Source organism: Physcomitrium patens, chromosome 4 (assembly GCF_059467195.1).
Source record: "Physcomitrium patens ecotype Gransden chromosome 4, ASM5946719v1, whole genome shotgun sequence".
Lineage (NCBI taxonomy): Eukaryota > Viridiplantae > Streptophyta > Bryopsida > Funariales > Funariaceae > Physcomitrium > Physcomitrium patens.
In genome coordinates, this window is record NC_143413.1 from 19,275,265 (window position 1) to 19,418,295 (window position 143,031).

At 37.2% G+C, this 143,031-nt stretch overlaps 11 protein-coding genes and 1 long non-coding RNA gene across 23 annotated transcripts; 6 read left to right on the forward strand and 6 right to left on the reverse strand.

Moving 5' to 3' along the window:
• The first annotated feature begins 17,047 nt into the window (after positions 1-17,047).
• LOC112281724 (uncharacterized) lies at positions 17,048-30,293 on the forward strand. Its single transcript, XM_024518562.3, has 30 exons — positions 17,048-17,252; positions 17,498-17,726; positions 18,296-18,494; positions 18,757-18,969; positions 19,100-19,409; positions 19,635-19,690; positions 19,872-19,964; positions 20,329-20,370; positions 20,478-20,696; positions 20,849-20,977; positions 21,128-21,193; positions 21,359-21,457; positions 21,880-21,944; positions 22,112-22,170; positions 22,498-22,668; positions 23,165-23,300; positions 23,574-23,685; positions 23,869-24,170; positions 24,434-24,638; positions 24,784-25,014; positions 25,112-25,654; positions 26,080-26,365; positions 26,664-27,133; positions 27,311-27,550; positions 27,780-27,863; positions 28,224-28,518; positions 28,661-28,853; positions 29,080-29,422; positions 29,529-29,766; positions 29,905-30,293. Exons 3-30 carry the CDS (start codon positions 18,303-18,305, stop codon positions 30,180-30,182), a joined length of 5,670 nt encoding a protein of 1,889 aa, XP_024374330.1. The 5' UTR covers positions 17,048-17,252; positions 17,498-17,726; positions 18,296-18,302; the 3' UTR covers positions 30,183-30,293.
• A 242-nt stretch (positions 30,294-30,535) lies between these two features.
• Positions 30,536-32,077, reverse strand: LOC112281725 (thioredoxin-like protein CITRX, chloroplastic). The gene is made up of 4 exons (XM_024518563.3): positions 31,687-32,077; positions 31,430-31,552; positions 31,148-31,228; positions 30,536-31,002 (listed from the first exon to the last, which is right to left on the reverse strand). Exons 1-4 carry the CDS (start codon positions 31,927-31,929, stop codon positions 30,850-30,852), a joined length of 600 nt encoding a protein of 199 aa, XP_024374331.1. The 5' UTR covers positions 31,930-32,077; the 3' UTR covers positions 30,536-30,849.
• Positions 32,078-53,371: 21,294 nt separating this feature from the next.
• LOC112281214 (vesicle-associated membrane protein 714) lies at positions 53,372-56,035 on the forward strand. Of its 6 annotated transcripts, none has more exons than XM_024517472.3 (6): positions 53,372-53,686; positions 53,877-53,973; positions 54,167-54,405; positions 54,597-54,787; positions 54,946-55,109; positions 55,460-56,035. In XM_024517472.3, the coding sequence occupies exons 3-6, from the start codon at positions 54,189-54,191 to the stop codon at positions 55,548-55,550; spliced, it is 663 nt and encodes a 220-aa protein (XP_024373240.1). In that variant the 5' UTR covers positions 53,372-53,686; positions 53,877-53,973; positions 54,167-54,188; the 3' UTR covers positions 55,551-56,035. The 6 variants fall into 6 exon arrangements, with proteins under 6 accessions (XP_024373240.1, XP_024373244.1, XP_024373239.1 ...); XM_024517476.3 differs by having other exon boundaries at positions 54,171-54,405; XM_024517471.2 differs by having other exon boundaries at positions 53,372-53,563.
• On the forward strand, positions 55,552-60,860 carry LOC112281213 (uncharacterized). Of its 2 annotated transcripts, XM_090250071.1 has the most exons (8): positions 55,552-55,691; positions 56,039-57,850; positions 58,251-58,454; positions 58,596-59,314; positions 59,477-59,607; positions 59,824-60,036; positions 60,172-60,232; positions 60,399-60,860. In XM_090250071.1, exons 2-8 carry the CDS (start codon positions 57,568-57,570, stop codon positions 60,549-60,551), a joined length of 1,764 nt encoding a protein of 587 aa, XP_090106197.1. In that variant the 5' UTR covers positions 55,552-55,691; positions 56,039-57,567; the 3' UTR covers positions 60,552-60,860. The 2 variants fall into 2 exon arrangements, with proteins under 2 accessions (XP_090106197.1, XP_024373238.2); XM_024517470.3 differs by lacking the exon at positions 55,552-55,691 and having other exon boundaries at positions 57,723-57,850; positions 57,974-58,454.
• Positions 60,861-61,191: 331 nt separating this feature from the next.
• Positions 61,192-66,059, reverse strand: LOC112281212 (uncharacterized). 2 transcript variants are annotated; one of them, XM_024517469.3, is made up of 2 exons: positions 64,779-66,059; positions 61,192-64,585 (listed from the first exon to the last, which is right to left on the reverse strand). In XM_024517469.3, exon 2 carries the CDS (start codon positions 64,486-64,488, stop codon positions 61,576-61,578), a length of 2,913 nt encoding a protein of 970 aa, XP_024373237.1. In that variant the 5' UTR covers positions 64,489-64,585; positions 64,779-66,059; the 3' UTR covers positions 61,192-61,575. The 2 variants fall into 2 exon arrangements, with proteins under 2 accessions (XP_024373237.1, XP_024373236.1); XM_024517468.3 differs by having other exon boundaries at positions 61,192-64,623.
• Positions 66,060-66,257: 198 nt separating this feature from the next.
• On the reverse strand, positions 66,258-69,028 carry LOC112281108 (thiamine pyrophosphokinase 1). Of its 2 annotated transcripts, none has more exons than XM_024517298.3 (7): positions 68,848-69,028; positions 68,358-68,609; positions 67,938-68,034; positions 67,605-67,677; positions 67,320-67,421; positions 66,818-67,070; positions 66,258-66,614 (listed from the first exon to the last, which is right to left on the reverse strand). In XM_024517298.3, the coding sequence occupies exons 2-7, from the start codon at positions 68,503-68,505 to the stop codon at positions 66,451-66,453; spliced, it is 837 nt and encodes a 278-aa protein (XP_024373066.1). In that variant the 5' UTR covers positions 68,506-68,609; positions 68,848-69,028; the 3' UTR covers positions 66,258-66,450. The 2 variants fall into 2 exon arrangements, with proteins under 2 accessions (XP_024373066.1, XP_024373065.1); XM_024517297.3 differs by having other exon boundaries at positions 68,358-68,606; positions 68,848-69,027.
• A 2,828-nt stretch (positions 69,029-71,856) lies between these two features.
• Positions 71,857-74,783, forward strand: LOC112281531 (AP-1 complex subunit sigma-1). The gene is made up of 7 exons (XM_024518179.3): positions 71,857-71,978; positions 72,622-72,708; positions 73,070-73,161; positions 73,445-73,553; positions 73,780-73,815; positions 74,060-74,146; positions 74,358-74,783. The coding sequence occupies exons 1-7, from the start codon at positions 71,976-71,978 to the stop codon at positions 74,427-74,429; spliced, it is 486 nt and encodes a 161-aa protein (XP_024373947.1). The 5' UTR covers positions 71,857-71,975; the 3' UTR covers positions 74,430-74,783.
• LOC112281530 (uncharacterized) lies at positions 74,758-80,423 on the reverse strand. The gene is made up of 9 exons (XM_073533354.2): positions 80,118-80,423; positions 79,583-79,749; positions 79,142-79,443; positions 78,566-78,835; positions 77,462-78,225; positions 76,444-77,254; positions 76,032-76,210; positions 75,529-75,865; positions 74,758-75,277 (listed from the first exon to the last, which is right to left on the reverse strand). Exons 1-9 carry the CDS (start codon positions 80,277-80,279, stop codon positions 75,177-75,179), a joined length of 3,093 nt encoding a protein of 1,030 aa, XP_073389455.1. The 5' UTR covers positions 80,280-80,423; the 3' UTR covers positions 74,758-75,176.
• A 1,502-nt stretch (positions 80,424-81,925) lies between these two features.
• On the reverse strand, positions 81,926-83,224 carry LOC112281532 (uncharacterized). The gene is made up of 2 exons (XR_002969649.3): positions 82,599-83,224; positions 81,926-82,444 (listed from the first exon to the last, which is right to left on the reverse strand). It is a non-coding gene; the product is annotated as an uncharacterized LOC112281532 (long non-coding RNA).
• Positions 83,225-84,346: 1,122 nt separating this feature from the next.
• Positions 84,347-89,778, forward strand: LOC112281854 (LIM domain-containing protein HDR3). 4 transcript variants are annotated; one of them, XM_024518803.3, is made up of 13 exons: positions 84,347-85,171; positions 85,369-85,437; positions 85,866-86,494; positions 86,616-86,844; positions 87,034-87,193; positions 87,354-87,489; positions 87,626-87,709; positions 87,888-88,007; positions 88,168-88,380; positions 88,525-88,584; positions 88,737-88,819; positions 88,996-89,054; positions 89,185-89,778. In XM_024518803.3, the coding sequence occupies exons 3-13, from the start codon at positions 86,294-86,296 to the stop codon at positions 89,451-89,453; spliced, it is 1,614 nt and encodes a 537-aa protein (XP_024374571.1). In that variant the 5' UTR covers positions 84,347-85,171; positions 85,369-85,437; positions 85,866-86,293; the 3' UTR covers positions 89,454-89,778. The 4 variants fall into 4 exon arrangements, with proteins under 4 accessions (XP_024374571.1, XP_090106198.1, XP_090106199.1 ...); XM_090250072.1 differs by having other exon boundaries at positions 84,415-85,171; positions 85,369-85,397; XM_090250073.1 differs by lacking the exon at positions 85,369-85,437 and having other exon boundaries at positions 84,684-85,171.
• A 3,372-nt stretch (positions 89,779-93,150) lies between these two features.
• LOC112281685 (uncharacterized) lies at positions 93,151-95,256 on the forward strand. Its single transcript, XM_024518487.3, has 2 exons — positions 93,151-93,543; positions 93,867-95,256. Exon 2 carries the CDS (start codon positions 94,154-94,156, stop codon positions 94,598-94,600), a length of 447 nt encoding a protein of 148 aa, XP_024374255.1. The 5' UTR covers positions 93,151-93,543; positions 93,867-94,153; the 3' UTR covers positions 94,601-95,256.
• A 338-nt stretch (positions 95,257-95,594) lies between these two features.
• LOC112281684 (putative fucosyltransferase 8) lies at positions 95,595-98,713 on the reverse strand. The gene is made up of 4 exons (XM_024518486.3): positions 98,215-98,713; positions 97,094-97,571; positions 96,489-96,826; positions 95,595-96,328 (listed from the first exon to the last, which is right to left on the reverse strand). The coding sequence occupies exons 1-4, from the start codon at positions 98,476-98,478 to the stop codon at positions 95,684-95,686; spliced, it is 1,725 nt and encodes a 574-aa protein (XP_024374254.1). The 5' UTR covers positions 98,479-98,713; the 3' UTR covers positions 95,595-95,683.
• Between the last annotated feature and the right edge of the window lie 44,318 nt (positions 98,714-143,031).

Consider the following 143,031-nt stretch of genomic DNA (forward strand, 5'->3'; position numbering starts at 1 on the left):
AATAAAGCAAGCCTAAGATCCTTCTTTGGCCACTTCCTAAATCATCCAAAGTCTCCTAGAACCTTCTAGGATCTCCTATGATCTTCTAAAACTTTCTTAGATTCTACAAGAACCTTTTGGAACCTTTTAGAACCTTTTAAAACCTTCTTTAGTTGTATATCCATGACAATAATAATTGGCAAATTTTAAAAAATATTACACATTTTTAATTAATTTTAAAATCTTTGAATCCAAAATAGTTTGAATATTCTTAGGATCTATCATAAGGCCTTTGCTAGAAATAAGAATTCAACTTGAGTAGCGTAAAAAACATACTTTTTCATCTTGACATATAATCTTATATCTCTAAGTTTTAATAATACATGAAAAATATGAAGTTTGTAATCTTCAATGTTCTTGGAATAGAATAAAATATCATCTAAATAATAATCAATAAAATCATCAAGAAATTTACAAAAAATATCATTCATAAGATATCGAAAAGTGGCTGGTGCATTTTTGAATCCAAAAGATATGATATTATATTTAAAATATCCATATCTAATTTAAAAAATAATTTTCTATTTATTTTTTTCGTTTAATACATACCAAATTAATAACATTAAATATTATCATAACTATTATGATCGTTAATTATTACATTTAAAAGAACAATTTCATATGTAACATCTCTAGAGGAAAACAAATGACCATATATTACTTCTACATACATAAGTTTGGTTTTCTTAACTAAGATTTTTTTTTTTGATAAAATCTTTATCTATAAAATAGGCTAAGATTCCTAAATCCAATAAGGCTAAGATTTTAAATTTTTTTGGTCCTAAATAAAATTCTATTATAAAACAAAGTGAAAGATTTTAGAAAAAAATAAAATCTTTATTATATTTTAAAGAAGATTTCAATTGCATGAATCCTATTATAGCTGGAAAAAACTCATTTTTTCATACATCATTGTCTTAAGCAACTATGCTCTTTATTTCATGATTATATTGTTTCTTTAAATAATATTTTATATTGATTCTCCATAATATACATATAAATCTTTTTGACAATAACAAGTCTTTTCTTCCTCAAAAAGAAGTTTAAAACATATCATATAAATTTATATAGGCTCTTGCCTACACAAATAAGCTTTTAAAAACTTAGAAGATGTTGTCATGCCTTGATATGTACCTCTCCAATTAAATTTTTATTCTTACTATCTTTCAAAAAGTCAATTGTTGCATATAATGGCTTCAGCAATAAATTACTCTAATAAATCTACTTTTGAAATTATTAAAAATAAATCTTTAATATTACCTTTTAATCTATATCAAAATTAATTGATAAAATCTTTGTTATTCTAATTTATATTAAGAGCAATATTTTGGAATTTAGTAGCATATGTGGTTGCTAAACATGATCTTTGTTGTTGAGATTTAAGCTTGATTTTTGCTATCTTTTTTTGATAATTTTTTTCAAATTTAGCCATAAATACTTTTAAAAATGAATTCAAATTATAAAATAATTATGAATCTTTTTTTAAAAAAAATTAAAATAAGAAAGAATGCTTTTATAAATTTGACTTGAGCAAATCCATCATGGTATTGAAAAATATGCAACATAAAATAAAACTTTATTTGTTATAAAATTCCTCAAAACTTTAATCTTCTTCCATCAAATGCTTCTTGAGCATATTTATCCTTACTTCTTTTATACTTATAGTAGTAAGACTTCTTCAATTCAATTATGAACTTGATCAATTGGCTTCTCTTAATTACACAATTTTTTGGCATACACTTTGAACTTTATTATTGACTTCTTTTATAGATGTAGAAATAGTACTTCCATGATTCATATTAGAAATACATGAAATTTCTATCCTAAAAGTATTGATAAGTTTATGAAGATCTGTAATAGTTTCAAATCTATTTTCACTTCTATTAAGAATAGCATGCATAATTTTTTCTTCCATAGATAATTTAAATAAATTCAAATAGTTAAATTAAAATAAAATAATTTATCCTCTCTATTATCAAATGAAATTTTTTATAAAAAAAAAGATAATTCATTCTCTTTTGGAATGAAAATAAATATTAAAATATTATACATTTATTTAAAGGTAGATAGTTTACAACCTTTTAGAATACAATAATAGATGTAGGATAATTAAATTCACTTCTTAAACAAGACAAGAACAATGAGTTATGACTCTTATCAAATTATCAAAGACATGACTTTTAAAGAAAGAAAGCTCAATACTCTCTTTTGTGACTTGAAAGATTAAAAGGTCATTCAAAGATGATAATATATTGAACTAAAATGGCTATTGCCAAAGACAAGAAAACTAAAAAGTCTTGAACTAAGACTAAAGACTAAAAAAGTATTAACAAGAATAAAGAAGGCTTACTCTTGCATTCATATATACTATCTAACTAAAAGCTACATGATAATATTCCATAGGACCTTTAACACATGTTAACTTTTAAGACAAGTTTTCTATATTTGTGCCATATAGTTTACTTTTTCTAAAAGCTATCAATACATGTGAGACATAGCTAACTTATTGATCAAGTGTCAAGGATACAAATTAGAAGAAGATGCATAAAGTCATAGAATGTGTGTCAAAAAGAAAGTGACAGAATAAAAGAAAATATGTATATTCAAAGAAGAATTGGAATGACTAATGTCAAAGATTAGAAAACATAAGACTCTTGAAACTAAACTAAAAAATAAGAATAAGAGTTGACAAGAGTGAGAAAGACCTCACTTTGTCTCTATATATACTACTTAATTAAGAAATATGTGGCAACATACTATAGGACCTCTAATACACGTCCATCTTGCAGGACACATGCATAATTTGTAAGGTAAGTTTCCTAGGTGTATGCTATATATCCAGCTTGTACTACAAGTGGTCAAGATGTTGACACGTAGCCTCTTTGTTGGCCAAGTTTCAACCTACCAATCACCTATAGACATATATAAAGGCAAAGCAACGTCTATGAAGCTTTTAAGAAGCTTTTTACAAGAGATTATCATATTTATCTACTTTGACTTACTTCTACCTATTCTTATTATCTAGATAATTATCAAGATAAATATGTATGTCTGTTATACTATCCTCTCTTCTAGGAACGAGTTCTACACGAAGTAGTGATTACATATAAGTGAAGTCCAAGATGCGCCGAACTGTATTTGCCATGTACTTTGATCTTTGTTCACTTTAAAGATAGTTGATAGGTCCTTTCAACCATCAATAATGTTCCATATCAAAGCAAGAAGACCACCCAGAAATTTGATTATTATTGAAGCCTTCATAACTTCCTTAAAACAAAACATTAGTAATACCATCAAGAGTGGTTCCTATCTCCAAAAGTATCACTAAATAGTGAGAGTTCTTTCTAAGGTCGTGGTACCAAATGCGTTGTATGTCACCATCTATTCAAAGAAGAACATGTGGTTTTTGAGGATCTTCATCTTGATTTTGCCATTTCAAAGGTTGTGATAATCGCAATATCTTGTTTGACAGCTCTACAAATCATAGCTCTTAAAATGAATCTACTGGTTCTTAGTTCTCCATCTCCTAAGGACTAAAAAATCCAAAGAAAGAATGATGTAAGATAGAATAAAATCTCCATTGGACTTGGTTTGCTTTATAGCAAAGAATTTTTTGACTCTTCATCTTGATTTTGATGGATGTCATTCATGAAAAGCTTTAACTTTGACTCATGCATTTGCTAGATTCTTAGATGGCTTCCATGTGTATTCATTAATGTCATATTGATGCCAATGTACTAAATATTCTAACCTATTTTGGAGCCGCCTTGAATCTAAGACTTCTTCTATCTCAAATTCTTTATTATTTTCTACTTCTATAGGAGGTCGTGGCATTTGTCTCCTTTCTTGCATATCCATTGTCTTGTATGGCTCAACTAAAGACACATGGAATACAAGATAGATTTTCATAGACTCCAATAGGTGTAATTAATAAACAACTAGATTGATCAGTTCACAAATAGAAAATAGTCTAAGCTTATGATAATCCAACTTATCACAAGGACAAATAGTTTTAAAATTACAACAAACTAACCACACCTTATTCCTTATGTAGAATTGAGGTTATTCCTTGAGATAGGCATCTGGGTTGGCTTTTTATTATTCTCGAACTTCATTTAATTGTGCCTTCATTATTGAATGTAGCTCTAACAATTGATTTGCCACATCTTCCGCTATAGGATTATCAACTTTTGAAAAGTCAAAAGTATCAAATCATAGATGATAACCGTAATCAATAAAGAAAGGTGTTTGTTAAATAGAAGAATGTACCAAATAATTGTATGCAAACTTTGCCAATGGCAAAAAAGTTGTCCAATCATCTTGTTGATAATTGATAATACACCTCAAATACTATTCTAAAATTTAATTTATCCATTCTATTTGTCCATCTGTTAGAGGGTGAAAAGCCAAATATAGTTTTATATCCACCTTCAATATCTTGAAGAGAGTTCTCTAAAATCTCGATAATAATTATACTCTTTTGTATGATATAATATCCCTACGTAATCCATGATAGCAATAGATGTTGTCAAGGAAGAGTTTAGCTATTCTTTCACTTGTAATAGATTTTATACATAGTATAAAATATGCCATCTTGGTGAAATGATCTACAATGATAAATATAGAATCATATGAAGTTGGAATTGAAAGATGCATAATAAAATCCATAGAGACAAAAGACTAGGGTTGTTCTAATATAGGTAATGGTTGAAGGAATCCATAAAGTCAATGATGAGGAGTTTTTGATCTTGAACAAATATCACATGTTTGCACAATTTTTTTGACAGCCTTCAACATTTGAAGCTACCAAAAATCTCTAGATATAAGCTCCAAAGTCTTATTATATCCAAAATTTCCTACTATAAGGAAATTGTTACAAGCTTCAAGAGCACGTAATTGTGTTTCTCCTTTTGGAACATATAAGCATCCTTCAAAATAGAGTAGGTTCTTTTTAAACTCAAACTTGGAAGTATCTTAAGACTTTGAGGAATTGTTTTTAATATCATGAATAAGAAGGTCTAAGGTCATATTTGCTTGGAACTGCTTGAGAAAAGTCAAATCAATAGTCAATGTTGATTTCATTGCTCAGACATGAAATTATTTTGGCTTCAATAAAAATTATCTTTTGTTGATCAAAAGCTGCTTTTTCTTCTTTTGGTGTAAGATAAGAATGACTAGAAAGGGCATCAAATAAACCTTGTTGTTTTTCTGGCTGAAAAGTGATATTAAATTCAAATCTTGACAAATACATGCTTCAATGAGCTTGACAACAATTCAAAACATGTACTGACATGAAATACTTGAGATTCTTGTGATCTATGTACTTGGTTATTGGACTTGAAGTGCCTTTTAAATAATGATGCCATTCTTGAAAAGAATCCATAATTATAAGAATTTTCTTGTCATGGAATTCATAATTAATCTTGACTGCTGAAAATTTTCTTTAATGAAAAGCTAGTGGATGAAGTTTTTTATCTATTCCTATTTGTGATAAGACTCCACTTAAGGCAAAGTCTTAAGTATTAAGGCAAAGTCATACCAAATTGTATGCTCCTCATAGATCTATTTTTATATAGATCTTAGCTTGATTTAATTAATCAAGAAGTCTAGATATCAAAGATAGATGATATCTATTTTTCATGGTAATCTTGTTGAGTTTTTGATAATCCATGCACATTCGCAATGATTTATCTTTTTTCTTCACAAATAAGATAAGAGCTCCTGCAAGAGATTTTGAATGACGTATAAAATTCTTGGCCAAGTTCTCATCAATGTACTTCTTGAGTTCAGCCAACTCATATTGTGATAAGCTATAGATTGGACCAAATGGCAACTAAGTTCTTTTTTTAAGATCGATTGAGCATTATCCATATGATTGCTATATGGATAATGCTCCGAGAGAATATCTACATTCTTCTTTTCAAAAATGTCTTAAAAATCTTAATATTGACTTGGAATTTCACTTAAAATCTTTCGATCATTTAAAATGGGTGTCGTGTAAATAACAAAAGATGATCCTTCTTTTGTAGCATACAAAAAAGCTCTTGTACTTTCAAGTACATGTTTGACTACACTAAACTCATGGCTTTTTATTGAATTAGAAAAATTCTTAATGATATTCGAAGTAAAGTCAAGTTTACGAAAAATCTAATGTATTATAGGATTATACTTTTTTAGCTATAATAAACCTAAAATGATTGGATTAGAAGGAGATCTAATTATATTAAAAATTAGGTGACTATTTTGACTATTTATTACTACATCTATAGGAAGTGTTTCATGAGTAACATCTCCAAAAGATAATAGATGACTATCTATAACTTCTACATGTATAGATTTAGTTTTTTGTACTAATTATATATTATGACTTTTAACAAATTCTTTATTTAAAAAAAAAACTAGAGGCTCTTGAATCTATTAAAGCAGAGGCTTTGTGGTTATTAGATCATAAATGCACATCTATTGTAAAACAAGGAGAGGGTTTTGAAGAGAGAATTGGACCTTCATTAGAAATTGTAGAAGATTCCAATCGCACAATCCCTATTGTAACTAGACAAATATGTTTTTTGACATGTTTTCATTTTTGACAGCAATACTCCTCATTTTGTAGTTGTATTGTTTCTTTGGATAATATTAAGTAGTATATTTAGCTTTTCCACAATATAAATATAGTCCTTCTTGATGATGATAAGTCTTTTCTTGTTTAGTAAGAGGTTTAAAATGTATTGCATTAATTTGCATGTCTTCTACTTCCAAATGCTTAGATTGAGAAGTCGTTGGTGTTGACATTGAATTGTAATAATATTAAGGTTCTCTTGTGTGATTCTCAGATCGAAACTCAAAAAGCCGATTGTCACATTTTATAGCAAAGTCAATTGCTTGACTCAATGTTTGAGGATTAGATAAATTGAGCATCAATTTCTTTGCTTTATATTTTAATCTATAGAAAAATTGGCTCATGAGTGCTACATCATTCCACTTGATATGTGCCACTAGTTGTCAAAATTATCAAGTGTATAATGTCACTGATCAATTGCCTTGTCGCAAGATACAAATCTTTTTGGATGCAACACGGATTGCATCATATTCTCCATACATAGATCAAAACTTCACTAAAAATGCTTCCAAATTATCCAATATTGAATCACATTGTTCAATGAATGATAAAAACTATAATAAAGTAGAGCCTAAAAGTAGTGTTTCAATAAACCTGACTTATAATCTTTGAGTTGGATAACTTTGAGGTTATAGTTCAATCACCACTTGTACCTGATTGATGAATCCTGGAAACTTAGATCTTCTACCATCAAACTTTTCAAGCAATCCAACTTTTGGTTCTTTGAAATATTCATAAAATATAAAAAATTAGCTTTGTGGTATGGCTTGGTGTAGATGTTGAAGCAACTCCAATCATCTCTATATCTTCATTGCCTGATAATTCTATTGCTCTTTGTGGTGGTAGAGTGAATTGATGCATTACAATCATTAATTTCATTTACTCTTATATTTGAGCCATTGCACTCTTCATTTCAGCAAGCTTTGCCATGCTAGTACAATAAAAAGAAAAGTATCTATTCTCACAATATAGAATATTCAAGAATTAAAATTAAAAAAATTCTAGTAACAATATCAGTTTAGAAGAGGGTAATCTATAACTTCTAATATGCTTAAGTCTTATCAAGAATAAGGGGTAATCTACTTTTAATCAAGAAAGGACAAAGCTCTAATATTATATGTGCACTCTTGTCAATCTGTCAAGGATACAAACTAGAAGAAGATACATAAAGTCATGGAATCTGTGTCAAAAAGAAAATAACAGAATAAAAGAAAATATGTATATTCAAGGAAGAACTGGAATGGCTAATGCCAAAGACTAGAAAACATGAGACTCTTGAAACTAGACTAAAAAATAAGAATAAGAGTTGACAAGAGTGAGAAAGACCTCATTCTTGCCTCTATATATACTACTCAATTAAGAAATACGTGGCAACATGCTATATGACCTCTAATACACGTCCATCTTGCAAGACACATGTATAATTTGCAAGGCAAGTTTCCTAGGTGTGTGCCAAATATCCAGCTTATACTACAAGTGATCAAGATGTTGACACGTTGCCTCTTTGTTGGCCAAGTTTTCAACCTACCAATCACCTATAGACATGTATAAAGGTAAAGCAACATCTATAAAGCATCTAGGAAGCTTTTCACAAGATATTATCATATTTATCTACTTTGACTTACTTCTACCTATTCTTATTATCTAGATAATTATCAGGATAAATATATATGTCCGTGACATCAACTTTTTAACCTATCTATCAACCACAAATATGTGTAAAATTATAACGACATCTATGAAGCTTTTAGGAAGATTTTCTAAAAGATATTATGAAATTTATTTATTTTTACTTATTTCTATTTAATCATATGAATAATTATTGGAATAAATTTGTATGTCCATGAAAAATGTTTATAAACATTATTTGAAAAAGATATAGTTGTTTTTTTTATATTTAGAGTAGTATTTTTATATGGCATAAAATATGCCATTTTGATTTTTAAAAAATATTATTATAATAATAGAGTGATAAAAATTTAATATATTTTTTTATTATATTCTAATAAAATAGATAATTAATATTTTTTTAAATAGATAGAAGTTGAAGAAGTTTATAAGATCAATGGCATATAGTCTTTACTGAAGATCAACTATTACAAGACTAGATAAATGATTCAACATCATTTTACATTTGAAGCTACTAAAAATCTCTTGACATAAGTTTTAAAGTTTTATTATATTTATAATATCATTATTATCATTTTTCCAATAAATATGTTATTAAATTATATTATTTTATTTATAAAAAATAAAAAATAAAAATCTTAATAATCAAGCTTATCACAAGAATCATTGGAAAAGAAGGTTTTAAGTAATTGTGAAGAATCTTTAAAGAAAATTTTTAAAAATAAAAAAATAAAAATAAAAACTTTTATAAATTATTAATAAATTCTATTTTTTTTAAAAAAAACTATGAATAATTTATAAATTATTTTTTATAAAATTCTAAGTAAATTCTAAAATTAAATTCATTGTATTCAAAGTAATTCCAAATCATAATCTAAAAAAGATCTCATAAACTTTACAAATCTATATAAAAATCTTAAAATTTTTGAAATAATTGACGACTAATTCAAAATTAAATCCTAAAAAATCCTAATGAAAGTTCAAACAAATAAAAAGTAAAATTCTTTACAAATTTTAAGAAATTTTGATATATATATATATATATATATATATATATATATATATATATATATTCTAATAATTACCTAGATAATATGAATAATTAGAAATAAATAAAAATAAATAAATTTAATAATATCTTATGAAAAGGTTTTTTAAATTTTTTATAGCTACAAACTTATTTTTATATGTATTTGTGGATTATTGATAAATTTATAATCTAGCCAATAAGTTAAATGTAAAATATTTTTAACTTATTGAATATTCTTTATGAAACATAAATATATTAGAATTTATAGGATTATCCATTTTTAATTGATATTATTCTTTAAATTTTTTTATTCTTAAATCATCTCTTTAATTTGTACTTAGTAATATTAGAAATTATTTTTTTATTGTATTATTATGAAAAAGCTTATTAAAATTAAGAGTTCAATTGTACAAATGTAAAAACAAATGAAGGAGTTTTTACATCAAAGACATGAATTCCAAAAACCAAAAGATCAATACATTCTTATATCACTTGAAAAGACTAGATAACAACTCAAAGGTAGTATAATATTAAAATAAAATAACTATTGTTAAAGACATGAAAATTAAAGTCTCTTGAAATAAGTCTAAGAATAAGAAATGCATTGATAAGAGTGAAGAAGGCTTCACTCTTACTTCTATAAATACTATCTAACTTAGAACTATGTGGCAATATTCTACAAGACCTCCAACACGTGTCCAAATTACAAAATATATATCTTAACTTACAAGACAAGTTTTTTATATATATGCTACATGGTTGGCTTGTGCCAAAAGCTATCAAGAGGTGGGACACACGATTAACTTGTTAGCTAAGTTTTTAATCTATTAATTAACTACAAATACCTCAAAGATTAAATCCACATCTATAATACTTTATCATAAGATATTATCAATTTTATTTATATTTATATTTACTTTAAATTAAATATATGTATTTATGACATCATGTTTGTAATTATTTAATTGAATTTATAATAATAAAACTCAATAAGTTTGGTAAGAAATAAAGGTGTAGATATAATGGAATCAACTTTAGCATCTACACCAAATATTATTACTTCTCTTATATTGAAATATTCTTAAAGCATTACAAAATCCGAAGATCTTAATCTAATTGGATTTCAATAATCTTTGATTCAATACTTCATCAAGTACAAATTTATAAAAAAACTAAAAACAAGTAGATTCACAAGTTTATATATTTTTACTTTTAAACATACTTAAATGGTTACAATAGTCTCAAAATTATGAATTATTTTTTATTTCTTAGAATCAAAAACCACTCAAAACACCTATTCTTAAAAAAATCTCTTTATAATTTAATATTAATCCAAATCACTTAATATCAATATTTAATCAACTTATAGCAAATTTTCTCTCTACTAAAGTAACTCTAAAATTTCTATATGTGTGTGATTGTGTACTTCAAGATTTGATTTGAATCCTTATTCACAATTAGTTCTTTCCAAGTATCAAATTTTGGCTTTTTGATTTGAAGACTTAAACTACTGGGATCTTCCACTAATTATAAAAGTCTATTAGTTAAAAAATGGAGGAAGCGGCTTATTCATAAGAATTACAAAAATGTAGATATCTAATTAGATAAAGATACTTCTTAATTTAATTATAAAGACCACATCTAATAAAAATAAGATTTAATATCTTTTATATATACTTATTTATATTATATGTATTGAATTAAGGATTTACTTACTCAAAGAAAAAAATAAGAATGGATTATAAGAAAAAAATTGCTTGCCAAATCAAAAACATTGATCAACTAGAAGAAAAAGACAATAACAAGCAATTTAAAGATAACAATGGTTTGAAGACAAGACATATCCTAAAAGCAATAAAATCTCCAAAGTTGGCAAAAGACAAGGTTATTTATCTACTTGGATTAAGAAAAATAAATAAATAAATAAATAAATAAGATAAGAAGATTGCTCAAAGTAAGTGTAGCCATTAAAGTAAAGAGGTTAATTAAGACCAGATGAAGAATCACTTGAATAATAAGAAATATTAAATTTGTAAGAATCAATTTAATTTTTTCTTTTGTGATAGATGTTGATAAATAGAGGGCTTTAGATACAATATTCTTTAATTATAATAGACTTTACATGATAGTAATATAATTGATTGTACTTATGAGAACTTCCAAAGATCAAAATATAATTCTTAGATCAATTAAAAAAACAAAGTACATGTAAAATGGCTAAAGCCTTTGTACATGAATAGAATACAAAACTTTTTAAACTTTGAAAAGAATTCAAAGAAATCTAAGGCAGTCTTAAGAAGGCCAAGAAAAAATCCCAGTAAGTCAATGACAAAAATTGGCACGCCAAGAAAGAGGTTTGGCAAGTAAGGGAGAAAGTATAAAAGACTAATTAATAAGCATATATCAATGCCCTACTTGCAACCAAGTTTGTTGTCTAAGTTGAAGAATCCAAGGCTTTTTGTACCACCAATTCAAAACTACTTAATAAGATAAAATTATAGAATTAAAAAATGGACTAGCAAAAGCCTACATTAGTGAATTGCATGATGAAGACAATGACCAATTTCATGAGTTGGATGACAAAAGCATAAGTTGGTATAAAAAACTAATTTAAAAATCTACAAAGGTTGTTTCCATAACTTCTTGATTTGTGAAGGAAAACTTACAAATCAAATAAAAACAACCTTGATTATTATTGTCAAAAGAAATCACCTTTGAGCCTAAATAAAATTTAGACATTGAGTAGCAAAAAGAAGTAGTATTAGATATAGAAAGGAAAAAAGAAGAAAAAACTTCCACCTCATTATTCAATAATGATCTTCTAATATTTATAATAGTATTAGTGTAATAAGATATCAATAATATACCACCAATAAAAGTCCTTATTCCAATCAAGACCAAGATGTCTATGAAGTCTTAGTCTCTTTACAAAAAGATGTATTAAGATTCATGGGTAGGATAGTTAAAAGACTTGTGTGATTTTGAAACTACGAAGTTGAATACTTCTTAGCATAGCCTTTCATAATTGTAGAAGTAAAAATAAATTAAGAAATAAGAAAATTTTACAAAAAATACTAAATTCAAGTTTTGAAATTAAAAACTTTAAATAATTTTAGATATTAATGTAGTATTTAAGTTAAGGAGTCAGCTATAAGTTAAGTCTTTATATTCTTTATGAGCTCTTACTTATGATCCCTCAAGAATTTGTGAATTTAGAAGAAAAAAACAGTATATAATTATTGAGGTTTTTGACCTTAATGTAGTTGAGATTTATAGATATAATATATCAAAACTTTGATGCATGAGTGTCAAATTTATATTCAATGAATGTCATTAAAATATAATAAAATAATCTATTAGTTGAATATCATTTTAATTTGTTTAAAAAAATAAACATACAAACAAACAAAAAATTGTGAATTTATCTAACAAGCTAAAGTATTCTTATAATTTTGTTTATTAATCTTATTTGATAAAATTACTTGAGTGAAACTAAATATTTTGTATTTGGTTTGAAAAATAATATAAAATATTTTTTTAATAAATTATAAAATATTATTACTTCAAAACAATAATTATAAAAGAAATTAAGTATAAAAAATTAATTACTTTAAATATAATCAAAGTGGTGATTTAAGAAAAATCTTTTATATTAAATTAAGATATCGAAATAATTTAAATAAATAAAATATATATATATATATATATATATATATATAGTATTAAGAAATTTTAATAAAAATATATCTAACTTTGTTAATATTATTAATTTTGAAAAAAATAAAGATAATATTTAAACAAGCTATTTATATATTATGATAAGTTATAACATAGTATAGAATATTATTGTAATATTATAAAGTTTAAGACCTAAGATGATATTTTAAATATTAATATTTATTTTTTAAAAAATATTATCAAATTATACTAGAAATTACGTAATAAAATAATATTAATTATATAATAAATTTAAATTTTATATTAGCTTCTATAGTCTAATATCTTTTTAAAGTGATTTTATGCATAAAAAAATATATAAAAATATATATACAAAAGACATAAATAATTATTGAATTTATAATATTCTTTATTTTAAATTTTTTTACTAAATAATAAAAATAAACTAATTAAAAAGATATTTTTCAACAAAGATGTAATTTATTGATATATAACATCTATTGTTAGAAAAATCAAGGCATCAATATGAAATTTTAATGAGATTACAAAAAATCAGTAACTCCTTATTATCCAAATTTTATATTTAAAGTAATCTTAATTCTTATAATTGAATAAATTATATATATATATATATATATATATATATATATAATTATCAATTTTCAAGGACAAAAATTTATAAGGTGTTTATAAATAAGATGGTAAAAAGAAAAGAAAAAATATATAAAGTCAAGAAAAAACTAAAATCGCTATTGCTAATAACAAAAAAACTAGAGATTCTTGAAATGGACTAAAAGTAAGAAAAATATTGTTAAGAGTAAAGAAGGCCTCACTATTACTTGTATATATTATCTAATTAAGGAGTTAGGTGGCAAAGACCTATGTGCTACATGACACCTATTAAACTTGTAGGATAAGTTTCTAACATGTCCGCCATGTGGCCAACATATGCAACAAATGTTGAACTTGTTGGTCATGTTTTCAACCTACCAATCATCTACATACATATATAAAATTAAATCCCTTTATGTAAAGTATCTAAAAAGCTTTGTAACAAGATATTAATAATTTAATCTATTTTTATTTATTTCTATCTAATTCATTTATCCAAGTAAATATATTATCAATTATAGATGTTCATAACATCAATTTGATTATAGTTTATTTTTTTATTCATTAATATAAAAGTATTATAAACATTAGGAGTTTTAGATGTCATGCCAAAATCTCCAACTTAAGAAAGAAAATTGACCCAGAATAGATTATTTCATGCATGTCCATTGTGCAAAATTTGATGTAGCTGGTAGACTATGCAAAATCCCATGGCCAAAGCTACACCACATTCAATCAAAGGAGGATAGGGAGTTGGAAGATGAAGGTTTTGAATCACAAGCAGCAGCCCATGGTTGACATTAGGCCCATTGGATGAGATGAGTGGAGCTCATGAATCTCCCCCATTCATTCCATTCCAAGTTTGTTTGTGCCACCCAGTGGAGGAAACGAAGAAACAGATGGAGGAAGTGTGATGGAATTCCACACCACAAGAGCAACTCTTGAGGTAGAACAATGGGGAGGAGGGACATGGGGCCGAAATCAATACAATCACTATTACTTGTATATATATAGTCAACAGGAGTAGAGTCTACCAACACTAATGGCTCATGGCATCCTAGTTGCTCTTAGATCTCTCGCTCTCTCTCTCTTTTGTTTCCATGCTCGTCCTTCCTTCCTACACATCTTTCCCGACAGTCCCCCACCTGTTCTGGGATTTGTGGGTGCTTCCCCGTGCATTGGACCAGCTAATGGTGTGTGGGAGCTTGCCTTGACCTTCATTTTAGGGTTTTTGAGGATAATCGAATGAGAAGGAGATTTTCAGCTCCATCTAGGTGGTATGAGGCATTAGTGATTTCTGATGATGCCTTGAATCTGTCCTGGGGTTTGTGGAGTCTGTAACTCTCATTGCGCAAGGTTTTCCAGCACACTTATTGATTTCGGAAAGATTTCATGCACTCTTACGTTACAGAGCCGGTCGTACCTTCGTCGCAGCAGTTCCAGAAACTTCAGCCTTGCCCTCAATTCTCGATTTTTAAATGGCAAGCTGAACATCTGGATGCTCGTTCGGTAGGGAGCGTGGGAATTGCTAGCTCGACTGCTAAACGCAATGTCAAGTCAGCAGAAAGGAGCAGTGGCACCTATAGCATTCGCTGCATGGGATCTAGCAAAGACGGGGTATTCCTCGGTAGCAGTCTCGAGGGTTTTAAACATCGCAATCCGTCCTCACGTTTCCAAACATGACTGTTCTGCAGTTAAAATGTCCTCTCCAAAGTTGACTTTGGAAGCTTTCTTTTATTTATCACTGAACCTACGTGTGGCTCCGACCATAACAGTGTCTCGCTGGGACGACAGAAAGGTTGCAGACCGACCAGCGATGCTCAGTGCAATCACAGCATTCAGATGACATCCACCATGGTATTTGCGAGAGGGTCGAGCAATAGTAAGACCCTCAACTTTCAAGAAAACGTAGGCGGTCCCGAACCTGCTTCGAAGCCGGCAGTTTTGTCAGGAACACAGGATTCCTAAGGTGTAAGAAGTTGTGTTGTTGTCGAAACTGTCAGAATGCCTAGTTCAATTACATTCATGTGCCCATGAATATCTAAATGTTTTGTTAGGATGATGGGTTAATCTCACTTGTACGCTCTTTGGTTACGTTCCTTCGAAATTAGTGTTGGTAGACTCTACTCCTGTTGACTTTTGTACCTCCAAAAAATGTGTACGTTGACCAATCTCAACCTGGTGCGGGGGGCTCGTCATTTTTTATGGACCTTTCGTAGGCAGACTTGAAGTTGGTGTCTGTGAAGTAACAATAGGGTTAATATAGTTCAGGCAATCATCGACTTGAGAGGAATGAGACTTAAGAACAAGGGACACATGAAAAAGATGCTTCAGTCTTAGAGTTGGCTGGTGCATCAGTCCGAGCTTGCAGGCTCTGTGGGAGTCCAGGAGAAAATAAAGATGACACTTCTTCGGAGGTTGCAGTCATTCCTCAATCATCTATTGAACCCGATAAGCAATTTTATTTGAGCAACCTTCCCAATACTTCTTCCAAGTAATAACAGTAGATATCCCAATTACTCTGTGGCTACGCTGGTGACTCACTCAGTCACTTCTTCCCATGTTCCTTGAGTGAATCTCCTCTGTGCCTATCGTCCGCCAACCGTGTCAAAAGGTGGTTCTGACTTGGTTCAGACTTGGTTGAATGACTGGAGAGTGGTCTGAAATCTGAGTACAGGATTATCCATAGTAATCCGACTTCATTTATGTCTGCAGGAATGCTTACTAATATCCCAGATGGGAAAGTGGCTGCGTTTGTTCTCTGACTGAACGACACGCGTGTTAGTAAAACTTTGCTTCGTTTTTGCCCAACCAATCGCAATGTAACACTTCAAACGTAGAAGGCGAGGTGGCCAGATAACGACGCCAGATTGTGCCAAAGTTTCGAACAAAATTCTTGAGCAGACTCCATCAAATGTTAACAATCCTGTGAGATGAGATCATCACACGAGGTCACACTCCCATAGGAGCTACTCACAGCCTCTTAGACCAAAGATTCATCTGGAACCTTCTTCTCGGGGTCGTTCACAGCTACAGTAGACGATGCACTTTTGCATGGGTACAAACCATGCTTGAGGGATCCTCCCGTCAGTTCAGAACAAATCCGGTCCATCGGAAAGCTGGAGGTTTTGTGGGAACTTTCGCTGTGAACACTACCCAATCACCAACCCACTCGAAAGAAATCAGAAACCATACAGAGAAAGCAGCCAGCGGAGTTTATTCAGGAGGCAAGTTGGAAATTTTCATCTAGGAACTGGGAACTTGGGATGGAAAGTGAGCCTGTGGGCTTTAGAGGCCCACCACAATTGCTAAGAATAGTCTACCGCTGGAACGCCCCTGACGTTGCTGCGGTCAACATATATGCGCGGTTCTTCGTGCTGTGCTTCCTTAGCGGTAGAAAATACAGGACGGCTTCATTGGTTTGGACCCATTGTTCAGCTCTCGTGTTTCCCAAATTTTTTATTTTTATTTATCCATAATTGTGTCCTTTCTATGTTCCTATTTTCTCTCTGTCTTGGCACCCGGTGGTGGAAGCAGAAGGAAATTTGCGCAGCAAGGTCTTGGGTGTGGAGTTCAGATGTTCACCCTTGATCTTGCAGACTTGGAGTGAAATGTTTGAGCGGCCGAGCTGTACTGCGTTGCAATAAGGTACTGCATGGTCGAAGTTGTAGTTTGTACTTTGCCAAGAAGCTCGAAGTTCGGAGATTGGGTTTGAAATCCGATGCGATCTAACGCGACGAGCAAATTTACATTTGCAAGGGTATCATCGAAGGATATTGATTCACTACGTTAAATAGAATTTGGTCTTGTTTGTCGCAACGCAATTGTGAACCATTAGCGTCATCACCAATTTAATCAATTTTCGATTGATTTATTATCGATTGATTCTTCAGGCGGACACCATTCTGCGCCTTGTTTTCTCGAAGGAGAAGAGGAAATAAATTTCTCTGTTTTTGCTGTGATCTGGCTAATCCTTCCTGGGAGTCTGTTCAAGGTGGGAGTCGAATCCAGCATACGAGCGTTGCAGATCGATAATAGTATTGGGCATCTGAAATTGCCTTCCATTCTGGTGCCCATAAAAGCAGAGGAACGTTTCTTGAAATTGAGACAGATGAGTTGTCGGTGAGTTTCTCTGCTTTTGTAGACCTGTCGATTCTTTCTCAAAGGCATCTTTGGTAGAATTGTTGTACTATTTTCCTTTGAATCCAACTGCCAAATTTATCCCCGTCTGAGAATTATTAGACGAGATCCTTGACTGTTGATTTAACACTTTAGTACTTCTAAAGTACTGGTGGCATTTAATTATTCTGTTTCATTTATGTGATGAGCTTCTCGTTACATGTTACTCAAACCCTCCTATTGTGAAGGCATTATGAAATGGTATTTGTCGAAGTGAAGACCTACTTTGTTTATTATGCAAAAGCCACCGGACTTTGGTTATTGGATTTTAGGACGTTTATTGGCAAGCTTGATCCTAAGACCGATCGTTCGACAAGTTTGTAGTCTTTTGATGTGGAGATGAATGTGGACGCAGTCTTTCCATAGATGAGCGTGTTCGCCAGGTTCATAATGTTTTCAAATGTTTACCATATTTCCATTTAGGTGAGTCTTGGGAAATCCAGTTACCTAGCCGGAGAGGTGGAATAAATGCCAGTAGAGCTATGATATAGAGTTTCTTCTTGGGCTTGTAGGTAGAGGATGACGCTGTCGGGGACAAACGTGGAGCTGATGGAGAGAGTCAGTTTTGAAGCGAGTCGTAACTTGGACAGTGACGAAGATGAGCTCTTCAATGATGGAGGGGGGAACGGAAATCAGGTCTTTGCGCTACCTCCTCCCATTCAAGGCAAACATCAACTACAAGCAATGTTGCGGCGACAGTGGTTGTTCAAGGTAATGACCTTTTAGCTTTATATAAGATCATAACCACATGTCTTGAAATACGAGAGCGATTCAAATACTCAAGAATCTGTTCGTGTACTTAAGACTAAAACACATTGATGCAGATAGTTCAGTATGATGAGTTTTTGGATCACAGTTTAGTATGCGTCGCTGGGGTGCGTCAGTGCATGCTTCATCTGGAGAGTATTTGATTTGATTTACATGTTTAGTGATACAGAAATTAATATTGTTTGGGACTTCTTGACGGGTACAGAAACGAGGTTGGGGTCAGACCCTGATGGAGCTCATCAGTCCTCTATTAATGATGTCTCTTGTAGTCTGGGGATGGTGGAGGAGCACTGAAGTACATTATGGTCTTGAATTCCCTGTGAATTCTACTATTCCATTATTCAAAGCACTGAAGAATGAGTATGGTACTGCACAGAGCTTATTACAGATCTGTCCACCAGACAGGCTCCTTGCCCAGGTAAGTCTTAACTCCGTTTGAAAGTGTCTGAATTTTTGGCCCTGGAATCATACTTCGAAATACGAAAACTTTTTAGGTTTTTCGAGATTTCTCAATGTCGCATGTCTGAGTGCTGGGTTCGGTTTTTCAGAATATTTCCCCTGAGGAGTTGGCCTTGCTTTCAACCTTGATAAGAGAGGATGTATTGAGGGGCCTGGATGGATTACAAGCGCTCAACTCCACTGCAAACATGACTTTAGGTGACGCATTAATTAACGGGCAACGTTTGATAGGAAGCATTCCAATGTCTCCTGCTCTCCTTTCTCTAGCAATGAAATGTATTGGCTCCGAGTCACAACTGGCAACAGCTTTTGATGCCTTCAATGAGTATCATGGCTCCCTTCCAATACCGTCATTGGATGCATTCGTTGGACTTGGCAAGCTTATACGACAAGCAATTGGTATTTGTTTTCTTTGATTTTTTTTCTGCACTTCTTTTACGCTGGCTGTCAACTCAATTCAAAATCTGCCGAAGACTGTTGAATCAAGTGGAGCTTATTTTTTGTGCTGCACGCCAGTTTGCGTACTTCATTTGTGTTCCTCTTGGTGTGTCGGAAAATATAATTTTCACGTAAATATCGAGCTCAATTCAGCACTAAAAATCGCTGCTTGGTTGTATGCTGAAGCTCGAACTGGCCAGCCTGATGGAATTGATCGATTCCAAAATATGTTCAGTTGGTTGGTATGGATCAGTACCCGTTTCTCTACATTTATTGTTCTCCCAGTATCTTCTAGAAATGAAGAGTGATATTCCCGAGCAATTTCTAAACATATTCTGTGTGATATCTTCTGGAGAGGACCAGGATTTACTGTCAAAATTCAAAACTTGTGCTTGTGTTGATAGGATTATGTGTTCCATGCAGCTGGGAAATCTTCTTACACAAGGTCGTATCACCTTTGCACCAAATACAACAGAGGTTTCGGGCCTTGTAACTCACCTGCTGACTGAAAGTGAGGTAAATCACTTTAAACCCGCTCGATGTCTCCTTACATTTTCATGTTTTATTAATTTCACTTCATTTAATCTTCATGCTCTTTTTTATAATGAAAGTAGTTTTGATATTCTTCCATTTCATGTGATTCTTTAAGCCTGTGTAGGGGTCTGGGTACAATGTGTGCCCAGTTTTTTTGATTATGAAGCAATTGATACATTTAGGATCTTATTGATTTTGCACGAGACTTAGAATGCACATTACCCCTGTAGGAATCACCTCGCTATTCATGAACCATTTGTAGGAAGAGCTTTGGTCAGTAGACCTAATTCAAGTATATGTTTTATTTCATCATTTGTAAACCTTAGCTTTATACGTTTTTTCGCAGTTATTCAAAGAGGTCTACGGAGGAACATTTTCAAGTGAAAAGGTGAAGCCGCTATCGGTTTTGATTTCAGTTTTATCCCTGTTTTCAGATATCTCGTGTCGGTTTTTGTCTGAACTGTATTGACACAAGGACTTCATTGGGCTGTTCAGGATGCTGTGGATTCGGCTCTAAGTAACGTAGAGAATGACAAACCTATATGGGCCATTGTGGTTGTCAACAATTTAGATCCTGCCGGTGGGAATGTAAATTATAAGATTCGAATGAACTTCACTACAGTGCCCCGCACTGCGAAAGCCGTGTATAAACGGCGCACAGATCTTCAATCGTACTACAAGCGTTATTACACTTCTGGTTTTCTGAGCTTGCAGGTTTGCTCTTCTCCTCATCATTTTCAGTCACGTTGTGGAGGACTTTATTTTAGATTTTTTATCTGGTATTCGTGTCCTGTTTTATGGCACGTATGATCCCTATTACGAAATCTCCTGGGATAATATGTCGATTACGTGTGATGCTTGTGCAGGACGCTGTGAATTCTTATGTTTTTAAACTTGCTCCAAATCGATCTGAGGTAGACATTTTATCTAAAAAGATCATGTGGGGAGCTCCATTTCCAGTGGCTGCACACTCTAGGAACAGATTTTACAAAGCAGTGAGTTGTTCAAATCTTACTTCCCGAATGTGTTCCTCGAGATATTATTTCATCACTGACGACTCTTGCAAATGAATTGTGGACTTTATGGATGTTGAGCCTTTATTTCAGGTTTCTCTTAAGCAATAAACTAAGCCTCATGCTTTGCAGGTTGGACCGATGCTGGGCTTATTGATGTGTCTTACAACTTTATATCCTTTGGGCATGCTTGTAAAGGTCAGCTAGTTGTGAATCTTATCTTATAACATCCATAATATGCCATCTATTCATCATTGGCTGCCATCAATGGCAAATTGCGCATCTATTAAATTTTTGGGTATGAATTCTGAGAAGAATTAAATAAAGGTCTATCAATTGACTAGTTTATTTGTAACTCTTCAGGCTTTAGTTGAGGAAAAGGAGACGCGCGCAAAAGAGACGATGTACATAATGGGACTAAAATCTTGGGTGTTTTCAATCTCTTGGGCCACGACGTATTTGGTACTGTCGGTTTTATTCTTGGTCTCGTTCAATTTTTTGCATCAATGCTAATTGAGCGTGAAAGATGTAGTTATTGACTGTATGGAGTCTGTGTAAATCTTTTTACTCTGTTGATACAAGGTTAAGTGACATCATATCTAGTTTTTGAAAATTCGTGACTTCTTGGTTAATTGGTGATGGTAGACAGCCTCTTCGTGTCTTGTGAAGCTTGTCTTCGCCTTGAAACTCTGGTTATCAAATCATATGTATAGTTATGTAGTCATTGATATACTGGCTCAAATTGAACTTTTGAATAAATCCTTTTTCTGACGTTTGTTGATGTTCATGTGATTTTCAACCGATGTTCATTTGTCCGGCGACTCTCTATTATTTGTAATTAAATTTTCAAAGTTGTGTTACTCATGGAATTGTTCCTCATGCAGGTGGTCTTCTTATTGATATCGTTGTCCGTAACTTTATTGCTGTCACTGACTGTGTTTCCGAGAAGGTGAAATGAACTTCTTTTCTTTGGTTTTGGATTTAGGATTCGTAAGAGTTCTGTTGTTTAACTACATTGCCTCTTTTGAGATTCAGTTTTCAAGTATGATGCGTATAAATTAGTCGAAGTAGCTATCGAGGAAACTGACACTGTTGAGGAACTGTTTTCTTTTTCAGTGATCTAAGCTTATTGCTTCTTCTCTTTTTCCTGTTTACAACATCTCTTACATCTTTTGGTAAGCTACCCATGTATTTTCTTTAGCTCTGACCTGTTTAGATTTGTCTGCACAATGTCTGAATGTCTTTATGTCTTTTTTACCCACTTTGTTTTCTTTTTTCACGTAATCCAAACTACAGATTATGGTGTAGACCATCTGATGAGTTCCCAGAACAAGGAAACATGCATTTGACCATTTCTACTCATGAAATTCTCAAATCTTACAATATCTTCGATTTTTGTTTCATCCTAATAACTCTTTTTCTCTTAATGTTCTCAAGGTTTCAGGATCTTAAGGCAGACTGACCAGAAAGAGTTGTTGATTGACCTCTCTTTAAGTTTGCAGGTTTTTTTCTTTCCGTCTTCTTTTCGAAAGCAAAACTGGCGGCGATTGTTGCACCATTTGTCCATTTTGGTGCTATAATGCCACGCTACATATTTTTTCGTGCGAGCGATGGTCAAGCCATTTCTGGGAAATCGATAGCAGCATTGTTACCACCAACGGCTTTCACTTTTGGTACGTTTCGCAACATACTTAAGGAAGAACCATAATCACTCTCATTTTCAAGTTACGAACACATTTTGCTTAATATTTTACATACTTTTTTGTTCAGAGAAACATTAAGATAAATTGGGAGCAACTGAGTAATGAAGGGCATCTTGATTGACATGAAGGTCATATCAAACATGTCTGCGTCCCTATCATGCATGCCACCTCGAGTACTTTCACCATTTTTATTTTATTTTATTTTATTTTATTTTATTAATTTTATTTTATAATCCTGCTAATTACAAGTACTGCGTATCTATCATCATATTCTTGTGTGAAATGGGAGTTTTTGAGTAAAGATGGTTCTTTATCCATTGGATGTGTCCATGTATATCCTGTGTCACTTTTCGAGTGAATGACTTTCATTTAGAGAATCTAGCTGGAAACAATCGTCCAGCAACACTTGTGCAGGATTACTGAAATTCGGATGGATAGGAGATCATGACTTTGAAATTTGATGCAGGCGCGGATATGGTAGGCCACTACGAAGGTGCAAATTTTGGTATAACATGGGCAAACATTTTTGAGGATGAATTTTCTATGGCGTGGATTCTTGGGCTTCTGGTCATAGATACTTTCTTGTACGCTTTTTTAGCGTGGTATGCATCAGCAATCCTTCCATGCCTCTATGCGCCTTATTGAGATATTTTCAGATTATCTTGAAGTATTCAGCGCATCCGTACCTTCTCTTGCAATTTGGTCATGTTTCATTTGAATATTAGAGAACTGCACTTTTGACGTTCGTCTCACGATGTACGTATCTTTTTTTAACATATACGTCTCGTTGAAAGGTATGTGATTGCTTGGGAATGATTGGGAATGATTTTCACTTATCGAAGAACTTGTGCGTTGGGTCTTGGTTTTGAAATCAGGTATTTGGAGCAAGTTTTGCCTTCCGAGTATGGTTTCACAAAATCACCACTATTTCTTTTTTCACCTGCTTGGTGGCGTGGCAACCGCAGTGTTACCGAGACCAAGTATCAGGTGCTTTAATTCGATTCTTTGTACTGGTGCTGTCATGAGCAAGTCAGCATGTTTCGTTTCACCTCGTAAACGATGCGTTGCCCGAAGGAAATTTCGAATTATTTCTTTCCGTAATTGTAAGAGAACGATGAGAGTTTGTTACGTTATTAAGCATTCGAATGACCTCTTTCCTGTCTATTGTAGAAATTAACCAACATCCATGAAGAAGAAGGCGCAGAACCTGCTTATAATGAACCCTACAAAGCGAATGGTTCGCAACCAGCAGTAATGATTCGCAACTTGAAGAAAGTTTACCCGGGAGGTAAAATTGCGGTGGAGGACTTGACTCTAGAAGTTTATGAGGATCACATTACGGCTCTGCTAGGCCACAACGGGGCTGGAAAGAGTACTACTATATCTATGCTCACTGGTCTCATTAGGCCAAGTGGTGGAGATGCTCATATATGGGGCCATAGCATATGTGACAATATGAACGACGTCCGAAGGTATGAGAACACTCCGGCATGCGCATCATGTATTTTTCTTAGAATGAAAGCAATTTTGTTTGAGATGTGAGGACTTTGACCTTCTTGGTTAAACCTGTGGCACCTATAGGTGATGATTCATTTTCTGCTACCATGTCTGCATTTGAGAGCTTTGTTCACAATTTTGCTGCCTCCGATGAACTGCACGAATGTCAAAGGGTTTGGAGATTGTCATAGAGATGTATCTAAGGACGAGGATGTTGGTCTTGATTCCGGTCAAACAGGACTATTGGCGTGTGCCCTCAACAAAACGTGCTTTTTAATCACCTTACGGTGAAGGAACATCTAGAACTATTTGCCGCTCTTAAAGGCGTGCCGAAGCTCTATATTGATCATGATGTGCAAGATATGGTCTCAAGGCTTGGCTTATCTGATAAAACGAACACCCCTGCTTCTAGTCTATCTGGTGGCATGAAACGCAAGCTCCAGGTACAGTTTTAAAAATTCTCTGAATTATCGGTTGCGCAATATTCATTGGGAAGTATATCTTGACTTGTAAAACCTGTTGAGATGCTGAGTTTGGACGGAGGTCATTGCATAATATTAGGAATGTACTTGGATTGATTTTTTGTAGATTGGACTTGCGATGATGGGTAGATCAAGGGTGGTGTTTTTGGATGAACCCACTTCAGGACTAGACCCTCAGTCAAGGCGTGCAGTGTGGGAATTGCTGCGTACCTTTAAGTCAGGACGTGCAATCATACTCACAACCCATTACATGGATGAGGCTGATCTTCTATGTGACAGAATTGCCATCATGAGTGAGGGGCGACTTAAATGTTCCGGAAGCAGCCTTTTTCTAAAGGTTAGGGGTCTCTTTATCTCATTTGAATGATTGATGCAGATGACTGATTTTAAGTGGAAATTTTTTAAGATGTGATTAACTTCGTGAGGCTATGCAGGCAAAATTTGGAGTTGGGTACAACTTGAGCATGACTCGAAGCAGCGCTTCATGCAATGACACTGCAGTTACAGCGTTCGTGCACAAACACATCCCACAAGCTATCTTGTTGAGCTCAGCAGGAGGGGAGCTGGCTTTTCAATTACCTCTGAGCAACAAGGGTGCATTCGCTCAGTTCTTCGAGGAGCTCGAGCAGCGACAAGAGGAGTTGTATATTGGTGGTTATGGAATCTCAATGACGACTTTGGAGGAAGTATTTCTCCGGCTTGCGAATGACAGCGTTACAGCAGATGTGTCTAAGCCCTTGGAAAATCGTATCGATAGACCAGCCCAGATCGTGAATGAACCTATGGCAACGACCTATCAATCTCATAATGGAAACGCCATTGAAATAAGCAATTATGGAGAACATAACAAGCATCATGTGATGATTCCTGTTTCTAGTCAGAGAGTAATCAACAGAAACTCCCAAAGCAACAGCTTTCGTCGAGCATATAGTCAGATGGTTCTTAAACGCGTTTTGATTGCCAGACGTGATTGGAAGGTAACCTTTTTGATCCCTTGTCATATATCACGGTCTGATGTTTCCGAAGCATCATTTGTGTTGCAATCTATTAGATTTATGTCCCTATGGTTCATAGTGTTTTCTGGATATTTTTGTTGACTTAGTTTTGAAAAGATTTTGTAAAACTTTTGGTGATCTTTAGGAAACTGCCTTTCACTCTCCTAAGACATCAAAATTAAAGTTCTGAGTGATGTTTTAAGTAGGATGCAAAAACGTCAATTTATGTTAACTTTAGAATTCAGTTTATCTGAGGCTTTGACTATAACACATAGTTGCCGTTGACAATCAACATGTAACTCGATTTTTTAGTATAGCAATCCTTGGTCAGCTCTGACCAAGCTCAATTCTTCAACTCATTTTTGTCATGTCTTTGTCGTATTAATTATTCTATTGTTCTTTACCAGGGGCTGGCTAATTCTGTATTGCTTCCAGTTTTCGCCATTTCATTGGTGATGCTTATTTTGAAGCTCAATATTGATCCAGCTGGACCTTCACTAGAGCTAGATTTCCGAATGTTCCGATTTACTGGGCAAAGAACTATTATTCCTGTTGCAGGGGTTTCTTCCAGTGATATGTCAACGTTACTTGCAAATGATTACCTTGAATTCCAAGCTCGAGATAACTTGAACAACAGCATTGCATTGAGTGAGGATCTTCTACAGACATATTTGCACACTCCCCCCAGATACGGTAAGCGTCACGGTTGAACATATACGATGTGTTATGATGTAGTTATGTCTGAAGTAAATTGTGGGCTACATATTTCGAGCATGTAATGAGAAAATCACAATAATTGCTTACCAGGAATATATATTACATAAGACTCGGTAGGAAAAACTCCTTCTGTAAGCTGGGCATGGCGGTGGCTGTGGCTGAACTTGTCTTAACGATGACCTGCAGGAATGCCATCTACAATGTTCTTTGGGTGGTAATGTCTTTATCGAATGCACGCAACTTATTGGTGTATGGTTTATTCATGTCTTTGCAGGTGCTCTTGTGTTTAATGACACTCTCTGGCCCACGCTCAACATATCTAGCCTTCAAAGCTTGAACATGACACAATCTGAGGGGCTGTTTAATAGCTCCGGGTATGGCTTTGGAGTTACTTCGAACACAAGTACATACAGTAGGTTCTTAACCAATCTCTTTCAGTCACCGTCGGGGCAGGGGATCTTTTCTCCTGTTACGCTTCTGTTCAACACCAGTTCAGATCATTCACTACCAGCTTTGGTTCAAGAGCTTATGCAGACTAGGCTGAAGGCAAACTTAGTTAATTCTTCAGCTACAATGAAGGTTTCAAATCATCCTTTGCCTCTCACCAAGACTGAGTTTCTGGAGATCCAAACAGTATTGTCTGTTTTGGCGGCACTCTTCGTTCTTATTCCATTTTGCTACCTGGGTGCAAGCTACGCGGTTTTTGTTGTTCGGGAACGCGTCGTCAAGGCTAAACTTCTTCAGGTGTGTGAAAGCATTTCGACTTATCCCTGGCTATGGAGCTGTTGTTGAGGCCTTTAAGGTTCCTGATAATCTGTGCTCTGTCAGTTTGAAATAACCTCTTTTTCTTAGATTCCACATGAGTCACTACTATAATCCTTAACAAATCTCTTCCTCGCGCTTAACTGTAATTTTGGACAGATGGTGAGTGGAGCAAGCTGTGTGGCATATTGGACAGCAACCTACACTTGGGATTTGATTACATATGCAGCAACATTAGCTCTCACCATGCTCATATTTGAGCTGTATCAAGACAAGTCATTCGTGGGTTCATGGTCAAAAGCTGGAGCAACACTATCAGTCCTCATGTCATTTGGAGCATCCGTGATTCCACTTACATACTGTTATTCCTTTGGGTTTTTAAATCACGCCAATGCTCAGGTATTTTCCCGTTCTATTCTTGTAGTCAGTCATATTGTGTTGATACAATCAGTATTTAAAAAATACGTAAATTTCTAATCAGCAAGAATTATCTGCGACAGATATGTACATGTTCGATAAAACATGGAATTGGTCAATTCTTTTTTGATCTTGTTGAGGGTATATATTACTTTTTTTCATTTGAGGTGCAACAACTGCAGTATATGATTGAGTCCATTGTTATTTGTAGGTGGCAATTGCAGGCATTCATTTTCTGACGGGCTTCGGCATGCTTGTTGGAAGTTTAGTTATGGGCGAGATTGATGAAACCAAGGTAACTTGAAATTGGACAAAAAATCCCCTGCACTGTACTAGATATTTGTTTCTATGACGACACATGCAAGTTACTGATAAGCTGTATATCTCTGCATCAATTTCGAGCATTTTGGAGTTCCTACTATTATAGTGAATATTGGAGCATAATACCATTTTTAATAACTTGCTTATGATATTGAGGGGTCCAAAGTGATACATGGTATCTTTAATATCTTGATTTCTTTGATTTTGCTATGAATGTTTACTGAAAGCTTTACAGTGGAAGTAATTGAATTGAATGTTCATGTCTGTAGTCTAATTATTTTGAAATTTTGGAGCTTGTGCAAGACGCTGATGCCTTGGTTCATTTACAAATCAGGCATTGAATGAGAAGCTGGTGCACCTCTATCATCTTTTTCCTCCCTTCAATCTTGGCAGAAGTCTTGTACAACTGTCAGCACTGGATTTCAGGGACCAAGTGCTTGGAAAACCATCTGATCCATTCAAGTGGGATATTTTGGGCCGCCCTCTCACCTACATGATAGTAGAGATTTTTGGCTACATGGTGTTGACCATATTGATTGACAATGGCACGCTCCGTAGGTCGAGTGATCTTGTATGGGACTTCGTGTCTCAAGCCTCTCAAGAATCACGACTGGCCGATTCACTCTCAGGTATGATAAGTAAAGCATTTCAGTCCGTTCAGTGGCTCTTTCCCTGTCATTCCACCGTGAGCTTTTGGACCACACTAATTATTTCCTTGCCTCGTTTATCTACACATGATGATTTCTTAAAGGTATGTCTATATCTTCACAGATAAATTACCATTAAAAGAGGACGTTGATGTCTGTAACGAAAGGAAGCGTGTGGAAGGGGGTCAAGCTCGCAGTGATACAGTTGTTGTGCAAGGTCTCCGGAAAGTATATCCTGCTCGTGGTTTGGAAGTTGTCAAAGTTGCTGTTAGAGATTTATCACTTGGCATTCCTCCTCGTGAATGTTTCGGCTTTTTGTAAGCAACCAAAACCTTGTTATATCTGCCTAATTTTTTTACGCTCTGAAGAGTGCTTTCATTTTCCCTTTACTACTCTGGAACTTATAATGCGGATCTCTATATCCGATGTAAAGAAGTGTTGTGTCGCTTCTTTGTAACTTTGAGTGTCTTCTTCATGCCTCACATATCATGGTCATGTCATGCTTGGGTCTATACTGAGGTGCTAATGTGTGGCTTTGTCCAGAGGTGTAAATGGAGCTGGGAAAACTACTACACTGTCTATGCTGAGCGGTGATATAAGACCCACAGCTGGAGAGGCGTATATCAATGGACACTCGGTTTTGAAAGATTTAGCAGCAGCACAAAAACAGATTGGATACTGCCCTCAGTTTGATCCTCTACTTGATCTGATGACTGGTAGAGAACACCTCCACATGTACGCTAATCTTAAAGGTCTTCCTAAAGCAGATGTCAAAGAGGCAGTGAACGCTCTGATGGAAGCTGTAGGTCTACAGAAATATGTTGATCGGGTTGCAGGAGCGTACAGCGGCGGTAACAAGCGTAAACTAGCATTAGCAATCGCCCTTGTAAGAGTCAATTCCCTGTTCGACAATTTCTCGTGTTTACTTATCGTTTTTCGTATGATACTCAACATGCGTAGGACTGACGAGTCAATTCATGTGCCCATGGCAGGTCGGCAATCCTGCAGTGGTGTTTCTGGATGAGCCTAGTAGCGGAATGGACCCTGTGGCAAGGAGATCCATGTGGAATCTTATCACAGATGCAGTTCTTGAGCAGGATATGAGTGTGGTACTTACAACCCACAGTATGGAAGAGTGTGAAGCACTTTGCAGTCGCGTTGGGGTCATGGTGGCAGGAAGCCTCGTCTGCCTTGGTTCTATCCAACACATCAAATCTCGTTTTGGCTCAGGTACGTGTCTGCAACTTAACAACGGCCAAATTTAGGTCGTGTCAATTCGGCAACTTCTGCTAGTTCTTCAAGCACCAATGGCGTTTCAAATGGTTTTAGACAGTTGATTTATATGTTGTAATGGTTAAAACTTGGCAGGCTACACGGTGGAGCTGAGATGCGCTTGTGCAATCGCAGTGGAGGCTCTCCACCAGTTTATGTCACTATCGTTTCCAAGTTCGAGGTTGGAAGAAGAACATCTAACGAGAGTGAAGTACAGCATTCCTGTGAAGGACTTCACCTTATCACAGGTGTTTAGCACACTCGAAAGGGAGAAAGACAGGTTAGAGCTAGAGGATTACAGCGTGAGCCAAAGCACACTTGAGCAGGTATTCTTGAGTTTGGCAAATGGTCAACCGGAAGAAATAGAATGCTAATATCTTAGTGAAGATTCGTGGAGGCCTCAGATTTTGGACTCGTTGCCAATTTAGATACATTCATGTTCATCATTGTAACATTTCACATGATACCATACAGTCTCCCTTACATATGCATGCAGCATGGGCAAAGTTCTCATGTAGAATCTCTTCAATGTCTTAGAATTCGTGGAAGCTGCACAGTTCATGTTACTGAAGTAGCAGCTTCGCTTCCCGGGTCGACACTATTCTGATTATATACCACATTTCAATTTGAATGTGATTTCTAAATTTCCAACAATGCAATTTTCATGAATTTTTTCACAACCAATGCTATAAACAGTCAGACATCTCAGAGAAGAAGATTGTAGAAGTATTGTTAAACGAAAGTCGTTACAATGAATAGTACATGTGAAGTTCATGCACGCATGAACATTCATTCATTGGTTGTTTCTAATACTCACATAAAACTCCACCTGCATTAAATGATACACTTTGATACAGTATTCAGTGCTGAATGTTGACAAGTATCTAGAGGCAAGCGTGATAGTCTTATCGAGGGGGAGGCGGAGATAAGACATTTTTATGCGAGACGTCGAGAGGCAACTCAAGATTGAATACCATCGTGAAGATCCGATGCTACAAAAATTCACTTCAATCACACGTGAAAATCCGAACTAGCTTGCCTTCACTCGGCGTCCATGGCCAGGTCCCCTTGAGGAGCATCTAACTCTTTCTCAATTATATCTCGAATGTCCTTAGAAGATAACAACCCTTCTGTACGAATTGCAAGCTTCTCTGTGTCTTGGCTCACGAAAACCATTGTAGGCAGACCTCGAATCTGCGAAAGATTCCAACCAAACAATTTTGATTAAGACGGCATAATCGAGACAACACGTGTCAGCGACTATTGAACCAAACAGACTTCGTAAAACGGCAACAACGTCCAACGAAAACACAAAGGTGGGATTCAAGCATGACCACACCTTCATCTGATCAGCAAGTTCATGCTCTTCGTCAGTGTCGATTTTCAAAAAGCGCACCCTGTCACCGTATTCCATGGCAAGCTGCATTGCAAAACAATTCAGTTACGAATCCATTATCTCTTCATTCAAGCACACACGCAAACCCATTGGATGGTCCTTTGCACACATGGCCCTCAATATGCAGATGCATACCCAGTTCACCTCAGTAGACCCCAACACTAATCTGTACTACCTTCGGTATTAAGTGACTCCACTCATGCTGCTGGCTCGCGATGGCTATACCTGTTCCAATTGTTGAGCCAGTAAAGCGCACGGTCCACACCACGTCGCGTAAAAATCAACAACCATCGGTGAATCCCTCTCGTTAGCCAGGATGTCGTCTAATTCACGTGCGGTTACCTTTCTCTGCAATCAGAGAGACCCGCCCGACATCAACGCGTAGAGCGAAACAGCAAGCCCGCGGACCACACGAAGCACCCAGTCATAAAGGTTCAAGCACGCACGAGCATTTTTCAGACGACGACGAAGAGATGACGTACCACAAGGTGATCACCCTTAGCTCCAGAAGCAGCGCGAATGGAAAATCCAACGCCCAGATTCCTGTCATTGGGCTGAGTGGCACCGCGTACCCACAATCGGACGCCGAAAAAGCTCGAATTCTGGTCACTCGGGCTAACTTTGGAGAAAATTCCATGCCCAGCAGCGCGAGACGCAGTCACACGCTGCGAGAGGTAGGAAGTGGACGCGGATGTAAGGGACGACATCGACGCAGTTGCCGCCATGACGGCCTCCCTCGGGCAATTGTCCCGTCTCGATGGCTTCCTCAAACACGCGCACCTGTGCCTTTACCACTCGTTCTGTGCTTCGCTCGCTCGCTCGTTCTCGCAGCAGCAGCAGCAGCAAGTGGACCTCGGTGAGAGGCTCCCGCGAGACACAGAGACAGAGTTGGGGGGGGGGGGTTTGCGAGAAGCAAATCCGAAACCCTAATCCCCAGGCAGCACCGAGCGCGCTGCCCTGCGCTCTCGGATAAGGGGGATGTTTCGATTCAATTGCCCTCCTTCCGCCTCCTCTGCGCCCTCCGGTCCTTCCTCCTCTCCCGCCCTTCTGCTGGACGGCGTCCCCTCTGGGGTTGATACTCACCACCGCCTTCCATTGGTTCGGGTTTTTATGAGCTTATTATTTCGTATAATGAGTAAGCTATAAGTGTTGGTTCGGGTTTTTATGAGCTTATTATTTCGTATAATGAGTAAGCTATAAGTGTTGGTTCGGGTTTTTATGAGCTTATTATTTCGTATAATGAGTAAGCTATAAGTGTTGAGTAGAAGTTCCTATACGGAACTATCTTTTAGGCTTGGAAATTTGAGTTTGTGACAATGAGGGTAGGTGGAGAAACATTATCTTGCTACAGATTGGAAAGAAGAGCTTATGATAATTTTCGAATTCTTAGAGAGATCTCTTATCCACTCTGCACAAGCCACCAATCGTTTGTATCTTACCCATCATCTACTTTTTGAGGAAGTGTGAAATACATAGGTGATGTATCAATGTTTCTCCTATTTTGTAATGTATTATTTACTAGGCTAGGCATTGATAACTAAGTTTGTAATGTTTATTTTTTGTTTTATATTATCAAGCTCTACGATCATACGATTGAAGACACTTTGATCTTCCTAACTACAAGAAATATTTTTGTTGTGAACCTTCGGAGCCTAATCTTTGTGTATTTAGAAGCAGACTTTTCACACTAATTCCACAAGCTATAATACTAATATATCACCTCATGACAATGCTACTGAAGAAATAGAACTTTGAAGTCACAACACATAGCATCAACAAGGTTGTACACAAAGAGAATAAGAAGTAAGATATATCTCACTTCCAACACCCAATACTTATAGGTTGTGGTTATTGCCCTACAAGACAACTTTCATTCATTGACTTTTATACACATAATCCTTGGTGTTAGGATCCTTTGGTATCTAATGTACCTCGAGGGTATCCTATGGTCCTTGGATCCTTCGACATCTTACTAACCACAAAGGTATCATATGCCAAACACTAATTATTCTTACCTAGTCTTTGAATATTCCCTAGTTCATACTTTATCCTCTTGACTTTGACTCTTGGTCATCTTATATCCATAGAATATCCTTTCTATACACCAAGAGTCAATTCTTTGACCATTAGCAACTTACCTAGGATAATATTCTTTACAAGATAATTTATTCTTCTTTCTCTTTTACTTCAAAAAATGCAACAAAAATCTACTCCAAGTAATGAAGAAGACTGACAGATCAAGGCATGGCAGAATTCTCTGCTACTATGATTGAGAGATGGATTTTGTTGTGAAAAATTCTAAGAACATGCTCTAGCTTTGCCTCCTAGAACATGTGCCCCTACTAAACAACGCTCTGCTCAATACATTCTAATTGATGAAACTGGAGAGTGAAGCAATAAAACATCATCGCCAAAACTGAAGTCAATGGTGTCCTAATGATCGAAATTAATGTTTGACCTAGAATTCTAAACTATAGAATGTCCTAAAACAAGTACACCCCAACAACATCGAAGCCTATGTTCACAAATTTTTAATTTCCATCAGGCTTAGTCCTATGTTATGCTCCATATCCAAATCTGTAGAAGGTTAGAAAAATAAAATGTCGAACGCTACTTTGCATGCTTTTATTTTAACTTAGGCAATACTTGGAATAATAATTTCATTCCAAACTCTGAAATTGCATGCAATCCACGACGGGTAGAATGAAGCACCACAGACACACCTTTGTATTGCAACACAATTAAAATGAATGGTGGGAATCCATAACCACTCCTAGTCCCTCAACTATCGACCATTCAACATCACTGTGGATACAAATAGCTCCAAGTGAAGGTTTCTAAACTTCACACATAATAACACGCTGAATAACGAGAACCGAACCGACCAACCTCGAGAATCATCAACTTCAATCTATTACACAATTGTACAAGTGAACCTTACGTCCAAGTTATTGAACAAATGGCAAATTTTTTTCATCATTCATTGAATATTTTTAGATTCAACTACAAGCCCAATTGGTGGAACTACTTATCTTACTTTGAGATTTTCACACATCCTCAATTATGCAATACCTATATTTGCTGGAGCAAGTCTTTATTCCAAATTATTACACTTTTAGAGCTCCAATATTCAATCATGCCTGCACAGGTAGTACTTCAATTCACATCTCACTTCAATGAATCGAGCCCAATTTGAGTGTAATATAATACAAGGTACTAGATTCAACTCATAAATGATCTTGCATTTGGACAAGGAAGAGAGGGCAGAGGGGACAAGGACCTATGCCAAGACTAGGAAGAGAGGGACAAGGCACGATCCACTTTGTGGAAATGGAGAGAAAGAAGGGACCAAACCTAAGGAAGGGATAAGGAAAAAGGGATCCAGATGAGCCAATCAGAAGTCTTGGGTGTGTATATAGATATAATGGGTGTGTGTGTAGCAAGTTGGGATGTGCTTATAGTGAACTTATATTTTAATATTTCATCTCTACTTCTGACACACATCTTTTTTACATAAGAACAACTATAAGTTTTATAAATCATTCTTAAAAAAAATTCTACATGTTGTACTAACTTATGTTATAGGATTGTTGCAAAAAATATTTATTTATTTATTTATTTATTTATACAAGAAATAGTGGTATTTATAAATAATATTAATACCATCTTTTAAATTTAATAATTCAAAGATTATTCATATATAAAATATTTTTTATTTTAAAAAATAAAAATAATACAAATAATTTTACTTTGCTCTATTTAAAATTTTTTATGATCGAAATTGAGGTTTCTATATTCATTTATAATTTAGGATTCGAATTTTAGAATTTTATATATGAATTTTATAGAATATATGCTAATTTCTTAAGAACTAAGACTAGATCTTAAAACATTAGTAAGGGATTTGTGATATTTACATTAGAAGTCTTAAAATTAAGATTTGAGAATTGAATCTTATTATTATATTATAATATATAAATTCTAAAAATTTAAAGTAGGATTTATGAGATTTTTTTTGAAGCGTTTCATTATTTAATGACGAAAAAATTTTGTTTTATTTTTTTGTTAAAGAAAGATTTTTTAAAGAGTAAAAATAAATAAAATAAAATAAAAATAAAGGTACAAAATACTTAAATGATTTTTGATGCAAAAATTGAAGCTAAGTTTTGAAAAGATGTCATTAATTAATTATGTAAGATGTTAGAAAAATAAAAATAAATATTTGTAATTATTTAATAAAAAATTCTTGTAGATTTTATATTGGGTGAAGATAACGAAATAATAAATAATTCTAGAAATCATTGAGTTGGAAATATAGATCAATATGTCCTATATATTATAGTTCTATCTATTAATAAATATTACATATAAACAATGTCTATTTCAATCATAAACAATGCTTATAAATTTACTTAATTAAAAACTTCAAAATATTATTACAAAACTTGATCAATATTAATAAAAATCATAACATAGTTTTTACAACTACAATATATATATATATATATATATATATATATCACTTTTAATTATTGACTCTTGTTATGAATGAATCATATCTATAAGATTTAATCTATATATTAAGAATGCTCAAGGATAGAAGTAATGGTTCTTAATAGCTATATAGATGGGTCTTTGTTTCCATCAAAAAAATTCACCTTCTCTAGAGTTCACAAGTTGTTTCACAAAGTTCACATGCTGTTTTATAGGTCATTTTATAAAGCTTTGCATTGCAAAGTGAGTGCCTTCATGCAATCATTTGGTCTTTGTTTTTATCAAAAATATTCACATTTTGTGAAGACAAAATGTGGCTCTCATCCACTGTATGTACTTCTTTTTGTTTTCATCATAAAACATAATGTTGTCAAGAATCCACATGGTATATTACCATTTATCAATCAAAGTTCATAGGGCGTTTTACATTATTTTGGATTACTAGTGATAATATTAGAGTGGCAGGAAAGAAATTAAGTAGGACAATGACAATGTCCACTCCTTACAATTAACTTTATAGTTTTTTTTATTGTTATTCTATATTCACAATTTCATTGTTGTCATCATTGTTCTCTTACACATATTGTTACTAAGTGATTGTACATTTTCTTTTGTTTGTTTTTTCTTTGTGGCAATGGCATGATTCTAAAAGGTGAGACTAATAACTTTCTTAATGAGGTTTCACTTCAATTTCTCTCTCTTCCTAATTATAAGTATATGCATATTTGCAACCCTACTAAGTAGGTTAAAATATTATTCTTTAACTTCTTATTTTTTATTCACTTCTAGCAAGAAAGCTAAAAGAAGAAAGTCTGTTGTTGAAAAGAAACCAAGTAAGGACAAATTAGAGAAGAAAACAAAAACATCAAAATTTTCAAAGTTGCCTAAAAAGGCGACATCCAAAAAATTAAAAGATAACAAGCAAGAAGCTTCTTAATCTTATTCATTGGAGGAGAGGAATGCTACTAAACAATTCACTTTGAAGATAGGTAGTGTCATGGACATATATTTACTGTAATTGTTACTTAGGTGATATGAATAGGTCGAGGTAGATAAAAGTAGATTAATTTCATAATATCTTATGGAAAAGCTTTCTAAAAGCTTCATAGATGCTGTTTTGACTTTATATATGTTTATACTTGATTGATAGGTTAGAAACTTGGTCAACAAGTTAACCACATGCCACATATGTTGGTAGCTTGTGGAACAAGCTAATTATGTGGTATCCACATAGAAAACTTACCTTGCAAGTTAAGATACGTATTGTGTAAAGTCAACACATTTTTAGAGGTCCTATAGAGCGTTGGCACGTAGCTCTTAGGTAGATAGTATATATAAAGGCAAGAGTGAAGCCTTCTTCACTCTTGTCAATTTCTTTCTTGCTTTTAGTCTAGTTTTAAGGGTCTCTAGTTTTCTTGCCTTTTTGCAATAGCCATTCCAGTTTCTTTCTTAATATACATATCAAGTTATTTCTATTTTGTCATCTTTCTTTGAAAAAAGCATCACTTGTTTTCTTTTTTTATCAAGTTCTTGTCCTTGAGAGATTGACAAGAGTGCACTTATAATATCAGAACTTTATCTAATCTTGATTAAGAGTGTATTATCCCTTTTTCTTGATAAGACATAAGCGTATTAGAAGTTGTGGATTACCTTCTTTTAAACTGATATTGTTTTTAGTATTTTTTTTGTTCTTAAGTCCTCTCTTCTATTTTTCTTAAGTGATATTAGACATCTTTTCTTTTTTAAGTATTATCATATTAGAACTTAGTAAAATGAAGAGTGTAATGGCACAAATGTAAGAACAATTGAGAGAGTTAATACTTGCAATGCATTAATTCAATTTACCACCATAAGGAGCAAAAAGATTGGCGGGAAGTGAAGATATAGAAATTATTGGAGCTGCTTCAATATTTGCACCAAATCTTATCCTTTCTCCTATAGTATAATACCCTTCCAATGTTGAAGAACCAAGAATTACCCTACTAAAGAAGTTTGATGGCACCAGATCAAAATTTAGAGGATTTATCAATCAAGTGCAATTGGTGATTGAACTTCAATCCCAAAGCTATCCAACCCCAGGATCGCAAGTTAGATTCATTGGTACGCTTCTTTCAGGTTCAGCATTATCATGATTTTCATCTTTTCTTGAATGACAAGATCCAATATTAGATAATCTGGAAACTTTTTTGGTAGAGTTTTGATCCATGTATGGAGAACATGATGCAATTTATCTTGCAACTAATAAAATCCGTATTTTGCGACAAGGCAATGGATCAGTAACGTTGTATGCTTCACAGTTTTGACAACTTCCAACTAATATCAAGTGGAATGATACTGCACTTATTAGCCAATTTCTCTACGGATTACAATATGAGGTAAAAAAATTAATGCTCAATTTATGTGATCCTCGAACATTAAGTCAAGCAATTGACTTTGCTATGAAGTGCGACAATCGTCTTTTTGAATTCCAATTTGGGAACTGTACAAGTGGACCTTAATATTATTATAATTCAATGGCAACACCAGTATCTCTTCAATACATACATTCGGAAGTAGAGGATATGCAATTTAATGTGATATGTTTCAAATCTCTTATTGAGCAAAAAAAGACTTGTCGTCGTTTGGAAGGATTATGCTTATATTATGGAGAACCTAAGCACACTGCTGAACATTGTCGAAAGAAGCAACGCAACCATAAAATGAGGAGTATGGCTATCAAAGAAGATAGTATGTCAGAAAATGAATTTGTCTAGCTACAATAGGAACAATGTGGCTGGAACCTTATACAACACCTAGAGAAGGTCCTATTCTCTCCTCAAAATGCTCTCCTTCTTTTACGATTAATGTTATTTTAGGACCTAAATATCACAAAGCCTTTGTCTTATTAGATTCAAGAGCCTCAGCATGTTTCTTAAATGAAGAATTTGCTAAAAGAAATAGCATACTTTTAGTGAAGAAAACTAAATCTGTTCATGTAGAAGTCATAGATGGTCGTCCGTTGTCTTCAAGAGATGTTACTTATGAAACCCTTTTTATAAAAATAGCAACTAATGGCCATAGTAGCTTTGTAATACTTAATATCATTAGATCTCCCTCTAATCCAGTCATTTTAGGTTTATAATGGCTAGAAAAATATAATTCTAAAATAGATTAGTCTTCTCGTAGTCTTTATTTTTCTAAAAGTATAACTAAGAGCATAGTTAATCAAGTAGAAAGGCATAAGTCTAATACAATTAAACCTGTATTTATAGGTGCAAGAGCTTTCTTGCATGCTGCAAAAGAAGGATCACCTTATATCATTTATGTCGCACATGTTTCTATTGGTGGAAAGACGTCAAGTGGCATTCTAAGCCAATATCAAGATTTTCAAGATGTATTTGAAAAAAAGAATGTGCATATTCTTTCAAAACATCGTTCCTATGACTGCTCAATTGACCTTTAAAAAGGAGCACAATCGCCATTTGGACCAATTTACACTTTATCACAAAATGGTTGGCTAAAGTCAAGGAGTATGTTGAAGAGAATCTGGCCAAGAATTCCATATGCCATTCCAAATCTCCAGCAGGAGCTCCAATTTTATTTGTGAAAAAAAAAGATAGATCATTGCGGATGTGTATCAATTATCAATGATTCAACAAAATCACCATCAAGAACAGGTACCTGCTACTTTTGATATCTGGACTCCTTGATTAGTTGAATCAAGCTAAGATCTATATAAAAATAGATCTACGAGGAATATACAATTTGGTATGCATCAAAGAAGGAGATAAATGCAAGACTGCATTTCAAAAAGGTATGGACATTTTGAATACAACATTGTCGGAGTAGAGAGGTTTTGCCTCAAGAAAGTGCTGGGCTTCTGGCTGTCACTAATTGCTCAATCAAGCTTAAAATAAGGTAACCCTAATTTTATATATATAATTTCTCCTTTTGGGACAATTACACCAAATACTTAAGTCTTAAATAACCAACAACACCCAAAATATGGTAGAAGTACTCTAAAACCTTGTATATCCTTGTGTGGAAATTCTCCCGATCCTCAACACCTCATAACTCTTGATCCAACCGTCCAAACAAGATCAAAATTTACATGAAGTACTGATATGTTGTTATTAATTTGTACAACAAATTTCAACCGCAAATTCGTCGCGGATCTTGAGATATCTTCAAAACCCTAACAGTCGCTTCAAACCCTAATCTTTATATACCCGCGCGCAATTTTCTTCATATCTCACAAACCATAAGTCCAAATGCCACGAAACTTGTATAGATAGCTTCTTAACACAAATTGTTACATTTTCCCAAAGTTTGAGCCAAAATTTCGTTCGGAAACTCAAGTTATGGCTCCTAACACTACTTTGAACAAAACCACTCACTTACTGCCTTTGATTTGAATGCGTTGTCTTTAACTCCCTATAACTCCTTCACATAAACTCCAAATGCAAAATATCTTTCGCAAAAGATGTATGTCTTGAAGTTGCCCTTCCAGCCGCACCTTCCGATCTCCAAAAGCTTCCGTAAGACTCCTCTTAAACTCAAAAAATTTACAGTAGGTCTCAAATTGACACCTTAACCTCAAACGGCTTTAACTTATTCACCCGAACTCCAAACCCTATAAAATTTGTACAAAAATTGTAGCCAAAACCCTAAAATTTACAATCCTTGCCTCTGATTTCCTAATGGCCTCTTTGAAGTCGCCGAAACCCTTATCAAGGTCGCGGGCAGCCTGCTAAAAGCCCATTGGGCATGGATTTCGACCAATGGGGATGAAGATCCTTATTTCTACCTTCATCCAACCATGCCTTGGTTTCATCTCTCCCAATTAACCTCCTATTAGTTTAAATCTTCATCTTTAGGCCCCTATCTCCTCTCAAGGCTTCATACTTAACATTAAGATTCTATAACTTTTATATACTATAATCAAACTAAGTAAGGAAAACAAAATAAAGTTTTTTTTTTTTTTTTTTCTTTTTATACCAACTCTTTTTAATTTAATCTATTATCCACTCTAACATACATTTAGATTTATTAACATTTAATGTGTACTAACTAATTTTTACATACTATAAGCATTTACACTACGACATCCACCCCCTCCAAACCTACACATCCTCCAGTATGTGCCATGTCTTACTCCTCTCCTTCTTCTTGAAAGTGCTCCAAATCATTCATAGGCAATCTTTCCCTATCAATGTTATCTTTCCAAGATAGAAACATCCATGTAGGATATGTTCTTTCAACTGGCATCATAGATTTTTGTCCTAACATTAATTCTATGGGCATATAACCAGTGACAGTACTATGAATAGTCCTATCAGCCCATAAAGCAAATGGAAGTAATTTAGGCCATTTAATTGACTTATTCTTACATGCTTTGACCAATGCATAAATAATAGGGGGGTGACCTCTTTCACTCTTGCCATTGGTTTCAGGATTATAAGAAGTAGTCAATTTCAAATGAACTCCATACCTGTTGAAGAATTCTCTTGCTTCAACAGCATCTAACTCCCCCCTATCAGCTCTCATCCTTCCAATGCTTCCATATCTGCTGAAGATATCTTCCAGTATAAACCTACATACCGCTGTCGTATGGCGTAATTTTCTATTTGGGAATACACCGGATATCTAGCTGTAGAGAGTTTAGGTTTCTTTTTAATATAATGCCATAGCTCCCAAAAACAAACTCCTTGCTTTGTATAAAAATTCAAAATATCTTAAAATTCTTCAAAATATATTTCTTCCCGCCAAGGACCTTTTTACATCAGACTTTGAAAATTCATAAAAGCTAATCCAACCGTTCACTTTGTTTCAAATTTCTACATAAGCTAGATGCTATACTTAACTTTTACCACAAAAAAAATTAAACCGTACATCTATCACCGATCGTTCGGCATCTAAGAAACCCTAGCAGGTGCACGAAATCCTAACTTACAAGCACCCAAAAACTATTTTCCTTATATCTCTTAAATCCAAGCTCCAAATCACACAAAACTTGTATAGAAAGCTTTATAACAAGATTACACTCAATCTTGAAAATTTTGAGCTAAAACCTCATCAAATTGTCTAAGATATAGCTCAAATCACAAGCACAAGTAATTCGGGCTACTTACTACCCTTAGATATCAAGTGCTGACTTCAACTGCCAATATCTCCTTCATAAAAGCTTGGAATTCGATAAACAGTATGCACAAACTGTAGCCGAAAAAGTGCTCTCTTCAAATCCGGTCGCCGATCCTCGTTTGCTGTCTGTACGCGTGCGGTATGCTCAAAAGAGTGACAGTACGTCGAAAACTTACACCTTAACTTTGAGCGCCTATAACTTCTTCATATAAACCCCAAATGACACAAATTTTGCACCAAAACCATATCCAAAAACCTAAACCTTCTGACCCTAGCCTTCAAAGTTCGAATGGCTCGAGAAACTAACCCTAATCCCTAATATGGCCTCGGGCAGCCTCCTCAAAGTCCATTGGTCATGATTTTTGACCAATAGGAATGGAGATTTTCATCATTCATCTCCATTCATCTATATTGGTGCCCTAATTCCTCCCTTTGCTACCAAAATCCTTCTTCAATCCTTTTTCTTATAAGATTTACATAATGTATGCTCTAAACACGAAATAAGAGAACCAAAATAGTTTTTTAAATGTCACCAATGTCTAACAAAGGTGACTCTAAATATTTAGAAGTTACTATCAACCAAAACCAATCTTAAAAGCCACTATCAAAAGAAATTAAAGTTATAAAAATTCTATAGTAATCTTTTTAAACAACCTCTTCTCAAAGTAATAATCAAATTATATCCTACAACCAACTAAAATCTACTAATATGGCTCTTACCATGTTACCTAATAAATTATATATTAAGTATATAATTACATTATTTTCATATAGTAGCCGAACCTCAACACGACACCACTTTTGTGGTCTTGGTTCTCAAAGCCTTCCCTTCAACATAATTTGATAGCTCTTCTCTTGCCAAAACCAAGTATTTTATATCCCAAAGTCCTAATGGCATAACTACCAAATCAATCACCCATTGAAAATGTATAAAAGGTGGATAAGTAGGATGTAATCTCTCTCTATATCTAACCTTAGATTGTAGTTGACACTCTGTACATGAACTTACAAAGTCTTCTACGTCTTTATATAGACCCTTTCACCAATACCTTTCCTTGATCTTTGTATATGTAGCCCAAACTCCCCTGTGTCCTGTCCAAAGTGTATCATGATATTCTTTCAAAACTTGAATTTTAGTCTCAAGATCTCTTATTACCTTTAATAGAAATTTATCACCTCTTTTTGGCTTCTTCCATAAGAATCCATCTTTAAGTAGATAACCATAGGATTGATGTCTATTATCTTTGAAGGTCTTATCCATCCATCCTTCTTGCTTCTTCATTGTGCTCAAGTAAGTTCCAATATCCCTCAATTTGCCTTCATACAAATCCTTATGGAAAATTTCAGCCTCATCATTAAAATCCATTCCACCTGTAGAAAATAAAATTCCATAGCTCTTGTCTTCTTGATCTTCACTCCTTTTATGAGACACCATTTCTTCTTCAAAGGTATATCTGGCTCTAGACAATATGTTTGCTACTAAGTTTTCTTTATCAATAATATGTACTAAAACAGGATTCAATATTCTTATATATGCTATCCATCTTAACATAGCAATATCTGGATTAGTGCAATTAATTATCATTCCAAGTAAAGGTAAACAATGTGTTTCTAAAACCACACTTGCTCCAATCAAATAATTCCTTTAAGCCTTTAAAGCAGTGAGTGCTCTCTAAAGCTCTCTTTTAACTTGTGGATAAGCACTTTGCCTCTTTGTAAGAATCTTAGCTTCAAATCTTATAGCAAATCTTCCCCCTTCCATATCATCTTGTCCAATTGTCCATCCAATTGCTATAGGACTTGTATCCACTGTTACAATCACTGCTCTTCTACATTGATAATCTACTTGTCTAAGCACAGGTGGTGAACTCAACATCTTCTTTAGATTTTTCATAGCTATTTCTTGTTCTTCTTCCCAAACAAATCTCTTACCTTTCCTCAATAACTTGTATAGTGGTTCTGAGATATGAGCAAAGTGAGGCACCGAAATGTGATAGAATACACACGCCCCTAAAAACCTTGTGACTTCTGTAACACTTTTACAAGCCTTCATTCTAGATATAGCATCAACCTTATCAGGGTTTGGTTTTCTACCATACTTGCCGTACATGTGTCCCACGACTACAATTTTATCAACTCCAAAGTTTGATTTCTCTAAAGATAATGTCAAGTTAACTGATTCCAATCTCTCCAATATCTTAGCTACATCTTCAATATGCCACTTGACAAACTTTCTGCAACCTTCAACCTCCATGGTCTCATCCTTATCTTCTTTTCTATCTTTCTTAATAGGTATATCATCCAAAAATGGAATGGTCTTCTCAGGTACAAAGTCTTTTAATATTTGGTTCATAGCATTTTGCATATGAGCCACTGAGTTGGTTACACCTTGAGGTAAAGTATACATCCTCATTAAACTCAAAGGAGTCTTCATGGTGGTTAAATCTCTACTCTCTTTAGCCAATTGAAATTGGTCATACCCAGAATACAAGTCTCCAATAGAATAGATGGCATGACCTGTAATTTGCTGAGCCACTTCATCTACTATAGGTCCTGATCCCATGTTTCGGATAGTCACTTTGTTTGCAAGTTGCATATCCTGAATGAACCTCAATGTCCCTGACTTCTTAGGTACTATAAACCATCTATTAGAGTAGGGAGCAATTGAAGGTTCTAAAATTTCCATCTTCACTTTTTCCTTCAATAATTCTATCAATTTTGGAAGCAAAGCTCTAGGCACAAGTATAGGTTTTAAATCCTATGGAATATGTGGTACCGTAAAGATTACCATAGGTGCTATAAAATTAGGATCCACACATCCAATCTCATCAAGATTTAAGGCAAATGCCTTACCATGTTCAATAAGCATTTCTTGAAAAAGATTCCTCTCTATTGATGTCAAGAAATCACCCCCTCTAATCTTCAGCTTAAATAATGATTCTTGAGTAAATTGATGTCCAATTTTGTGCCTTTTCCTTAAACTTGGCTCCATAATTGCTTGTTTGATATGCTCCATAGTATCCACTAGTAATTGGGTAGCTACAGGTTTAATCTTTTTAGCTACAGTTTTATATTTAGTTTGTACTTTAGCCTCTTGTTTCAACCCATAGCTTGTAGCAAGTCCACCATTTGCTACTATCTTTTCTAACTGCTTATAAGTTCCCCTTGAGTGTAACTCTATAATAGCATCTCCATCCATGCTTACAGCCAAATCCTCCAAAACCTCTTTCAAATCCTCTTCAAAATCCACTTCTTCTATTATTCCAACTATGGCTTCATCACTTGAAACTAAACCCACTCTTTTTAAGTTTTTCTCTTGTTTCTTCACCCTTCTTTTATTTACAAAATCCAAATCTTTGATCTTTTGAACACTCACAAATCCATTATTAGTCAAGTTTAAAAATCCAAAACTCATATTATCTACACTGGGATTTATAAATAATTCATTTGCATCCATGTGTCCCTATTCTACAGAGATGTTCTCTAGAAATCCACAAAATTGTTTCCTGACTCCAAAGGTATCCTTCTTAATTGCTCCCTATGCCTTTCATGAATAGGTTTCACTGTAATAAATTGCATAGCTTTTTTCCCATCCCAACTACGAATCTTGGCATAATGTGAACCATCATCTAAGACTCTAGTCTCTATTCTAGCAGTAGTAATATAGGGCTGACTAAGTATTACTAGATATGTAGCAGAATTTTGTATGAAGAAATTTTGCTCCACCTCCACATCTCCAATCTTGGTCTTTATAGCTGGACAAGCTCCATATAAATCACCTTGTTGATTATTTACTGCTCTAATTATCCAACCATGGTTGATGTTAATTGGCCATTTATTCTTATCATATATCCGCCTTGACATAATATTGATTTCAGATCTATGATCAACTAAGGCCAAAGTTAGATCTTGAGAATCTTCCAGTCTCACATATGCCTCTGTAGTAGCTCTAGCCCAATAAGGAACTGAATAGCTACTATTTCCCATTCCATCATTATCACATTTAGAACAAGTGTTTACACATGCTTCTTGTACAATCTCTTTTTTCACAATAGATTCCTCAGATGCGTATTCCACTTGATGCTCTTTTATAACCCCAACTTGTTTAAGTGAATCCTTGTCTTCCATATCAATCTTACTTCCAACTTTTGGCATTGAAAATTGTGCAAATACCTGCCCTATCTCTTCTTCTTCATCCATAGTTACCCGAGTATCCAATGCTTCTACCATAATAGCTTCAGTTGTCATCTGCCTCTTTCTCTTTATCACATTGATAATCAGCTCATGGAAATCCCTCTTGGCAATACCAAGAGTCCCTCTTAGAGTGAATTCAATCTTTGCATCCAAGATCTTCTCCTCTAAAATACTCTTCATATCTATTGATGATTCTATATCAGATTGAAGCTTATAGGTAGGAATTTTATCTTTAGCTTTGTTAGAATCATCCTTCTCCTTCATTTTGTCTTTCTCCCACTACTCTTTTGGTAATGATGTGTCTCCAAGATGAGTAGAAGAAGGCACCTTCTCAAGATTTTTTTCCTCTTGAGCTTCTTTATTTCTTGGAGACCTCCTCTTGCTTGCTGGTTCACCAACATCTTTTTCACGAATAGCTCTACCTCTTTTCTCTTCAACCATAGCATCATGCAAATCATCATCATGTTTGTCTTTACACAAAAAAGCTTTAATGCTAATGATATCAACTGGATCATCCCATCCAGTTATCTTTCTGATAGCTTCAGCTGCCCTGATCATGGCTTCAGTGCTTGATGAAGAATTAGCCTTAACTGCCTTTTGATCAATCGTAATAGAATAAGCTTCCACTTCCTTTCATTTTATGGCATTACTCTTTGATGTTTGATCTTCTACCAATTTTTTCATGCCACCCTTTCCAAAATTGGTCTGTAAAGGCTCATCTGATCCTGTGAGTCTTATCCTACTCTTCTTGAAATATATAATATCATCTTTGATTGCAGCCTTATAGCTATCACAATCACCATACTTGTGGTTTGGATTGTCACACCACATACATCTCTCCACAAATCCTTTTGACCCTTCAACTATCCTTGATGAGCTTACCATTTGGAATTTCTTCAATTCAGTCATTTCCACCTTCAAATCCCGTATGCCCTTGATTAATTCTTCAAGAGTGTCATTATTCACAGTCTTTATTCTTTTTTGAGGTGGCTGTAGATTTTGAGATGCAGGCGTTGGTTCCAACCTTGATATTATACCATGAGCCTTAATCTTTTGTTGTTTAGCCAAAAGTCCCACTGTCTCTTTTACTAGCTTCCAATTATTTGTAAAACCACTCTCAGATGTCTTGTCTGTTAGGTGAAAGAGTAACTTATCTTCTAGGTGTTCATCAGCTACTTGCAAGAATAATCCAATTTTCCTTGTTTCCAATAGCTACCTATCTTGCCGTGGCAATTGACCTAACTTTGTTTCAAACTCCCTGATTAATTCATTTGGAGCCATTTGATTCCTAGGCCATTTCTCAATCCACTCCAAAAAAGTCACCTTGGTCATTCATTCTGAATCCTCCTCAAAAAATTCATCTTTCAACAGTTCTTCAAATTTCTTCCATGACATAACCTCTGCATGCAACTCTTGCACTCTCTCCCTTATTTCTGGTATCATTGCCAAATCAAAGGTAGTAATCATCTTCATTTCTGGAACTTGATGCACCTCCATTTCACATATATAAATCCTTAAGAACTTGGTGATATTCCTTCCATCAAACCTCCCAATCTTGTCCACCACAACTTGTAAGGCCTTAGTGGTGCTCCTATCTTCTCCATGTACTTGTTGCCTTTCCTCCATAAATTGAGAAAATACCCTGAATAAATCATAGGCACCTACACCTTCTGGTAATCCAAACCCTAGATTTTCATCCTCCATATTAATTTATTGAGGAAATTAGTGCCTTAAGGCTCTTTCAATGGAAGCACCAAGATGTCGGGGTAGAGAGGTTTTGCCTCAAGAAAGTGCTGGGCTTCTGGCTGTCACTAATTGCTCAATCAAGCTTAAAATAAGGTAACCCTAATTTTATATATATAATTTCTCCTTTTGGGACAATTACACCAAATACTTAAGTCTTAAATAACCAACAACACCCAAAATATGGTAGAAGTACTCTAAAACCTTGTATATCCTTGTGTGGAAATTCTCCCGAACCTCAACACCTCATAACTCTTGATCCAACCGTCCAAACAAGATCAAAATTTACATGAAGTACTGATATGTTGTTATTAATTTGTACAACAAATTTCAACCGCAAATTCGTCGCGGATCTTGAGATATCTTCAAAACCCTAATAGTCGCTTCAAACCCTAATCTTTATATACCCGCGCGCAATTTTCTTCATATCTCACAAACCATAAGTCCAAATAACACAAAACTTGTATAGATAGCTTCTTAACACAAATTTTTACATTTTCCCAAAGTTTGAGCCAAAATTTCGTTCGGAAACTCAAGTTATGGCTCCTAACACTACTTTGAACAAAACCACTCACTTACTGCCTTTGATTTGAATGCGTTGTCTTTAACTCCCTATAACTCCTTCACATAAACTCCAAATTCAAAATATCTTTCGCAAAAGATGTATGTCTTGAAGTTGCCCTTCCAGCCGCACCTTCCGATCTCCAAAAGCTTCCGTAAGACTCCTCTTAAACTCAAAAAATTAACAGTAGGTCTCAAATTGACACCTTAACCTCAAACGGCTTTAACTTATTCACCCGAACTCCAAACCCTATAAAATTTGCACAAAAATTGTAGCCAAAACCCTAAAATTTACAATCCTTGCCTCTGATTTCCTAATGGCCTCTTTGAAGTCGCCGAAACCCTTATCAAGGTCGCGGGCAGCCTGCTAAAAGCCCATTGGGCATGGATTTCGACCAATGGGGATGAAGATCCTTATTTCTACCTTCATCCAACCATGCCTTGGTTTCATCTCTCCCAATTAACCTCCTATTAGTTTAAATCTTCATCTTTAGGCCCCTATCTCCTCTCAAGGCTTCATACTTAACATTAAGATTCTATAACTTTTATATACTATAATCAAACTAAGTAAGGAAAACAAAATAAAGTTTTTTTTTTTTTTTTTTTCTTTTTATACCAACTCTTTTTAATTTAATCTATTATCCACTCTAACATACATTTAGATTTATTAACATTTAATGTGTACTAACTAATTTTTACATACTATAAGCATTTACACTACGACAACGTCATGTCTTTTGGACTTACAAATACACCAACAACATTCCTACATCTAATAAATGATGTCTTTTGAGAGTTTTTAGATGATTTTATTTTTTGTTACCTAGACGACTTTTTAATCTATTCTAAGAACATAGAAGAACATGAACTTCATATTTGTCGTGTATTACAAAAACTAAGAGATGCCAGACTCTATGCCAAGATAGAGAAGTGTGTATTTCACACTACTCAAGTCAACTTTTTAGGATACATCATTTCAAATGATGGACTTATGATGGATCTTAAAAAAATTTATGCTATTATGGATTGGAAGATCTCAATAATGATAAGAGATGTCTAATGCTTTTTGAGATTTGTCAACTACTATCGGATATTCATCAAAGACTTCTCTCAAATTGCAGCTCCACTTACACATTTGACTTGTAAAGACAAACTTCAATGGAATCAAGAAGCAGAAGTAGCATTTGAAACTTTGAAGACCACCTTTATTTCTGCACCAATCTTATATGGCGTTGATTTTTGTAAGCCATTTTTGTAGAAACAGACAAATCAGACTTTGCTTTGGATGCTGTATTGTCACAAATGGGAACAAATGATAAACTTCACCTTGTAGCTTTTCATTCCAGAAATTTTTTAGCACCTGAGATCAACTACGAGATCCACGACAAAGAACTTCTTACAATTGTGGATTCATTTCAAGAATGGCACCATTATTTAGAAGGTTCTCCTAGTCTAGTTGTCGTGTATATGGATCACAAGAACCTTAAATATTTTATGTCAGCACGTGTTTTGAATTGTCGCCAAGCCCGTTGGAATATATCTTTGTCAAGATTTGAATTAAGATCACTTATTGATTGGAAAAACAACAAGGTTTGTCCGATGCACTCTTTAATGATCTTATCTTGCACCAAAGGAAGGAGATACTGCTTTTGATCAGCAATAGATAATTCTCTTCAAGCTAGAGCATCTTCATCTTTGAGCAATGAAATCAACACTAACTGTTGATTTAACTTTCATTAAGCAAGTTCAGTCAAGTATGTCTTCTAATCCTCTTATTCGTGATATTAAGGAAAATCCTTCAAAGTCTCATGATATTTTCGAAGTTTGAATTCAAGAACAATCTACTATATTTTGAAGAATGCCTATATGTTCCAAATGGTGAAGCTTGATTACGTGTTCATCAAGCTCATCATAACTTTTCAATAGTAGGATATTTTGGGTATAATAAAACTTTGGAACTAATATCCAGGGACTTTTGGTAGCTCCAAATGTGGAAAGCAGTCAAAGATTTTATACAATCTTGTGATGTTTGCTCAAGATCAAAAACTCCTCGTCATCGACCTTACGGACTTCTTCAGCCATTATCCATTCTAGAACAACCATGATCTTCTGTTTCTATGGATTTCATCACAGATCTTCTAATCTCAAGTTCTTATGACTCTATATTAGTGATAGTAGATTGTTTTATCAAGATGGCACATTTTGTACCTTGTACAAAATCCATCACAAGTGAAGAAACAACTAAGCTCTTTCTTGACAATATCTATCACTATCATGGATTACCTAAGGATATTATATCAAATAGGGGAACTCAATTTGTATCAAGATTTTAGCGGAGTCTTTTCAAGATTCTAAAAGTGGATGTAAAACTATCTTTGACATTACATCCTCAAACTGATGGACAAACGGAGCGTGTTAATTAAGTTTTAGAGCAATATTTAAGATATACCATCAACTATCAACAAGTTGATTAGACAACTCTTTTGCCATTGGCAAAGTTTGCTTATAATAATACGGTATATTCTTTTATAAAATTAATACCTTTCTTTGCTAATTATGGTTATCATCCATGACTTGATACTTTTGACTTTTCGAAAGCTGATAATCCTGTGGCAAAAGATTTGGCAAATCATTTATCACAGCTACATACAACAATGAAGGCACAGTTAAAAGAAGCTCAAGAACAATAAAAGATCAATGCGGATGTCTATCAAAAGGAACAACCACCATTCTACATGGGTGATAAGGAATGATTAGTTTGTCGCAATATCAAGACAACTTGTCCTTGTGACAAGTTGGACTATCGAAGGCTTGGATTATTTTCTATTTCTGTACAAATCAATCCAATTGCATATCGTTTACACCTATCAGAGTCAATGAAAATCCATCCAATATTCCACGTGTTTCTTCTTGAACCATACAAGATAGTGGACATACTAAGAAGAAGACAAGCTCCACCTCCTCCTATAGAAGTATACAATTATGAAGAGTTCAAAGTTGAAGAAGTCCTAGATTCAAGGAGACGTCAAAATAAATTAGAATATCTTGTTCATTGATGCAGATATGATACTAGTGAATATACATGGAAACGAATAAAAAAATCTTACAAATACAACAAAGGGGGTAGAGGCTTTTCATCAATGAAATATATCAAAATCAAGATGAAAACCTTTTTTATAAAAGAAACAAGATCTAGGCAAGATAACATTCTACTTTCAATTCTTATTTGTAGCTTCTTTGTAGTTGTGACAATGGAAGATGGAGAACCAACAACCAACGGATTTGACTCAAGAGCCTTTGTTTGCTGACCTACCAGACGAGCCATTATAATTGTCACAACCTTCAAGATGACACAATCGAGATGAAGATCCTCAAGAACGACATGTTCTTTCTCAAATAGATGGCAAGATACAATGCATTTGGTATCACGACCTTGGAAGGGACTCCCGATATTTGGTGATTTTACTAGAAGTAAGAACAACTCATGATGGTGTTCTAAATGTTTTATTTGAAGGAAGTTATGAAGGCCTCAACAATGATCAAATAACTGGGTGATCTTCCTACCCTGGTAAGGGACACTATCGATGGTTGAGAGGCCCTATCAATCATCTTCGAAGAGAACAAAGATCAAAGTATGTGGCAAATTCAATTTGTGGCATCTTAGACTTCCTCGACATGTGATTACCGCTCCTCACAAAATTCGTCTCTAGAAGGGGAGTTAATCTCACGGACATATATTTATTGTAATTGTTACCTAGGTGATATGAATAGGTAGAGGTAGATAAAAGTAGATTAATTTCATAATACCTTATAGAAAAGCTTCCTAAAAGCTTCATAGATGCTGCTTTGACTTTACATATGTTTATACTTGATTGATAGGTTAGAAACTTGGTCAATAAGTTAACCACATGCCACATATGTTGGTAGCTTGCGAAACAAGCTAACTATGTAGTATCCACATGAAAAACTTACCTTGCAAGTTAAGATACGTATTGTATAAAGTCAATACATTTTTGGAGGTCCTATAGAATGTCGCCACATAGCTCCTAAGTAGATAGTATATATAGAGGTAAGAGTGAAGCCTTCTTCACTCTTGTCAATTCCTTTCTTGCTTCTAGTCTAGTTTCAAGGGTCTCTAGTTTTCTTGCCTTTTGCAATAGTCATTCTAGTTTCATTCTTAATATACATATTTAGTTATTTCTATTTTGTCATCTTTCTTTGAGAAAAGTTTCACTTGTTTACTTGTTTTGATTAAGTTTTTGTCCTTGATAGGTAGGCAAAGACCAAAGAAAGATATATCATCAAAGAAATTTGCATCTAAGATGCTTGCATCTAAGACTAAAGGTGATAGTAAGAGAAGTGGTAATAGCTCATCAAAAAGTAAACCATCAACAAGCAATGTTGGTTTAGAAAAAGATCAAAGTGAATGAAAATTAAGCCAATCTTAAAAAGGAACAAGAATTGTATCACCTACTTTTGGAAGATTTATTTTGTAAAAAAAATGTATCTAATTCATTGGAGCTAAGACATGAAAGAAGTTTGATAGTATATTTTATAATGGAAAAGTAATCAAGTATGATCCAAAGGTGCACCAAATCTTTTTTTCTCAGCTTTTAAGTCATTGTAGGCCAATAAAGATTTGACACATGGACTTTGTGTGGTTTATTAGTTTTATGCCATGTCCTTTTGCATGCTCATATGCAATATGGTTTATGGACTAAAGTACATATAATACATAATGTTCTTGATTTTTGCTGGATCATGGTATTTTATACAAGACTCTTTTTCATTCAAAATTTCATTGTCCTCTTTGATATCCTGGAACCGTAGGCTTTTGACTCAACCGGCCGTAGGTACCGCGGATACGGCATTTACGGATTGATCCTGTGCACAGTTGTCATGGAAAATGGCTGTCTCTGTGCAGTTCCGGAATTTTGAATGCCACCTGGATGGTGAGGGCCCGGGCATCAACTTCACAACGCATCCACCGCACTCCCACCTGCATCTCGCCTTCATTTACTAATCTCTCGCAGCCCTGATCCTCTTCCCCTCCCTCCCACCTTCCCTCCCTCTCTCATCTCGACGATCACGATCACGACCTGCTCTGCTTTGCTCTGCTCCTGATTCTTGGTTTTTTGTTTAATGTTTTTCCCTCCTCTCCTCACTTATTTCATTTCCTTGTTTTTAAATTCTCTTGCTCTTTCCAATATTGGTGATTGCTTCCAGTCGTTGCTTGCTTCTGGCACGGTAATCGGGACCTATTTGGTTTGTGTTGAGTTCATCGTCGTTCTATTGCCTCGGAAGAGTCGAGCTTTGGCGCGGATTGCTGGATTTCGGATTTGATGTTTTGTGTGCGAGTTAGGGTGTTTGGTAATTCTGGTGTGGTTTAGTCGGTGATTGAGCTTCTGATTGTGCGTCGGAGTGGATTTTTTCTTGGTTTTCTGGGCTGTGAGGAGGGAGGTTTTGATTGTTTTTGGTGGGTTGTGGGATTTGGGGTGCCGTAGATGTTTTAATCCGCGTGGACGTAACATCTAGTGTGGTTTGCTGAACCAACTAACAGGATGTTCATATTCATAAGTGGAACTGAAGAGCCATTGGAATCGGGAGTTAGAATTTCACTTGCGCATTGATAATCACCCTGTCTTCCTCTATTTGAGGTAAGGTTAACTTGCACTATCTCTATTTAGTAGAAATGCCCGATGTCGTTCAGCAACCCGTGGAACTATTGTTCGAATGCTCTATCTGCTTTGTGTACACTTGGTATGTATTGAAGATCGCCATACAACAGGCAGTGCAATTCGGATTGCATCCCACTCCTAAGGTCTACTGTGTGCATTGTGATTGTGAAAGGGAGGGCAGAAACTTCGACAATATGACTATCCTTTATGCCTTAGTCGCGAGAGGGACGGTTGTTCTTGCGGAATTCAGTGCCGCTTCAGGAAATTCGAGTACAATAGCCCGCCGCATCTTGGAGAAGATTCCTCCAGGCGGGGACAGTCGGGTTTCCTATTCTCAAGATCGGCACATCTTCCACATTATGAAAGCTGATGGCTTGACTTTTCTTTGTATGGCTAGTGATACATTTGGAAGTAAGATCCTTTCCTTACCTTCTGCCATTTTTCGTTTTCTTCTTCTGCACATTAATTTGAGAACCCGGATTTCGAACGCCAATTTCAACCTTGGATGCAATTTTGAAGTGGAATGGCTTTGAAAAGCTTCGGCTAGCGGCCAGAGGAACGCTAATAGTTTTATTCTTTTCTATTTTTATCGAACATGGCAGGAAGAATTCCTTTTTCATATCTGGAGGATATCCACATGAGGTTCATGAAAAGCTATGGAAAGGTGGCAAGCACCGCCTTGGCATATGCAATGAATGACGAATTCTCCAGAGTTCTGCACCAGCAGATGGAATACTTCTCTAGCAATCCAAATGCAGATACGATAAACAGAGTGAAAGGGGAAATAGCAGAGGTATATTATGTTGCAAGCGACTCATGGGCTAGGAATACCTTGCTCTTTCTACGCGTACTTAGCTGAATCACCATCTTTTAAATCTAGTGATCTATCGCATCTGCTCAAGGCTTGTGCGTAGCTTAGAGCTGTTGTTTAACTAAGTCCCTCTGCATCAGGTTCGGGCTGTCATGGTGGAGAATATCGATAAAGTGCTGGAGAGAGGTGATCGCATCGAACTGCTGGTGGACAAGACATCCACCATTCAAGACAATACCTTCCGTTTCAAGAAGCAGTCACGCCAATTGAAACAAGCCATGTGGATGAAGAATGCCAAGCTCTTGTGAGTTCTTTATCAATTTATGAAATGAGTTGTGCAGTTTTAAGTTTTCTCAATCTTTCATGAATCCGTCTTGTGGTCGGATTGAAGTAAATGTTCGTTGACGTACGGGAAAAGGTTGTAAGTAGAGAGTGTAGTAGTAGTATTTATGAAACGTCGGCGACTTCAAGCAGAATCGAAAGTCTTTTAATAGTATTAGGGCGACCTGAGTAAGCCAGAAACTGTGGTTCTGTGTGTTCATGACGGAGAATGTCTCCTGTCATTGCCTTCTAAAAACCCTGAAACAGAAGTTGAATCTCTAGTTATCTTTCAAAAGGTACGCTACTGACTACGGAAATTGATGTTTGTTGCAGGGCAACTTTAACCTGTCTGATCATAGTCTTGCTATACATCATCATTTCGTTCTTTTGTGGTGGAATTTTTCTTCGAGGCTGCCGAGGATAAAAACGTTTAGTGGAACTGCATTCCCATCACCTTTGGACTTTCTCTTCGATCTTTTCAGCATCACATGAAGAAACTCCCTGAGGATACATGAGTTAACATCGGTTTCTTTTTGATGACTCGGAAATCGTTTGTTGTTGTTGGGTGAGTGCTTTTCATTCAACTCCAAGGTTGTTTTGATAATATGAGCACCGCAGAGTTCACGACCTTAACAAGTTTTGTAAACTCTAGCAAAGAAAGATGTTCAGAGTTTGTGGTGGATTAATGACATGCTAAGCATTAGCAATATCCTTGAGTTCGGCTTTTGAATTGGCGGGATGGATTTTCCACTGTAAGTGTATAGGCTAGGTTGATTTAGTTGTATTGTGCTGACCAGCTTTTTGGGGGGTTTTATCCAGTTCATGTATAGAACTGGGCTCCTTAGGTTGATTGTAAGTTATCTATGGAGATGACATAATGACCTATTAATTAGTTTATCAATGACCATGCAGGACATCTTCAACAGGGTTTTCAGGTGCAAAAGTTTGATTCTAGATAGATTTCTCTCTCTCTCTCTCTCTCTCTCTCTCTCTCTCTTTTTCTCTCTGGCTGGTACTTGCTCTGGTGGTTGCATTTCTACTTAAAATGATTTGATCCTCCTGATTTTTTTCCTACTAATATATTAGTTAGTGTCACTATACCCTTGGTGGAGCATGGAACAGGTTATGACTTAATTTCATCTCCAACCTCATTCTTCGTTCTCTCTTACAGTGCAGCGAGTCCCATCACACACCTTGGCACCCCGTAGCTAGTGCTGACAATCTATTGTGTGCTTCCATTATGCTCCAGGCTGACCCGTAACTACTGTAGCTGAGACGATCCTATCCTTTTGTTTCGACTCTCATGTGGGCCTGAGATTTGAATTTCAGTTTCATATACAGATTGGGCACTTTTAGCAAAAAGAACATTACTCGTGTCCTGAACCAGCATTTGAAATCTACTGTGGTATCCCCCTCGAACCCGCAAGCATACTCTAAATCTTTGGAGCTCCTCATTTTCACTTTCAACTGAACCGGAGTTAATCTTTGAACAAGTTATCGTAAACTATTATTCAGCTCATGATCCCGTTGTGTGGCTTTAGACCTCCATATATATATTGGAATTTCTTGTCTCTTCAATTTTTCGTGAAAGAATCCTTAAGTTAAATTCTTAAGAATTCTGCTCAAGTTAAGAATTCTTTTTTTAGCACGTTTGATCCTGCAAAACTATTGAAGCATACTGCACGTTAAAGACATGGTTCAAATTTTCGCACAAACACATACTTACAAAGACAGTTCTTCGGTAATTTTTCATGGAAACCGTGCTTAATATAAGTTTAAAAACAAAATCAGTCATTACTTTATTGCGTCTGATTGTGATAAGCACCCAGCGACAGCGGGCAAGCATTAGATCTAAAAGGACAATTCGTATCGACGTGGATGAAACCGCAAGAGCATTAGTGGGGCTGAACTACAGAGGGTCTCAAGGGGAGTGTCGTTGGCGGGGCATGGCAACGCCGACGCATCAAGCAGAGCTCGCAGTACCTTTCACAAGGCCTCGCACATGTTCACAACAACGACACACGGAATGGATATGCTCTCCGGCACGCGACCTTTGAAGGAGAAGAGGGAGGCAGGAATCAGAAACCTCAGCAGAGAGGTGGGGCCTGAGCATTCTAGCTATGCGGAGGGAGACTGGGAAGCCATGAAGCAAATCGAACCAGAGCCGGCAACAGGCTGTGCCATAATTTTCTATCATTTGCATCATTTCAGAACATCATCTTGCGCAAGAATCGATGTTCGGCTCCTCGTTGCTTTGCTTGTGGCTGTGCACTCTGATCACCAGGAGTCTAATCGTTCTCACGACCACTCTTTCGTCTTCTTTCCTAACCTCAGCTGTTCGTTTCGTTGTGAGGAAGTACCTGCATCGGTTGGGTGTTTAGAAAGGAGGGCAGAATATTTGGTGTTGTTGACGAATTGGGAGTGGAGGTTGCAGTCCATTAATGTCATTAATGATTAGCATGCAAAGCCATGACCGTTTGGTCAGAAGCGGGCTGCCGAGGGGAGATTGGACCATGAATAATGTTGCAGGTGGAGGGAGTTCCAGCCAGCGGTTAGTAACAGCAGCTTGTAGCTCGAATATTGAGCAACCCTGTACAACGGAAATTACTGAGAGCAAGGAGGCTGTGAGTCACGACATGAAGCTGTCATTTGGGTGTGCAGACGATGACCATCCCGAATGGCTATCAATCGACTCCGTTGATATGCTATCTCTCATCAGACTTGGTCAGGATTCTACCTCCTCGGCGAGATAATTTCATTGCACTGAAGTGCTTTTTTTTTCTTTCTCCATCCTTGATTGTTTTGGTTATCGATGCTGCTGAGTCCTCCTCGCCCTGTGCGTGACAGTAGCGGAATTCGTTTCTACCTCATGCCCAGAAACCAGATTTCAATAAAGGATCTCATCAGGAGTAGAGCTTCGATTGGGAAGTATACTTTCTCTTAGATCAGCCAGGCTAGTGTGTGTGTTTGTGTGTGTGTGTGTGTGTGTGTCTGTCTGGTAATAGAAATGAACATAGAAAAGAAAAGGAATAAGCGCAAGCGCCACAGCCCGAGCAGCTTCCACGATTCCAAACTTCACGTCCAGCTTCACTGAGTGAGAATATAATAGGTTCCTGGTTTGTAGATCATCCAGAGGTGATGGTAAGGAAAGTGGAGATGCAGCATCACATGCACGGAAATTTCGAAAATCCAAGCAACTACAGTCCATCGACAATGGTGAGCCACCGTTCGACTCAGCGTGTCAGTAGGCTGTACGAAATCACTTTCGTCGGGACAAACATGGCCCCAGGAGGCGTCCATCACCCGGGGCCGACTGAATTTTACACAGGTTTATGCCTTATTTGTCACGATCCCATACTATTCCATGTCGATGGGCGAATCTGGATTGCTTTTGTCACAAAGAGTCAAATGCAAGCATTCACTTCAATTCTCTTGAAATCTAGCTGAGACGCAAGTTTTTCTTCAACAGGGGGAATTCAAAGGTCCAGCTGCCCTGCTGCGCACACCAGGAACGTAGATTGGCGTATGACGCAGACAATAGAGGGGTCATTGCGCCAGATCATGGCTGAGTGTCCTACCTTAACGTCAGCGGAACGTACTCCAACCGTGCGGCGAAAACACAATTGCCCTACTGCTGATTCGACCGCGAAACTCTTAACATGGAAACGTATGCGATCAGAACGTGGAGTCAAGTTTCAGCTTGCGTTAAACGCGATTGAAACCGGGACAATAACAACAAGCCATCTTGCTCGCAATATCTGGCCTGGTATTGCGACCGCCGAAAGCCGGATCTCGAAACGCACGCTGGAGTTACCAAATTATCGCGCCATATCCAGAGTTGACAAACGTCGTCAAGCAGTACCCAAACCCCAAGTAGCTATATTGGTCTCAAAGGATATAGAAGAATCCAGTAATGCAGCCAAGCGGTTCCCGGTAATGTCAAACAGTACTGGAAATCCATTGATGATGCCGTGGATCTTGAGGTCCAAATTTTTGGAAGCAGCTCGAACGATGCTAAGGGATGTCGCAGCTCCAGAGCCGATTACAAAGCAGAGATCTTGTGACTACAACCGTTATCTTGCCTTTACCGTGTCGCCTGAGCATTATTCCACCTTCGAGCCCATCGGCGAAAACGAACGCTCTAGATTGAAGAAGTTGAAGACGGAGCTCCAGGCCTTGATCGTTAAAGTAACAATGCTCTCAAGCCTTACTTCACGCTACAATTAACTTAAACGCGATGTCGTATGTAAACGCAACCTGCATAGTCGGCTATGTCATTCAAATAAAAAAACTCGAAGAAGAAAATGCTGTAGATCACGATTACTTCTGTGACGTTTGAATGGGTGACAGGTGGGCAGCGGGTACAAGAAATACCGTGGGTGTTTAGAGACACTGCGAAACAATTTTCACGCAAGGGGAGGCCAGGACTCCGCTCTCACGTACACCTCTCTCAGTCTACAAGCCATATCACGTAATTTCAGGTAATTCCTCATTCAACCATGACGTTCGAACCTCTGACGAGTTAAGCATTTACCGATGCTTGTGATCGAGATCATATAATGAAACTGCTTAAGTTGGTGTATTATTACACTCCATAAGAATTGAACATACTTCGTTTTCTTCTTGCACCAAAGTCACCAAGTTCATCATCTCTAAGAGACATTCATGTTATTGGGTTGTTTGTGAGATTTTCCAAGAACAATGAAGGATCCTGTCGATGGAATTCTGAGAATTTGCTCAGAGGCTTTGCGAGAAGACTTTTCCCGTGACCACCCGGAGAAACCCAACGAATGTCGACAGCGTTTGCATCGGCGGACCGTGTCCCCTCGGAGACCCGCCCAGCGTGGCCAGCTTCCTGAGCGCGCCGTAGCCATTCTTCGTCGTTGGATGTTTGAGCATTTCCTGAACCCGTAAGTTACTCAAAGACTGAAACTTGAATCGGTTAGCAATGTAGGTCGCCAATGATTAACTGGAATGGATAGATTTGTCGATTGGAAAACAGTTAAATGGTTCTTGTAATCTGACACCAGTTTGTTGCGGCGCAGGTACCCTGCTCTTGAAGAAAAGTGTTTTTTAGCAAGAAAGACTGGTTTGACGAGGCAAAAAGTAAATTTACTGAATCCTATTGCATGCTAGCGGTCAACCCCCCCCCCCTTTTTTTTTTTGTTGTGATTTTCGAGTTAATACACGGAGTGTCATTCCTGCTTTTTGAGCTTGCCGCAAATAGGCACTACCCAGTGATAGTTACGCTCACTGGATTGTAAACGTGCAGGTTTCCAACTGGTTCATTAATGCGCGGGTTCGACTTTGGAAGCCCATGGTAGAAGAACTTTATGAGGACGAGTTTGCACCGCGGTCAGAAACAGACGAAACTGACGGACCTGTTGAACAGCAGAGCGACACTCGTTGTGGACAGCGTTCTTAACCGTGACCACTGTGGCGACAATGAGTCGACCCGAGGGGCAGGGTTGGAGCTAGGAGCTTGCTGCCTCAACACTGAACAGAAACCGTCCTCCTCGGAGCCAGACGGTTCCAGAGATCTCGACGACAGAGCCTTAGCTGTTCCGGGGTTATTGTTGTCGTTGTTGTCGTTGATTGAGATCCAGCGACCTTGAGAGAAGTGTGAAACTGCTTCCATAAACGATGGATCCTGTCTTCTGTCATTCCAGCCGTGTCTTATATGCACTAAGTTAAATGAATAAAATGCCTTGCTATGTGAGCATAAACCAGCCAAGCGAGATTTGTCAACGTCCACTTTACTCTAACCATGACAGTCTTTGAATAAATATTAATTGTATTCTCCAAGGAACCAGAATCGCACTGTAACAAACTGGAGATATTCACGTGATCCCTAACTGCTCACGGTGAGATTTCAACCTGAATGCATGTCTTCACGAATCAGCGGTTGTTGCACGCGGCCCGGAGTCACAAAAAACTAGAAAATGGTGGAGTTTCTTAGTTATAGAGCTAATAAGCTGGAGCGAGGGTTGACATGCGAGTTCCAAGATATTCTCTTTGAAAGTTTGAAAAAACTTTGGTACTTCAAAACTTTTTAAAAAGGTGGGTATTGGAAGCTTTAATAAATCAAAGCTTTATATATATATATATATATATATATATATACACACACGCAAATGCGCAATCTGGCACCAAGCGATGGCAAGGTGTTTTGCCCCACAGCCCATTGCAGCGCATTCAGTCTCATTCCAGATCAAAGGCGGTCTAAGCAAAACTTCCTGATAAAGATTATCAACTCTATCTGCCTAGATGGCACTAGTCATCTAGAGTATTACGTGACTACTACCGTAAAACAGGGGTCCCGACGAATTTTCATTTGCATTCTACTCATACGCGGGACACTAGCTGAACTCCAAAAAATCAAGCCTAAGAAATACTATCTACACATTCAGGACTTTCGAGAACAATACTGAAATTGTTGATTCCAACTTTTAGGAAGTTGTGGCTAAAATAGTTGCTGAACTGGTTGTGCAGCAACGTAATGGTATGACGCCTGATATACAGGTCCTACTGAATGCATCAGCCTTAAGTAGAGAAGAGGGGGAATAGTCAGCTTCGTGCAGGTAAGGTCTTCCTTGGGGCACCTTCGTTTCTTCCTCAGACTTTGACAATGGGATCTGCATTTGATTCGTCGTAATTCCCTCAGTATAATGGTGGCACGTACGAATTTCGAAGTCGTGGCTGCTGTTCAGAGAAGGAGCTTCACTTACGGAAATGCTAATTCCCACGAGGTCCGGTGCTGTATCTCTGAAAATCGAAGCAGTGGTGGAAATGCGTCTCAAGTCCTTCAGCACTTCAACATCTTTCGCACTCTTGCCAACTGAGTTCTTCCTAGAATCCCAGTCAGATGACTCGCAGGTGTTCAAAGGGGGAGTGACTATCGAATTGGATGTGCACACAACAGAGTCCCCTCCATCGGAATAGGCAGGTGACACTTCCCTGAACGCAGATCTAGCGTTGATCTCCACCTTCGTGGTAGGAGCATACTTTTCCTTCGTCGAATGTAACTGGAACTGCTTGCTAAAGCCTTTATGTCTGAAGTTAGGTAAATAATCATCCCACTCCCCCTTGCTACTAGCATTTGACCACCTTGAACTTTCTGATGGCGGCATGTCCTGCCACGATTGGCAGGAATCAGGGGACGACCCCACAGAAAAACTCAATGATAAGGATGCTGGCCGTCCATGGAGAGAAAATCCTAGAAGGGCTTTCTCGGTGGGCATTACTCTGTGCCCAACAATATCAACATCTCTGTTCTTAGACTCAACTTCGTCCTCACCATCACAGTCTAGTGCGCGGCAACTAGGAGGCGTGCCAGTCAAAGACCCTAAAGCACCAATAACCAGGGAATTGCCTGTGCCATCACTTTGTCGAGTGAGAGGTGGAGAGAAATCGCCCAACTTCCCAATTGGCGAAACTATTGCTTCCTCTTTTGTTGTGGGTGAAGGGCTCGCTGCTCGCCTTTGATCCGACATCGCGAGATTCCACTCATAGAGCAGACCTTTCTTCCAGTAAACTAGGCTTGATCCAACGTCAGCAGCACTTCTGCTTCTTCTGTGGCATACAGCAGAAGAGGCGCGCTCTCCACGTTCCACCAAACGAGAAAATGAGCCTCGCGAAACTCTGAGGCTGGCATTCACGTCTCGCGCACTCACATACGTACTCTCTGTAGATGCTGGATGGTCAGCAGTTTCAATATCATAACCTTCAGCTACCATCCACTCCACAGACGCCAATGCTGGGACGGAGATGGTCTCCTTTCTATGTATTTCCTCGTCGGAAAATTCTGCACTTCCAGAGCTGCACAAGAACTCACCCTCAATCGTCAAGATGCCTCGAGGTTTGCATTTTCGTCTGTCCTTCACAGACCCCATTCCTTCGGGTCCCATCAAGGGACCTGCGCCAAAGCAACCCCCGGCAGAAGGAGGCACTGACCCCCTTTTCAAAAATTCTGGGGAGTTCGTTGCCTGGGGGGGAGGGGTCTGCTGATTTGAGACATACTGCTGCCGATTCTCTCCAGTAGAACCCGGAGGAGCTCCAGCTGCAGATCCTAGACCTACTGCCCTCTTCGTGAGCTCTGGGGACTTCGAGGAATGAGGTTCGGGTGTCTTGCTACCCTTCATCAAAGACTCGAAGCAGCTCACGCTGTCCTTAGAAAGGAACCACTCTTGTGCGACGTTATCCTCCTGCAGATCCCAGCTCGGGCTTGATTCCTCCACCGTAAAATCCCCATTATTCACCTCCGGAGACTTACAGGGCAGAGAAGATAGCATAACATCTCCACATACATCAGTGCTGGTGATATTGCTCGTATGTAAGTTCTCCTTCCCATACAAGTCCTCTCCGAGATTAGAAGTTGCAGCTCCACCAGATCGCCCATCTTCCCAAAACCCAAGGTTTCGATCACAAAGGGCTTCGGACCTTGGCGGTGACAACTCTGTCCAGTCAGAGTCCAACTTGCAAGCAGCATCCTTCATGAAAGACTTCTCCTCGGTGTTACGGGAGATTCGACGGCTCATCGCCATTATTAGATGAAAACTATTTCTTGGTCCTGGGGATTCCACAAGGGGAGTTACATCACTACCCAAAATCTTCCCCGCAAATTCAGTGCCCTTAGGCAATGACACGCTCCGCAACACAGCAGACTTACTCTGACCTTCAAGATGATTCACCTGCGTGCTCTTTAAATTCCGAGAGCCAATGTCGATATTTCTCGCAGCATGAAGTTCAACAAACGACTTCGAAGATGAAAGCGAGGGTGCTGAAGCGGGTTTGAAACTGGACTCTTTCTTTCCCTCAATTATGAAGTGTTCGATAAGATCTTTTCGTTTGACTAGCATGCCATGCTTTCTATTGCTATCCTTGACAGTGTTATCTTTTTTAGAAGGCGTAGTGAAGGATATGGCTTTCTGAACTGGGGGAGTGTCAGCAGCCCCTCTCAGTCTTGTCTTCACTGCTGTTCCTGAAGCCTTCTTCTCACGACGAAGCGAGGAAGGGCATCCCTCTCGTATGCGGTCCAAAGTAAGCGACCCCCGAGGACTGCGAACGTCAATTACGCCCCGGTTGGTTGCCAGCGTACAAGGGCCGTGGATACTATCTGCAAATCGTCGAGAAAGATCCACTCCAGGTAACATCGTCTTCTGCGCGCGCGGGATCCTTTTGTCTTTCATGCTCAAAGCATCAAATGCAGGCGAGTGGCTCCGGGACCTGTTATGCTCGCCGAGCGGCTTCACTGCTCGCCGCAGGGACTGAGTGGGGGTGGCTGCATGACATGTTGCTTCCCTTGGGGTCTTCTTTTCTTTGGAGACAGGGAAGAGCCCTGTGGACGTCGAATTAGGCGTCATCTCTCACTGTCTCCTCAACACTTCTCTAAAAAGCTTGTCCACCTCGCAGACCGGCTTCAATGGGTTCCGCATTCCCCTACAAATGACAATTCGGCTTCTGCGAACGCAAGCTATAACCCAGTCCCGAAAATAGGTCTACCCCAACATTGAAATCCATGATATCAAAACAGTTACGACATGGGCAATTCCTGACTAATCTCATCTGAAGCCCAGCAGCATCGCTGAACACACATCAAAAGTGAAGGAACCAAAGAGTCAATCACGGCGTAGAAACAAAGGCAGGCACCCACCTCTGAGAACTGTTGTCGTCTACGGAATCCCCACACGCGAATTCAAAGCCTTCACACATGTAACCAACAGGAAGTTGCAAAGGTAGGGAGAGAGAGCAACGGGAGAGGTGTGCAGCAGCGACGGTGAGAGGCACACGCTGGAGTCCCCTCGGGAGGGGCGAAAACAGAGCATTCGCAGAGGCTACCGACATCGAAGTGAATTCAAATTGAAACGATCCCCTGCAGCTTCGCCTCGTTTACCGCGCCGATTCGCGGCCACGTGGGCGGCGCCCACTGAACACTTGCGATTCCCGCAGCATTCCATCACCGCGCGGACGACTGATACCCGCCTTCGATATTGATACCGGTAGTACCTTGAATGAGTTTTCCTAGTTGTGTGAAGTGGTAACGAATACTCCACCTTGCCACTTTTTCAAAAGTGGTTCTAAGCTATAAATCCTTTTGTATCAATCTGTTTAATGTATTATATAATTTCTTTTAAAAATTTTGACTTCAATTTATTTGTGCCATTTAAAGGATTTAACACCACCCAAAGTTAGTTCATCGAGCGATTATATTATACATAATAAATACAGGAAATTATGAACTGCACCTAGCAATTTCGACAATTAAATCACGAAAAGGAAACACATGTATGAAAATTTTATTGAAAACCTTTCGGCCAAAAAAATTAAAAATGACACGATGTTTTTTTTTTTAAGTACTCCTTAGAATAAACACAATAGAATATAAATCTTCAGCAAAGACAGTATAAATTTTTGCAGTAACACTACTATTCCAGAACAATAAGGAACATAAATATTCATTCTATAAGGTAGTTGTGAGTTCTGTGGGTATAAAAGAGTTCAAGTACAATTTTATTTTTTTATTTTTTTCTTGTTGAAATATAGAAATGCTTCTTTCTTTTCATGATCCCACTGAATCTTAACTTTTTGATTCATGTGCACATAAAAAGTGAGTTGTAGAACTCTATAAAAGTGAATGTTTTAAACTCAAATTACGTTACAAACTCAAACTTTAAAACGTGTATTACTTTGCATATTAAATTGCATTAGCAATACAGATATTTTCCACACGATGTTCCAAAAACCTAATAATTTTCATCAAAGTTTTTAAAAATACATATATAGCCATACATTTTACTATTCATCCGTATAGGTTTTTTTTAACAGCTTGACCTATTTTACACAACCACGCAAACAAAACAAAGTATAACATTCTGAAAACGCAAACAAAAACTGGTTAAAAACAGGGTCTTAAAAAAACGCTCATGAAATATCCATTTTGCTAAAACAGTCAAACACGATCATGCAGTAGTGAACACTTCAAATGCTCCATTAAAAAAAGCATACTTGAATGGGGAGAGAACATCATCAACCAAAATGAGAAGGATCCCAATCAGTCTCAAGCAAGTTGGAATCATGTATTCTACTTCACGAATACTGTCATCCTGAACTTACTCTCAAAGTACCCAAAACCTTTGCAAATTCATATCGAACATCACAAATAAATTACTTTGAATCTTCACGGAACAGCAGGGAAGGAAAGAGGTCCACATGGTGTTGCGGTGTCCAAAGCCAAAAACAGTAAAAATTTAAAATTCAAATTTTAACTATAAAAAAAAAAAAAAAAAAAAAAAAAAAAACTGATCATGGTTCATATCGTATGTGGGTTACGATCTCGAACAATCACTAAAAACCTGGCTCATATCATGGTCCATATCGTATCGTAACTCAATCGTCCACAGTAAATGCACATCCGAGGTAACTGTCACCACGTCGCTCTCCACAATATTGCAAGTGCTTATCAGGGATCCGAATGACATCGGCGTTCGATCTGCGCACGAGAAACAATGATATGAGCGTGTGGGTTTACGATCTTGTCAATAATCATGCTCTCCACCCCAACTCGATCACAAGAGTTTGAACAGGATTTGATGCCTGATGCCATAGAAAAGGAATTCACTCAACAATGTGCAATGTCATCTCGGGGCATGTACTGGACTAATAATCCTCCACCCAGCTCAGTGACATGATTACCGAGGTTCCAGCGAAGTCCAGTGCTTGTTGTGGACAGAGACGGAGCGCCCACCGGAAGCAGGCCACAATGAGGGCCCTCAAATGTCTGGTTAATATGAATTTCATTCGTACTCCCAGCAGGCAACAAGGTGAGACTGCTTTCTTCACTCAGAAGCACTATCCTTAGGGAGTTTGCGAACGTCCACAGCACATTGATGTTCCCAGCCTCGTGATCAAATCTCCCACCCAGAGCACCAACCACGAGCACCTTCAGCTGCATGAATTAATGGAGGCATTCGCTCATTAGGAGACGCCACCACACATATATGCATGAAAAAGCTCCAGAAAAATTAGTACAAGCACGACTCGTCACCTGCGAGCACGCGACACGTTGGTTAAGACTGCAGGCTGTTTCACAGCTCAATACAATGCGAGTCGGTGCAATTTAATACTTTGAGAACCCATTCAGTGAGTTGCAGACCAAGCTTTACATTTCGTTATCCATTCCAATCCATGCCCTTACTTGAGTTTTGTCAAGCTCTGGTGTAGACTCTTCAATGTAACGGATAATTTTGTGAAAGTCTGTCGTGTCTTGGTCATGCGCCTCGCCAATGATCCTAGTACCCTGCACCACCACTGCAATGAATAAGTAGATCCTACGAGAGCGGACCTAAATCGAACGGTTCATCAAAAGAAAAGAAAAACAGAAGACAAAACTATCTCTATGAAACGCAAGAAATCGATTGAGGACGTCACTGACCCATTACGATTGCGCGACATCAAGAGGTTTTTAGGGGAAAATCTTTACCAAATTCATGTAGAAATCTCTCACGTCAGCTCGAACAGAATCCAGGTCTCCCTTAATAACATCCGGCTTGAACCTGCAACATCGGAAATGAAAATTGAAATGTACGCAACGAATAGACAAGGCGTGCTCCGGAGGAAGTGAGTTGTAGCAGGATTTCATTGGAAACAAGAAGACACTGACATATTCAGTTATCAAAAGCTTCTCCGCGCCAACATTAAACCACAATTGCATCATATGATTTATCAGAAGCACGTAACATGCCACCCTGGATCGATCCGTGCCCAACATGCGTAAATAGTTAAAAGTGCCAAAACGAGGAACCAGAAAAATCACCTGTTGCGTACAGCTTCGGGTTCTTCACCAGGGAAAAGTCGAGGAAGTTCGTCGTAAAGACGATTAGCTCCGCCATCAGCACACACACGCAATCGCGCTGACACATCGTTTCCATCCACTTACTCATCAGATTCCGTCAGAGTCCTCTGTCATTTTCTGTATGACTCTTCCGAATTGAAATCTATTCGCTCCTTCTTCAATGAATACATCTCCAGAAAGTGATTCAGTATAATTTACAGGTTGACCGACACAATCCATTGGGCACAGAAGAAACGATCCAGGCACTAATTGTCAAGAATGCATCGGCACACAAGAGGACAGCTCCACAAGTATCACACACCTAGAAGTACAAAACAGACATGTCCAAAAGTTTTACAAAAATTAATAAATTAATAATGATAAAGAAAATGAGCTCTTCACCTTGGCTCCAAAGCAGAGGTGTAAATCGAGGCAGACGATAATTCAACACCACCACTGCTGTGGGCGCTTCGGAAATCGAGCGCGCACTTCCAATTCCACGACTTGCATTGATAGTATAATCCGTCACATGCTTCAAAACACTTTCCATGATCGTGGTGGGATTAGCGACAGAGTCTTGCACCCGTGCGTATTCACGAAATGGTACCCGGATGAAGGCCCAGCTGCTTCTAACCAGCCACCCTGATCACCCTGCTACCCAACTCCACCACCCGAATTCCCAACAGGTCAGAAGACAACAACGACGACGACAACAACTCCTTTTCACGTCCCTGAATTTCAGTTCAAACTTAACCCCACACTCCCAAACTCTCATTCCATACTTTTCTGAAAGGCAATATAAATGGAAACAAGCAAATTCCAGGACAATCAGGGATCAGTCTGCAACAAGCGTCGGCCTCATTCATGACACAATCTCATCGGAATCGCGCACCTCGCGCACAATCTCCACGCACGCAGCGACCTTCGTTCCCCTTCGTTGTCAGCTGAGGATGCTCGAATCCAACCCCAGAGCCCCCTCGATCGATCCACCAATCTCGTGCAAATGGTTACACGTACACACACATACACTAACACTCACTCAGGTGCGCACACACTCACTCACAGAGACACGGTGATGGGGGGGGGGGTCCTTCTTAAGTGCGGTGTGGGCCGCGTCGGACTTTGCCCCCCTTTGGACTTTTTGGGGGTGGAAACCTTTGGATTTGGATGGCTATGGGTGGGTTTTCATGCCACATCGACTCATTGTCGGAGAATTCTCCATTTGTTTGTTCGAGGGGAATATGTATGTATGTATGTATGTATGTATGTGGTTACCATATACTATACTAGCACAATTGGACCTTTTAGTTATCAAAGTTTCGAGCTTAATTTGAGAAGTCATGTAGATTTACAGTTGTATTTTGATATTGTTGACTTTTCTTGGCAGGGGAGTTGCCCACATTTTCTCTGGTAATATCAAGAAAGAAGGCACTTGATATGTATATATAATTATATTTATTTATGTATGTGGTGTTCTTATCAATAATTAATCTTCCAAAAATTCATAATCAAAATTTTGGAAACTAACTTTGTTCTATGGTGCATAATTAACAATATTTGATTTCTAATAATCAATTGATTTTCATTGACTTTCATTAATTAGCAAAGGTAGTTAATACACGCCACTTAGTTGGCAGGGTCACATCGCTATACATAATTGACCCAAGCAAGGTCACTTGGCCACCAAGGCAAAAGCAAGCAATTTAGATTGTAGGGCTTTAGCAAGATCGATTTCCATCTTGCCCCTTTAATACACCACCTATGATGATTAATAACCATTGATAATTGATACGTTTTCTTGCAAAAAATAATAGTAATTACATATCATTACATATGTAAAACATTACATATCTATTGTTTTTGTTTGTAGCTTTGTCAACACAGAGAATAAAAATAAATATTACTTATTAGTTGTAGCCATTCATAAAAGAAACCTCATACCTTATATTTGGACATAGAAATTTAAGTGGACATATAAAAATTTATGGTTTCAAAAATACAATTGTGGATTTGAGTACATTAATATACAGTTAGATTACAATAAAACTCACAAACAATAACAAGTTTCAGAAAAATAATGATGCTCACTTCAGATATGTTTATTTAATTAAACGAATTGTGATTTGGAAGTGGAACTGATAGAGGCAGCAGGTCCACAGCTGAGAATTCCTCAACTCTGAAGAAAGCATGAAACTGGGTGCCCAGTAGAAGTGTTGGAGAAGACAGCACAAGACGGAGAATGGAGTGTTGCATCTTGTGGTTTGCAGCACAGGGTGGATAATACAAAGGGAACCTGTACGAGTGAGCCAAAGCACTTCCAGCATTTTCCTGGGCCTGAGTGCATTTACACGTGGAACGAACCCACCATTACCTTTACATTTGAAATTTTTCATAATATGTATGTATATATATATATTCTGCATGAGAATAAATGTTTTTCCTTTCCATATATGATTTGTATTATTTGAAATAGTTGTTTGCTGTTCCAAAAACCATATTTGACATCCACTATTCAACAAAACTTTACACAACTTCAGTAATTGTATCATATATATATATATATATATATATATATAGATTACATTTTTCTGAATAGGCTTGAATGTGTAATAATCTTAATGATAAAAATTTACACAGTTTGTTAAGTTTAGAAGTGAAAAATTCTAAGACTCGGTAAGTTCATAGCAACAACAAAAGTTTTATTATTTAAACTTGTGCAACTTTGTAGATTAAGTCATATATGTATACATCTACTTATTTCTTTAAAATAATTATATAGATTATTTATATTTTTACTTGGGCTAAACTTATTTAGTGTAAGAAAATATTTTTTTTCAATATTTTTAGTCGAGATTGATTTTTAAATTTGATTTTTTTATACCTTATATTTTCATATTCTTAGAATAATATTTTTAGTATTCCATTTTTTCTCGACTTTTAACCTCTCAGAAACATAATTTCATATGCAAAGTTTTCATTATTATAAAAGTTATATTACTATTATTTGAATTGTTTGTTAAAACACAAGTAGATATATTTATTTATTATTTCAATATTTACAAAATTGATTCCTCACTTGTTTCTTTTTGTGAAATTACATATGCATATGTATGTATGGATATATATGTTTAATGAGCATCTCATCTAAATCACAATTTATTTTACAAACACTAAAGATGTTATTGTTCGTTGCTACTAGCTTAATTATTAAAGACTAAGTGTGAGATTCCATCTATGTTTAAGGTCTTATAATAACATCATGTCATCTTGTAGCCCAACCATATGTAAAAGTTTCACTTTTTGACCACTTAACAAAAGTATACTAAATAAAAATTGTGCTTCTGTGAAGATTTGGCATCCTTTAAGGAATTGTTGGCCTCTTTGATAATGTGAAATCCTCCATAGATACTCTCAAATGAAGTAATTTTTTACATTTATGATTTTAGATGGATCCACGGTATAAAGTTTTATGCCTTTTATTATTATTATTATTATTACAATTACTATAATTAGCATGCCATAAATCTAAACTGTCAATGTGTGGCCTCTATTGGTTGTGTTGATGCTGAGTTACTTCTTTAAAAACATATGATAAAGAATAAAATGAATTTAGTGAAACACCTCTCTATATGCGAAAAAATATGAAAATACATACATACATACATACATTCATTCATTCATTCATTCATTCATAAAATAAAATAAAATATGACATGAATATTATAATATACAGAAAATGGATGACTTCATCCATGGATGGTCCTTCGTCGACGGTCACAGGGACACCATTCCCCGGTGATGAGGGGCGATGCGTCGAGAAGTCGAGGGTGTGAAACCGTGGTAAGCGGGGGGCGGGGGCAAGGCTTAAGCAGATCGCCATAGCTCTCTATCCTCGCCAGGTCGAGGTTCCATTGCTGTTGCTGCTGCTGCTGCCGCGCTGTGGAGATCGATCCATAGGTTTTCTGTTCTTAGCACTACGTCCGCCCGAGCGTGATCGGTGCTGCCTGCGTTGTCGCCACGATGGTACGCTGCGGTTGCATTTTTCATTCTGGATTTTGGAGTTGTGCGTTGCCTTAATTCAGATTTGTTTGGGCTAGTGAGGGCTTTTTTGCCAAATGCGGATGCCTGGCGGGTGGATTCGTTAGGTTTGAATGGAATTCTTATGAACAGGAAGGTTTACGGATATGTTTTCATCACGTTTTGTTTTGTCTGCAATCGTTTCTTGGGATTTTCTTGTCCTTCTTTCTATTGCTAGCACCGTGAATTTCGATGGATTCTGCAGGTTTAGGTATCCCTTGTTGGTGTGCGGTGAGAGATGTTTGAAGCTGTTGATTATGGAATAATAGTTAATTAGATGCGACAGGGCGTTAGGGTTGTGTCTCTGCACCTCTCTGTATGGTTGTGTGGTAACTTACTACTCGGTGGAGAGTCTGACAAAGTAGCTATATGCGTTAAAAAATCTAAAAAATAAGAAAAAGAAAAGAAAAAAGCAAAAGCAAAAACAAAAACAAAAAACAAAAAAATCGTTTGTTAGAAGTTTCGGACAGGGATTTTGATACTGCAACATTATTGAAAGTGAAGTCATTGAGATTCATTTTAACTAGCTGTATTATTCTCTTCCTCCTGTCGACATATGTAGAAGTGTTTAACATGGTATGTCTTGCAGATTCATTTCGTATTGCTGATCAGTCGGCAGGGCAAAGTAAGGCTGACGAAATGGTACTCACCTTATACTCAGAAGGAGCGTACCAAGGTATGTATTCGTGTGCTATGCAACTTATTATGTAGTAGTTGGCCAAATCGTTTGAGGCATTACAGGAATTATGAGATAGATAATTTTTATTTTACATCATTTTTAATATCTAATGCCCGCCAGCTGAGGACCTAGTGGTGAATTTCTGTTTGTCAATAGATGACCCTTAAGAAGTATTCTAGGAAATCGACCATTGGCAGATATAGTGTCTGTACAGTAATTTTCCAAATATTGTACTTCATCCTGTCGCTGGCTGCATTGAATTGCAGCTCATGTTGTGATAAAAGTCTTGGAGTTTTCTTGCCTTAATGCTTTTGAGCGTTGGAAAATATGCGCTAATTGGAAGGGCATGTTGTTGCAGGTTATTCGTGAGCTAAGTGGTATGATCCTTTCTCGTGGCCCAAAATTGTGCAACTTTCTTGAATGGAGAGGTCTCAAAGTCGTCTATAAGCGGTAACTAATCCCATCTTCCTGGAGCCTTCATCAACTATTTTCCTTGCCTGCTTTGAAATATGTGTGTACTTGCCGTGTGAATACTGCGCTTTTAACTAAATTATGAAGTCCACAAATTCTCCCCGTGCATTTAGCATGCGATGTCTCGCAGTGGTATGTATTTGTATTATATAAGGTGCTCATAAGATTTCAAATTGCCTATTCTGTACTGAATTGTCCAATGTCATCAGTTCATGGAATACTTACGGGTCAATTGATTACCATATCACGTTTGAGTGGACAGGTATGCGAGTTTGTACTTCTGCATGTGCGTGGACACAGACGATAACGAGCTGGAAACTTTAGAGATCATCCACCACTTTGTTGAAATTCTTGATCGCTACTTTGGCAATGTAAGTCTTTGAGGATCTCGAAGAAGGTTTGTTTATCGATTTGCTGGCCTAAGCCGTAGTATTGAGCTGGGCATCCTTGCAGCGCAAACTGTATGTGATTCTTTGTCTGTTAAATTGATTCAACAATAACTAGCTCAAGTTACTATGCGAGTTACCGGCTTTTAGGAAGTTTCAGGACTGCCCGTATGTCTTCACTTGCTGATCTCAATGCATTTTTACCTTGCAGGTTTGCGAGTTGGATCTCATCTTCAATTTCCACAAGGTTTACTCTACCTCAACAACAATGAAACTAGGGAGTAGTATTTTTTTTAAAAAAAACGATCGTAGTCTATAGTAGAGCAAGATTGTCAATGTCAGTGATTTTTTACGAACTTTGTTTAGATCTTAAAATTTCGCTTGGTTAAATTACACTGCACCTTAAAAACAAGATGAGAATCTCAGTTCTGAATGTAATTGATTCGTAATTTAGGAAGCCGCCACCCTAGTAACTTGCTTTTCGCATGCAGGCATACTACATACTAGATGAAGTACTCATTGCTGGAGAGCTTCAAGAAACAAGTAAAAAATCAGTGGCTCGTGTGATTGCTGCCCAGGTATGCTTTCCTTCACTATTGTTCTTTACTACAGATGAGCTCTTTATTTCGTCCCGTGAAATTCTAGCATTCACATTTGGGACCGCATCAAGTAGCCTATATTCTCGTTGCTCCTGAGTACTTGCTATTTGTTTTTTTATTGTCAAGAACTTATACGAATGTTCCTGGGCTGTTGGGCGGAAAATTTATATTTGGTTGGATTACTTTGCAGGACACATTGATTGAGCATGCGAAGGAGCAATCAAGTTCTTTATCCAACATCATTGCTCAAGCCACCAAGTAGTACGCACGTAGGGCTCTCGTGTTGTGCTGGTCGAGGTGTAAGATATTATATTTTCTGATTTGTAGACAAAATCCTAATTTAGAAGCTCTGGTCTAGTATTACTTCGTAATTTTTAAGGTCCAACTTCTGCATTGTTGCTTGGGAATGACGATTCTGCAATTGTAACGAGGTTGTGAAAGGTTCCCATCTTTGCCTTGATGGTTGAGGCTTTGGGCTGTATAGATCAGATGTGGAGTGTTTTTAGGAAGCTTCTGAGGTATATCTCTATATATGTGGATTTCTGAATATGCAACGAAGGCAGTGGATTGTACTTGACACGATAAATATATAATTCGAATAGGTCATTCTTCTATATATTCTATGAGTATGACTGAAGTCATTGCAACATATTTTGTTGTATACCTTGATGGAAACAATGCAAAGAAGAGCATTAAATTTCCGCTAATGCTGACATTGAGAACTAGGGCACGCGCGCAATTGCCGCCTCCATATGAAAGTGGCAACTGGCACGGAGCCACCAGTTCAATGTCTCATCAATTATGATCGACAACTTCAACGATTGACAGTGGTGGCCCATGTGGGTGCGAATGGATCGCTCGTATGATAACACCTAGAAGCCATAATACCACTACAGATTTAGAAGCACAAGTAGTTGTTTCACAATCCTCCACTCTTCTTATACCGTACAGTCGAATATCCAAAAACTGTTCCTTGTTGCCACAACTCAAGTGCCTGGAGTGGACTCTTTTAGGGCGGGGTGAATGATGATTCCTCCCTGTGAGTCTTGTACGCTTGGATCAGTTGGCCAGTTATACCATAGGTGTGATCCAGTAGAGGCATCAATAAATCTGCAAGTTATCAAGCAACCTCTACCGTCAGTAAAACAATTATTTAACTAGGATCTACGCATCAGGTGGATAGAACGAATGAACCTTGAGTCGTTAGAGGATCCTCTGGGATCGAAAACTTCTTCGGAAGAGAAACAGATTGCTTGACCAACCTAATGTTTTCAAGGTGTGAACCAAATCCCAAAAGGAATAACTTCATACCAAGTTCAAAATTGAGGATACATGCGTAGAAGGGAGTAGACACCACTGACCTTCAGCAGCAGCTGCACGGAGCCCTTGAAACTTTATCCACAGATTCAAAGCTTCCCTTCCACGGTGAGCAAGGGCCTGAACTTCCTTCAACATTCCTGTGAAATCTCTGCTCTTATTACGGTGCAAGATCCCATCCTTTCTGATCCCACCAAGGGCCTCGCTCTCTAATTCCATGATTTGGCACAGTAAGGCTTCCCTAAACAAGACCCCCAGCTGAAGGCAAGATGTCTGAATATTTACTACTGATTGCGACCCACTTTCCTGTGCTGCTCGTCTATCAATCAAGACTGAGACAGTTCCTCCTCCCTGCGACACCAGCCTCAACCTCGTCCGTTCCTGTGATACGATACCATCAACGGAAGTTAATCTACTGCAACATGTCCGCAATAATGCATCCAACACTATCTAAACAACAGGGCTGTGAACTTAAATTGAGAAACTTAGGGATGGCCAGTAAGAAAACGCTCTGCTGCTTAATTGAGAAGATGAGAAGAGTAGGTACCGAGGCTGCGGAAGGCTGCTGTAGAACATGGCTGAGGAAGACCTTTTGCCAATCAACGGCGCTATTGATGGTTCTGCTGGTAGTTATGCCATCAAGACGGGAACTCCAAGCCACATCACCAGAAAATGACCCTAGCATCTCTAGGTCCGCCAAGTCCAACATTTCGATCTCTCTCGTGCCTGGCATCAACTGGCAACATCAGCAAAACGGCAAAGAAGCCAACCCATGGAAAATGCATCCATGCCAAGTACTCACAATGAGGTACCATAAACCTCACTGTATCAATGGAAACAATATAGGCAGTAGCATGTGATCTATACCAAAGAAACGCGTCGAATGTAATAGGAGCTTACAATCTTCGCCACAGAAATCTCACTCCATTTGCGGGATTATTACCCTTGAAAGTTCATACCTGCTAAGGAAGGCATCCTTGTCCTCAAATTACCACTTCCGCGAAGTGTAGGTGTCCATGAAGTGTGGCCCAGGGTTGATTGTTGAGTCTGAAGCAAAGAGAAGAGATCAACCTGCTGACGTAAAAGAACAACACAAGCCGCATTTGATACTCTTTCAAGCTTATGCCCATTTCTCCCTCTATCAGAACTTCTGAAATTCTGTAATAAAGCCTTATGGGAGTCGTGAATGTGGCAGAGGTATACAGTAGCCATGACTGGACCCCATGGACCACCAGGAAGATTTACATGGATCCTATGTTCCCATTGAGAACCAACGGGTAAGCCATGGCCATTGTTTATAGTGAAGGAGCACTGAAAAGTTGGATTGACAGTTGAAAGACAACTTTGCAGCTCCAGAATCAAAGACCAGTATTGAGAAAGAGGATTTCTAGTACGATTTATCAAGGTAATGTCAAGTCGTGTTTTAAAACTATGATACATGTTTTTAGCTGCAAACCTGGAGGGTTTCCTCAAGCTACCAGATCCAATACCTCCAAAACTTAACTGGTCACCTACAAGAGAATTTGACGGAGCAGGAGTAGCAGTTAGTGTACAACTTAGCCCTGCGTTGGCTGGTGCAGATTCCTCATTGCTCGTTAGGATATTGTTTCGGATGCCGGACTTGAAGCCAAGATTTTTCTTATCAGTGGCAATATCACGTGCCCTAGGCAAGGCAAGGGCCAGTTCATTCATTGCAAGGACCAAAGCTTGTTCATGACTTTGTATGACATCCCTGCAAGATTCAGCATCTGCTATTGACTGCAGTAGTTCCTGCAATCAGAAAAAAAGAAAAGAAAAGAAAAGAAAAGAAAAGACCCGGTTAGTTTGAAAGATCGCTCCCACGAATTCTAGGAACTTAGATGTAATCTCAGTCGAAGCTCTGCTTGACAGCATGCCAGCACTACAGGCAGATGCAGGGAGGGTTGGAAAGCTCTGAGACTATTTCAAAGAAGTCGCCCGAAGTTTACAAACACTCACTTCCACAGACTTCCCAGAACAAGCGTTTGGAGCATTCTGATGCGTGTCGGCTCCAGGATTAATAGCCGAAACTGGTGACGTAATCTGCTTGAATACTTTGATACTCAACAGGCTGCCAGCTCTGGTCAAAACGACTAGTGGATGGCTCCCTTTGTAAGTAAATAGACCTGGTCCACCAATGTTAACAATGTTGGAGGCAGGAACTCGCTGAGAAGGTAGTATCGATATGCTAGATGAGCTGCTCCTTGGATCCTGGACTGCATCGCCCATCCCACCACCACCTTTCATAAAAGATCCAAGATTATCTGTGATGAAAACCGTTGAGCCAGCATTGAAGCATAGACGGGCTCCGTCCACCAGACAAGCAGATGTGATTGGTCCACTCACAATGCCCTCTGTACTAACGAGCGTCATTAGAGTACTCGAAGGACGACACTTGCTCTCATCCCCAACAGGAGTGTGCGTATGACGTGCAAGGAAGGGGAAATCATCTAGTTCCTCTAATGTAGTTTGATCCTTCACAGAAGAAAGAAAAGCAACCTGCCCCAACAGTCCTACCACAATGAGGCAATTTGGCCCAGAGGCTTCGTTACATTCTTGAGTTGTTGAGATTCGGCTACAACGGCCCCTAGTAGTAGGAGGAGGATAATCCACAGGGATTATTGCCACTAATGGCTGGTGGAAATCAAAGACTACATGTGGAGAAGGAACAGCTGATTTTCCTTCCTGCAGATGAAAGGTGTAGACTTTGCCATCCATACCTCCTGCACACCAATTTCACCACAAACAGTTACAAATATACACGCGCCTCAGTAAACTTTCCATTACGTTGGATGCAATCATGCACACGCTTCTCATGAAAATATCGATGGGATCAGGCATTATGCAATTAAAAAGCACCTAACATGGAATTTGCCCTGATCTCAAATCGTTCGATAATGGCACAGTAAGGAGGAGGAAAAAGATTACATGATGATTTGCAAGCACATTGCAATTATATTCGATGACGTGATAACAACAATTCTAAATGTAACTTTGGCACAAAGGGTTGCAAGTAGAAGAAGCAAACCAGAAGATTGACGGAAACGCCAGCACTCAACCAACCTTGAATAAGTAAGCTTTTACAGTCCGATATGCCGGCACTTGGATCTAAGAGAGATTCAAGGAGGTCTTGAGATATGACGGCCTGGCCTTCTCGAGGTCCGCTGGTCTGGCTATGCCGCACAGATGTCACGACGAGCAGACATGTTGGCTCTCCTCTAAAGACTGGAGCACAGCTTCGAAAATCTGGACCCTCTGAATGACCTAGAATGCTGGTTGCAGCGAGCCTGTTGAAATGCAGCAGCTCAGGAGATCCAGCTTGTGAAGCAATTGCTACCTGATGAGAATAGGCAGAAAACATGGATTAACATAGCTGTCTGCACCCCTTTTTGATATGCTACGCATTACGAGGAAAATTCATGTACTGAAGCAAAGGCATCTGCTGCTCATAAGTCACACTCAAAGGACTACAACCGTGCTATTAAGAACGCCTTATCAGCCTATTCTGCAGACTAGAAACTCGGATAAAAAATAAATAATAAATAATAAACAACAACAACAACAACAACAACAACAACACGTATAAAAAAATTAAAAAATTAAAAAATTAAAAACAAAAACAAAAACTAAGAACAATACCTACATAGCCGTTGGGACCAAACGCAGCAACTGTTGCACCAGGAATTGTTCCTAGCAATGTGTCGACCACTGACACGTTCTTCACCTCATTAGCTCTTGCTGCTGCTGTGTACGTTTCTACAGCCACCTCCTTCCAACATGTTAAAAAGGGTGATTTCGCAATCGCATCACCAGGAGGGCCCTGACGCTGGGATTGCACAGGTGGAGCTGCAGATGTAGCCCTGGCAATGGTAGTTTTAGCAAGAGCTGGTTTGATTCGCTGAATCTCGCCCACATTCTGGGTCTTCTGCCTCTTAGAAAGCCTGGGATACAAAATACCGAATAAAAATTTAAGACCTACAAATCTTTCAGATCTTCAAATCTAATGCCTCACTTATAGAGTAACTGAGATGTGGAGGAAATAGCAAACTCTCAGCGGTATACATTAGGTATTGAAAAAACCTTCTTGTGCTGTTGCTTGTCTTCCAAAGTTGGACAGCCCAAATGCAACCATCTCGTGTGATGACCACCAGACGAGCATTGCATTCAGTACGTCCACCTTCGCCTTCTAGGCGTGATCCTGACCCGATCAACAGGAACACTGGATCTGCTGGAAACCTCCATATTTCCTACCGTTGGCATCCAACATCTATAGTCAGCAAAAACCCTTCAGGACGACTACTGCAAAATATGCTTAAACTTGAAGAACGAGGGCCAGATGGAGAAAGCCTTCATTTCAAACAGTACGATATAAACCTAGTTTATTAAAGAGCGTCGCATGCAAAACAAATACGGTTCGTGTAGTGTGATCAACAGGTGATTGGGGCATGTGACGTCAAATTCTTCTTTCTAGTAAAATAATGATAACTGTAAACCCACTTCGCGGCTACATCGGGCTAATTTAGAGGCAAGACGATAGTAGTACGAAAGGACATCAAACTTGGGTCAAGACAGGGAAGAGGGACACGACAAGAAAGTGGCAGAGGACACATGATACCTGGAGTTGAGTATCGCAAAAAATATGAACCAAGCAAGGCTGAGCTCTGCACGCAGCCCACAACAGGGGTGTGGCTCCGGACGCAGCGACACTCAGGAGTGGCTTTCCCACCACTCTCAACTGCTCCCATTTCAGCGGGCTCCACTCCGCTGTCTCCTCCATCTACTACTTCACTTTCGCCGACATCCGATTACTCCTCAAATTTCATACGCCATGCAGACTTCGGTGGCAATGTCGAAACGAAACTACCAATAATTACGACGGCTCACACGACGTAGGGTTTTCAACTACCGAACCCGCCGCTGAGGATGGTGATTGCGACTGGAGCCTTCTCGTGATTGTTGAATCTCCAAAAACCCTTCTAAAACCTTCACAAACTAGAGACCAGAGGTATGTCTCAGGCCGACGGTGTAGCCCTAATTGTCCAAGGATCTAAAAAGTGCACGATTCGCAGTCGAATGAGACCCATAACCCTCAACCTTGGAGCTGCCAGACCCTGCCAATGCCTTTCTCTCTGAATGATCACAACTGATGAGCAGGAGGGATCTTGGACACAGTAATGGCAGTATACCAACTTCATGTATTAGCGGCCAAATACCACATTGGCGACAGAGGGGCTTTGAAATAAATAGCAACTGCGGCACACCACTGTGAGGAAGAAGTTGGTGTAAGCACAGATTCGGTGCCAGGGAATGCTACCTTCCTGATTGCACAATGTGGCGTCAGAAACAACATTCGCTTTAGTCTGGTCAAAACCCCTCACGTGAAACCATACAATACGGCCACATGCAAGCGCAACAGCAAATGTTTTTGTCACAGTGGACACACAACGATATGGACAAATAGCCTCCACATTGACCACAAGAAAACCAAAATAAACTGGTCCGAGAACTTGGGTCCGTAAATAGCATGTTTCAAACTTAAGATTCAATCAGGTTCACGGCGTACTCACATCACGTTCACAAACGATGCACAGGATGGCGGCGGGAAGAAGCACAGTTCTGTTCTGTCAATCCAATGCGCCATATCAAACATTCAAATGCAACAATTATTGCACAGTAAACGTGCATTGGGGATGGTGGTCACCCATGGCTAAAAAAAATGTGGACATGCCCCTGGACACGAAGTTTACTTCTTCGAGAATCCCGACCTTCAAGCTGCGTGTACTAGAGCATGGAGGAACACCAGCCACGCACATTGCAAGGTAATAATAATTGACGAGGAGGAGACGTTGGATCGGCGCTGAGTCATGGCAATTTTTTTTCATCAGCATTCAGCTGCCAAGATACAAACAACAAAGCTGTGATGCACACGCATACGTTAGCTAGTGGCGGCACCTCTTCGCTCAGTAGGCTCGTGATTCAAAATCTTCTCCATGAAAAACTCAAGTTCAGACAACGAGTCTGCGGAGAAACACTTGCTCTCATAGTCTCACCAGGAATCCATAGGTGCTTTTGTGGATCAAAAGTTAGGACATTTTGTGCTGATAGCTTTGCAATTGAATTGGTACAAAATCAGTGCACACCCATGTGCAGCTCGTATCCACTGCACAACATGGTCATTTGTCGCAGTCCAAGTAAAATACTGCCCAGGATTTCCACAGAACATGTATATGCATTTCATTCATTCATGTATGTGTGTGGGTATACAATAAATTTGACTTTTAAAATAATGTATTTTTTTTTTTCACTGTCTCCGGTTCAGGTTGATGATAAAGTCAAATGTAAAGTTGAGTATCAATCCTTGTATGCATGCAAAAATATCGATTGGAGTAATTGATGCATTGAAAGAGTCAAAACACAAGTGAATAAATATAAGAGATATCATTCAATTAATCCACATACGTCTCGTTTAGAAAAGACAGAAGCGCCACATAGAATTCAAGGCATCAGGATTTTGTTCTTCAGATTATATGCTATTTTGATTAGAAATCAATTTATAGCACAACTATTGAAAGAACTTCTTAAATTGTCGCATCCTTCAATTATCACCACAAGAATATCAAACAAAATTGAACTTGAATCCTCTAAAACGTCAAGTTTTACTACATTTGTACAGTCCTCGACTATGCCTAAAAAGGGCCACAGATCCTCAGGTGTTGCTTCCCCAAGTCTACCGACAGCCCAAGCGAGGAAGGGCGGCCAGGAGTCCTCACAGGTGGTCGGAGGAATCACAGGTTCCGACGCTCTGAAACCCAGACACTTTGCACACTTCACACTCGTTTGCGAGATTCGACGCTTGGAGCTCCCCTCGCAGTAATCGAACCTCCTACTGCAAAGCACAACGCGCTATTCCGTCACAGTGGTGAACTCGATGGGACATGGGCCCTGTACAGGTGACAAACAAAAGTACAGTACATGAACTGAGAGAAAAAAAGCAGCACACCCCTCCTCCAGACAAGAGACACAGGAGTACAAAGCGTGGTCCTACGCAGAACGAGGAACGATCCAGCTAGAATCAAAATAGGGTGATCGAGTGAACCAGTAGCTGGGCCTTGGGAAAGAACAGTTCCGGAAGGGGGCCACAGACTATCCTCGAACGGCACGCTGGAAAAATACACAGCTGAAACTGTGGCACGACAATTCTAACGCACCGAAAGCAACGGCACTGGTGGAGATCACGGAATGCGTCTTTCGAACGTGGAAAATTCGAGGCCAGATCTTCTGGGCCCACTTGCGCCAATTGGACGACACCTCGAAGGCGATCAGAAACCCGGTTCTGAAAACTTGCCTCGATTTCGCGCCTTCACAGCGTTATCACGAAACCCACTCCACCGAGACGACATTTGAGTACTTGGGCCACACGCGAAAACATTGTTCTCACAAGTGTCTTCCCTGCAAAAAAAAAAAAAAAAAAAAAAAAAAAAACTTCAATTAGGACATGAAAATCCACCGAGTTTTTCATGGGTTTTTTCCGCGAGAAGTGGCGTTGCGAGCCGCGGAGAGTCGAAGGCGATGGAGAATCGAAATCCACACATTCGGGTGCGAAAATCGAGATTGCACAGCCGCGCACTCCCGGCGTGCGCATCCCAAGAGGCCCTTTCCCAGCATTCCAGAGCTCCTCCAATGATCTCATCCATCCACATGTCTTCATCCCCTGAAGCTGACCCCCCGGGCAGCCCTCTCCCCTCAAACTATAACGGTCTCCCAATAAACGACCGCAGGTTAAGGCTCCTGTCCCCCATTCCCGCCCCGCCACGTATAATCGGGTCCCATAAGCGCTGACCTAGTCAGAGGGCCTCGGATGACGTGGCGTTCTCGAGGATTGTGTTTGCCTTGCTGGCACTATTCATCCTGCCACCTCATTCATTTGTGTAAAGTTTTGATTCAATCGAATATTTATCTCCTCCCCTTCTTCCTGAACTCTTCATTTTATTTTATTTTTTTGTTTCTTTGGAAGTTTATCTATAAAATCTTTAAACGTCTGAAATTATTAGAGGGTTCTATCTTCTTTGAAATTGCTCAAATTTAGTCCAAATTCGTATTCTCTAATCATTTAGTTCTTGTGTAGGTGTTCATAGGTCGCTTCCTTGTGAAGTACAAAACGTTTATGATATTTTTGAAAAAATTGACATTTTGTAGGGCAATGCAAACTTTTTGCCTGAAGTCACACTCCTTTAATGTTCCATAAATCCTCACAACTCCTTTTATATATATTTTCTGTGTCTTTTTAATACTTTATAAATATATTTCTGAGGGTATATATAACTATAAGTACCAAAAAGGCACAGAAAACTAGTGAGTCATACTGTATATGGAAGAAAGACCGTGAACATGCAAATATCCTGGTCCTTCCTGACCACAGAAATTGCACAAAGAGAATTAACTTACTCCTTTCCTCCCAAGATTAGTCATTCCTCACTGGAAAACAAACACTAATACTTCTCCATGGATACCAACTTCTCTGTCCCATTCCCTTCCTTCGTTATCTCCTTACAAACCCCATAAATCTTCCATTAGACTTTTGACACCAACTAACAAGTTTTACAATTATCCTACACAATCCAAAATATAACCCAGCACAGCATGTTTGTAGGTGGGAGTTATCTAAATAAGCGTGATGAATGACCTCTTCCAGAAAACTGCCTTTATTACATGCTAAAATGCATGCGCGGTCGAAGACCATGGCCGATGACGCGCCTAAGACGTTAACTGCCGCGGACGCGCGTCGACGGCTTTCTGGAAGGCAACGAATAGTGGAGGAGTGTCCACTGATGCGCGGCAGTTTGTGGTCGCGTCCCGGCCTTGGGCTATGGCTATGGCGACCGTGCTGATGGGGTGGATTGCACGAGCACGGGGCCAGGAGGGCTCCGCTGCCGCGGCCGGCTCCCGCTAGTTGATTTCTTCGTGGCTTATGCTCAAACCTCTCGAATCCTCTCTCATTTCTTCGTTGCAGGGCCACTTTCGGTGATCGGCCAGTATTCCTGCCCACCTGGCTCTCTCTCTATGGACACATCACAGCTTCCGTCATCGTCACCACTGTGCAAAGCGCATTTGATCTTTTGAGTCCCCCTATGCTCAACTCATTCAATGCTAATTCACGTGCGCAGCATTACTAAGCTGGCTTCGGATGCACGAACGGGAAGGACTGGAGCAGATAATCGGATCTGCTGCGCACTAATTTGAAAGTCGGAATTCGTCTATTGCATCACGAGATTAGGACTGGCGGATTCCAATCGTCCAGGGGGGGGGGTGGATTCTGCAACTATTGAGACGATGGTCGAGAATTAGCCTGTGTTTAACTTTGACGTGACCTGCATTCCTGGAGGTACAGTCGGAAGGAACCTGCAATCGGAGGATTCCTTTTTTTCGACGACTGGTCTTTGCTCGACTACTGGTACTCTTCTGGTAATCCCTAGGTAATCCAGCTAGAGGAGTGATTCTTTTCCAGCTGGGCTCAGCAGGAGCCTCATCTTTGCTAGAAGGTTCACACCCACCCAGGGGAAGTTCAGTGGCACGAAACAAATCCTCGACGTCCTCGACTTGGTGGTTTTTGAGTCCCGTCTTCGCACTCTTGTCCTCATTGGAGTGCCACTGACGAACTGGGTCGAACGGGTACTTCCTCATCTGCCATCTTTCGTGGCCCTTGTGCCATATTTATTGCCAATCGTAAGCGTGCCTGGTGCATTGGGCGCACACCTAGTTATCGGTAGGATATAGATGACTCCTATGATTGGTAGTGGGAATTTAAGCAGGTTTCTGTTGCGCAAATGCCTCTTGCTCGCGGTTGATTTTCTTCTGTTGGAGTTCAGGTATCGTCAAGAAATTTTACTCAATACAGGTATCGCTGGAGGCGAACAAGTTGCACAGTGTCAATTTGTGTAAGAGCAGGCCTCCTTCTCTGAGTGAGCTTCTTTGAGAGCGATAAAGCCGATGTTTGCATTGCCGAGAGCTTCTATCTCTGCAGTGTCGGTGCCTGCATAAATCTCCGTTTAAGGCTCACCCGCTCTCTACCAGTTTGATGCCTATCTGGGTCAGTTTATATAGTGTTTGGATGCGAGAAGGTATTCGCGAGCACAAGTAACATCAGTTGAATTCACCAGATTTAAAAATCAAAGGTTTCTAATGGAGGTTTGGATTAGTAGAAAATTTGAGTGGTGCTCGATGTTGTATAATAGACCATCCCCGGTACCTCTTCTTGCGAGCACTAGTACTGTAGCAGCATTGGAACGATTACCGCTCACAAATCTGGGCACATCAACCGATCATCTGGATTATGACGTAACGCTAATTGTCGTGGTTATTGCAGGAAAAATAGTTCTGTTCGATAGCTTCGTGTGGGTCCACTTCGGCTTGGAGCGTCGCTTTTTTGCTAATACGGAATCGTTTTTCGGTTAGATTGAAGGTGTCAGAAATTGTGGCGCTCAACTCTCGAAGCACTTCGGTTCAGCATTCTTGACGGAGGAGTCAGGGACTTGAAGACTTTACTCCACGTAGAAATAGGGCTAAGGAACACATGTGGAATAAACAATAAACGCTGCGACTAAATTGTTTATCAGTGAACCCTCCTTGACAATCTTTTCTCCTGCGGTCAAGCTTGTAAACCATGGAAAAACCTGTAGAAGGGCGAAGAAACAGTAGTGTACAATCAAATCATCTGCAGCAGGTAGAGCAGTGAGGTCGTAGAAACCCATCTGTCGTCAACGCATATTTGCAGAGCAATCTGAGCAGTGAAATATGAGCTGGCTGGAGAGATCATTCGGTTACCCGGATTGCCGTCAGCATAGCGATAGTGTGTATTATGGATACCCTAGAAATAGTGTGGGTCCCCAGGAGCTGTCGAGCTTTTCGCCAAGCGGCTCAAGGTGGTGGGAAAGGGGGCAAGTAGAGCTAGACTTTGGCAGTTCCCGGCCGTGGCGAGATTCTTCCATCTTCGAGGTAATAACTTTGTAAAGCAATGGATGGCCAGCAGTCCATGTTAATTCAATCAACTCTGTGGCAATCTTGTTACTTAAACAAACCCTACTGACCTGTCCGTAAACGTGCAAACTTTCATCAGGATCCGTATGCCGTCGATGTATATCAGGACATGTACCCAAACTGGGGCATGAGCCACCCCTACCGAGAGGGCGGGTACTTGTACGAGGATGAAGGTTACTTACGCGATACCAGCCGATACATTAGTCAACACATTGGAACGACCGAGTTTTGCAATTCTGAGAGTGACAGATTCCGAGAATTTGGCCATGGCAGGGTGGCGTATGAGCCCCCAGCAGCTTATGATGACAGTAAGCAGCCGCCGCCGTTATTTCATTTTTTCGGCAACACTAGTGCTGATCTTTGATGGCCATCCTTGTGCTGTCTCCTAGAACAGACTTGATTTTCAATATCGATAGTTGGAGAACCGTGAGCTAGGGAACTGAATCAGTGTCTGCATTTGAAGTCTGGCACTGACACCAACGAGTTTGATATCGTAGGAAAGTACTGGACATTCAATTACGAGGAGGATTATGACGCGAGGAGTGAGGCCTTAGCAAGGGCCATGCAAGAAAGCTTAATCCTTGAACGGAATCCAGCTTCACATGGTACCCCTACTGATGCGCGTTCTCCGCATTCGGTTCCGGCTCCAGCAAAAGAGTATGAGTTTACTTTCCAATCGCCTGAACTCATAATGCTTCCTCCAGCAGTGACGATTGCATGTTGAAGCATTGGAGGGAGCCTTGAAATGGACAGGCTCACAAAACGTTGGATGTGGAAATTGTTTCCTAGGCTGACAGTTAACGAGTGCTTCGCGCAGGTCTGGAGGAATGCCGACATGTGCTGGTTGTCATCGCACGCTTGGGTCCGGAAAGTTTTTGACTTGTCTCAACCAGGATTGGCATCCGTCTTGCTTTTGCTGCCTGTACTGCCTCCAGCCGATCGTAGATCAGGAGGTACTGAGCACTGCGTTCTAGAATGATATCGTTCAAATTCCGTATTTTTGTCACATTCCAACTTTGATATCCCTCGATCGGTAGATAAGGAGATATATTATCATTTAACCAAAGGTGTGCAAATGGAATTATGCAGTTCTCTGTGCAAGAGAGTGACCCCTATCATCGAGTCTGTTACAAGAAGCTCTTCCATCCCAAGTGCGAGATCTGCTACAATTATGTATGTTTCCCTCACCTTGGGCAACTTCTCTCTTTTGTATGGATGTTGTTTGATGCTCATGTTTGATTAAACACTTATTATGGTGACCCCAAAAAAGCCTTTATGTGTATGGACTGTACGGTAGCAGTGAGCAGCTCATCTCAACGATACGGGAATCCTAATGGAGCTTTGCAAACAGATTCAGGCAAACGCTCAAGGGCAAATAGAGTATCGGTCCCACCCTTTCTGGAACCAGAAGTATTGTCCATCGCATGAAAGAGACGGAAGTCGATGCTGCTGCAGTTGTGATCGCATCGAGGTACGTTGAAAAGAATCGTTCAGTTCTTGCTGTTCGCTTTCCGTCTTAGATGTTGGGTTCAGACTCTATTCTACTTGTACTTATCCTTCACAGTGAACTTTCCGGAGTTGCTATTTAAATTGTCCCTTCCATGAGAATTTATATGATGCCAAATGTGCAGCCAGTAGATCAACGATACCAAAGCTTGCCAGATGGTAGGAGAGTGTGTTCAGAATGCCTGGAGTCCGCAATGATGGCCACCAAGGACTGCCAGCCTCTCTACCGCGACATTATAAGATTCTACAGCGACATGGGCATGCGAATCGAACAAGAAATTCCTATGCTTTTGGTGGAACGGGAGGCTCTCAACCATGCTCGTGAAAGCGAGGAGGGAGTGAGTACCCCTGCTCTCAGTGCAAATATGCGTGACGTGGGCCAGTTTCTTATCTCCTGCAATTCCCTGTGAGCTGTGTTTTTGGGGTTTAGACTGGCGGCAGCTGACTCACAGGGTATAACATTCTACTTGTCACGATTGCAGGGACACAGTCACGAACCAGAGACTCGAGGCTTGTGCTTGTCGGAAGAACAAACCTTTCCTGTAAGACAACGAAAATCCTTCTTCGAATTGAATCTGCAGCATTCACTGCAGTTCATGTTTTAGAGAAAGAAACCCCCAATTATATTTATATATATATATATATATATATGTCTTATTGGTAATCCTGAATGAATGGAGTTCTATTTTATAAGGTTTTGGGACGTCATGGGGAAATGAGGCAACAAACACGACATTCCGAAGTTACGGCTATCCTTGTTCTTTGTGGGTTACCTAGGTATGCTCTCACCCTCACTCGTAACTGAATTTCAAGGCAAATCTCTACTGCATGGTAAATACTTGGCTCCAGAGAGGGTAAACACTAGACGTAGCTTCCTCCTACGGAACCACACTCTCATTCCAAACGAGCTTATTTTGGGGCTGTGCATCCAAATCGTGAACCTGGGTGTGCAGGTTGTTGACAGGGTCTATCCTAGCTCACGAACTGATGCACGCATGGATTCGTCTTGACGGTGAGCATACTTTTACATGAATTTTACAACAGCCACAAGGGTTTGTTGCAATTAGTCGGGGATAGTGAGAAATCACCAACTAGAGAGGACTTTTGGAATTCATTTTGGACGGTATGTTTCGTACATGCAGGAAGATTTCCGAATTTGGATAATGTCATAGAGGAGGGTATATGCCAAGTGATTGCTCACATGTGGTTAAGCTCGGAGCTTGAGAGCCTCACGCGAAGAGGGGGGTCGCCAATCAGCAAACGCCTTGGAGAATTTTTCCTGCACCAAATTGAAACTGACTCGTCGCCTACCTACGGGGACGGTTTCAGAGCTGCTTATGCGGCAGTTGCTACTTATGGACTTACGAGAACCTTACACCATTTGAGGCACACTGGCGAGATAATTCGCTAAATGGCCTCATGCGTATACCCTACTTAACAATCTGTGCACATAGTTATTCTCTCGCTCTCTGAAATGCCAGCAATTGCCGTGGATATTCCTCATATTCAGGTGAGGTATAGAGGGTTCTTACATGGAAGGTAAAAATGAAACGTATTTCTGGAGAGTGGAAAGTGCCATCGGGGGGTCAGGAGGCCTTCCGGCTGAGAGCCAGTGAGCGATAGGGCAGATGAATGCTAAAGATCGATCGATTGCAGATCGAGTGAAGAATCAATGTTTGATGTAAAGTCTAATCAAAGAGCCCATGTGAGAAACTTCCTCAGTTTCGTATATTATACATCCGAGCCTGCATTCCCCTTCCCCTGTGAAACCACTGACTTGTCTCTTCCAACGCTTTATGGCCCACATGCATGGAGATAGCAATGCAACATGCGAAGTCGCTGCAGAACTATTCCTGTCGCGAACACGCACAACATTGCGTTACACAATACCGTAGGAAAATGAAACGACAAGCTGTCTCTATCATTCGCCCACACACCCACCCACCAGTGACCACTAAATCGAGCTGCACTGACATTGGCGTCCTCCAATTCAACCATCTCTGACAACCTGTCGCTGCTGACACTCTACCCAAATCCGAATCCTGGTTTAATATTCCCACAATCGTTGGGCATTGCAACCGCAGAGAGAATAGACACCAGTCCTGCACGAAATTCTGAACCCTACTCCTGAGCGCAAACAATTGAGAAAATCAACGGCACGTTATCTCAAAACTCTGAAAAAAAACTCGACACCCAGATCACTTCACATCACTAAACCCGGCAGTCGGATGCGCAACGCACGCCACAAAACATCGGGACCATGGGAAAAAAAATCCTTTTAATTGAGCGCATCAATTGAGCACATCAGGAAGATGCCGCCGCGGCGAACTGTTCCGAAACCGTCGCGCGCTCCTCTTCCATTCCGCGGATCCTCATGCTGACAGCGTGGCACAGCTGCCGCGAATCCGGGCTGGACCCGTCCATGTCATCAATGCCACTTGGCCTGCTTACGCCACCTCAGCATGTCGGGAAAGACCACGTGGCGCGTTATTAAGTGGTACACGTGACCTATAGCTTACGTGTCACGCCACATGGCCATGTCACCGGAAATCAAAGTGAACACGTGGCCCTCGTTACGACCGATGCTCTCGCAAACATTTATTAGTGCAGGTGAAAATTGATGTGTCCTTGATGGGAGTATTTTGATAAAATTACATGGGTTCTGATTGAATAGGGTAGGTAATAAATTAAGTCTTGTTGCAGTTACGAGGGCCAGCTGTGTTTGAGAGAAATTGTATGGTATACTCAACATTTAAAGTATTCTCAAATGTTTTCTTGTTCATTGTTTCCTCATTTATTTTTTTCAAACAAATAAAACAATGGAAAAAATAGAAAAAAACTTTCTTTTAGTAACGGAGTCTGGATGATTTTTAGAAATTGTCTTGTTTTCTCTTACATGAGTTTTCAATGGTATGCTTTAATGTGGTTGCAATTTAACATCAAACGAAATCTTGTATTGAATCCAATATGATTAGTTATTTATTTATTTATTATTTATTATTAATATTATTTTCTGTTGATGTAGCAGGGTGGTCATCAAAAAATGCATCAATGTCAGTTCACTCTCTTTTGGTGTTTAAATTTGATAAAGAATTCACATTTTTGAACTTTCATCAGAGGGGATAAATTTGTTCTCGATTTATTGTTGAATAGCCTTTGAACTGTAACTTTTCGCAATCTACAGTAAAAAATTACAAAATAAAAAATGAAATTGAAAATAAAAGGTTATTTGAATGTTGGATTTGAAGATTTTCTTATTGGGTAAACATTTGATTTGTAAATTAGTTATATTCAACGCACAGAACAATGCTATGTAAATGCTATGTTACGAAATAAATAAATAAACAAAACCTTGCATCAAAAATTTAGTTCTGCATTTGCATTGTCACCTTGGAATTTTTTTTCTTCTATTTTTGTAATACTTAGAATTTAAACCAAAGCATGTGTCCTTGAAAGTTGTGTAAACATGCACATAAACCAAAAGAAAACATATCAAGTTCATTTATTCGTAGTAAAATTAATTATTCGTTTCAGGTTATCTTAATATAATTGATATTTTTCACATATTCTGAATTTTAAAATAAATGATCAATTTGCATTATACATTGATTAAATTTTATTCCAATTGTGATTTCCTATATTTTTAGTGTTTTATTCCAAAAACTTGAAAATATGATACTTTCTACATCTATATGACATCATGTATGACCTTTTGAAACAAAGATGTATTATATTTCATGCTTAACAATTGGTGTTTAAATAGTATTTTAATAAGGATATAAAGGTTATGCTACATGAAACGAATTCATGCCAAAAATAAAATCACTTGGCATGTGTAGAGAAGAAGAATAAGAAAAGAAAGCGTTTTTGATGACAGTGATTGTTCAAACAAACACGTAGTAATAGAGTTTTTACATCAAATGGCTCTATTACTCAACTTTCTCTATTTGATCATCTTATCCTATCTTATTTTTCCTTAAATACCAATGAATTTTGCACTGGATTCGACTTTTATGATTTCCGCAGCTTCCAAAAGTGACGGTTCCAACATCATAGTCTAAGTGTAATTTTACATTTTATTTTGGTACTCTTCACACCAAAGTGAATGAATGAATAAATAAAAAGGTACCACAAAATGGGACACATTTTCTCGTACCAGATAGAGGCAAAGTCCATGTTGAGAATCGTCCCTCAATCCTTCGAACTGCTACGGTATTGACTTGCCCATTGACCCGAACATAAAAAGCTAAAGCTAAAGTAAAAGGCGTGGTAAATTCACAGTAAGACGCATTAACCAACCTGGCCCCAAAACACACACTTGCTTAGGACCCTGACAGAAGACAAAATCAACCCAGAAATCAGAAAGACACGCACAGTAATAAACCACACAGGAGAACCCACCGAGCACGACGCCCTTGATTAGGGTCCCAATTGAAACAACCAGAGGGAATCCAATGAAGAAGCCCTCACCAGCACAGAGCACAGCCTTCAAGGGAGAGCGAGAGTGAAGCAAAAACACACAGAAAGTGGGGGGGGGGGTGGGGTAGCAAAATAAAATGTTCACAATGGGGAGGTACAGAGGAGCACGAGACTAAGCAAGACCACGCCCTTCGTGGCTCCCCCCACCACCCCCCTTTGGATCTAGCGCAGTGAGCTCACGGCTTACGGAACTCGGACGCAACCCCCGCTTCGTGGGTAGTTGTGGGATGTGACTCCATGGCACTACATTCTCACCACCATCACCACTCTCTCATGCTGGAATCCTGTAGCAGCGGCAGCGGCAGCAGCAGATCTTGTGAGAACTAAAGACCCGGGTCAGCGCGGCGGCGCCAGCAGGGACAAATTTGTGAGCAGCAGCTTTGATGGGAGCTGCTGCTGGTTTCTGCCACGACCAGAACTGGACGACGGGAGTGGCAGAACCGCCAGCCAGGCAGACAGTGTTGCGGGTGGGCGAGCGAGCTCGGACCAGGAGTCGCGCGGCCAGGCCACGCAATCGTGGCCAAGAGCTTGCGGCTGTCGGCGGCACGTGAGGCTGCGGCACTTGGATGAGATGACCATGCGAGGACGGAGAGCCACGAAGCGGACGCTGGGATGGTAGCCTTGGCGGATTTTGGTGATGCGAGGTCGCTGCAGTTTGTGCGTCGTTGGGATCCCGCCGTCAGCGCCACGAACGGAGTGACACTTTTTATTTTCTGTTTTTACTCTCGCGGGGTTGGGTTGGGTTGAGTTTTATTTTTCCCACCTGCTCCCCTTCATGAACGGCAACGTATTCCATCGGATTCCATCGGATTAGTTAGGCAGCGCCACGGACACTTATGTTCCATCGCTACTGGTGTCAGTTCCCATTGGATGTTACCGCAACCTCAGGGCCATATCCGTCCTTTCTCTTCCGTTTGTGGAGCTACTACTTTATGGCTTGAGGTTTTGGTCGATGTGAGTGCAGCGCGGGCAGAGTTGTGTGTTGCGAGCACGAGTACGAGGGATTAGCATGAGTCTGGATGGTAAGCCCTGGAGTGGAGAGTGTGTGATGTGCTTGTTTAGGTGATGAGGAGAAGTCAATCGCTGGAGGGCTGGTCCTTGATTGCTTGTTTGGTTTTGGTGTCGTCGGGAGTAGCTACGATAGAGCATCTGTCTATTTGCAGGTGATCGGTCTCAAAGATTTCGATATATCCGCGATTGTTCGCGATGCCTGGCGTTTGAGACTGCAGTCGAGAGGACTGTAGTGGCTCAAACTGGAGTGTTGCTGTCAGTGCAAGCTGTTGTTGTGCTCTGTCGTTCCTAACGATTTATTCAACTGATGTGTGTTCCCCGTTTATTCTCTCAGGCGCCATTGCTTAGACTTGCAAAGCAGAGTCTTCTTTACATCTTCTTTGCAAATTCAGAGGGCTACGCGGAGTTGTTGTGGGGATCGCGGACGAGGTGAATCCTCTTCTCAATTCTGTGACAATCGCTGTGAGCTTGAACATACGAAACGATGACTCTGAACACTTTGCGGAGATTGGTGCTCGCTGTGCCTGACCGGAGAAGCAGGAGATAGCGGACGGACGAAGTCTGAATTTTTCCCCTGCAAACGAAGTCTGATTTTTGGAGTGGAACAATCGGCTTGTGACGATGAGCTCAAACGGGATTTCTCGCTCCCCTTTCGGAAACTTTTCCAGCGCAATCACCAGGCGCACCTCAGCAGACGTGGACAAAATCGAAGGCTTGAGGTTGATCGAGCTCCCTTACTCGCCCTTAATCCGCAATGATCACTCCGACACGGACGATTTCGATGACCTTTTCATCTCTCCTCGGGATTATGGAAGCCGGCAAGCGTACTTGCGTTCCTACACCTTCACGAGAGCGGAGCCAAAGGCGCCGGAGAAAATCAAGAAATCGTTGCTGCGTTTGAAAGCCGCGGCATGGGCTGCCGTGGCTTGTAAATACCGGCTCCCGCTGCGAGCTCGATTACTGAAAGAGAGGATGCTTATTAAAACCTCAGAGTATCTCAGCAACGGTGTGCACTACTTGCGTCCCTCATGTGTACAGATGCCCAAATGCTTGATGGCTGGAGCCTAGTCGTCACTCCTCTCGGAAGAGTCGGGACATTTCTCGTCGCCAGTCTCCAATCTTCCACAGATTGAACCCAGCTCGATGTACTGTCGTCGTATTTACCCATCAACGCTCCTGCCGAAGTCTTCCGCTGGAGCGAGAGAGTGATTTTTGCTGCTTTTTGCACGGATTGCTGCAGAGAAGGGCCCACGTTCGTGAACCCGTCATCCGGGTATTTTTTATTTTGATGATTCTGACACCCAGAGGAAGCAGTTTTGGAGTGAATGTTACGAAATTGCCTACTGGTGATTTCCAGTCGTTGCCGCTAGTATGCGAAGCTTGACAGAGCCGCCACTCTAGTAGACGTTTCAGTTTTCCGTAAATATTTTTTTTTTCTCCGTTCGTTTTTCCCTTTTTTAAGTGTTCATGTGTTCTTCTTACGGGTTGTTGCCAGTGGCAGCAAGTAACACAATTTGAGAATTGTGTACTGTTACCATTATCTTTCGATTTCTGCTCTCGCTTCTTTAGTTTACACGTCTGGCTCATCTCTTGACTAAGTGGAAAGTAATATATCTTCGCGGAACACAAATGGCTGTAAACAAGTGTGTTTTTTTTTCCTGTCGAAATGAAATGGTGCCGTGCGTGGTAATATTGGAATGTACCATGATCTCGGTTTTCAGCTCCTCGGCTCGCAATGCAAAGAAACACGCATGGTTCAGATGAAGACGAAATACTCTTTTTGGGCGCAGTGTAGCATGTAGCAAATATTTGCGTCTTCTCATTTTTTTCTAAAAAATATATCTGTCGGTTCAAAGTTTATGCTCTAGCATTCCAATCTACTGGATGGCAAGACTATCGTTGTTTACCAAGGGCCATGATGCTCATTTTCAAGCCCATTTCCAACTGAACCCTTTCCTAAGATCACTCTACAGGCGCACATGCACCGCTTATTACGAAACTTAGATCAATTAAAACACAACAAAATCTTCACATCATGGTTGGGCGTCGAAGAAGTTGCTGATTCTCGGAGAATACATTTGTAACCACTGACATTACTCCCTTACTTCGAAAAATATGACAAGTTCACAGAACTCGGTAAACCCTTCTACATTACAAATCAGATGTCCACTTACTGGACAGATTGGAGGGGACTAACTGCAAACCGGCACTTTCCTCTACGGATAAACACTGTCTAATGTAAGGAACTGTTTTCTGAATCTTCCCCCGATGAATATTACGTTCATGTGGACAATCATAATAAGCGTAAGCCATCTGATAGCAGAGATCTGGAGTCTGTGCGCGGGTACATGAAACGGAATTCTTTTTCATTTCAACAAACCAAGGAATGATGGCTCCATAAGCCTGCGCTAGACCTCCGAATGTGGACAATGGGGTAATAAGAAGCTTGTCCACAAAGCTCAACAACAGGATTTCTATCATTGCCATGACGTCGTCATCTGAACCAAATCCTTGTTTCCCTCGGTGGGTCAGCTGTGTAACCATCACGGTCTCCCCTGTAGTGGTCTCTTGCTTATCGTACATCCTCAGAAGCTCTTCACTGAGAGCTGTGTGGAGAGAGGTCACAAATACCCGTATCACTTGACCAGATCGAGCGGTACGGCTTCCGATTCCTCGCTCATCCTCACGGACAGCGCCTGGGAGAATATTGTTTTCAGATATACATTGCTTCACGTGCTTATTTGCTCTCTTACTGGCCCTTTCGAAATACACTTTCCGACCGTAAAGGAATCGTACCTGCTCGTTCATGAATCCCAGTTGTCAATTCCCGGCCACATCCCTATCTACTTCGGAAAGCATCGTTGGAAGAATATCGTGCAGTATCGTGAACAAAAACATTCAAGCAAGAGAGAAAATCCATCTGCACAAACACACTCACGTACGCAGACAAACACACCTGTATACCGACACGAGTATCAACATTGGCGAATAGGGCAATGTCGTGCTCTTTCACTTGCTGCCATACGTTATCTCTGGGTAGCATCAGACTCCGCAGTAAGTATGTAAAAGTGAGTGATGGATCGGGGAACAGAGCCTCCAGAGCAGGCCGAAATGCAGGAACCGCGAAAAGCTTCGGAAGAAAATAGAGACAACCGGTGAAATGTAACCACGTTGCCTCTGCTAAGAATGCCTGCTCCGTGTCGCAATAAAATCTCGTCACTTCAGGGTCTGAGAACTCTACTTTCATTGCTGAAGGTGTTGGGACATACTTGCCACGTTTTGTGGCATCGACACCTGTTGGACACGTACAGCCCAAACAAGTTCATCGATTTCTTATTAAACAGGTACCAAAATCAACTTCGACAAACAACTACAGCTTTCAACAAAAAAATCATTCACGCTTGGCTACGCATGTATCAAGCAGCAATGAATACAAGACAAAATGGGAAACATAGAGAACCACGCCATCGGCACCCGTAAAAAGGAGATATCAAATATTCACATTCCAAACAGATATTTACAGAATTCTCCTTGCATACTGAGGTATAAAGAACGACATACCTTTTTCAAAATATCTGCTAGACTTCCAGACAGGATCCTCCAATCCAGTCAATCTTCCTAGAAAGGTGGACTCCGGGCCATGGCGCCCAGGAAGAGGAAAGCGTTGATCAAGAAGCCAGCTCGAACCCAAAAAGGGCTCACACATCGTCGATGAAATGAGGGACCAGGTGTTTATTAGTATGACTCGTTGTGTTAGGACAGCATAGAGTACTGCCGAAGTCAAAAGAGAAACCTTATTCCCCAAACCAACACCTCCAAGTTCCATGATCAAGAACTTGCAGCTGGAGGTTGCAGTTCCGGTCCGAAAAAATTCCGTGATGTCTCCGATGCTTCTCATGCAAGTACGATGGAGAGCAGCGTATTCCTCTAGCACCAAATCCCATTGAGGGTTTGGATCCAAAGGTTTTGTATGGGGTTTGCGTGCATAGCGTGGGCCCAACTCGGTCCGGGCCGCGCACGAATTGTGAGACCTCCATATCTTCCCTTCAAAATCACAGCATTAGAACTTAGGCGTTGAAGTTTATCGACACCAAATTAGCAGGGTGTAAGCAGATTCCCCGGTAAACGCAGCACTAGAAAATGGCCTACTAATCAAACGATACATATTCCTTGTATGACATTTCATTTTAAGCTTCTTCTAAGCAGCTCATGGCGATGATTTTTCAGGACGTCTATCACACCACAACCATTTCCATGTTATTTTTCTTCTCACAGAGAACAGGACCCCTACAAAAATGAAGGACGACAAGTGTACCTCGTTCTTCTTCACAAATCCCTGGTACAAGAAAGGTTCTGCAATATTCTAAAGGAAGAATCAACACACAACCCCCCCCCCCCCCCCCCCACTTGAACGGAAATATGGTTGAAATCTGAGATGGTACTCACTGGCTACTCTCGTCCCATCTAGACCTTCAGTAATAACTCAGATTTGAATGATTGGATGAACGATTCACTGTGAACAGCACCAACTGTGAAAAATCGCTGCGAAAACCAATCTCGGTACCGAGGTGCTCAATAAACCCTAACCCACCAGAGACCAATAACATGTACTCACTGCACAAGCAATCAAAGTCACTGCAATCCTCTATGCGGTTGGTTCCGAAAGCAAAAAAATCTTATACCTTGGCATCGGCATCGTTGAAGCTGACATTACTAAATGTTGTAGCGCTCCGAATAGCACCAATCAGAGCCTGCACAGGGCTCTCAGACGCCTCGCCTACAAATGAGACCGTAGGATTCGCATGAAATCCATTGTCCTGCGGGTTGGGAAGCTCAAAAGGCGACGGTGAAAGCGTGAATGAGAAGAAGAGCAAGAGAAATGCAGGTACGACGAGGTAACGGAAGAGCCCCCACTTCCTGTTGCTGCCCTTCATCCCGGTCACCATATTTCCTTTGGAACCATAAACCCAATCATCTACACATCACAAAAAAAACCATCGCTTCTGTTCTATTCATAAGAGGCTTCCTCCAACACTTCGATTCATCAGCCCACTTCACAAAATGTCCATGCAGAAGAGACTTCCTGCATCGCTTCGATCCGTCAACCCACTTCGCAAAATCTCTGTCCTTCACGATGGGTTGACAGACTTATTACAGACAGACTGTCGTCAAAACACCGTCGAGCTTTGTTGCCTTCTCGTTCAACAATTAGACGCAACATCAATACCACCTAAAACTAGGCCTATTTGCGCGCCTAGTCTAGGTACCCATGACCATTTATATTTTCCTTTTTTTTTAGTATTATCAGTGAACGGGCTCATGGAACTCTGAGAATTTAGGTGAGAGAGAGAGAGGCTCTGAGGTGGGATGGTTGCCTGTTGGTAGAATCAATACAGCAGGAAACTAACCTTTATCCATAGTGTAGTTTAGATACATCTGTCTCACCAAATTCTAACCTGTGCTGCTATTGTGTATGAGGAAGACACCCTCATTCTGCTCACACAAAAGGATGTGAACAATTAATTGGAGATAAGAGATAGGATTAGGGCTTCTTGGTCATTAGAACAAACAAAGACACACTCTTATATGATTGCGGCTTGAGAAGGAATTGAGGCCTTTCGACGGAAGGGCACTAGCACAAATTCCAACAACCACAACAATGTTGTTATATAATAACACAACTATATGGTGAAAGATAAAAATATGGATTTTATTATAAAAGAGTCTAATAGAAAGATATAGTAGCAAAACATGGATAAATGATAGGAAGGTAGTAAAAGCTTTTAGTATTAATGTTGCCTTTTCATAAATAAAAAAAGGTCTCTATTTACTTTGTAAGGCCACAAATAAGGCAAAATTAAGTAGATTAAAAAATTAAATCATATAGACGTCATTAGGAGGGAATTAAGAATAGATTTTAACAAAACCTACCTCAAAAGACCAAGAATTGATATTCAGAGAGAATTGGTTGTTAACTAGAGTCAAAATCAAATCCCAAGGTATAAAATTGCCTATCTACGGTAATTTTGAGGTTCTTTGGTTGATTGGAAAGCAAGATTTTATAGTAGACTAATGAATGATTTTTTGGAAGTTGGTTTTATGTAATTTGGAGCCATATTCAGTTTTTGAGGGCTTTTCAAAGTGAGAGATGTACTTTATGATTTTGGATTTTGAGAATTAAGACAAGGTTTATAATTTTGAAGATTATTTGACTATCATAGCATATTTATGAGTGAAATTTTGTGAGTTTGTAATTGTACTTGAAACAGCACTAGTCTATCTCAAGTGTCCAAGATCCTTCTAATCCACAGTAATATAAAACCTCATCACAAGGTAGGACAAACTCGACGAGAACAAAACTAAATAGAACTAAACAAAATGGGACTCAAATGATAAAACTGAGTAACTGGAATTAGAACAAAACAAGAAGATGTAAAATCCAATTGTATTAAGAGAAAGAATCTAAAGCCATACCTGACCAAATGCCCCAAAAGGTCGTAGCCAGTCCTATTTATACTTTGTTCTACTACCTTGGACTTTCTAGAATATTCCTAGATGATGGACTCCACTTAGATAATCACCTTAAACTCCTTTTAGAAGGTTCCATGGTAAGTCCTACCTAGATAACTGCCTTAAATTCTTTTTAGAATGTTCCATGGTAAATCCTATGTGGTCCAATAACCTAATTCCAATCCTAGAAATTTCCATAACTTCTCAAATATGGTTTTAACTATCTATCTTTATGTGCTAATAATACAAATATCTTATTTATATCTTATTACAATTAATCTCCCTTTACTAATGCAAAACATCCTCGTTTTGCTCCCAATGGTATCTCCAAATTGTCTCTTGGTAATGGGTGAGGTTTTTTGCAGGTTTTCATATTACATTGTTGATAGGATAATCTTTCCAAAGAACTTTGTACTAAAGTTGTGGATGTTCATTGCCACAACAAAGGTTGCAATGCTTCAAAATGCTGCCCAGTTCATGTTTTTGTTGATCATCAACTATAATTGGTGGTTGTGGTGGTTGATGTCAATCTGAAAAGTGCTTTGGCTTAGTATGAAATTCCTTCAATTGCAAAACATGGAGGACTGGATGGATCCAAATATGTGGCAAAAACTCGAGGTAATATCCAACATCAGAAATCATTGTAAAAGTATAAAAAGATCCAAGCAATTGAGGTGCTAGTTTATAGATTTGAATTGATGTAACAAATAGCAAGTTGGCATTGGAAAGTAGTACTTCATCATCCTCTCGAAAGATCTTATATTCTTGATGGTTATTCACATATTGCTTTTGTTGATTCTGTGCAATAAAGAAGTGGTCCCGTGCCTCTTGTAAGGCCATTGTAAGTTGTTGTATAAATTTCTCTATTGTCAAATTGTTGGTATCGATGGGAGAATGGAAAGTTACTAATGTAATCAGATATTGATTTGTATTAAGGAAAAATATTGAATGATCAGTACTTGCTTAAATACTATCATTGTAATCAAACTCCAAGAGTGTCAAGTATTCATCCCAATCATTATGACAAACCACCACAAATACTCGTAGCATATCTTCCAGGCCCAATTTGCATACTCTATTTGTCTATTTGTTTGAAAATAGAAGGTTATAGACATGGAAAGTTGTTTACCTAGTAGCTTAAATAAGATTTGTCAAAAAATTCTTGTGAAATATGGATCTCAATTTAAAATGATGATACGACGTAATCCATAGTGACAAAAGACAGTATCAAAGAAGATTCATATAAGTGCTAAGGCATCAATATTTAAGTATGCCACGATAAAGTAGAGTTGCTTCAAGAGTCAATCTACAAAGACGGCAATCGTAGTATGATTATGAGGCATTTATGGCAAACACATAATGAGATCCATAGTCACCTACTTCCAACATGCTGTAGGTAGCGGAATCAGCTGCAATAGTTCAAGAGATATTGTATTGCATGCTTTAATATGTTGATATGACTCACATGAGTGCACAAAAGTTCAAACATCATGATTCAAACTTATCCAAAACCATATCCTTGAGATCCATTCTAACGTCTTTTCTCACCCCAAATGTCCAGATATAGGAATGTCATGCCTCACTTGAAGTATATGCATTTGAAGTATAATATTGTCAGGTACATAAATTTGCTTCTTGAAATAGAACAAGCCATTACTAAGATTGTAATCTTGATACTATATATAATCCACCTTCAATTGATTACTAATCATCTTGAAATAAAGAACTTGATGTATAGTTTTTTTCTATTTTACTTCTTTGATTAGATTTAGAATGACACTACTAATGGTAGCGACTTCTATCTTATTTTATACTTCATCCTTCAAATATGGTCTTTGTGATAAGCTCTCTAGCACAATATGTTTAATCGCCTTTGCTTCTACTCAAGTTGGATATCAAAAAGTTGCAACTGTTCTTTTCAATAATGATGTGATTTTTTATTTATTTATTTATTTTTTCCAGATGCAAATCAAGTAGCAAGGGTTGATAATCAATCCAAAAAACCATTGGCTTCTTCAATAGATAGTGATGCCACACCTTTATGGCATGTATAATCACTAATTCCTCTCGATCACATATAGAGTAATTGCGCTTTGTCTTTTTGAGCTTGCATGATTTATACACCACAAGTTGAAGGTTCCTACCGAAGTCTTATTGAAGGACTACTTTAAAAGCAAAGTTGGAAGTATCAATGTCAAACATTGTCATATTACATTAAGACTTGCTTAAGAATGCATTGGGCACTTGGATGTAGAAGATAGAATAGAAATTGCTACAATAATATCCTTTCTCTAATAAAATATTAAATAAATTTTAATTAAATCTTAACAATACTAAACAAGCTTTAATCAAATTCAAAAGAAACCTCAAAGAAATTACAAGAGAAAAAATAAGAAATCTTAAAAGAGTTGAAAGAAAATCCACAATAAATCTTAAAAGAATCCTTAAAAATCCTAAAAAATATTTAAATAATTAAAAATATATCTTAAATAAATCTAAAGCAAGTTCTAATTTAATCTTCATTGAAATCCTAATGGACTTCAATCAAATTCTAGACAAATTTTAAACCCTAAATCAAATCCTAGACAAATCCTAGACAAACCCTAAATTCTAAACCAAACTTTAGACAAATCTTAAATCCAAAATCAAATTGTCGAAAAATTATAAATCCTAAACCAAATCCTATACAAATCCTAAATCCTAAATAGAATCCTAAACCAAATCCTAATTCTAAACCAAACCTTAATCAAACCTTAATCAATTCAATGTAATCCTAGTACTATTTAGAACCTCAATATCTATCAATTGAACCATTGATCTTACTTAAAAATTTACACACTTTTAAACAACTAAGTTAGCAATAAGCATACAAAATTTGAAGATAATTGTATATACCAAATGGAAGAAAAATCCTAAAATCTGCTTGGGTGTTGGTCGACCTCAGATTCCAATCTAAATGTTAAACTTCCAATACCAATATCTTTCTTTTAAACTATTTAATCGTTCTCAAATTTTACATATGTATAGCAAATCAAGTCTCTTATTTTTACATGTATTTTTTTTATATCAATCCAACTAATAGATTGCTAAAGATCTTAGAAATCCTAACTGCCTCTTAAAGTCCAATTTCTGAGACTTCAACCTACTTGAAATTCAATAGTCTTTAATTCAACAATTCGATCAAGTTCAAACTTATAATATACACTTTAAACAACTATTCTCATAAGTCCTCAAAATTTGAACTATAGATCTACTACCAAACTTACGAAATTCTCCAAAATGTAATATCTTTTTTATTTTATAAATTCCAGAGTCAACTAAAACAATTGTTACCTTCCAAAACTCTTGCAAAGTCATTATACACTTAAATCACCCAAAATCATTGCTTAAAAAAAACTTTTTAATTTTGACTCTTAAATCCTAATCTTTAATCTACAAAAGAATCCTTGAGTTGCCATAGGTGTCCAATTTTGTGCCTCGGGATTAGATTTTGATCTAGATTGATAATTGATCGTTTTTAGGTATCAAAATTTATCTTTTTTAGTTAATTTTTGTTAAAATCAATTCTTAACTTCTTCATGTGTTCATATTCTTTATTTTTCTAGTCTATCTTATTTTGTCTTATTTATGGCCATAGAAACTAAGTAGAAGCCTACTTTGTAAAAAGATAGGATTTACATCTTTAATTTTACATTCTTTTGGACTATTTTTTAATTTCTAAGATAATTTGCTACAATATTTGAAGTAAGATCTTCTAAAATATAATAATTCCTTCACCCTTTTTACTTATTAGTTGTCTTACATCACGATAGTATATAGAGAAGGTTGAGATCATACAGCTGTAATATTAAAGTAATAATGAGTACCTCCTTTAATCTATAAAAGGTACTTTCATAATAAGTTTATTAATGAGATAACAATGTATGAAAATTTCCGAAAAAAATTTATTCAAATGGAGCACCCTTCGTTAATAAGTATATCAATGAGACAACAATGTATGGAAATTACCGAACAAAATGGCAATAATGTCTAGCAAGGCCTAAAAATGAATAGACTTTAGAAGAATATTTGAAAATTGGTCAATCTTTTACTACTTTCATCTTATTTTGTTCCATATGCATGCCTTTGAAGGACACCACATGCTCCATAAAGGTGAATTATGACTTCCAAAGTTGTCACGGACATACACTTATAATTTAATAATTACTTATATGATTTAGATAAAAGTAGGTAAAAATAGGTTAATTCCATAATATCTTCTATAGTAGCTTCTTAGAAGCTTTATAGATGCTACTTTATTTTTATAGGTGTCTTTAATTGACTTTTAAGATTAGAAACGTGGTCAATAAATTGGCCATGTGCCACACATGTTGGTAGCTTGAAGAACAAGTTAATTATATGGCCCACATGTAGAAAACTCGCCTTGTAAGCTAAGGCATGTGTCCCTCAAAGTCAATACATATTAGAGGTCCTATAGAACATTGCCATGTAGCTCCTAATTAGATAGTATATATAAAGGCAAGAATGAAGCCCTCTTCATTCTTGTCAATTCTTTTTTTGCTTCTAGTTTAGATTTAAGAATCTTTAGTTTTCTTGTCTTTTGGCAATAGCCATTCCAGCTTCTTTTTAATATACATACTATGTCACGGACACAAAATACAGACTTGAAATCTAACAAGAAGTTCAAGAAGAAGTGGCAGAACTAGATTAAACAGATGAGTACAAGAACAACACCAGAAAGGTGAGCTAGAACTCCAAGAGATGTGTTGTCGAGACTGAAGAATTCTTCAGCCTCGATCCCTATATATATTCCTACTTAGGAAGCTTCTCGAGCTACTTCTATTAACTAGGAAGCTTCTAGAAGGTTCCAGAGGCTTCCTTTCTAGAAGGTTCTAGAAACTTCTCGAGCTACTTCTATTAACTAGGAAGCTTCTAGAAAGTTCCAGGGGATTCCTTTCTAGAAGCTTCTAGAAAGTTCCAGGGGATTCCTTTCTAGAAGCTTCTAGAAACTTCTCTTCTAGAAGGTTCTAGAGACTTCTTTTCTAGAAGCTTCTAGAAACTTCTTTCTAAAAGGTTCCAGAGGCTTCTCTTCTAGAAGGTTCCAGAGGCTTGTTTTCTAGAAGGTTCTAGAAACTTCTCTCTAGAAAGTTCTAAGGAATATGTCCCTAACATCACCCCCTCCTTTAGCTTCGAGGTCTCTGAGAAGCAATGTTGTTGATCAGTACCAATGTAAGAAAATGAAGATCTGTCGCATAACTTTTGCTATAAACTCCAACTGTTGTTCACGAGGCAAGTGGTTCATCGACCTTTGAAGCCAACGATAGTGGCCCACGCCTTCGACTTCTGACTAAGCATGAACTTCCGTATCCTCATTGTGAAATTGTCCTGCAAACACGCCTTCTGGTTGACCATCGTAAGCAGGCTCGATCTCAAATACGATCACCAGTGATCGGTTACTTGGTATCCTCCGTCGTCGTCGTGGTACATATAGTTCTTTATCTCGGGGTCACCTTCGTGAGCTACTTAGTTGCGATACTCTGACTGGCATAGTATCTATCTCTTGGCTATCCATATCAAAAGATCAAACTACGATCTATCTTGGAAAAAATAACTACATCAACTATGAATTTTGCTGGTGCTCTCTCCTTTTCTTATATTTTTGGGAGAACAAGCTTCAGAAAGAAGCTATCATCGAATTGATTTAGGTTTATCGGGATGTCGTTGATGAAACTCCTGTACCTTTTGTGGCGCATTCGCAAGATTTTCAGCTGGCTCCCACGTTCGCTCATTAATGTCATAGCCGCACCAATGAACAAGATATTCTAACTTTCCCCACCTTTGCCGTGAATCCAATACCTTTTCAACCTCTTATTCTTCGTGGTTCTCGATTTCAATACTAGATGGCGGACATTGCACTCTTCCAGGAAAAGATGGCTCTCAATAAGGTTCCAACAGAGAAACATGAAAGACTGGATGTACCTTCATAGAAGCCGGTAACTCCAGCCAGTATGCCACTGGATTAATTTGCTTCTGGATGATAAATGGTCCCAATCTTCGATAGTCCAACTTATCACATGGTCGCTTGGTCTTGATATTTCGTCGAAGAAGCCAAGCTTTATCTCCAACTTTGAAAGTAGGTGCTGGATTCCGAAATCTATCTGCAGACGTCTTATAGGATTCTTGAGCGGATTGTAATTAAAGCTTCAACATAGTTTGAAGCTCTGATAGTTGCTTCGCAAATCCTTTAGCTGCTAGATTGTTATTTGTTGACGGATTCAATAAATCAAGCTTCGGATGATATCCATAGTTGGAAAAGAATGGTGTTTGTTGAGTCGACGCATGGAGGGTGTTGTTATATGCAAACTCGGCTAGCGGTAGATATGCAGTCCAATCGTCTTGTTGATAGTTGATGCTGCATCGTAAGTACTGCTCCAAGACTTGGTTCACCCGTTCTGTTTGGCTATCAGTTTGAGGATGAAAAGCTGAAGAAAGCTTGATATCCACCTTCAATATCCCAAAGAGAGATCTCCAAAACTTTGACACGAACTGGGTACCTCGATCTGATATGATATCATCTGGTAGTCCATGATATCGATACACATTATCGAGAAAGAGTCTTGCTGTGACTTCACTAGACGATGTCTTCTTACAAGGAACAAAGTGTGCCATCTTCGTAAGCCGATCTACCACGACAAAGATGCTGTCAAATGAGTTTGATGATGGCAAGTCCGTGATGAAGTCCATAGAAATTGAAGACCATGGTCGACGTGGAATTGGCAATGGCTTTAGAAGTCTATAAGGGCGATGTCGAGGATTCTTAGATCTTGAACAGATGTCACAAGAGAGGACAAAATCTTTCACATCCTTCCACATTTGGGGCCACCAAAAATCTCGGGAAATAAGCTCCAAGGTCTTGTTGAATCCAAAATGTCCCACAGCTAGAAAATCATGGCAAGATTGAAGAACTCGGAGTCGTGCTAGTCCTTTTGGAATGTACAATCGCTCTTCAAAGTATAAAAGATCTCCCTCCACCTTGAACTTGTCGTCATTGGTATGTTGCTTGATATCAATGGCTACTGAATCTTTAATGGTCATAGCACGTACCTGGTTTAGGAAGTCAGCATCAAATGATACAATAGTAGCACAAAGTTGAAATCTCTCTGGCTTCAATAACGTCGTACATTGTTGATTAAACGTTGCTTCTCCAGCCTTTGGTGCAAGATACGATCTCCTTGATAAAGCATCGGATAGTCCTTGCTGTCTTCCAGGTCGATAAGTGATAACAAAATCGAATCTAGATAGCGACATATTCCACCGAGCTTGACGTCGATTTAAAACTCGAGCCGTCATGAAATATTCCAAATTCTTGTGATCCGTATATACGGTTACTGGATGTGCAGCTCCTTCAAGAAAGTGACGCTATTCTTCGAAAGAATCCACTATAGCAAGAAGTTCCTTATCGTGGATCTCATAATTGATTTCAGCAGCAGAGAACTTCCGAGAATAGAATGCAACTGGATGGAGCTTCTTATCTTCACTCATTTGTGAAAGCACAGCTCCCAAAGCAAAATCTGAAGCATCAGTTTCTAAATAGAAGGCCTTTGTAAAGTCTGGATGTACCAAAATTGGAGCTGTAGTAAATGCTATCTTCAAATCTTGAAATGCCTTCTCCGCCAAAGGTCCCCATTCTAACTTATCCTTGCATGTTAATCAAGTGAGAGGAGCAGCAACTTGAGAATAATTCTTGATGAAGATCCGATAGAAGTTAGCAAAACCAAGAAAGCATTGTACATCTCTAACCGCCTTCGGAACCTCCCAAGACATGATTGCTTCTACTTTCTTGGGGTCCATCTTCAAACCTTCTGTAGTCGCAATGAACCCCAAAAATTCCATCTCCGTTTGGTGAAATAAACACTTTTCTAATTTGGCATATAGTCCTCGCTTGCATAGTTTCTCCAAGACCAAACGAACATGCTCTTCATGCTCTTCATGCTCTTCCTCGTTTTTAGAGAATATTAGAATATCGTCCAAGTAGATGACAACAAAATCGTCGAGGTGTTCTCAAAAGATGTCATTCATCATATGTTGAAAAACCGCTGGAGCATTGGTAAGACCAAAAGGCATGACATTATATTCGAAGTGACCATACCTTGTACGGAATGCTGTCTTCCACTCATCTCCTTCCTTGATTCGTACGAGATTATAAGCTCTCCTTAGATCAATTTTTGTAAAGATCTTCGCACCTCCAAGTTGTTCTAAGAGACTAGAAATCAAGGGTAATGGGTAACGATTTTTCTTTGTTACCTTGTTGAGGCCTCGATAGTCCACACACATCCGTAATGATCCATCTTTCTTCTTCACAAATAAGATAGATGCTCCAGCTGATGATTTTGAATGACGAATGAAGTTCTTGGCTAGATTCTCGTCGATGTACTTTCGCAACTCTGCCAACTCTGTTTGCGATAGATTGTAGATTGGGCCAAAAAGTGGTTGTGCTCCTTCTTGCAAGTCTATGGCACAATCATATGGTTGATGTTCCGGTAGTACGTTGGCGTTCTTCTTTTGAAACACGTCTTCAAAATTCTTATATTGCTCCGGTATACTTGCTGTTGAGATCTTCTCCTCGGTAGTTGGAGCCGCATAAATGACAAATGGAGTGCCTTCTTTAGATGATCTTATAAACGCTCTTGCTCCAATGAATAAGGATTTGTTTTTTCGAGGTTTTTTACTAGGTTTTTTCTTGGGTGGTTTTGTGGGAAAAGTCATCTTCCGCAACCTCCAATCTATCAATGGATTATGTTTTTCCAACCAAGAAAGACCAAGAATAATAGGATTTGATGGGGTTCTAATAATATTAAAAATAATATGACTACTATGGTCTTTAAACGTTACTTCTATAGGTTTTGATTCATGGGTGATGCTACCAGACAATAAAGGTCGCCCATCTATGACCTCAACATGAACAGGTTTTGATTTTTGTACTAAAGGGATCTTATGACGCTTTACAAATTCTTCGTCTAAAAAACAAGCAGATGCTCCTGAGTCTAGTAGTACTAAGGTTCTCAGTTTTTGAGGGCCGATAAACAGAGGGATTGTAAAACAAAGTGCAGGTTGGGCAGAAAGAAAGGAACCTGATTGTTGTTGGGATATTTTATTGTCCAGCCGCACGGTTCCTACTGTACCTGGGCATCCTCGTTTTCCTGAACAAATACTCCCCTAGTCTTGACTATGCCTCGATTTTGCTTTTTGGGGTAGTTTCCGACTTTGTGGCCTTCTCCACTGCAATACAAGCATAAATTTTCCTCCATACGTCGCTTTTTTTTTTCTATAGTAAGAGATTTGATACGTACCGCATCAATTTGCATATCTTCCACCTCTGAATGCAAATTCACACCGCTTGCCGACATAGTTGGAGCATGGCGAATTGTATGTTGTTTTGAGCGTTGGTCTTGGCGACGTTGGAATAGGCGATTATCGCACTTCACAGCTTGGCTAATGGCTTCATTAAGCGTTCGTGGATCAGGAAGAGTTAACAGCAAATCCTTCACATCATCTCTTAAACCCCAATAGAATTGACTCATCAACGCTTCTTCATCCCAATTGATGTCGCATACTAATTGCTTGAAATCTGAAGCATAGACTGATGTAGAACGCATCCCTTGTCGTAGCGACCGGATCTTTGTTGTAGCCCATCGAACCTTATCGTGTTCACCAAATGCTTCCGCAAATGCTTCCAAAAAGGTTTCGAAGTTGTTTAATATGGATGATCGTTTCTCAAACAAAGGAGCAAACCATGATAGAGCTTGTCCCGTAAGTAAGGTTCCAACAAGCCCAACACGTGACTCCTCCGTTGGATATCATTCAGGTTGTAAAATTGTTATCAACCTGATTTGATTAACGAATCCTCGAAACTTGGAACGTGTTCCATCAAACTTATCTGGAAGGCTAACTCGAGGCTCCTTATGTTGTAGAACTAGTGGTTCTTGTCGAACCTGAGGTAAAGTTGTTTCTCCAAGTGCCGAAATTTGAGGCTGGTGTAGTTTAGATTGTGCTATCCCAGATACTCCATCATTATGAAGCCTTGCCACCACTCCTTCAATCTCTGCAGTTCTTTGTGATAACGTAGCGAGGGCATTCATAATAGCATCTAACTAGGACTCCAAACTTTCTGTCATACTAATGTCTTGACCTCCGGCCATTCTAAAAGAAGGACAAAAATGACCCTATAAGAGGCAATATTGGTTTATAGGAGGGTAATTCACAACCTATAAAATGCCTTAAGAATTTCAAGAAGAGGAGTAATCCACTCTCTCCAAGAAGAATAAGACTCCAATATTGTAACAGAAGAAGTATCAGTTTAGAGGAGGGTAATCCGCAACCTCTAAAAAATGCTAATATACCTTCAAGTAGAGGGGTAATCCACACTCTACTAAGAAAGAACTAGCTCTGATATCTCAAGTTAGTGTAGTCTCGACAAACTGTCACGGTGTTGTATTGTAACACGAGTATACAGTGAAAATAAAAAGAAAGGAGAATTTTATTAATATTCAATTACCTCGAATATTGGGAGCATCGACCAACTCCAGTGCAAATACTGAGTGGTCAGGTTCAGTCACTCCGTTACAGTCAGCCGGGGCATACTGAAATGCTCCATTCGATTCCAATAACGGGAGTCAGCAGGAAGAGAAGGACCAATTCACACGACGGGTTCGAAGAGCCAATTGGATCCAATTTCGAGAATCCAATCCGAGTCCTCTTATCCAATATGAGACTTGAATTGGCCGGTCAACCCAATGCAGTCTAATTACGGGAAATCCAGGTCTTACTACAGATCTTAGCCAATCTGACGCGAGGATCAATTTGACCCAATTACGGGAACATCCAGGTTACTACTGGACTCTTATCCAATATGAGACCTGAATTGGTCGGGCGACTCAATGTGGTCCCGATTACGGGGTTCGATTCTGTTTCAGGCTGTCCTATTCTCTGTGCCGTTTCAAGGAACGTTGTTTTCGGTAAATGGATTTCTTAAAGGTAAAAATGGAAGAGAAAGCTCTGACGGCGAGAGCCAATTTTGGATCCAAGCTTGACGGTGGGAGCCAATTCCGGATCTAAGACAGAAGATTGAAGAAATTCAGAGGATATGGTTAGGGGGGATATAGTTTTGAAGAGGGGGGGTTTTCTTTTTTTTTTTTCTCTGGGAATCGGGGGGAGCTAGTTTTCAAGCTTTTGCAAGGTTACTAGTTCGATTTTCATTGGAGGTTTTTGAAGATCAAAGGGATTAGAGAGAGGAGCTTCATGCTTCGGGTTGGGGAAGGAAAGACAGAGAATTTGGATTTTTCTTCTTCGTAGAGTTTTGGGAAGGCTGAGGCAATCGTTGCTGAAGTCAATATTGTAACGGTGAATCGAGATTTTTAATGAAGTGGGTTTGAATACTCTTGACTGTTTTGTAAAATCGAATTACGTCTGTGATTGAAGGATTAAAAGGGCGTCTATAGGATTGAGTATGCGGAGTGAATGAAATTTATTGGGTTAATCTAACAAGACAGTCAGTGGATACAAGATCGTAAGTACAAAGCGGTATTGAAGATTAACAATTTGGGTTGTTTGGGGTTCTCTGTAACGTCTAGAGACCTACCGGCTGGGGCAAAAAGGACTTTGACAAGCAATCAAAGAGCATCCGTATAGATTTACGGTACATTGTTGCAGTCGTTTATATTCCAGCAGTCAAAACTGATAGACTGCTTGACTATCGACGAATCTCCATACTACCTTCTACAGCCAGACGCCCGGCACGTTCTCGAGCAGGAAAGCATGTAATACGACAAAAAGTGGTGAATTCGACATAAAAGCTTGAGGTAGAAGGTATTGGATTTTGGTTGATTTTATCTTTATTTTATGGAAAACGAAAATAAAAATTTGGAAGGATTTTTGGGAGGAGTTTCTGGTGGGGAGTCTTCTAAAGGACAAGGTATGCACATGGATCCGTCTATTGCTAGTTTGTTTCAAGCCTTCTCATTGTCAATGCAGCAACAGCAAAGCAATGATCGAAAGAAAGCTTTGGCAACCAAAGCATTGCAAGCAGTGGTCAATAAAATTGATCAATTTGATGGGAGGAATATTTCAAGGTATTTAAGATGTTATGTTCGTGAAATGGAATTAAATCAGGTTTCTGAGAAGAAAATGGTTGCACTATTTGGACTTGCCACAATACCAGAGATAAAAGACCACATTACATCGATTACGGATCGTTATAGGAATTCATGGGAGGATTTTTCACATGCATTGAAAGACGAATATTTCTTGGAAGATGCTGATCGCGTTACTAAGAAGCTGTTTCTGGGATGGATTGAACGGCCCAATAAGAATTTGCAAGCAACAGAGCTACTAAGGAAATTTGAGAGGCAGTACTCTCAATTATCGAAGGTAGAAAAATTGACATTGGAGCCGAACAAAGTTGATCTATTTCTTCAAGCTGCTGATGGAGAATTGCAAGAGAAATTAGAACTCCTTCTTGAAGACAAAGAAGAAGATGAAGGATTGACAACGAAGTGGAAGAACGTTGAAGATGCGGTGGAGTTGCTTACAAAAAAAGAAAGGAGGAAGGATAGGAGCAATATTCCGAAAACAATACAAGCACCCAAAGCTCCAGTACGTACAACACCATCGACAATGCCTACAGTTCAACCTTCGACATCCTTGTCAAAGAAAGCAGATATGGGTATGGAAGAAATTATACGAGGAATGCGAGATCTTCAAATCAAATTGGCAAGACTTGAAGAGAATACTTCTATAAACAATTCAAAGAATGTTTTAAAACAAGGATATGTACAAAGATGCATTTGGTGTGATGATGCTTCACACACTAGAAAAGATTGCAATGAATTTAATAATATGATACGGCAGGGAATTATTTGCTGGAAAGATGGGAAGATAGCATTGAAAAATAGAGAGGATCTTCTTCAAACCAATTTTGGCAAGGAAGGAATGAGAGCATTGGTTCAAGATTACTTAAAAGAGCATGAAACAGTAGCACGAGAAAGTGCAAGTTATGGTACTAGAGTAGATGATGAAATTGGTGGAAGTACGGAAACTAGTGAGTTTTGGGCTTCTGTCGTTACTACAATGCAAGAAGGGAAATTACCTCGAGAAGCGTTATTGAGAACTGCAGCTACAATACGAGGTAGAACAGGTTGGGAGGATCCTGTTGAGTCTCTTTCAGTTCATGCATATATTGCTAAGAGCCAACATGAAGCTTTGATGGAAGAAAAGAGACGAGGAAATTTTGATGATAGTAGAGAAGGAAATTCTTTTAAGAGGCAAACTCGAGGAGACAAGGCTCGGGAGGCAGCTTCACAAGAATTGCCTGTAAAGGATACCTCATCATCATTGGGAGAAAAAACAACGGAGACAAAAGATAAGGGCAAATCAATTGCGTATAAGCTACTTTCTGACATTGAAGCAGAAACAAATTTGAAAGGGGTGTTGGAAGAACGTATATTAAACGCTAAGGTGGAATTCACATTGAAAGAAGTCTTGGGAATTGCAAAGAAGGAGTTTCATGATGTTATTATTAACAGCATTAAGTGAAAGAGGCAATTAATGGGCGAAATTAGAATGAGTCATGCTATTGATGCAAGAATATGTAGAGATGAAGAAGAGGTTGATATTGGTTACAAGCAACCAACAAATGAAAAGAATGGGTATAATCAGCGAGTATGTTTCGAAGATTCTAGTGACAAGGAAATGGAAACTTTGAGCCATTATACTCGAAAGCATTGGGCAAGGGCAACTACTAAGGTATTGGTGAAGGTAGGAGATATAGATGAACCAATAGTTGCTTTGGTCGACCATGGTTTTGAAATAAATCTCATGTCTAAACATCTTTATAAGAAGCAAAAATGGCCAATTGATATGGAACATGGATGGGCAATATGAGCAGCTAATAACACATGGAGCGAATTATATGGAGCTTGTCCAGATGTCAAAATTCGGATTGGGGATGTTGCGACGGAGCAACATTTCTTCGTTCAAGATACAACGTCTTATCTGTTGATTTTAGGACAACCTTATATCATGGCAACACGGATGGAAACAAAAGTACTTGACGATGGTTCTGCTTATGCAAGGGTACGGAGCGAAGATGGGAGGAAAGCTGTACAATTTCTAACAGTACCTCCTAACCATGAACAGAATCGAGATAGGTTGAGGGAGAAACCATTGCCAAAGATTGTTGAAGGATTTAAGGATTTAGGGAGGTACCACTGTAAAGCGAGATTATGGAGGTACAAAAGAGGAGGTACTCTCGCGAGATGAAGGTACCTTTGATGCGAGTTTTATTGGTATATTGGAGAATGGAAATATTATGTATAAGAAAGTTGATGATTTTAAAAGAAAAGAAAGAAAAAGATTATATAATATTGAAGGACAATTACGCAAGATAGGTGCATTGCAAGATGATGAAAGGATTTTGGGTGTTTATGAAGAAAATAGACTGGAGGATTCATTGGAATTGATTACATCTATTGGGTTAGGGGATAATGATAAGATTGTTGAGATTCATTCGAGAGAGGTTTATACCATGCTTGAATCTTTTCAAGCACCAGAAGTCACAGCAGAGACAAGATATAAAACGAAAGATAAGAAGGTAAAGCCTGTTGTCGGACCATTACCAGAGGATTCTAAAGAACAAATGGGAGAAGCATCAAAAGAAGCAAGTTTAAGAGATCCAATGAGTATTGGACATCAGTTTACTGAAGAGACTTTTGAAGAATTGAAGATTGGTTCTGATGGTTCTTTATTGCCGGAGGAAATTACTTGCTTCAAAAAGATGTTGGCTAAACAAGGTAGATCGTTTGCCTTCGAATCTCATGAAATTGGGTGTGTGGATCCAAATATTATAACACCTATGGTTATCTTCACTGTATCGCATGTACCTTGGAATCTAACACCGATTCCAGTACCGAGGGTACATTTACCTAAATTGGTGGAACTATTGAAAGAAAAGATAAAGATGAAAATATTGGAACCTTCATTTGCGCCGTATTCTAGTCGATGGTTTACGGTACCTAAGAAGAATGGGTCACTATGGTTTATTCAAGATATGCAACCGGTGAATGCAGTAACTGTCAGGAATGCAGGAATTGGACCTATTGTGGATGAATTTGTTGAGGCGTTTGCTGGAAGGGCGATCTATTCAATGGGTGATTTGTATTCAGGTTATGATCAATTTCAACTTGCTGAAAGAAGTAGAGATATGACAACGATGAGGACACCGCTTGGATTGGTTAGAATGTGCATTCTTCCTCAAGGCGCGACCAACTCAGTTGAGCATATGATGAATGGGATGGATAAGGTATTGAGAGATTTTATTCCGAAAAAGACTATGCCTTTTCTGGATGATGTTCCTATAAAAGGGTGCAGAGAAGGAGACAAGGATGAAACTTTAGATACGAGGGGGTGTCGCAGATATGTTGTTGATCATATACAAGATTGTGAAAAGATTTTAACTCGGCTTAGAGAAGTTCATCTTACATTATCGGGTATGAAGTCCGTATTTGGAGTGCGAGAGGTTGTAATTGTTGGACATTTATGCGGATCTTACGGAAGAAAACCAGATCCGACTAAAGTTGATGCAATTGGAAGGATGAAAGAGGATTGTGGTTCTTTAACAGAGGTTCGCAGGTTTTTGGGTGCATGTGTATTTTATCGAATTTGGATCCCTCATTTTGCTCACATAGCAGATCCATTATATGGACTGTTACGCAAGGGTTACCGATTTGAATGGAAAGAAAGGCATATTCAGGCAATGCAAAGATTGAAGAAATTATTGATGTCACCTCCAATATTGAGGAAGGTTGATTATAAGTGCAATAGACCAGTGATTCTTACTGTAGACGCTAGTCCAATTGCCATTGGATGGGCTGTGGGTCAAGATGATTCGAATGGGAGTAGATTTGCAGTTCGATTTGGGGCTAAAGTTTTAAGTATTCGTCAGCGTGCATATTTGCAAGTCAAAACAGAACTTTGGAGAGTCGTTTCGGCTGTGAAAGCTGAAAAGGACTATTTGATTGGGGCAGTAGTAGTAATTGAAACAGATTGCTTGCCATTGCTTGGAATGATTATTAACTGTTCAACGCCAGATATTGCAATGTTGAGATGGATTGCTTATATTAAGTCACTAAATCCAGAATTTAAGCATATCACTGGAAAGGACAATTTAGTAGCAGACATGCTATCTCGAGCAAGATACGAGAGGGAGGACGAAATGGTTGAAGACATTGATGATGTCGGATTGAAATTCTATTCAATATCAAATCTCAACGGAGAAGACAAGCTATTTCTTGAAGAATCTTATGAAGGAGAATTATTGGATATTGGTCATTATTTGAATACCTTGACTAAGCAGGAGAATTGGTCTACAGAAAAATTCAAACAAATAAGAAAAAAAGCATATGGATTTTTACTTCGAGATGGATTCTTATGGAAGAGACCGAAGAAAGGAATTGGGATGCCACAACGAGTGATAGGCAAAAGGGAAGAAAAACTAAAATTATTAAAGGAGTTTCATGATAGTTTATGGGCAGGGCATAAAGGAATCTGGGCTACTTTTGCTAAATTCAAGGAACGATATTGGTGGAAAAATATGTATCGAGATGTGCTCTCATTTGTAGAGTCATGTGAAATCTGTCAATCGTATTCTAATATCCGACATCGAGATGGTCTTCATCCTACGTATCCTCTGGCTATTCATTTTAAATGGGTTGTTGATTTGGTTATTATGCCGGTTGGGTTATGGCAGATGAGATATTTGGTTTTAGCTCGTGAAGATTTATCAAATCAAGTAGAAGGAAGAGCATTGAGAACAAAATCTACAGAGGGGATTTGTAGGTTTTTGCTTGAAGATGTCATTTGCCGTTACGGGTGCGTAGGAAAAATCACTGCAGATCGTGGAGAATTAAATGCACAAGAAGCTCGTAAGTTCTTTGAAAAATGTGGAGTTAAACTATTACTGACTACTGCTTATAATCCGGAAGGGAATGCGAAAAGCGAACGCGGTCACTCATCGATTGTGAAAGCATTGGTTAAAGATTGTAATGGGAAAGTTAAAGAGTGGCCACCGCTTTTGTCATTTACATTATGGGCTGATCGAACAACACATAGTTCGGTGACAGGATATATGCCAGTAGAACTTATGACAGGTCAAAAACCAATTATGCCAATTGAAGAAAAGGTACTTACTTGGAGTATGCTACCATGGGAAGATGGATTGACAAGAGAAGAACTTTTGGCTATTAGGATTCGACAATTGGAGCAAAGAACGGAAGATGTCCAGATAGCATTGGAAAGGTCAAAAAGAGCAAGGTTACAAAACAAGGTGCGATTCGATAAGCAACATCGATTGAAACCAAAAGCAATCGAGAAAGGTGACTGGGTACTTGTTTATGACAATAGTCTGGATAATCAACATAGTACTTTGCGGAAATTTTCAAAACGTTGGTTTGGACCATATGTTGTAACAACTGTTCATGATAATGCGACTTACTCATTACGGGAGTTAGATGGTACAAAATTAAAAATACCAATTGCAGGGAAGCGAGTAAAAATATTTAAACGAAGACACGCAGAGATGAATATGGAAGACCTTAATGAAGGTACAGAGATTCCGCAGCAAGAAGATGAAAGTGATTTGGATAATGAAGGTGACGAAGACGAACTGGACATAGACGTAGGAGATATATTCTGAATCAAACAGCAATTGGGTAAATTGGTGCATACCGGAGGATGCACAGGTTCAGAGGGGGTGGATGTCGTGTTGTAACACGAGTATATAGTGAAAATAAAAAAAAGAAGGGGAATTTTATTAATATTCAGTTACCTCGAATATTGGGAGCATCGACCAACTCCAGTGCAAATACTGAGTGGTCAGGTTCAATCACCCCGTTACAGTCAGCCGGGGCATACTGAAATGCTCCATTCAATTCTAATAACGGGAGTTAGCAGGATGAGAAGGACCAATTCACACGACGGGTTTGAAGAGCCAATTGGATCCAATTTCGAGAATCCAATCCGATATGAGACCTGTATTGGTGGGGCAACCCAATGCAGTCTAGTTACGGAAAAATCCAGGTCTTACTACGGGTCTTAGCCAATCTGACGCGAGGACCAATTTGACCCAATTACGGGAAATCCAGGTCTTACTACGGGTCTTAGCCAATCTGACGCGAGGACCAATTTGACCCAATTACGGGAAATCCAGGTCTTACTACGGGTCTTAGCCAATCTGACGCGAGGACCAATTTGACCCAATTACGGGAACATCTAGGTTACTACGGGCATCTTTCCCAATATAGGACCTGAATTGGTCGGGCGACTCAATGTGGTCTAATTACGGGAACATGTAGGTTACTACGGGCATCTTTCCCAATATAGGACCTGAATTGGTCGGGCGACTCAATGTGGTCCCAATTACGGGGTCCAATTCTATTTCAGGCTGTCCTGCTCTCTGTGCCGTTTCAGGGAACGTTGTTTTCGGTAAATGGATTTCTTAAAGGTAAAAACGGAGGAGAAAGCTTGATGACGTGAGCCAATTTCGGATCTAAGCTCTGACGGCGGGAGCCAATTCCGGATCTAAGATGGAAGATTGAAGAAATTTAGGGGATAAGATTAGGGGAATCGGGGGGGGGGGGGGGGGGGGGGGGGTGGGGGCTAGTTTTTTCAAGCTTTTGCAAGGTTACCAGTTCGGTTTTCATTGGAGGTTTTTGAAGATCAAGGGAATTAGAGAGAGGAGCTTTATGCTTTGGGTCGGGGAAGGAAAGACATAGAATTTGAATTTTTCTTCTTCGTAGAGTTTTGGGAAGATTGAGGCAATCGTTGCTGAAGTCAATGTTGTAATGGTGAATCGGGATTTTTAAATGAAGTGGGTTTGAATACTCTTGACTGTTTTATAAAATCGAGTTACGTCTGTGATTGAAGGATTAAAAGGGTGTCTATAGGATTGAGTATGCGAGGTGAATGAAATTTATTGGGTTAATCTAACAAGACAGTCAGTGGATACAAGATCGTAAGTACAAAGGGGTATTGAAGATTAACAGTTTGGGTTGTTCGGGGTTCTCTGTAACGTCTAGAGACCTACCGGCTGGGGCAAAAAAAAAAGACTTCGACAAGCAGTCGAAGAGCATCCGTATAGATTTACGGTACATTATTGCAGTCGTTTATATTCCAGCAATCAAAAACTGATAGACTGCTTGACTATCGGTGAATCTCCATACTACCTTCTACAGCCAGACGCCCGGCGCGTTCTCGAGCAGAAAAGCACGTAATACGACACTGGACCATTACCAGAGGATTCTAAAGAACAAATGGGAGAAGCATCAAAAGAAGCAAGTTTAAGAGATCCAATGAGTATTGGACATCAGTTTACTGAAGAGACTTTTGAAGAATTGAAGATTGGTTCTGATGGTTCTTTATTGCCGGAGGAAATTACTTGCTTCAAAAAGATGTTGGCTAAACAAGGTAGATCGTTTGCCTTCGAATCTCATGAAATTGGGTGTGTGGATCCAAATATTATAACACCTATGGTTATCTTCACTGTACCGCATGTACCTTAGAATCTAAGACCGATTCCAATACCGAGGGCACATTTACCTAAATTGGTGGAACTATTGAAAGAAAAGATAAAGATGAAAATATTGGAACCTTCATTTGCGCCGTATTCTAGTCGATGGTTTACGGTACCTAAGAAGAATGGATCACTGCGGTTTATTCAAGATATGCAGCCGGTGAATGCTTTAACTGTCAGGAATGCAGGAATTGGACATATTGTGGATGAATTTGCTGAGGCGTTTGCTAGAAGGGCGATCTATTCAATGGGTGATTTGTATTCAGGTTATGATCAATTTCAACTTACCGAAGGAAGTAGAGATATGACAACGATGAGGACACCGCTTGGATTGGTTAGAATGTGCACTCTTCCTCAAGGCGCGACCAACTCAGTTGCGCATATGATGAATGAGATGAATAAGGTATTGAGAGATTTTATTCCGAAAAAGACTATGCCTTTTCTGGATGATGTTCCTATAAAAGGGTGCAGAGAAGGAGACAAGGATGAAACTTTAGATACGAGGGGGTGTTGCAAATATGTTGTTGATCATATACAAGATTGTGAAAAGATTTTAACTCGGCTTGGAGAAGTTCATCTTACATTATCGGGTATGAAGTCCGTATTTGGAGTACGATAGGTTGTAATTGTTGGACATTTATGTGGATCTTACGGAAGAAAACCAGATCCGACTAAAGTTGATGCAATTGGAAGGATGAAAGAGGATTGTGGTTCTTTAACAGAGGTTCGCAGGTTTTTGGGTGCATGTGTATTTTATCGAATCTGGATCCCTCATTTTGCTCATATAGCGGATCCATTATATGAACTGTTACGCAAGGGTTACCGATTTAAATGGGAAGAAAGGCATATTCAGGCGATGCAAAGATTGAAGAAATTATTGATGTCACCTCCAATATTGAGGAAGGTTGATTATAAGTGCAATAGACCAGTGATTCTTACTGTAGACGCTAGTCCAATTGCCATTGGATGGGCTGTGGGTCAAGATGATTCGAATGGGAGTAGATTTGCAGTTCGATTTGGGGCTAAAGTTTTAAGTATTCGTCAGCGTGCATATTTGCAAGTCAAAACAGAACTTTGGAGAGTCGTTTCGACTATGAAAGCTGAAAAGGACTATTTGATTGGGGCAGTAGTAGTAATTGAAACAGATTGCTTGTCATTGCTTGGAATGATTATTAACTGTTCAACGCCAGATATTGCAATGTTGAGATGGATTACTTATATTAAGTCACTAAATCCAGAATTTAAGCATATCACTAGGAAGGACAATTTAGTAGCAAACATGCTATCTCGAACAAGATACGAGAGGGATGACGAAATGGTTGAAGACATTGATGATGTCGGATTGAAATTCTATTCAATATCAAATCTCAACGGAGAAGACAAGCTATTTCTTGAAGAATCTTATGAAGGAGAATTATTGGATATTGGTCATTATTTGAATACCTTGACTAAGCAGGAGAATTGGTCTACAGAAAAATTCAAACAAATAAGAAAAAAAGCATATGGATTTTTACTTCGAGATGGATTCTTATGGAAGAGACCGAAGAAAGGAATTGGGATGCCACAACGAGTGATAGGCAAAAGGGAAGAAAAACTAAAATTATTAAAGGAGTTTCATGATAGTTTATGGGCAAGGCATAAAGGAATCTGGACTACTTTTGCTAAACTCAAGGAACGATATTGGTGGAAAAATATGTATCAAGATGTGCTCTCATTTGTAGAGTCATGTGAAATTTGTCAATCGTATTCTAATATCCGACACCGAGATGGTCTTCATCCTACATATCCTCTGGCTATTCATTTTAAATGAGTTGTTGATTTGGTTATTATGCCGGTTGGGTTATGGCAGATGAGATATTTGGTTTTAGCTCGTGAAGATTTATCAAATCAAGTAGAAGGAAGAGCATTGAGAACAAAATCTACAGAGGAGATTTGTAGGTTTTTGCTTGAAGATGTCATTTGCCGTTACGGGTGCATAGGAAAAATCACTACAGATCGTGGAGAATTAAATACACAAGAAGCTCGTAAGTTCTTTGAAAGATGTGGAGTTAAACTATCACTGACTACTGCTTATAATCCAGAAGGGAATGCAAAAAGCGAACGTGCTCACCCATCGATTGTGAAAGCATTGGTTAAAGCTTGTAATGGGAAAGTTAAAGAGTGGCCACGGCTTTTGTCATTTGCATTATGGGCTGATCGAACAACACATAGCTCGGTGACAGGATATATGCCAGTAGAACTTATGACAGGTCAAAAATCAATTATGCCGATTGAAAAAAAGGTACTTACTTGGAGTATGCTACCATAGGAAGATGGATTGACAAGAGAAGAACTTCTAGCTATTAGGATTCGACAATTGGAGCAAAGAACGGAAGATGTCCAGATAGCATTGGGAAGGTTAAAAAGAGCAAGGTTACAAAACAAGGCGCGATTCGATAAGCAACATCGATTGAGACCAAAAGCAATCGAGGAAGGTGACTGGGTACTTGTTTATGACAATAGTCTGGATAATCAACATAGTACTTTGCGGAAATTTTCAAAACGTTGGTTTGGACCATATGTGGTAACAACAGTTCATGATAATGCGACTTACTCATTACGGGAGTTAGATGGTACAAAATTGAAAATACCAATTGCAGGGAAGCGAGTAAAAATATTTAAACGAAGACACGCAGAGATGAATATGGAAGACCTTAATGAAGGTATAGAGATTCCGCAGCAAGAAGATGAAAGTGATTTGGATAATGAAGGTGACGAAGACGAACTGGACAAATACGTAGAGGATATATTCTGAATCAAACAGCAATTGGGTAAATTGGTGCATACCGGAGGATGCACAGGTTCAGAGGGGGTGGATGTCGTGTTGTAATACGAGTATAGCGTGAAAATATAAAGAAATGAGACTTTTATTAATATTCAATTACCTCGAATATTGGGAGACACGACCAATTCCAATGCAAATACTGAGAGGCCAGGTTCAGTCACCCCGTTACAGTCAGCCGAGGCATATTGAAATGCTCCATTCGATTCCAATAATGGGAGTCAGCAGGAAGAGAAGGACCAATTCACACGACGGGTACGAAGAGCCAATTGGATCCAATTTCGAGAATCCAATCCGGGTCCTCTTATCCAATATGAGACCTGAATTGGCCGGTCAACCCAATGCAGTCTAATTACGGGAAATCCAGGTCTTACTACGGATCTTAGCCAATCTGACGCGAGGATCAATTTGACCCAATTACGGAAACATCCAGGTTACTACTGGACTCTTATCCAATATGAGACTTGAATTGGTCGGGCGACTCAATGTGGTCTCGATTACGGGGTTCGATTCTGTTTCAGGCTGTCCTGTTCTCTGTGCTGTTTCAAGGAACGTTGTTTTCGGTAAATGGATTTCTTAAAGGTAAAAACGGAAGAGAAAGCTCTGACGGCGAGAGCCAATTTTGGATCCAAGCTTGACGGTGGGAGCCAATTCTGGATCTAAGACGGAAGATTGAAGAAATTCAGAGGATAAGGTTAGGAGGGATTTAGTTTTGAAGAGGGGGTTTTTTTTTTTTTTTTTTTTCTTTGGGAATCGGGAGGAGCTAGTTTTCAAGCTTTTGCAAGGTTACTAGTTCGATTTTCATTGGAGGTTTTTGAAGATCAAAGGGATTAGAGAGAGGAGCTTCATGCTTCGGGTCGGGGAAGGAAAGACAGAGAATTTGGATTTTTCTTCTTCGTAGAGTTTTGGGAAGGCTGAGGCAATCGCTGCTGAAGTCAGTATTGTAATAGTGAATCGAGATTTTTAATGAAGTGGGTTTAAATACTCTTGACTGTTTTGTAAAATCGAATTACGTCTGTGATTGAAGGGTTAAAAGGGCGTCTATAGGATTGAGTATGCGGAGTGAATGAAATTTATTGGGTTAATCTAACAAGACAGTCAGTGGATACAAGATCGTAAGTACAAAGCGGTATTGAAGATTAACAGTTTGGGTTGTTTGGGGTTCTCTGTAACGTCTAGAGACCTACCGGCTGGGGCAAAAATGACTTTGACAAGCAATCGAAGAGCATCCGTATAGATTTACGGTACATTGTTGCAGTCGTTTATATTCCAGCAGTCAAAACTGATAGACTGCTTGATTATCGACGAATCTCCATACTACCTTCTACAGCCAGACGCCCGGCACGTTCTCGAGCAGGAAAGCACGTAATACGACAACGTACACAAAATACAGACTTGAAATCTAACAAGAAGTTCAAGAAGAAGTGGCAGAACTAGATTAAACAGATGAGTACAAGAACAACACCAGAAAGGTGAGCTAGAACTCCAAGAGATGTGTTGTCGAGACTGAAGAACTCTTCAGCCTTGATCCCTATATATATTCCTACTTAGGATGCTTCTCGAGCTACTTCTATTAACTAGGAAGCTTCTAGAAGGTTCCAGAGGCTTCCTTTCTAGAAGGTTCTAGAAACTTCTCAAGCTACTTCTATTAACTAGGAAGCTTCTAGAAAGTTCCAGGGGATTCCTTTCTAGAAGCTTCTAGAAACTTCTCTTCTAGAAGGTTCCAGAGACTTCTTTTCTAGAAGCTTCTAGAAACTTCTCTCTAAAAGGTTCCAGAGGCTTCTCTTCTAGAAGGTTCCAGAGGCTTGTTTTCTAGAAGGTTCTAGAAACTTCTCTCTAGAAAGTTCTAAGGAATATGTCCCTAACATACTACTTTATTGTTATTTTGTCACTTTTATTTTAATACAAATTTTCTAGATTTATGCATCTTCTTTCAATTCATATCTTTGATAAAAGTTCATATTTTAATTGCTTACAATAGAAGCAACTATCTTGTAGTCAATACAATACTTTTTATAGGTGTTATTCATGCTCTTTAAGGATTTTACTATATATGAGGATATTATGAATGAAGACAACTATATACTTGTCCAAAAGGTTCCAAAACAATATGTTCAAGTGATCCATAAAAGAAGTTGGAGCATTGGTGAGACCAAAAAGTAAAACTAGCCATTCGAAATGTCCATAGCATGTACAAAATACCATCTTTTCTATATCTTCTCTTGCAATAGGTGTCTACCAATAGCCACTCTGAAGTTCTAATTTACTAAAGATGATTGCATCTCTAAATTGGTCAAGAAGATCATCCACACATGGAAGTGGATATGAATTCTTAACATTTTTTTTATTGAGGCCTTGATAGTCAATGTAAAGCTAAAATCCACCATTTTTCTTGGGTGCAAAGAGTACAGGTGCTCCCTATAGTGATGTGCTTTCTTGAAATATTAAGACTCAAAATAAACACATTTGTGTATTAGAAGAGATTCTAGTAGCAAAAAATAAATATATGCATGAATATGTCATAGTAGAATGCTTCATTAGAAATAAATCCAACAAACTTACATTTAAGGTGTCGCTTGATAGGCTCAATATTAAGCTCTTGATAGTGGAATCATATTAAGCAACAAATTAAGATTGAGTTTCTTTTATCTCCATATTTTATATCCAATAGTAACTATGTATGTGCTACTATTTATACCATATTCTAATAATGGTCATATGTATATTTTTTAACAATAGATAATATATTTTGATACCAAAAAATAATAAAAAAATGTTGATTCTTATATGGATATCTTTTAAAAATTTGCTATGGTAATTTAATATTATTGCTATAAAAATAGTTAAATTTCTTGAAAAGTTTATTATACAAGATATATAAAATAGTCTATTCAATAAACTAAGATTTTGTGTTGCACTTGACACTAGCCACATGTAAGAAGAAAAAATTGATCAGAATATTGATTGATTATTTCAATCTCTCTTTTTGATGTAGGTTTTGCTTAGAAGTAGACCACCAAATTTGAGATTGCCTATACCAAAAAGAAGTACAAACTAAAAGTACGGCCATCACTACCAATAACAAAAGATTCAACAAATTACAATAACAACCAACTCAGCTTTAAGATACAACTAATACAATTGCCAAGCCAATACAAGATTAAAATCAAAGAATGATCTTAGTTCACAATGAACAAAGGTCACTTCAATTAGATCTCAATGGCTTCATAAAAGTTGAGAAGAAAAAAAAGGCAACAAAAGTATTATCTATCATAGACATATATATTTACTCCAATAATCATCTAGATAATATAGTTGATAAGAATATATTAAAGTAGATAAATTTGATAATATCTTATAGAAGTTCTTCTTAGAAGCTTTGTAGTTCTGGCTTTGCCTTTAAATATGTCTATATATGATTGATAGGTTGGAAATCTAACCAATAAGTTGGCAACATGTTGCATACGTCAATAACTTGTAGTATTAGTTAGACATATGGTACACATATTCGAAACTTTTCTTAGAAGTTAGACATATATCATATGAGTTAGATATATCTTAGAGGTCTTATAAAACATTGCCATATAGATCCTAGTTAGATAGTATACATAAAAAAAAGAGTGAGGCCTTTCTTATACTTATTTTGAGTCACCAAATAGACTCACTTATGTATTTAGTACAAAAAATGTAATTATTATGCTTAAAAATCACAAATTTTGTTAATTAGTAGTAAATGTTTTAGTAGAAAATTTAAAAATAGATGCTAATAGCAAAGATACAATCTAAGATAGAATTTATTAAAACAATTTATTAGGGCAAATATGTTTTGTTAGCTAATACTATGTGATGGTTTAATAGAAATAGCTCTTGCTGTCAAAAGAAAAAAAAAAAGAAAAAAGAAAAAAGAAACTTATTTTATTAGTAGTTTTTAATATATATATATATATATATATATATATATAAAAAGTTAGAAAAATCAAAAGAGTAGAAAAATGAAAAAAAACAAAAGAAGAGAAGAAAGAGGAGAAAAAGAAAAGACAAGTAAAAAAGAGAGAAGAAAAAAAGTAAAGAAAAGGAATACAGAAAAAAGAAAGAATGGAGAAGGAAGGATGGGAGGAATGGGAGAGGCTGCCCCCAAATTTCGGCAGCCTCTCTGCCGATAGAGGTCTGGGCCACTTCGGATTCCGTCTCTCTTGGTTTCGCTTTTTCCTCTTCACGTTTTTACGAGCTCCAAGCGCTCCAAACTCTTTTTTATTTTTATTTTATTTTATTTTCCACTCAGTTGAAGTGTTGCGGTGCAGGACTTCCTTGCTTCTCTTATTCCTGGTTTTATCTTTGTATGTGATTTCATCAAGTGGGCGCTAGTGTGCGTGCTTCCACGTTCTTTTGACTAGAGTGGGCTTCCGAAGGGTCTGCCACTGTTGCGGCTAATGCAACATTCTGGAGGTGCCGACATTCAAGAGGAGGCGATGTCCTCCCGTGTTTGACGGGATGCTGGTGCAGTCGGTAAGCTGAACAAGTAGAAATCGCTTCTACGGCTCATTTGCAAAGGCGGCGACGTCCAATCGAAGGTTGATCAGGGTTCTGATTTCGGTGCTGATTGAAGGGGCTGGGAATTGATTTTACAAGGTGGGACAGAAGCCCTTATGGTACTGTCCACCTTGGAGATGGCTGTCGACTCTTCTTCAATGGTCTAGGAGTTCCACGTGCACAGTGGCGAATAGAAGAAGCGTGGAGACTTGCTGATTCAATTTAGATTTGCTGGATCGTTCAAGCTGTGTCGGTGAAACATTGTGCATTGCCATGCGGTTCTGGCCTCCTTGTTGGTGTTCATTTTTTTTCCTTGCTTGGTTGCTGTTCTGCAGCTGTGGAGATGAACCACTACCTGTCTACGGCCAGTGTTTGTGTGGACGTAAAGCGTAGAGTCGCGGTATAGTGATGCACAAATCATGGTGTTGGCGCAATCCCCTAGGTTGACAAAAGCTCCTCACCTTCATCTGATTCCCATTCATTAGTATTTTGGCTTCGTTCTCGCATTACTGTCTAGAGAATTCTGTGAAGTCTTCTTCCCCGAAGGCTTCTTTTGGAGTAGCCATCGATCTATTTCAAGTTGGCCCTTTGCTGTGCACTGATTTTAGATTCCTTTTCCGACACTTGGACTAGTTCAAATTCCGAGTCTTGGAAGTCAGCACCATCTTTAACAATTCTAGGCTATCTAGCTCCACCGACAAAGTTGTACACAGCTTGCCTCCCTGCTTAATACCCGAAGGCTGATCGATGACGTATGCATACGACTTTTGTCGAGGCTTCCAAAGCCTTCTCTGCAGATCGGTGATGACCTGCGAGACGAGTGTAAGCCTTTGGTGAGGCTCAAGTTAGGCGACGGATGCTGCAAAGTGGTTGTTAACGGATATGCAATTCCAAAATTTTGAGTTTTGTTGACCATGGTCTTGGGCCGAAGCTTGTTGCTCTTCGTTAGAAGCTAGGATCTAGAAGAAGAATAGAATTAGAAGTAGATAGGCACGTATGAATTATAGAATCCACCAAAGATTTTCTATGTCAAGAGTCAATATCAGCCTAAGTTTACAAGTTAAACACCCCCCTGTTAAACAACTTCGAAGTAGTTAAGAATCTTGGTTGGATGAACAAAGATAACTGGATGAAGTTAGGTCAATGTGGATGAGCTTTTAAATTGGATGTATTAGGATTTGAAGTAGATGATAAATTATGGATGAAGGTTGATTGAAATTTAATGAATTTTTATTTATAGATGAAAAATTATTTATGGATGAAAACTTATATTTGGATGATTTTTTTGTTAATAAATGAATTTTAAAAAATAAAATAAATATACATATGTGTATATATATATATATATATATATATATAAATGAAATAAAATAGAATAAAAAATGAACCAAATAAAAAAATAAAAAAATAAAAAAATAAAGAGTAAAAAGAAGTAATTTCTTTAGTATGTATTTATGAAAGAATTATCATCATTAGTATAAATTAATGGTAGAAGTTGAGCTTCATAATTTGGGTGTTATGAATATTATTATAAGTGTAAGTTGATTAGGATTTAGGTAATAGCTATCACTTCTAAAATTTACATATTTAATCTTCTTATTCTGAATTAGAATAAACTTCTAAGTAGTGGAGGTTTATTTTAGCTCATAAGTGTCAATTTCTTTCTTCCTACTAATCTAATTGCAAAGATTTCTAATTTTTTTAATCTTTGGCAATAGTCATTCCAGTTCTTTTTAAAATATACATATTTAATTATTTCTTTTTTGTCTTCATTTTTTGAGGAATTTTTTACTTGTTTATTTGCATTCATCAAGTTCTTGTCTTTTATACCACCTTAATATTATTGCAATCTTATAATGCAATTAAAAATTAGATTCCAACATACACTACCAATGCAAGTGAAAGACACCACCAATCCAAAAAGACAATAGAATGCTCTACATAGTAGTTCAATTAAAACCAACACTATCAACAATTATAAGTACCACTTAGATCATTTTAAACTAAATATTATAGTCATTTTTGATACTAACTTCTCATAAACTAAGAAATAGAAGATCTAATAGGTGAAATCAAAGCTCCTATGACATTGATATTCAATCTTCTTGCTAATATACAATCCCACATTACATTGGTACTAATGTCAACATCACTTTTTAGATGGAATCCTTGCAAGAATTTCAACATATCAATTCCAAATCAAATATTTCAAAGAATATTATTGATTCATAAGATGGATCCAAAACAACTATTAAACCATAGAAACCTACTTCATGCCTTTATTCCTAACAATTTAGTAGACTATAGCTTTAAAAATTTGATAAGATAATCACAAATAAACATTGAGATAGGCTAGATTCCTATACTATATCTAAATAGTGATAATTTGGCTCTTTAATAGTACTCAATTATATATTTAAATAGTAATCCAATACTAGGAAAGGATCAATGTGAAATATCACCTCAATTTACTATGTAATATACAAATTGGCAATTGAGAAGGCATTTAGAATTCAATTCACCTATCTTATTGATGTCTTATAGTCACAAACAAAGCCAAAGACTTATAGTAGGATTGCTAAAGTGAACTAGCAAGCATAATTGGAGCACCATTGATTTCTTGTTCTTGACTTCTTACCTTATATTATCATATTAGTTAAAGTTTTTATATTTAATATGCATTAATTAAACAATACTTACAAAATAGCATGAGTCAAAGACTACCTTAAAAATATCAAAGGTGAGATTGATATGGCTTTAATTCAAGATCACAAAATCTATGGAAAAAAATCCAAATATTACATAGTATGCTATGGCTGGTAGTAGTAATTAGATAGAAGAAGCTGTAATTAGATACAATGTTGATGGCATCAAAGGTGGTGGCAAGGGAAAAATTTGTATCATACAAATCAATAGATTAACATTTGTGATAACAAGCTCGGGATCCATTACAAACATAGTACTCTAGATCCAATTGAACAGACTTTTAAGAGGTGATCTTCGAATCTTTAATATATGTGCATCCAATAACTCTCAAGATTAGAATTCTTTCTAGTATGAATTAATATTCAAGCTTCCTACGGACATCCACTAGTTGGTAGGAGCAAATATCAATATGATAGAATGGCAATACAATAAATCTTTCAATTATAGTAGGTTTTTAGTTGAAGATAAGCAATTAGTACAAACACAATTTTAAGTTAGCATATTACTTAAAGATCCTTTCTAATATAATAGTCTATTCAATTTTTTTTAGGATAATCAAAAAAGAGATGGAGCAAGAATCTTAAGACAACTAGATTGATTTTACCTATCAAAACTTCATTACAAATACTTTCAGAACATATCTTAAAGATACAAAATTTAGGGAAATACACCAATTTCTAACTACTACCTTGTTATAATCAAAATAATTTTATAAGCTCAAGAATCATGCAAGTTAATATATAAGGTAAATATTAGCCATTTTAAAGATGCGAAAGTCAATAAAGTGATGAGAAAGATTTGGAGCAAATTACAAGTTTCAAATTCTTTAATCTTGTTTCATCTTTATAAGTTTATTAAATATTATAAGATCTATTGTTATAACTTAGCTAAAATAAAATGCTAAATTAAAGTATTAATTCAAGATAACCTTGAAGCAACATACCAACATTCCTAAGATACACAAAAGATGTTTAATATTAAGCATATGAATTTCAAAAAAAGAAATCTTCAATATACTTTTGTGTCACTTAAAAAGACTTAGAAATCATTCAAAGATGGTACTATATTGAACTAGAATGGCTATTGCCAAAAACAAGAAGACTAAAAAGTCTTGAAATAAGATTGAAGACTATAAAGGTGTTGACAAGAATGAAGAAGGGTTCACTCTTGCTTCTATATATATTCTTTAATTAGGAGCTATGTAGCGATATGCTATTAGATCTTTGACACGTGTTGACTTTGTTTAATACATGATTTAATTTATAAATTAAGTTATCTATATGTGTTTCCCATAGTTAGCTTGTTCTATAAACTACTAAAACGTGTATCATATGACTAACTTGTTGATCAAGTTTTTAGCCTATTAATTAACTACAAACATGTGTAAAGTCAAAGGAGTATCTATGAAGCTTTTAGGAAGCTTTTCTAAAAGATATTATAAAATTAATCTACTTTTACATACTTCTATTTAATCATATAAATAATTATTGGAATAAATATGTATATCTATGATATTATCTCTCTTTTCAAGAATGAGTCCTATAAGGAGTGATTATCATCTTTAATAGATCTTGTATTTCTTCATTTTGATTTTGATAGATGTTGTCGATGAAAAGCCTCAACCCTCTTTATTGTATTTACAAGATTTTTTGATAGCTTCCATGTGCATTCACTATTATCATATTTGTACCAATAAATACGATATTTCAACCTATTTTGGCACTGCCTTGAATCTAAGACTTCTTCTACCTTAAACTCTTGATCATTATCCACTTCTATAAGAAGAGATGGTATTTGTCTACTTTTCAAGATATTCATTGTCTAATATAGCTTAAGAAGAGATATGTGAAATATGAAATGGATCTACATAATCTTTGATAGATATAATTGATAAGCAATAAGATTGATTTGTTCACAAATAAGAAAAGGTCCAAGCTCACAATAGTCCAATTTCTTACAAAGACAAGTAATTTTGATATTGTGACAAAGTTACCATATCTTGTCACTTATGATAAATTGTGGTTGTTTGTTGTAATTAACATCCATATTGATATTTTTTTATTTTCATTTTTGAGTTTTTTTCAATTGTACCTTGATTATTAAATGCAACTTTAACAAATAATTTGCCAATTTTTTTTTCAAGGGATTATTAATTTATAAAAAGCTAAAAATATCAAATCATAGATAATAACTATAATTATTAAAAAAAAGATGTTTATTGAGTAGAAAAATATACCAAATTATTATATTCAAACTTAGCCAATGGCAAAAGAATTTTCTAATCATCTTGATGAAAATTGATAATACACTTCAAATATTACTCCAAAACTTAAATCATTCATTTTATTTACCCATCATTTTGAGGATGAAAAGTCAAAGTGACCTTTTTATCCATCTTTAAAATCTTAAAAAGATTCTCTAAAATCTTGATACAAATTTAGTTTTTTATTTGATATAATATCTTTGGATAATCCATAATAGCAGTTGTTAAAAAAAAGCTTAGCTATTTCTTCACCTATAATAGATTTTGCACTTAGTACAAAATATGCTAGCTTGATAAAATAATGTACTTTTACAAATATAAAATCATACAAACTTGAGACTAGAAGATCTAGGATAAAATCTATAGAAACAAAAGATCAGAGTTGTTTTAGAAGAGATAATAGCTAAAGAAGTAAATAAGATCAATGGCAAAGAGTTTTGGATCTTAAACAAATATCACATGATTATACAAAGTCTTTAACTGCCTTTTATATTAAAGGCCACTAAAAATATTTTGATATTAGCTCCAAAGTCTAATTATATCTAAAATATCTAGTTCTTGGAAAGTTATGATAAGCTTAAAGAATACTTAATTGTGCTTTGTTTTATCGAGTATATAATTTTTCTTTGAAATAAAATAAATTATTCTTAAATTTAAACTTAAAAATATTATGAGACTTAAAAGATTATTCTTGATGTCATGAACAAGAAGATCAGAGAACATATTTGATTGGATTTTCTTGATAAAATTTGAATAAAAAATCAATGTTGATTTTATTACTCAAAGATAAAAATTCTCTAGCTTCAAGAAAATTATTCTTTATTGATTAAAAGCTACATTGTAAAAGTAGAGAGAATTTGTTTCAAAAAAATATTAGACCTATGGCTGCTATTAATTACTCAAACAAGTTGTAAGTTTATAAACAAAAATATTATTTATAGCTTATCTTGAAGAAAGAAATTACATCAAATACACAAGTCTAGGATGTACAAAAGTTTTTAAGATGTGATTAGATATTCTAAAATCATTTCTATTCTTATAAAAGTTCTTTTTGTATATATATCATTTAATAACTTCTAATCTAATTACTCAATTGGATTCAAAAAATTTCATAGGTATAATTGGCTTTTGGCCCAATATCAGCTTAATAGACATATAACTAGTAACAATGCAATGAGTGGTTCTATCTACCTATAAAGCAAATGATAGAAGTCTTAGCTACTACCTTAACTTACCTCTGTAAGCCTTGACAAGATCATTAATGATAAAAGAATGTCTTTTTTTATTCTTGCCATTAGCCTTTGAATTATAAGTAGTTGTTAGATTCAACTTCACAATGTATCTTTGAAAAAAAAAACTTTGGCCTTTATAATATCTAATTTTCTTTAATTAGCCTTCATCTTTTAATACTACCATATTTGTTAAAGATATCCTCTAAAATGAATCGGCATATTCTTTTTCTGTTTTGGTCTTTAAAGATTTTTTTCAACATAATTTGAAAGTTCTTTTTTTGCCAAAATAAGATACTTTATGCCTCATAATTTCAATGGCATAGCCATTAAGTCAATCCTCTACTAAAAATGCATAACAAGTAGATAGGTAGGATACATGTCATTTTTAAATCTAATTTTGGATTATAATTAGTATTCAATATGCAAAGCTATAAATTCTTCTATATCTTTGTAGATGCCCTTCTACTAATATCAATCCTTGATCTTATAATAGGTGGTTCAAATTCTTGTGTACCTTACCCAAAGTGTATCATAAAATTCCTTAAGAACTTCATTCTTGATTTTTGCATCATCCGCTACTTTTAATGGTACTCCATCTTTCTTCTTTGGCCTCTTTGATAATAAATTATCTCTCAAAGTATAAACATAAGACTAATATTTGATGTCTTTGAAGGCCTTATAAGATTAACTGTCTTGTCTCTTCATAGTATTCAAATAGATGCCAATATCTCTTAACTTGCTTTTATGAAGACCTTCTTTGAAAGCCACATCTTCACCACTTGTGCTTATTCAATTAGTAGTTATTACATAGCCATAGTCCTCATCTTCATCATCTTTATTAATTTCTTAGGTTTCTATTTCTCATTCACAAATATATTTGATTTTGGATAGTATATCTACCACAAAATTCTTCTTGCCAAAAATATGCACCAATACAAGATTGAGTGCTTTAATATAGGCTATCTACTTCAATATAGCAATATCAAGAATAAAACAATAGGTAATTATATCTAGTAATAATATGCAATTAGTTTTTAGTACGACATTGGCTCCAATTAAGTAATTTTTGTTTGCTTTCATAAGTGCTAGTGCTTCCAAAAGCTTCTTCTTTACTTGTAAATATGATCTTTGTCTATTTGTAAGAATTCTTGTTTCACACTTGATGGCAAATTTCTTACCTTTTGCATCATCTTGATCAATAATCTATTCAATAGCAATAGGACTTAAATCAATAATAACAAGTGATCTACTACAATCATAGTTAATTTATTTTAAGACCGGTAGTAATTTCAAAATTTCTTTTAAATCATCTATAGTTAGCCTTTGTTTTTGCTTCCATCTAAAATTAGTCTCTTTTTTCAAGAAATTATATTATAGTTTAATTATGTAATCAAAGTGAAGAATCTAAATTTGATAGAAGACACAAATTTTTAAAAAACTCTTTACTTTAGTGATGCTATTACATGCTTTCATCCTAGTAATAGCATCAATCTTTTCAAGATTATATTTTTTGCCATACCTCTCACATAAGTATTTAATGATTACAATCTCATTAATTCTAAATTTAGACTTATTAATGGATAAGATTAGATCCACCTCTTCAAGCCTCTTTAAAATCTTCTGTATATTTTTAATGTGATCCTTCACAAACCTTCTGCATCCATAAGCATCTAATGTCCAATCTCTAGCCTGTTTTTTGTAGCGTTTGATAGATATATTATCTACAAAAAAAAAAAAATTCAAGTATAAAATCCCTTAAGATTTGATTCATAGCATTTTATATATGAGCTACTAAATTAGTAGCACCTTGAGGCTAAGTATACATCTTCATAAGTCTCAATAAAGTCTATATGGTTGTCAAATCTCTATTTTCTAATGCAAGCTGAAATTGATCATAATAAGAATAAAAATCTGCAATAGAATAGATGGCATGTCTTACAAAAGCCTTAATAACTTCATCCATAATTGGTCTCAATTTCTTATTTTTGATAGTCACTTTGTTGGCTGGCTACATGTCTTGAATGAATTTCAAAGCTCTAGACTTCTTTGGCACTATGAACTATCAATTTGAATATAGAGCCATAAAAGGTTTAAATATTTCTATTTTTTTTTTTTTTTTTCAATACACTCATCAACTTAGGTAGAAAGGCTTTTTGCATAAGAATTGGCTTCAAATTCTAAAGCATATATAGAAGAATAAAAGTGACTATTGATAGAACAACTTTTGGATTAATAAATCTAATCTTATTCAATGAAGAGACAAAAGCCTTACCATGCTTAGAGACCATTTTTTGGAATCTTTTCTCCTCAAGTTCTTTTAAAAATTCACCTCTTTCAATCTTTAACTTGGCCAATGTCTCTTCCATGAAATTGTGTCCAATTTTTTTTTATCTAACTTAATGTAGGCTCTTGTTTAGCCTTCTTGATATAATCTTTAAAATCTGGTGGTACTTGTAGTGCTTCTAGTTTCACCTTTTTTTCTACAATCTTATACTTTATATTCACTATTACTTCAATCTTTAAGCTATAATTCTAAATCAACCATAGATTAATAGCTATCTTTAATATCTCTTTATATAATCCTTTTAAATGACTTTCTACCATCATATCAATAGATGCAATGTCTTTTCTTTGCAAAGAGTCTAAAACTTGTAAAACATCATTTGAAAGACTTTTTTCTTCAATAATTCTAAAAATAAACTCATTACTCAAAATCACACTAATTCTTTTTAATTTTTTTTGATCTTCTTAATTAATCTTTTATATATAGAATCCAAATCTTTAATCTTTTAAAAATTCACAAATCTATTTTGTCAAATTTCAAATCTTACAACCTCTCTTTTATATATTAGAACATGCTATAGTAAATATTTTTTTTGCACCCATGGTACTCCATGCTCCATGTGTGCAGTCTAAAAATCCAAAAAATCATCATGCTCATGGTCTATAGAAGTTTCTCCAAGTTAATTCCTATGCCTTTCATGATTTAGCCTTATAGTGAGAAACTAGACTAACTTCTTGCCATCATAGCTATAAAATTTAGCATAGTATGAACTATCATCCAATACTTTGGTCTCCATCCTTGTTGTAGTGATATATGGCTGCTTCAAAATGATTGGATAACTCCCTTGATTTTATACAAAGAAGATTCTTTTACTTCTACATCACCAATTTTGATGCCCACTTCTGGACATGTTCTATAAAGGCTATTTTTTTGTCATTGGCATCTCTCAATATCCATCTATAATTGATATTAATTGACTAATTGTTCTTTTCATAAATCTTTTTGAATAAGATGTTGATTTTAGACCCATGATCTATTAATAGTAAGGTTTATTTTTCAGGGTCTCTAATCTTCACATATATCTTTGTAATAGCTTTTATCCAAAATAGATGAGTATAAGCTATCAAAGCTTCTCCTTTACTCTTCCATATCTTTTTAGCCTCATATTGAGATACTTTGGCATCTATTATAATTCTTTCTTCTTAGTTCTTGCTAGTGTTAACTTCCACCTTAATGTTGGCCATTCCATCACATAAAACCATTTGTAGCACTTCATCTTCTGTTTTATCATGCAAAACTTTCTCTATAACTTTAATTTTTATATTTATAATTTTTATATAAATGACTCCATGCTTTTTTCTTTAGTTACTACTACCTACATTATCACATATGAAGGAAATTAATTGTCTAATTTTCTTCTCTTTTTCTTTGGTCATTAGAATATCCAGTGCTCTTGCTATCATTATATAAGTTTTCATTTGTCTCTTCTTCTTGGTAATATCGATCATAAATTCATAAAAACCTTTCTTGATATTATCAAGAGCTTCTTTTATAGTAAGCTCAATCTTAGCATCTAAAATCCTCTCTTCTAAGATACCCTTCATGTCCATTAATGATTCAATATTAAATTAAAGTTTATAGGTTGGTACCTTATCTTTTCCTTTAGTGTCGTCTTTTTTTTCTTTGCCTTTATTTTTATATATTTTCTCTTCTCACTTTTCTTTTAAAAGTGGAACATCAAGTCTTGGATGTAAAATAAAAGGCCTTATTTCTTACTTTTGCCTTATATTGCTTATTGGTCTTTTTTGTAGAGTAATATTTCTACCCCTTGGGACCTTTATCTTATTAGCTAGCTTACCTCTTCTTCTTTATTAGTTTTGTTCTTTTTAATTTTCAGTGATACGTCATGGAACTTTTTTTTTAGTGCTCACTTATCAAATAGGCCCTAATGATAGTTGCATCAATTGAATCATTTCATCTAATTAGTCTTCTAATAGCTTGAGCTCTCTTCACTATTACTTCTTTAAATATATTTGTAAAACTTTCCACCTTAATGTACTCAGCCTCAATGGTATAAGTCTCTACTTCTTGTCTGATTTGAATCATGACACCAAATGCACTCACAACAAAATCCTTTGAATCTTTAGCCGATCATGAAGTCCTTGACTTTGTGCCTTTCTTCAAAACACTTATTTCTACCTTTAATTCTTTCATGCTCTTTATGAATTTGTCAAGAATTTCTTCATTTACATTCTTATTCTTTAAAGAACTTAATGAAGTAGAAGTGAGCAAAGTTGTTAGAGCATTCATAGATATCATCAATATTGTTTCTAACTTTGCTCCAAATCTTTTAGACTTTATACACTATTACTTGGCAATGAAGCAATTTTCACTCCCTCCAACCTTTTTCAATTTTCTCCTACATAATTTTCTTACTATTTTTCTAATTTCTAGGACAATTGTTAAATCAAAGGTCTCAATCATCTTGTCTTTTAAAACTTGATAGATTTCTATTTCATAAATTTAGACTTTCAAAAACTCAGTAATATTCTTTCGATTAAACTTCTCTACTTTGCTAATAACATCCTTCAATGCTTTGGTGGTTTGTTGCAAAGTTACATTAATAACTTTTTGGTCCATAAACATTTGTATTGCCCTTAAAAATTCATCTGCAAAAATTTTACTACCTCCATTTTTTGAACCTCATTATTTTATATTTTCCATCTTGACTTGTTGAAAAATTAATCCCTTAAGGCTCTTTCAATAGAAGCACCAAATATCAAAAGTAAAAAGAATTTACTTTAAAAAAGTGTTGAGTATTTAGATGTTACTAATTTTTCAAACAAGTTATGAAACTATAAATACAAATATTATTTATGACTTATCTTTAAGAAGAAAATTACATCAAATACACAAATCTAGGATGCATAAAAGTTTTTAAGATGTAATTAAATATCCTAAAATTACTTCTATTACTATAGAAATTTCTTCCATATATATATATCACTCAATAACTTCTAATTTAATTGTTTCGTTGGACTCAAAATTTTCTATAAGTTAACTTATATCCTTAACTACCTTTATAAAAAAAATCAATTATAAATTCATTATAAATCTTTAGATATTGCCTAATTTCTAGAAGGTACTAAATATATCAATTTCTAGGTACCTATGCACTAATTCCATCACAATTCAAAAATCCAATATTCAAATATAATGAATATTTTTTATACAATTTTTTAATATAATCATCTATATTTTTAAAATTTTAGCTAAAAATTCGTCCAAAAATTCAAGATTTTCTCCAAATTGAAACCTCCATTAAAAAAAATTCACTTAAAAATTCTAGTCTTAAATACTAACTTCCAACAAAAATTTCTCCTTCATTCTAGATTAGAATGCATTTATTTTTTTCATATTATATGTAATTCTTTAAGTCAGCTTTTGATTTTTTTATTTTATTTTATTTTGTTTTATTTTCCAATTACTAACTATTTTTCTTCAACTCTTTATATGCTTAAAAGAAGAATATTAGATAACAAATTCACATCCTAACTTCAAACAACCATATCTCCCTCATCAAAACTTCAAATTGCATATTTTTATTATTAAAATTTTAGTCCAAAATACAAGCTTTTCAAATTTAACCTTCAAATTTCAAATGGATTTCCTTACCTTCAATGAATCACCTAAAGGAAGTCTCAAACTCTAGTGTAGTCCTAGACAATATCTTGAAGCCTATTGGGCATGACTTTCAACTAATGGAAATGAAATTCTCTATCACCTACCTTGTTTTTATACATGGAATGGTTTGAAAGTCAAAATATCATACTTTTGATACCAAATCTCTTCTAAATTTCTTACTAATAAATCCTAAATTTTTTATTTTTAATTATAAAATTTAAATAAATTAAATAAATATTTTATTTTATAATATTATTTTTATTTTTATTTTTATTTTATTTTTAATTGAAATCTAAATTTTTATAATATTTCAAATTATTTTCATATTTTAAGCTATTTTCTAATATGACCCTGTTTCTTTTCTTTAGTATAAGATAAGAATATTTAAAAAGGACGTTTGACAAACCTTGTTGTTTTCTAGGTCAATAAATGATCTTGAAATCAAATCTTGATAAAGACATGCTCCAACAAGTTTGGCAATGATTTAAAATACGTATTGATATGAAATATTTAAGGTTCTTATGATTTGTATATATAGGAATAGATTCAAGATACCTTCTATATAATGAAGCTACTCTTGAAATGAATCCATGATTGCAAGAAGTTCTTTATTATAGATCTTGTAGTTAATCTTAGCTGCTAAAAAGTTTTTGGAATAAAAATCTATTAAATGGAGCTTATTTTTTGCTTTTATTTGTGACAAAATAACACCTATAACAAAGTTTGATGTATCTGTTTTATAAAAAATACCTTAAAAAAATTGATGTAATATAAAATTGGTATAGAAATAAATGTTGTCTTTCACACTTCAAAAGATGCTTTAGTTTCTTTACTCTACTCAAGTTTATGTTTATATATTAGACTTGTAAGATGAGTTGTAATTTGAAAAAATTTCTTGATGAAGATCTTGTAATAATTAAAAAATTTTAAAAATTATTGCATATTTCTTATTTTTCTTAGAATCTTTCAATCTATGATAGTTTAGATCTTTTTTGATCCATTATTAGGCCTTTGTTGAAAATGATGTATCATAGGAAGCCAAATTGAATAGTATAGAATATACACTTTTTCATCTTGGCATATAGTCTAGCATCACTAAATTTTTATAAGACATGTCAAATATGAAGTTTATATTCTTTTATATTTTTAGAATAAATTAGAATTTCGTATAAATAATAGACAACAAAATTATTAGAAAACTCACAAAAAATATCATTTATAAGCTATTAATAAGCAATTAGTACATTCATGAGTTCAAAAAGCATGACATTATATTTGAAATATCCATATTTAATTTGAAAAGTAATCTTTTATTTATTTCCATCCTTGATGTAGACCAAGTTATATACTTTTTTAAGATCTATTTTTGTATAGATCTTTGTTTGATTAAATTGATCAAAAAGTCATGAAATCAAAGATATGGGATATCTATTCTTTATAGTGATCTTATTAAGTCCTCAATAATCTATTGTCAAAGATAAGAACTTAATGAAAGTAAATAAACAAGTGAAATTCTTTCAAAAAAATATGAAAAAATAGAAATAAAAAAGTATATATATTAAAAAAAAATTTGGAATGGCTATTACCAAAAGACAAGGAAATTAGAGACTCTTGAAATTAAACTAGAAGCAAAAAAGGAATTGATAAGAGTGAAGAAGCCTTCATTCTTGCCTCTATATATACTATATACTTAAGATTTATGTAGCAACATTCTAGAGGACCTCCAAAAATGTGTTGACTTTGTATGATACATATCTTAACTTGCAAGGCAAGTTTTTTATATAAAAGCCATACAATTACCTTGTTTTTTAAGCTATCAATACATGTAGTCTATGGTTGGCTTATTGACCAAGTTTTTAACCTATCAATCAACTATAAATACATATAAAGTTAAAATAATATTTAAGAAGCTTTTAAGAAGTATTTTTAGAAGATATTATAAAATTAATCTATTTTTACCTACTTCTATCTATTCATATTATCTAAGTAGCAATTATAGTAGATATATATTCATAATATTATTCTTCTTTCTAAGAATGAATTCCACAAGGAGTGGTAATCATATGTTGATAAAGTCCAAGATACAACAAATTGTATTTGACACATACTTTGATCTTTGTTCCCTTTAAAGGTAGTTGATAGGTCTTCTCAGCCATCAATAATGTTCCATTCTAAGGTAGAAAGACCACCATGTTATTTGATCATTGTTGAAATCTTTGTAACTTTTTTCAAACAAAATATTTGTAACACCATGAGGAGTTGTTCCTACCTCTAATAAAATCACCAAACATTGAGAGTCTATTTCTAGGTCATGATACTAAATGTATTGTATCTTGTCATCTATTTGAGAAAAAACATGTTGTTCTTAAAGGTCTTCATTCCTATTACGTTTTTTCAAAGGTTGTGATTATTGCAATGTGTCATTTGGTAAGTCAACAAATGATGGCTCTTCATTTAAATTTGCTATTGTATTTTGTAGAGTCTTGCTTAAAAATACACTAGGCATCTGATAAATCAAAGAAAAATCCTAAAATCTGCTCAAGTATTGGCTAGCTTCTTACTTCAATCTAAATGTTAAACTTCTAGCACCAATATCTCATTTTTAATCTATTCAATTATTTTCAAATTTTACATATATATAGCAAATTAAATTTATTATCTTTATACACAAATTTTACTCTAATCTAACTAGTAGATTACTGAAGATCTTAGAAATCTTAACTATCCCTCAAAATCAAATTTCTAAGATCTCAACTTACTTGAAATTCAATAATCTTTAATTCAACCATTAGATCAAGGTCAAACTTACAATATATACTTCATACAACTATTCATGCAAGTCCTCAAAATTTGAACCATAGATCTACAACTAAACTCACAAAATTCTTTAAAATATAATATCCTTTTTATTTCATAAATTCCAGAAGCATCCAAAACAATTGTGACTTTGCAAAGCTCTTACAAAGTTATTAGATACTTAAATCACTCAAAATTAATGCCCAAAGGATTCCTATCAAGTCTACTCTTAAATTCTATTCTTTGATCTACAAAATAATCCTAGAATTACCATAGGTACTTGATTTTGTACCTTGGAGAATGATTTTGACCTAGGTTAATAACTGCTCCACTGTAAGTATCAAATTTTATCTTTTTGAATTCATTTTTATTCAAATCAATTCTTAAATTCTTCCTAAATATGCTCATATTCTTTATTTTTTTAATCTATCTTATTTTGTCTTATTTATGGCCTTTCAAAGTAAATAAAAGCCTACTTTGTAAAAAAGTAGAATTTACATCTTTAATTTTATTTTCTTTTGGACTATTGTCTATCTTTTAAGATAATTTTTTACATTATTTGAAGTAAGATCTTCTATAATATAATTATTTCTTCATCATTTTCATCTATTAGTCATGTTACATCATGACACCATTAGTTATTAATTCTCTATTTTTTTAACACCACAATTATACAGAAACTACAAATAAGGATAGAAGATAGAATACAATCTTTCTTAATTTGTGTTTCTTTTAAAGTAAAGATTTTTTATTCTTCATGCTGGTTTTAATAGATGTCATTGATGAAAACCTTTGACCTTCTCTGCTGCATTTGTAAGATTTTTTGCTGACTCCCATATGTATTTGTTAATATTATATCTATACTAATGAATAAGATATTTTAACATATATCCATGCCACCTTGAGTCTGACTTTGTCCACCTTGAATTGTTGATTCTTATCCACTTCTATGGAAGGTGGTGGTATTTTTTTTTTTCTTCCTGAGATATTCATTATCTTATATGGCTCTAAAAAAGACACGTAAAATATGGGATAGGTTTTCCTAGATTTTG

Bases quoted from the DNA above. Each gene is read 5' to 3' on its own strand.
- LOC112281724 (XM_024518562.3), top strand. From the start codon at position 18,303: ATGACGCTGTCGGGGACAAACGTGGAGCTGATGGAGAGAGTCAGTTTT. The intron at 20,697-20,848 runs GTTTGCTCTTCT...ATGCTTGTGCAG, and splicing joins CTGGTTTTCTGAGCTTGCAG to GACGCTGTGAATTCTTATGT. The intron at 24,171-24,433 runs GTATGAGAACAC...CCGGTCAAACAG, and splicing joins AATATGAACGACGTCCGAAG to GACTATTGGCGTGTGCCCTC.
- LOC112281725 (XM_024518563.3), bottom strand. From the start codon at position 31,929: ATGGCGGCAACTGCGTCGATGTCGTCCCTTACATCCGCGTCCACTTCC. The intron at 31,553-31,686 runs GTACGTCATCTC...CTCTGATTGCAG, and splicing joins CTAAGGGTGATCACCTTGTG to AGAAAGGTAACCGCACGTGA. The intron at 31,229-31,429 runs GTATAGCCATCG...TTTGCAATGCAG, and splicing joins TGGCTCAACAATTGGAACAG to CTTGCCATGGAATACGGTGA.
- LOC112281214 (XM_024517472.3), top strand. From the start codon at position 54,189: ATGACTATCCTTTATGCCTTAGTCGCGAGAGGGACGGTTGTTCTTGCG. The intron at 54,406-54,596 runs GTAAGATCCTTT...CGAACATGGCAG, and splicing joins GGCTAGTGATACATTTGGAA to GAAGAATTCCTTTTTCATAT. The intron at 55,110-55,459 runs GTGAGTTCTTTA...TGTTTGTTGCAG, and splicing joins ATGAAGAATGCCAAGCTCTT to GGCAACTTTAACCTGTCTGA.
- LOC112281213 (XM_090250071.1), top strand. From the start codon at position 57,568: ATGTCATTAATGATTAGCATGCAAAGCCATGACCGTTTGGTCAGAAGC. The intron at 58,455-58,595 runs GTTTATGCCTTA...TTTCTTCAACAG, and splicing joins GCCGACTGAATTTTACACAG to GGGGAATTCAAAGGTCCAGC. The intron at 60,233-60,398 runs GTAAATTTACTG...GTAAACGTGCAG, and splicing joins CTGGTTTGACGAGGCAAAAA to GTTTCCAACTGGTTCATTAA.
- LOC112281212 (XM_024517469.3), bottom strand. From the start codon at position 64,488: ATGACGCCTAATTCGACGTCCACAGGGCTCTTCCCTGTCTCCAAAGAA.
- LOC112281108 (XM_024517298.3), bottom strand. From the start codon at position 68,505: ATGGAAAGTGTTTTGAAGCATGTGACGGATTATACTATCAATGCAAGT. The intron at 67,422-67,604 runs GTAAAGATTTTC...GTGGTGGTGCAG, and splicing joins GAGATTTCTACATGAATTTG to GGTACTAGGATCATTGGCGA. The intron at 66,615-66,817 runs GTAATCATGTCA...TCTCGTGCGCAG, and splicing joins TGGACTTCGCTGGAACCTCG to ATCGAACGCCGATGTCATTC.
- LOC112281531 (XM_024518179.3), top strand. The intron at 72,709-73,069 runs GTATGTATTCGT...ATGTTGTTGCAG, and splicing joins CTCAGAAGGAGCGTACCAAG to GTTATTCGTGAGCTAAGTGG. The intron at 73,816-74,059 runs GTTTACTCTACC...TTTCGCATGCAG, and splicing joins TCATCTTCAATTTCCACAAG to GCATACTACATACTAGATGA.
- LOC112281530 (XM_073533354.2), bottom strand. From the start codon at position 80,279: ATGGAGGAGACAGCGGAGTGGAGCCCGCTGAAATGGGAGCAGTTGAGA. The intron at 78,226-78,565 runs GTTGGTTGAGTG...ATTGGTGTGCAG, and splicing joins TAAAAGCTTACTTATTCAAG to GAGGTATGGATGGCAAAGTC. The intron at 75,278-75,528 runs GTCAGTGGTGTC...GATAACTTGCAG, and splicing joins CCGTGCAGCTGCTGCTGAAG to ATTTATTGATGCCTCTACTG.
- LOC112281854 (XM_024518803.3), top strand. From the start codon at position 86,294: ATGAGCTGGCTGGAGAGATCATTCGGTTACCCGGATTGCCGTCAGCAT. The intron at 86,845-87,033 runs GTAAGCAGCCGC...TTGATATCGTAG, and splicing joins CCCAGCAGCTTATGATGACA to GAAAGTACTGGACATTCAAT. The intron at 88,820-88,995 runs GTATGCTCTCAC...CTGGGTGTGCAG, and splicing joins GTTCTTTGTGGGTTACCTAG to GTTGTTGACAGGGTCTATCC.
- LOC112281685 (XM_024518487.3), top strand. From the start codon at position 94,154: ATGAGCTCAAACGGGATTTCTCGCTCCCCTTTCGGAAACTTTTCCAGC.
- LOC112281684 (XM_024518486.3), bottom strand. From the start codon at position 98,478: ATGGTGACCGGGATGAAGGGCAGCAACAGGAAGTGGGGGCTCTTCCGT. The intron at 97,572-98,214 runs GTATAAGATTTT...TTTGAAGGGAAG, and splicing joins TCAACGATGCCGATGCCAAG to ATATGGAGGTCTCACAATTC. The intron at 96,827-97,093 runs GTATGTCGTTCT...CGTGTCCAACAG, and splicing joins TAGCAGATATTTTGAAAAAG to GTGTCGATGCCACAAAACGT.